This window comes from Onychomys torridus, chromosome 5, assembly GCF_903995425.1.
Source record: "Onychomys torridus chromosome 5, mOncTor1.1, whole genome shotgun sequence".
NCBI classification, from domain to species: domain Eukaryota; kingdom Metazoa; phylum Chordata; class Mammalia; order Rodentia; family Cricetidae; genus Onychomys; species Onychomys torridus.
Genome location: NC_050447.1, coordinates 81,718,633 through 81,854,012, shown reverse-complemented (window position 1 = coordinate 81,854,012; position 135,380 = coordinate 81,718,633). Strand labels below are relative to the sequence as shown.

General features: G+C 41.3%; 1 protein-coding gene across 32 annotated transcripts; it reads left to right on the top strand.

Annotated features, from left to right (window-relative positions):
* Positions 1-17,564: 17,564 nt before the first annotated feature.
* Crem (cAMP responsive element modulator) lies at positions 17,565-105,402 on the top strand. 32 transcript variants are annotated; one of them, XM_036187711.1, is made up of 10 exons: positions 17,565-17,794; positions 28,767-28,867; positions 45,673-45,790; positions 75,299-75,445; positions 78,961-79,055; positions 79,196-79,338; positions 87,451-87,639; positions 97,999-98,034; positions 100,940-101,096; positions 104,672-105,402. In XM_036187711.1, the coding sequence occupies exons 2-10, from the start codon at positions 28,824-28,826 to the stop codon at positions 104,814-104,816; spliced, it is 1,074 nt and encodes a 357-aa protein (XP_036043604.1). In that variant the 5' UTR covers positions 17,565-17,794; positions 28,767-28,823; the 3' UTR covers positions 104,817-105,402. The 32 variants fall into 32 exon arrangements, with proteins under 32 accessions (XP_036043604.1, XP_036043603.1, XP_036043607.1 ...); XM_036187710.1 differs by having other exon boundaries at positions 104,278-104,739; XM_036187714.1 differs by lacking the exon at positions 97,999-98,034.
* The last annotated feature ends 29,978 nt before the right edge of the window (positions 105,403-135,380 follow it).

Below are 135,380 nucleotides of genomic sequence, written 5' to 3'. Positions count from 1 at the left end.
GGTCTGAGCCAAGTCAAGCCTGGGCTCTGGCTTCCTTAAGCTCTGACCGACCGCGTGCGCTGGTGTTTCAGCCAAAAGCAGCCTATCTGCAGTTGCGTGTAGCTCCTGCAATTAGCTGTAGCTCCCGCAGGCCTGAGTTGTTCATAGTACCGGCTTTTTAAGTAAGTAACTCCAGCTGCGGCTGTAACTGCCCGTAGCTAAGACAGGTTGGGCCTGAGTCCTAAGCTGAGCTAGGCCTGGGTTAGACCGGGGCTAAGCCGGAGCTAGGGAGCCAGGCCCACCCAGGCGGGAAGCCGGACCCACTGCCAAGGCAAGCGGTTTTTTAATGAATTCTTGCCACGTTGGGCGCCAATTGTAGATGTAACCAGCTTGTTAAATAAGAAACACAGAACAGATTGCAGAGTTAAAAACCACGAGGTCAGAGCAAAAGCGGAAAACCTTACCCTTCACTGCTTCTGCGGTTCCTCCTCTCCACAAGAGACCTACTTCTGTGCGTCCTGTCTATTTAAAGACTTTCTGTTCTGTTTTCTCATTGGTTGTAAACCCAGCCACATGACCTCCTCGTCACTGCCTGTTTGCACAGACCTCCCAGGTCGTCTATGGTTGGTATTGAGATTAAAGGCCTGTGTCTGCCATGCTGGCTGTGTCCTTGAACACACAGAGATCCGCCTAGCTCTGCCTCCCAAGTGCTGGGATTAAAGGCGTGCCCCACTACTGCTCGGCTTCTGCTCTGGCTTGCTCTGACCTCAAGGCAACTTTATTGACATACAAATAAAATCACATTTCAATACAAATAAAATATCACTATAGGCTGGCCTCGAACTCACAGAGATCCGCCTGCCTCTGCCTCCCAAGTGTTGGGATTAAAGGCGTGCACCACCATCGCCTGGCCACTTCCACTTTTATGTGAGTTCTGGGGACTGAATTCTGTACAGCAACTGCCCTTCCCCACTGAACCATCCCATATTTTCATTAATTAATTTGTAAAACTCAGGTTGGTGGCAGGAGCTGTTTCATTGGCCTAGGATTCATATAGTCTTCCCTCCCCACCTGACCCACATTTAATTTGTGAGACATGATCTCACTACACAGCCCTGGCTGGCCTGAGTTTGGAACTCAGAGACCTGCCTATTGTGTGCCTCCCAAGCCCTGACATTAAAGGCATGTATCTGGTTCATGATTCCCTTTGAATACAAGGTCTCACTTTGTAGTACAGGCTGGCCTAGATTTCACTGTGTATTCAGGATGATCTCACACTTGTGGAAATCATCCCGCCTCAGTCTCCTGAGTACTGGGATTGCAGGTGTGAGTCACCATGCCTGGCTGCATGGTGAATCTTATTCTCAGGGGCTTGCATATGGAATTTCTGGTTCCTGACTCAGTTTGGACTATCACTTTATATTCTCAACAGCTACATGATCTAATTCCTGAGGGCTTTTCACTGCCGAGAACACCCTGACCTTCTTTGAGCTCCTTCTCATTTCAGCCCTGGGCCTAAAGGTCTGACTCAGTCTCCTGGGTTTTGTGAAACTATCTACCTGTACTTACTGCTTTGGGTCACATACACCCTACCCTGTTCTACTATTCTGTGATCTCTGTCTCTGTCTCTCTGTCTCTTTCTGAGACATGGTTTCTTTGCTATCCTGGAACTCACTTTATACACCAGGCCTCAAACTCACAGAAATCTACGTACCTCTGCCTCCTGAGTGCTGGGATTAAAGACATGTGCCACCACTGACCGGTGAATTATTTCATTAAATGTGGTAATAGCTTTCAGACTCCACATCCATTTCACAAATAATGCTGTTTCTGTTTGAATTTTCCAAAATTCTACTTTGTTCTGAAGCTTTTCATTAAGCTTATTTTATATTCATCCCAACTCCAGTCTGTGAATTTGGCTTCCTTTGATGAGAGTAGTTCTATGTCTTGCTTTAACCATTGCCTAACTTCCCAAATGTTTTGTAAACTTTCTCCCATGCACATTGCTTGGAACCATCCTCTGCCATGGCCATGCTATCTAGAGAAGTGTTGGACTGTGCTTCCCCGGTGCAGCATAGAGCGTGTGGAAGCAGCATGTCTTATTTTAAGTGCTTCTAGGATGGTGATCTGTCTCCAGCATCCCCCTGCTTCTCCTCCTTCGGCCATCATTTGTCCTGTAGGATGTACCCAACACTATACTCCTGCCCCTGCTCCTGGTGGATCCAGAGGAAAGCAAAGGGGTCTAAGCTGGCCAACTGAACTCAGTATGGTCTGAATGTTTCCATGAATCTTTGTCGCATCCATATTTACCACAGAATGGTCCAGAATAGCCTATACATGGAACCAGCCCAGACACCCATTAGTAGATGAATGGATAAGAAAATGTGGTAAATAGATACACAATGGAGTTTTATTCAGCTGTGAAGAAGAACAAAATGATGTTATTTATAGCATGCTGTCTAGTTTTATGTCAACTTGACACAAGCTAAAGTCATCTGAAAGGAAACCTCATTTGAGAAAATACCTCCAGAAGAGCAAGCTATAGGCACACCTGTAGGGCATTTTTGTAATTAGTGATTGATGTGGGAGGTGGTGCCAACCCATGGCTGGTGGTTCTGGATACTAGAAGAAAGCAGGCTGAGCAGGCCACATAAGCCAAATAAACCCTTTCCTCTCCAAACTGCTTTTGGTCATGGTGTTTCATTGCAGCAGTAGTAATCCTGACCTAGACATTGCGGGAAAATGGAGGGAACTGGAGATCACCTTGTTAAATAAAATGACAAATAATGCATGGCTTTTCTCTGTTGTTAGCCTTTCTCTGAACAAAAATCTATTCCCTGTAGACAGGGCATGAACAGCAGATCAAATGAATGATTCTATCCATGAGCTTACTGGGTTATCCAAACATACCATACCAGTGGGGTGATAATTCACTAAAATTTGTTTCCTTGGACTTTCCTGTCCAATGCAGGCAGGTTCCGTGGAAGATTCTCTTTCCCAACAATTGTTTATTGCTTATATGATCTTGGGAGAGGGACTTGTGAGCCTTGTAACTTTGAGTTTCTGAGTTACACAATTTTGTGAGCTTCCCAAGCTGTGAGCCTTTCTCCAATCTTTAGGAATATATGTTTCCTTTAGGAGAATACAGCTACACAACACTTCTGCTGGCCTTATATTCTTTCTTCCTTTCATTCTTTCTTTCTTCTTTCAATTCTGGAGCTGAGGATCGAACCCAGGGCCTTGTGCTTGCTAGGCAAGCACTCTACCACTGAGCTAAATCCCCAACCCTGAGAATTCTACATCCTGATCCACAGTCAGGAGGAAGAAAGACTAAGCATGACATGGGCTTTGGAAACCTCAAAGCCCACCCTCAGTGACACACTTCCTCCAACAAGGCCACACCTCTGAATCCTCCTAAACCTATCAAAGAGTTGCTTCTACTCCCTGGTGAATAAACATTCAAATAGATGAGCCTATGGGGCCATTCTTATTCAAACCATCACACCCACTGAACACAGAAATTTATACAGTGCTGGGGACTGAACTCAGGTTTTCCTGCATCCTAAGCAAGCATTCTTCCAGCTGAGCTATATCCTCAGCCCTGTATTACGGTAGATAGGTGAAAGGTTTCCACATCCGGTATTAAGTCTCTCTGCTGTAAGCCAAATCGAGACAAATTCAAAAGGAAAGGACCAGGTTTAATCTGAGCAAAGCATACTCAGATAACTCTCAAGCCCCTCAGAGGTGAGGCAGGGGAGGGAGGAGGAGAAATCACGTGGCGAGTCTAGGGACCCAAACTTAAATACCCAGTAGGCACCATCCAGCAGACCCAAGCGGAGCTTCTAACTGAACAATAGGCAGCATTTTGTAAGACCTACTGTTATAATTTAGAAACAGCTGAAGGCAACCTTGGCGGGTTGGAGCCAAGGGGCCCCAGAAAGTCATGGCACAAGATAGAACTCACGTGGAGAATTTATTGGGGGAGAGGAAGGAAGAGACGCAGGGTGTGCCTTTGGAGACAAGAGCAGGGAGAGAGGGTGAAGAAGAGGAAGAGAAAAAGAGAGAAAGCAGGCCAGGGCTGAGAAGAGAAGAAGAGGAAGAGAGGAAAGCCCCCCCCCCCTTTTTTTTGGTTTTTTGAGACAGAGTTTCTCTGTAGCTTTGGAGCCTGTCCTGGAACTCGCTTTGTAGACCAGGCTAGCCTCGAACTCACAGAGATCCACCTGCCTCTGCCTCCCCAGTGCTGGGATTACAGACACGTACCACCACTGCCCGGCTGGGAAACCCCTTTTAAAGTGGGCTCAGCGCATGTGCACAGAGGCCACAAAGCAAAGAGTGCATGATGTTGTTAGGACCCTCAGCAGGCCAAAGTACTGCCTGAGAGCTCAGGGATGATGCGTCCCTGTTAGGTTCCCAAGAGGCAGGCCAGGCATGCCTGAATGCCAACACCTACGATCATTGATGTCAAGTTAGTGCTAGTTGGTCTTGAGCACCTAAGGGAGTACTTAAAAAGAAACACCAGCAAGGTCCAATACAGTGAAAAGATCCAATCCTTTGTATCAGTGGTCTCCTCAAAGGGGAAACGTTGTATAGAAGACACTGCCCCATCTAGCCCTCCATAATCTACAATCATTTTCCGAGAGCCGTCCAGGTTCCTCATTCTGGGTTGCTGTTGCTCTCACAGTGCATTTACACACCTCTCCACTTCTGATAATCTCCATCTGGGCCTCAGCAAGGTCAGCCTGTGCTGCATTGCCCTATTCAGGCCCCATGGCGGAGCAAGGCCACACTCCAGCCTGCTATCCCTTCAGATAGAGCCTGCTGTTCCAGTGGGCTCTGGGCTTTGCCTTTCTACTGTTCTCTCTTGGAGGCTTAAAAGACTGTGGGCAGGGTGAGCAATATCTAACCTCGGCATGCATACTTTATTTTTGTTAATTTATTTGTGTATGTGTGTGAGTGTGACCATGCTGAGATGCACATGTGGAGGTCAGAGAACAACTTGCAGGCGTTGATTCGGTCCTTCGCCACGCCGGGCCCTGGAACTGAACTCCGGTCACTAGGCTTGTCAGTAAGTCTTTACCTGTTGAGCTGTCTTATTAAACTGCTCTGTGTCCCCTGCCTCTAGCCCTAAATGTTTTCTTACAAGGGAGAAATGCATAAGCATACTCTGGGATGGGGTGTTGGAGCGGGCAGGATGACTGCCCACAAACAATAAATTTAGCTATGCAGTTGTGGAGCACACCTTTAATCCCAGTGCTTGGGAGGCAGAGGCAGGCGGATCTCTGAGTTCAGTGGCAGCCTGGTTTACCCAGAGAGTTCCAAGATACCAAGGGCTACACAGAGAAACCTTGTCTCAAACAAACAAACAAAAACAAAAAAACAAATTTAATTTTTTTTTTTAAACATGGTTTCTCTGTGTAGCTGTGGAGCCTTTCCTGGAACTCACAAAGATCTGGCTCTGCCTCCCAAGTGCTGGAATTAAAGGTGTGCACCACCACTACCCGGCAAGTTTAATCTTTTTATATGAGCTGTTTTATCATTTGTGGTTTATGGTGATATTTTATGTGTGCTGAAATGTGATTTTATTTGTATGTTAATAAATAAACTTGCCTGGGGGTCAGGGCTAATAGCAAGCCATAGCAGAAGTCAGGCAGTGGTAGCACATGCCCTTAATCCCAATCACATGACAGGCAGATCTCTGTGTGTTCAAGGATACAGCCAGCATAGAGACTCACACCTTTTAATCTCAATACCAACCATAGAAGACATGGAGGTCTGTACAGACAGGCAGTGACGAGGAGGTCATGTGATTGCGTTTACAACCAATGAGAAGGCAGAACAGAAAGTCAATGAAAAGACAGACACACAGGAAGTAGGCCTCTTTCTGAGGGGAAGGGCGACAGCGGCAGTGAAGGGTAAGAAGGCGGTCTTGGTCTTAGTTCTTGGCTGCTGCTTGATCTTTGGGCTTTTAACTTCGCATTTGGCTCTGTGTTTCTTATTTAATAAGACCGTTCAGAATTACATCTGCAGTGGTTTTGTTCAGGATTAAAGACAAAAACGAACAAAAAGTTTCAAAGCACAGCATTGGCCTTTCTGTTATGTTTCTCCCTAGAGGTTTTGTCTCAGCACAAGTCTTGTCATATTTGCATCCCAGTGTCCCCACCCGAACCCCGTGTCTGCTTTGTCCTGCTCTCACCCCTTTTGATTGCTTAAGCATTTTATGAGCACAATTTCCAAGCAAAAGTCATTCAGGTCTGGCAGAGCCTTTTCTGTCTCCTGAAGACCATGCCCTAGTGTGAAGCTCAGCAAGCTATTCAAGTCCCATTCAAGTCCTGAGGTACCTAATCAATGCATCCCCCCCTTTTGTTCTTTGTTTTGTTTTGTTTTTTTGAGACAGGGTTTCTCTGTGAAGTGGTTCTGGCTGTCCTGGAACTCACTCTTTAGACCAGGCTGGCCTCAAACTCACAAAGATCAGCCTGCCTCTGCCTCCTGAGTGCTCGGATTATGGCTTTGTGCCACTACTGCCTGGCCAATCCATCCCTTTTTAAATTAAATGTCTCTCTGTTTTTCATGCATAAGCATGCTCATTACATGGCATGTATGTGGAAGTCAGGGGACAACTTAAGGGTGTTGGCTCTCTCCTTCCACTACGTAAATCTGAGAGATGAAACTCAGCTAATGAAGCTTGGCAGCAAGTGCCTTAACACACTGTCCAATCCTGCTGACTCCAATCTTTTTCTCCTTTCATTTTTTTGGTTTTTCAAGACAGGGTTTCTATGTATAACAGCCCTGGCTGTTCTGGAACTTGCTTTGTAGACCAGGCTAGCCTTGAACTCACAGAGATCCACCTGCCTCTGCCTCCTGAATGCTGGGATTAAAGGCATGCACCACTATGCCTGGCCCCAACTTTTTTCTTAAGTCTCCCATGAACAAAGTCCACTGTGAAAAGCCTCACACATTGCCTCTTGAGTGCCCATTTTCCTCAGTAATACCTGTTCTATTGCCTCATATTCATGGTACCCCAGCCTGCAATAACCAAGTGTGCCTAATGATTCATATAAGCAAGTCCATCAGGGACAATTTCTCTCATGTTGCCTGAGATTATGTACCTTTTGTTTTAAGGAGGAATGAGTAGCTATATTACTCAGTTTCTCTGTTTCCACAGAGCTGGGGCTGATCCCATCCACACCCACGTCCCATAGCATCACAAGGCAGGCTGTAAGAAATGCTTCTTTAAAAACAACCCCCCCCCTCCATTCACACAGCTCTGTTGCAGAGTAACCCTAATTATCACAGTTTCCTAAATTGCATGTAGTGTTGAAATCTAACTGAGGAGTATACTTTTACCTCACTTTATTCTTCCTCACTCTTCAATTTTCTCCAGGGGTTTCAAGATTTTGGACCCCAGGAAGGGCTCACAGATCAAATTTATACTCTTATTATTCTTGCATCCTCCCAGCTGTTAAAAAAAAAAAAAAAAAGCAGGCCAGCAGCTCCATCTCATTCTATTTTTTAAATTTCTTTCTTGCTAAATCTGAAGTTAGTGCGGAGGATAGCATCTGTGTGTTTTAGTCTTCATTGTAATTTTTTTTCCTTACAGAGGCAAGTTGTTTCTCGGAAGACAGCTGAACCTCAGCTGCATGTGTTACCACCTACAGCAAAACAACATGGCTTACACCACAGGCTCCTTAGAGCCGTGTCCCATATGTACCATCAGGGATGCAGTGTACTCCCTACTTGTATCTGGAGATTTTCCTGTGTCCCATCCAGTCCCATAGTCACTCAGACCCAAATAAACATACAGAGGCTTATATTAATTACAAACTGTATGGCCATGGCCTATGGCTCAAGCTTTTTGCTAGCTAGCTCTTATAACTAAATTCAGCCCATTATTAATCTATATGTCACCTCATGTTCCATGGCTTTACCTGTGTGCCATTACATGCTGCTCCCTGGATGGTGGGATGGTGTCTCGCCTGCCTCTCCTCTCTCCTTTCATTGTCTCTCTTGGATTTTCCCACCTGGCTCCATGCTGCCCTGCCATAGGCCAATGCAGCTTTATATTTTAACCAATAGGAGTAACATATATTAACAGCATACAGAAAGACAGACCACAGCACCTATTCTCTTGGATGACTTGGGGTCATACCTGTTCATTGAGGAGGCATGCCACTCCATACCATGTAGAGAAAGGCAGCAGCTACACTGGGATTCTCCCGAAGGATGCTCTATACTTAGACAGGTTGGCCTAGGGTGCATACTTTACCAACCATCATGGCTATAGGAAAGAGACAAACCATCCCCTGTGGTTGCCTCATGAATGCTCTCTACCCTCAAACAGATCAGCTGCTGCTGCTTGTCTTATCATGCCCTGCGTGGGCCACACAAATGCATCTCCCCAGCTTATCTTTGCTTCTGTCAGTCTTGATTTGGGCACCAATGATGTTGTGTGACTTTTCCTGGGGAGATGAGCAAACATCTCTTCACCCCAGAAAGGGTCCCAATAGCAGACCTAAGAAATCATCTCACCCAGTACTAGCTTGGTGAACCAAAGAGTTTATTCAGGTTATTTACAAGACTACTTGTCAGGGATTACTTACAGGAACATGGCTGATGCAAAGGCAGGTGCATCAGTGAAACGCCCACCCCAGCCTCTCTGAGAACTCATGAAAGCTGTAGCCTTGGAGCTCACTGCATAACCTGCAGGTAGAGCCACAGGATAGCCTCCTCCTGGGCCCATCCCAAAATTGTTTATCGTTTATATAACCTTGAGGAGGGGTCCCATGAGTCTCATAATTTGGTGAGCTTTGTGAATCTTGTAAGATTTATGAGTGTTTCCATCTCAAGAGCCTCTATCCTCTCTCTCCTGTGGTGATATTGTGTTCCCGAAATATTGTGCACCCTAATAAACTTATCTGGGGTCAGAGAACAGAACAGCCACTAGATATAGAGGCCAGAAAATGGTGTCACTCACGCCTTTAATTCTAGCATTGCAGAGGCAGAGATTTGTGAGTTTAAAGCCACACTGGAAACAGCCAGGCATGGTGACTCATGCCTTTAATCCCAGCAAGTGATGGCAGAAAGCAGAAAGGTATATAAGGCGTGAGGACCAGGAACTAGAGCTGGTTAAGCTTTTAGGCTTTTGAGTAGCAGTTCAGTTGAGATTCATTCTGGATGAGGACTCAGAGGCTTCCAGTCTGAGGAAACAGGGTCAGCTGAGGAATTGGCAAGATGAGGTGGCTGTGGCTTGTTCTGCTTCTCTGATCTTTCAGCGTTCACCCCAATACCTGGCTTTCAGGTTTGTTCCTATTAATAAGACCTTTTAAGATTCCTGCTACACTCTTCCCTCAGGAGGAAATGTTTCAACCATGAGAAGATAGTCATACAACACTTTGATATGAAACAATTAGAGTTAAAAAAAAATATAGGACAGTGTATTTAGCTAGGGTTCTCTAGAGAAACAGAACTCAGAGAGTGACTCTCTCCCTCTGTCTCTGTCTCTGTCTCTCTGTCTCTCCCTCTCTCTGTCTCCATATATGCCTATTAGTGGAACACCCAAGGATCCAAGAACTGTTCAGTCCATGAAGCTGGATGTCTCAGCTGGTCTTTAGTACTCCCTGGAATCCAGTAGGCTCTGATGCTAGAGAAGGGATGAATGTACTAGCAAAGGGAGAGCAAGCAGGCAAAGAGAGAGAGCTCCCTTCTTCCACGTCCTTTGTGGAGGCTGCCAGCAGAAGGGGTGGTCCAGATTAAAGGGGGATCTTCCCACCTCAAAAGGTCTGGATTAAAGGCTTATCTTCTCACATCAAAGATCTGAATTAGAAGTGAGTCTTCCCACTTCAAATGATTTAATGAAGAAAAAAATACCCCAGGGGTATGCTCAGTCATTTGGGCTTCAGTTAACTCCCGATGTAGTCAAGTTGACAACCAAGAAGAGCCATCACAGACAGGAATGTCAAAGCGGGACTCGGTGGAGGTGAGTTGAATGCAAAGAAGAGAGGGAATAAGAGAAAGTGGTGGAGTGGGGAAGAAAGAGAAACGGTTCCATGTTTCTCTCATATGTGCAATCTAGGGGTGTGTGTGTGTGTGTGTGTGTGTGTGTGTGTGTGTGTGTGTGTGTGTGTGGCAGAGATATGATAGGAAGAAGAATGCCAGGATGGAGGAGACCCACAAGATGGGATAAGGAGGAATAAAGGAGGGTAGTGAGGATGGTCATGTGAGTAAAGCATAGTGATATGTGAGTGTAAGATGTCATAATGAAGCATATTTTATATGCCAACTACAAATTAAGATTTTTTTTACATTTATTTCCTCTCTGAGTGCACGTGTGTGTACACATGTGCATGCTCATAAGCCAAGATGCACGAGTGGCAGGTCAGAGGACAGCTTGTGGAGGTTGGTTCTCTCCTACCTTATAGATCACAGGGATCAAACTCAGGTCAGATCAAACACCAGATTTGGCAGCATGTGCCTTTACCCCCTGAGCCACCTCAGCAGCACTAAAAATTAGTGTGAAAAATAGGCTTTTGCTGGCCCTTGCCCTCCCCTCCCCCTCTTCCCTTTTCCCTCCTTATTGGTTTGTTTCCCACTGCTGCTCACTCATTTCTTTTCGGGAGTTGGTTCTCTCCTTCAGCCATGTATGTCTCGGGGATGGAATTGAGTTCCTCAGTCTAGGTGGCAGGCATCTTTACCATCTTGCTGGCCCCAGTTTCTTTTCTCGAACAGTGGAGGTTCTCTGGCTCCCACCTTCGCTGTCAACACACAGCGTCGGCACAAAACACCATTTAATGTTGGTTACATGGTGTTCTTCTGTTGCTGTTGGGATAGGGTTTCTCTATACAGCTCTGACTGTCCTGGAACTCACCATGTACATCAAGCTGGCTTTGAACTCAGAGATCTGCCTGCCTCTGACTCCCAAGTGTTAGGATTAAAGGTGTGAGCCAGTACACCCAGCTATATGATCTTTTAATAGGGAAATAGGATATTTCCACCTATGTTCTCCTTCTCGGAGGAAGCAGAGCTCAGCTCCATCTTCAGTGGGCCTTTTTTTTTTTCCCCCTATCAGTTCAGTTATTTTTGTCTTAAAATAGGTTTAGCCGGTAAGTAACAAGGAAGGCTCAAACGAGGACACAGGGAGCCTGGGAACGGGGAATACAAAAGATTTTCTGAGAGCGCTGGGAGTGGATGAGGATGGGAAAGGGAAGGATCAGGCGCTGGGGGGGGGTTACTAGGAGAGATGACAGGGGGCATTTGGGGGATAATGTGGAAACCTAATGCAGTAGAACTCCCTGTAATCTTTGGAATCTTTGAGAATGACCCTATCAAAGACTCCTAGTAATGGGGGAATGAAGCCTGAACTGGCCATCTTCTATAACCAGGCAAAGCTTTCAGCAGTGGGACTGGGACACCAACCCAGTCACAAAACCTTTGACCTACAATTTCTCCTGTCTCCAAGATGTGCTGGGGTAATGGTGGCACAGAACTTGTGTGCACTGACAGGTGCAACTTGAGGCCCACGCCACCAGAGGGATCCCATGTCTAAGACTGTCTCGATGGCCAAGAACCAGAGGCTGGGCAGCCCAGAGACCTAGGGTAGAATCAAACATGACTGAGGAAAAAAAAAATTCAATGAAATGATTCCTAGTGACATTCTGCTACACTCATGGATCAGTGCCTAGCCTAATTGTCAACAGAGAGACATCAAACATGGGTCCTCTGCAAGAACAGTAGGTGTTCTTAACTGCCCCATGGTTGATTTTTTTTTTTTTTTTTTTATAACCAAGCTGTGTGGTGGTCCGAACTTATAGTTTCAATACTTTGAAGACAGAGGTAACAGGAATTCTAGTTCACAGACAGCCTGGTCTACTCAGTGTCTGCCTCCAAAACAAAGCACAGTGAATTTCCAAATAACTAATAAAAGTATCAAAACAAAATAAAGAGTTACAGAGATAGCTCAGGGATTAGGACCACTTGCTTTTGCAGACAAACCGGGTTCTTCTGCATGGCTGCTTCCAACCATCTGTAACTCCAATTCCAAAGGATCTGACGCCATCTCCTGGCCTCTAGGGGTACCACACAGGCCAAACACATACATTAAAAAAAAACTTTATTATCACATTCAGCCTAATAAATCCTATAAAACCAGAAGATGTGGAATGAGGCATGTGACTTGATGGTAGAGCCCTAGTTTAGCATTTGAGAAGTTCTGAGTTGAATCCCCAGTGTCACCGCCGTGGCCACTGCCGCCGCCACCACCACCACCACCACCACCACCAAAGACTTTAAGCGCACTACAGTGGTAATAACTCATGGGGCTGAAATAGGAGGATCATTTGTAAAAGTTTCAGTCTTTGAAGCCCCTGTCAACAAAAACTAAAGCACTAGCTTGGCATGGTGGTGCACTGGCCAGGCAGATCAAAAGTTCAAATTCATCCTCAGGTACATAGTGAATGTGAGGCCAGTCTGGGCTACACAAGACACCGATTCAAACAATGTGGGGGAAAAAACAATCCCCAAACTTAAAAAGCATTTCAACCTGGGTGTGGCAGCATGTATTACTAATCCCAGCATTTGGGAGCTTTGGGTAGCAGAATTTAATGAGTTTAAGAGAAGCCTCATTTACATAGTGAATGGAGGCCAGTCGAGGCTACATGGAATTCTGTCTCAAAAAACCCCAGACCAACCAAATAAACAAATAAAAAAGACATACTAATTTAACTGACATCATTCTACCAATTTCTTTTCAGAGAACAAAATCAGATTTCTGTTCTAATCCTACCTACTACTGCACCTCCCGGCAGAAGTCAGTTTGGTTCATGGTGGAATATTACTTTAACTATGTAAAGATGTGTTACATTTGTTTATGTTGCACTTGTTTAACTAGGCAAAGATTTGTTACATTTTTTTTTTCTCCTCGAGACAGAGTTTCTCTGTGTAGCTTTGTGTTATATTTGTTTCTGCTGCATTTGTTTAACTAGGCAAAGATGTGCTACATTTGTTTTACCTTGCCTGCCTAAGGCAATTGATGGTCTAATAAAATGATGAATGGCCAATAGCTAGGCAGTAGAGGCATAGGCGGGGCTGGCGGGCAGAGAGAATAAGTAGGAGGACTCTAGGCTTGAAAGAATGAGACAAGAGAGAACTAGAGAGAAAGAGAGGGAGACACCAGGGCCTGTCAGTCAGGCAGACACCACCAGCCAGCCAGACAAGAGAAGCCAAAAAGTAGGACATACAGAAGAAAAGAAAGGTAAAATGCCCCAAGGTAAAAAGATAAAGAGAAACAGGTTAATATAAGTTACAAGTATTGGTGAAATTATTAAGGCCACTCCACGTAGTTAAAAGGGAGGTTTATTTTGTGGGGTAACTTACAAATGAAGGGGTAGGTTGCAGGGTCTGGCAAAGGTATAGGGTAGTCTGGCGGTGTTCTCTGGAGAACTCTGCTCGGTCCACCTCTAGCGTCACGCGTCCTGGAACCAAGAGACCACCTCCTCCTGCTCCTCGGTCTTCCGCTCCTTCCTCTGCCCCGCCTTGTGGGCGTGATCATTACTGAAGCCTCAATGGGGGTTGGAACTTCCAGGCCAATGCTGGGATGGCTACCCACTACATACAAGAGCCAGTGGGACAAGCCTAAGATAAGGCTGAGAATTCATAACTAGTAATAAGTCTCTGTGTCATGATTTGGGAACTGGTTGATGGCTCAGAAGAACCTGCTGTAGTTCATCTTCAGTTTTCTCCTCTTGATAGCAGCTATAAAGCAGTTCTGTGTGGGAAACTCAAAACCCATCAACCACCTGAATTTGTTGCCAAGTGAAAACACACAAAAAGAGATCTGAGCCGGGCGGTGGTGGTGCACGCCTTTGATCCCAGCACTCAGGAGGCAGAGGCAGGCGGATCTCTGTGAGTTCGAGGCCAGCCTGGTCTCCAAAGCGAGTTCCAGGAAAGGCGCAAAAGCTACACAGAGAAACCCTGTCTCAAAAACCAAACCAAAACAAAACAAAAATCTGAATGTCAACTTTCACTCTATATTTATGATTTAAAATTAAAGCTTGGTGATGTAGCTCAGGGGTTGAGTAAACAGCTAGCTAGCAAGCATAAGGCCCAAGCTTTTATCTCCAACCCTGGCATTGTTTAAAAAAAAATAGATTAATGACTGCAAACAACTTTAGTGTTTTGGTTTGGTTTTTGGCTGCAAACAATCTCGTAAGTGTTTTGTAGGCTGTCTGTGAGCATATGATCCTCCTGCCCCATCTCCTCCTTGCTGGGATTATAGAGGGGAGCCACCACATCTAGCTTGACATAAGAGAGTTCTAAAGAGCACCAGTGAAAGAAGTGATGGTTAGCTGCTTTACAGGATGATAACATTTTAATAAGGAGACACACCCAATTAGTGTGAAAATGGAGTGAATAAAGGTTTCAAGACTTGGAAAATGTAAGGAAGGCATTTCTATGGGTCAACAGAGGTAAAGGTTTAGCTATAGTGCTACAGAGGAATTATGCTTTTCAAACTGATCTGCACATCTTAAAAGGTTTGTAACTATGGTCACCTATAGTCCTAGTACTTAGGATGCTGGAGCAGGAGGATCAGGGGTTCAAGGTCAGCCTTGGCTACATAAGACCTTGCTTCAGAAAAAAAAAAAAAAAAACCAAAAAACGAGTAGTAGATTTATCTGTCCTTGCTTGGGAGTTTTGACACACAGGTCAAGGTACCACCCCAGGTCTGGAAACTAGTCTTTGCAATAAATACTTCATTAATTCTGATGCCCATTTTTGACTGATGTGTAGGAATGAAGAGGAGGTGCTGGAGAGGTAATACTTACTCTTCTCACAGGGGACCCAGGTTGGGCTCTTACCACCCACATGGCAGCTCAAAACTGTCTATAACTCCAGCTCTGATGTCTCTTCTGATCTTTGAGGGTTCCTGTACATACATGGTGTACATACATACATTTAGGCACACACACATACATATGAAAATAAATAACAAATAAATGTGTGTATGGTCAATGTAAAATGCACTGCTCTCATTTATTTTGGAGGTATTTTGAGTGACAATGGCCCAGGAAACACAGATTTAGGTTACCCCAAATTCCATGTTACAAAGTGAAAGCAGTTTCATTAAATTTTTATTGTTTTACAAAACAATGTCGTAAATCAAGACAAGTTTAAAATACATGGGTGGGCACACCAGAGAAGCAGATATATTGAGATGGGGTGGCTTTTTATAGGCTCAAGATGCTCTTAGATTGGTGGAAGCTAGTGTTCTGTTAATAGCTTCTAAGACTAAGAGGCTTTTTAAATTTATTATCACAAGGTATTAGTTCTAAGTTAACAGCTTCTAAGAGGTTTTTATTTATCATGAGGTATTAGTTCAGATACAGAGTGTGGCAAGGAATGGCTGCTCCCCGAGGGTCAAACCAGCCCAAGATAAAGTAATTAGCATTTTAACCTACAACATTCTAACCTCTCCACAGTACTGAAGTTCCAATCAGTCCACCAGTCTCTGCAGACACAGACTCCTGGAAGGAGTCTTTTGTCCACAGCCAAACACAGCTTCTTTGTAGAAATTTTTGTTCACTAATATGTTTAAGCTACCAAACTTGGCTGGTGAGATGGCTCAGAAGGTAAAGGCACTTGCCTCCTAGTCCGATGACACAAATTTGATTTTGGGGGCCCACACAGTGGAAGGGGGAGAGCCAATGTGTGCAAATTGTCCTCCAAAATGAATACATGCAATATTTTTATAATCACATTTTTTTTTTTGAGCCAGGGTTCCTTTGTGTAGCCCTAGCTATCTTGGAACTAGCCAGTCTGTAGACCAAGCTGGCCTTGAATTCACAGAGGCCTGCCTGCCTATGCTTCCAAATGCTGGGATTAAAAGCATGAACCACCACGCCCTGCAACCAATCCGGTTTTATTCTGACTTTTTTGGTAAGCATTACAACTGAAGTAGTTCAGGTTGCCCAAAATTTGGTTAACAGCAGGATTTTGTCACTGTGCCTCCTCCTACCCCAACCCCTAGGCATCAGACACTGATTTGGGTTTTGGTTTTGGTTTTGGTTTTTTGAGTCAGGTTTTCTCAGTGTAGTCCTGGCTGTTCTGGAACTTGCTCTGTAGACCATGCTAGTCTCAGAGATCCGCCCTGCCCCTGCTTCCTGAGCGCTCTCTTGAGCTTGGCAACCTAGACAAGTGCTGTGACCCCGAGCTACATCCCCTGCTCTACAAGTACTTTTTGTCACACACAAAACATCCCTTTTGCACTTGTTGTGTTTACTACAACTTTTCTAAAGATTTCCATATGGTCAGTCTTGAAACAGTGTTGGTTCAGTTTATAGGATCGTATTGAGTTTTTTGTTTAATTGATTTTTTTTCCTTTGAGACAGGGATTCTCTGTGTAGTTTTGGTGCCTGTTCTGAATCTCGCTCTGTAGCCCAGGCTGGCCTCAAACTCACAGAGATCCGCCTGGCTCTGCCTCCCCAGTGCTGGGATTAAAAGCGTGCGCCACTGTCACCCGGCTAGTGATTTAGTTTTAAGAAGCAAGTCCTGTCTTCAGAGGACCAGACCATCCTGAGGGGGGTTTAAGTGTAAGATGAGGTATTGGAAAGGCATGGAATTGAGCTGGTTGGTGGTGGTGCACGCCTTTAATCCCAGTGCTCAGGAGGCAGAGACAGGCCGATCTCTGTGAGTTCGAGGCCTGACTGGGCTACAGTGTGAGTTTCCAGGAAAGACTCCAAAGCTACAAAGAGAAAAGGTGTCAATTACAACAGGTAAGGCTTTACAGGCCTTATGCAATATCTCACGGTTTCCATCTCAATGAAACCAAAACTCTCCGTCATAACAGATACTAAAAAAAATCCTGCCTTTAACCAAAGGTCTTACTTTCTTCTGCCACACTTCTGCCTGAGGTCTGGAGCTATTGTTTTGAGACACTGTAGCAAACAAGTTCTCCCAGGAGACAGAGGCAGGTTAGGAATAAGTACCGCGCCCGAGTACACCCCAGGCTTAGCGGCGTTTTCCAGAACCATGGACACCGCCAAGGGGGGCGCTCTTGAGGCCGAGGTGCCCAGAAGGCCTTAGTGCCTAGTACGCGTCTCTGGCAGGGACCGAACCCCCACACTCGGGGGGGGGGGCTGAGGACAAGGACTGGAGTCATCCTAGAAGACATTGAGGGGGAAAAGGATGAAGCACTGCTCGCCGCCGTCGTGGAAGTAGTTGGAGAGTAAGGCGATTTAGGGCGCACGCGCAGAGGATGCTGCTTCCGGTTTCCTGCTCTTCCCCCTCCCACCTCTCAGCCCCCTCCTAGTCTTCCGCCCCACCAGACTAGCTCTTCCAGTAGCCCCGCCTCCAAACGCTAACCCCGCCCCCATAGGCCCCGCCCCGACGGTCCTTTTCCGTCCCCCCCCCCCTCCCCGCCCCCCAGTCCCGTCCCGTCCCGTTCTATTTAATTGTTGGCTCGGCAGCGCTGCCATCCCGCTGACGGCCGGCAGGGGGCAGAGTTCGAGCCTGCAACTTTTTTTTTTTTTTTTTTTTTCTCCTCCCTCCTCGGCCCGCGGCCCCTTAGGGAGGCGGTCGGCGTGGGGGAGGGCAGGGGAGGGCGGGGCTCGAGGCCGCCGTTCGGTCGGCTGCTTGCGCTACTTTCTGTTCGCGTCGGCGGAGAGGCCGCGACAACCGCATCAGAGCTGACGTGGGCGCGACGTGGGGCCGCCGCCGCCGCCGCCGCCGCCGCCGGGTTGCCTGGGCGGCGGCCGTCAGGGCTCTGCGTCCCCACCTCCTCCCGTCCGTAATCAGTGACGAGGTCCGCTACGTAAACCCTTCGCGGCGGGTAAGTGGCGCGCCAGCCTCGCATCACAGCCCGCGGCGGGCGGCGGCTGCTGCTCGGGACGCGGCCTTCCGCCCGGCCTGCCCGCACCGCCGCCCGCCCGCCCGCTCTCTCGCGGCTCGCCACCGAGAGAGCTCACGAAACTCCCGAGCGTGCAGCGGGCCGTCCGCGCTCGCTCGCTCGCCCTCCCTCCGCCGCACTTCATCTCGGGTCCCAGCGGGAAAGCCGGGCGGCCGCTCGGGCTCGACGGGGCGGTCCAGCTCGCCCCAGCCCTGGGGCCGCCGAGTGTGGCGCCTTCGCCCCAGCGCTGCGTCCGCGGTGTAGATAGGGAACTAACGTGCCCCATGTCTTCAGAAAGGCAGGCGCAGGGACCCCACACACCGCAGGGCAGAGCCGGGGTGGGGGGAGCGGCACCCCGAGTCGCAGATGGTGGTGGGGTGGCCCAGGGGTCTCTTCTGACTTGATGTTCGGGAGCGTCGAGCCCTGAGCCCCCAGACCCGCGGAGCTCTTCCCTCGGTCGCCTGTCACACGAGTCTCCAACCGCCAGCTTTCCGCTCGCCGTCGCCCCAGAGCCAAGCTAGAGCCCCCTTCCTTTACCGGGCTGGCTTAGGTGACTTCCTGCTTTTCTGCGCAGTGTGAAGCGGCCCCGACCCGACTGCCCTCGTCCAGCATCACATTGGTTATAGTAATTTGTGTTGGTGTTTTCCCTCGGGTGACCACATCAAACTGGTTTCCCTTCGGAAGATACTGAATCTCTGAACTTGAGACTCCTTCTCAAAGGAACAGTGTGTCCAGACAACGTGTTTTGGCCAATAAATGTGATTATTTATCCGAAACTTTAATTTTGAGAGAGGGTCTCAAGTAGCCCAGTTCCTTGAACTGGTTATGTAATGAGTGACTTTGAACTAATGATCCTCCTGCCGAGCGCTGGGGTTTTAGGCATGCACCATTCTGTGACAGTTTAACCAAACACACTTTAAGAGGTTTTAATCCTTCACCTGTGAATTGTAATTGGCATATTAAATACGGAAGTGACATGAGCTATCTTGGTGAAACTGTAAATAGACCACTGTAACTAGTGTTTTCCCAAGTGACAGTGCTTCATGTGTAATAATTTTGGAAGTGTGAAATTGTTACAGTGAAGTTACATGTATCTGTAAGATATGAATAAATTTTTAAATGTATAAACAGAGGAACTTTTAGTCTTTTTGCTTTTACATTGTGCCCAAAAGTTAATGAAATTTCCCTCTACTGAAAATTTATTTATTTAGGTTTTTCGAGACAAGGTTTCTCAGTATAACAGTCCTGGCTGTCCTGGCACTCACTTTGTAGATCAGGCTGGCCTCGAACTCATAGAGATCCACCTCCCTCTGCCTCCTGAGTGCTAGGATCAAAGGCATGCGCTACCACTGCCTGACTTGTAATGAGAAAATTTAACATGCTCCAACATCATAGTGGATAGGCTGTATTTTGGTTTCCTACAGAGGTAAATAACTGCATGCTTGCACAGTCTTGCTTAGAATATAGCATATTATAAATATATATGGGAATCCTGACCAAATCTTTACTAATATAAACATTTATTTTCTTTTTCATAACATTATCATCTGAGTAAATATTGGGTCATAAAATTGAGCCAGGTTATTGCTGAAGGTAGTCTACTGGGGATGCTCTCAAATGTCCTGTCCCATTTAGATAGACTTCTTTAAATATGTTTTTTAAAAAATTCCATTTTGAAGGAGAGAGAGAGAGAGAGAGAGAGAGAGAGAGAGAGAGAGAGAGAGAGAGAGAGAGAGAGAAAATATGCTATGTATATTTGGGTGTTCTCTGAGGCCAGAAAAGAAAGTGTGTGTGATCATCACTTGGTTGGAGCTGGAGTTAACAGTGATTGTGAACTGCCTGGTATAGGTGCTGGGAACTGAACTTATGTCCTCCAGAAGAAAAAGAAGTGTTCTTAATAGCTGAGCAGGTTCTCCAATTCCATTTAGGTAGACTTTGTAAAAATGAAACTCAACAATGTGAACTCTTGCCAATGAGAGGCTTTAACTTTTAGAACAGTGTTAGAACCATTGGTTGATGGGGAAATAAACCTGCAATAGCTGAAATTTCACAGTGTATTTTTACTTTATTGAACTGATGAGTTTCATATATGAAAACAATTTTTGTTCTTTGTTTCGAGACAGGATCTACTATGTGTCCTAGGATGTCCTTGAATTTGTCACCCTGCCTCAGCTTTCCCAGGTGCTGGGATTATAGGGTGTGACACTCACCAGACCTGACCAAAGACAACTTTGAGAAGAAATACGAACATTGGATGTGGTTTCAGTATTATCAGTGTAGGAACTTAAACATAGAGATGATAGGAAAATGTCTCACTTGGAACACAATGGGCATAAATGAACACTTAGTGGTTACATTAACAGTTTCCTTTAGTTCAGTGTTGTGACCCTGCCTAGCATTGGAGTGTTCCTTGGTAGTTTCAATCACCTGTACCACCTCCCACAAAGTAAAAGAATACATGAAGTTGTTTGTTTTGGTTTTTTGAGATGGTTTCTCTGTGTAGCCCTGGCAGTCCTGGAACTCACTCTGTAGACCAGGCTGGCCTCAAACTCAGAGTCCCCTGACTCTGCCTTCTGAGTGCTGGGATTAAAGGTATGTGCCTCCATCACCCAGCAATATGAAGTTTTTAAACTGTTTTTCTACCATGACAACTGTATAGTAAGTAAGGAGTGTATGTGTAAGACTAAAAGATTTCTTTGTTCTTGTTTTCTAATGCTGTTAGAGGACAAGGAAGAAACTCTTGGGTAATTTTAGTAGGATTTGTCTTTGTTTTGTTGAGACAGGCTGTTCTTCACCTTGAGATCCTCTTGCAGCTTAGAATAGAATATTGTCTCAATTTATTTCTCTTTGATAATACAGTTTTATTTTGTTTGGAAATGTTGTCTTAGTTACTTTTCTATTGCCATGGCAATACACCATGACCAAGGCATGTTTATAAAGGAAAGTATTTAATTGGACTCATGGTTCCAGAAGGTTAGAGCCCTTGACCATCATGGTGGGGAGCATGGCAGCAGGTAGCAGGCAGACAGACAGACATAGTGCTGTAGTGGTAGCTGAGGATCTGGATCTGGCCCACAAGCATTAGGCAGGGGTGGGGGGGAGGGGAGAGAAGAGAGAAGAGAGGAAGAGAGAGCTAATTGGGAATGATGTGGGCTTTTGAAACATCAAAGCTCATCCCTAGTGACACACCTGGTCTAACAAAGCCACACCTCCTAATCCAGTGGGTTTCGACCTGTGGGTCATGACCCTTTTGGGGACTGTCGAATGACCCTTTAATAGGGGTCACATATCAGGTATCCTGCATATCTGATATTTTCAATTCATAACAGTAGCAAACTTACAATTATGAAGCAGCAATGAAGATAATTTGATGGTTGGGGGATCACCACAACATGAGGGGACTGTATTTAAAAAAAGGTTGCAGCATTAGGAAGGTTGAGAACTACTGTCCTAATCCTTTCCAAATAGTTCCACCAACCACAGGCCAAGTATTCAAATATTAGAGTCTATGGAGGCCATTCTCATTCAAATCACCACAAATGTTCTTAGAAGCCCTTTCTTCAACGATGAATAACAAATATCATCCCTGGGCCTTGCATGTACTAGGCAAACACCCTACCACTAAGCTGTAGTCTCAGCTTAGTTTGATAGGATGAAAGCCTCCAGCTTTGGAATTAGGATACCTTTATCATGTCTACTACTACTTACAGATGCTCTGGATACTTTTATTTATTTTTATGATGTGTGTGTGTGTGTGTGTGTGTGTGTGTGTGTGTGTGCTGTCCACGTGAGTGTGCAGTGTACTCTGTGTGTGTGCATTGCAGAGGCCAGAGCAAGACAACAGAGTGTTGTCTGTTGCTTTTTGCTGTAGTGCCTTGAGACAGGATCTCTCACTGAGCTGGAAGCTTTCCATTTGAGCCAGGCTGGGTTGCCAGAGAGCTCTTGGCATTCTTATCTCTGCTCCCAAATGTTGGGGTTAATGGCTTGCACAGTCATGCCTAACTCTTTAGGTGGGTGCTTGGAATTTGAACTCAGGTCCTCAGGTCTTCATTCTTATAGGGCAAGCATTCTTACCCCCTGAGCTATCTCTCTAGCCTAGTATGCTTTTATTTATTTGTTTATTTTAGGCAAAGTCTCATGTTGCCCAGGCTAGACTTAACCTTCCTGTGTAGCTGAGGGTGGCCTCCAGCTTCTACCTCAAGTGCTGGGTAGATCCTGCATTCTTAGTTGCCAAAGGGATTACATTTGGTTAGTTATGTTTCATTGCTTAGGTATTACTTAAATTTAAAAAAAAGAATTTTATGTGTATGGGTGTTTTGCTTACATGTATGTCTATGTACTACATGAATGCCTGTTACCCACAGAGGCCAGAAGAAGTTGTCTGATCCCCTGAAACTAGAGTTACAGATGGTTGTTAGCCACCGAGTGAGTGCTGGAAATGGAATCTAGGTCCTTTGTAAGAGCAACAAGTACTTTTAACCACTGAGTCATCTCTCCAGCCCCTTAGGTATTTTGTTCAGAAATACAAGCTAGAACCAAGCTAGGTAAGTATAATAATTGTTTAAATTCTTCTCTCTAAATACTGGCTAATTTTTTTTAAAAGATTTTATTTTATTTATTATGTACACAGTGTCCTGTCTGCACATATCCCCACAGGCCAGAAGAGGGCACCAGATCTCATTACAGATGGTTGTGAGCCACCATGTGGGTGCTGGGAATTGAACTCAGGACCTTTGGAAAAGCAAGCAGCGCTCTTAACCTCTGAGCCATCTCCCCATATTCATATTATTTTATTTTTATAAATTTTATTTTATGTGTATGGGTGTTTTATCTCCCCCCCCCCCCGCCCGTGTGTCTCTGTGTGTGTGTGAGTGTGTGAATGTGGTACAGAGTGATGGAGAATGCCAGGTGTTCTTACCACTCTGCACTGTCTCATAGCCACAGTTTTTTGGTTATGATAATTATAGTTTTGAATTCTTTTTCTTTTATTTCTTTCAACACTTTCTTGCAAAAGCTATCTCAGCAGTACAATATTTAAAGATTCTACTTTTGGTATTTAAAAAGGAATAAAACCCTAAAACTTTTTTTTTTTTTTGAGCTGAGGCTCAAACCCAGGGCCTTGTGCTTGCTAGGCAAGCGCTCTACCACTGAGCTAAATCCCCAACCCCAAACCCTAAAACTTTGGCTGTTTTATATATGCTTTATATAGTACTCTTTACTTTTAAAATAATGGCCCCTCCCAGTGTTTTGTATTTGTGTCTAACTATAGTGTACACTCCCAAAGCAGAATTTAAAAAGTCACTATTAATTATGTGTATGTAAATGGATCTTCATGTGGGTATATGAGTGTGAGAGCTGGTGTCAGAGGAGGCCAGAGCTGGCAGATCTTCTGTAGCTGGAGTTACAGATGGTTGTGAGCCTCTGCTGCATTTTGAACTTGGGCTCTCTGGAAGAAAAGCAAGTTACTCAAAACTGTTGAGCTATCTCTCTAGCCTCCAAAAGTGTAGTTTTTTAAAAGGGAAAAGTCATTTTCAAAACATGTAGCTTAGTTTTCCAAAGTATAGCTCTCTTTTTTTTAAAAAAAATTATTTATTTATTATGTATACAGAAGAGGGTGCCAGGTCTCATTACAGATGGTTGTGAGCCACCATGTGGGTGCTGGGAATTGAACTCAGGACCTCTGGAAGGACAAAGCAGTGCTCTTAACCTCTGAGCCATCTCTCCAGCCCTAGCTCTCTTTTTAAATGATTTGATTATCTAATATACTGTTTAACACATTTCTAAAACTGCAACAGATGTGTCTAGCTTAATGAGGTCTGATGATAAACACAGTTCACTAGTTAAGCAAACATTGCTGCTATGCCTTTTGCTGGCTAGAGAACTGCAGTAGTAGGTTTTATAGAAGGAATGGAGAATATCGCCTAATTGGCATTTTGATAATGGAAACTGACTAGGTTAGCTCTTATATTGTAAAGTCATCTACAAACGTCGTCTTCTTTTTTTTTTTTTTTTGGAGGTAGAATTTTACTATGTAGCTCTAGGCTAGCCTTAAACTCAGTTTTCCTTCTGAGTGCTAGGTTATGGGTTATGTGCTTTGTTAGAAGTTTCTTTATATGTATATGTATATATATATTATTTTGTAGAAAGTTACACTGTAAAATTAAGTCAGTTAACCAAAGCATAGTCCATGTTTATAATGTTCCAAATATAAATTCAGTACAGTTTTTTCTGCAATCTTCATGGATGTTAATGGGTGCTGATTGAGCATTGTAATTAATTGAAGCTTTTATGTCAGAGAGTGAAAACAAAGCAACATGTTGGTGATTGGCATGATAAATGCCAGGTGTTGTTTCTATAATCAAGACTTATATGATAAGTTTTCATGGTTATGGTACATGATTTCCCTACCAAATGTGTACAGAAATCTAAATCTAGGAAAAGGAAAACTAATTTTTGATTAAATTTTTGTACTTAATATAAGCTGTTATTTTCCTATTTTTTCCCAAATACTTATGACCAGCATTCAGGAGACTCAGGCAGGAGGATTACTGCCAGTTTGAGGGCAGTCTGAACTGTTTGAAATACCAAAATCAAAACAAACAAAAAAACCCAGACACAATTCTCCACCTAGGGGTATAGTTTAGTATTTGCCTAACATGTATTAGGCCCTAGGTTTAATCCCTAGTACTATATGCACAGTCACACACACACACACACACACACACACACACACACACACACACACAAAAAAAAAAAAAAAAAAAACAATAAAAATTTCAAATTATGTACTATTGACACTGAAATAAACTGGGAACTCTGCTTCAACAAATCCTCACAAAGTTCTTCTGAGCCTAGGGGCTGTAAATGATGGAATTGCATTCCTTAACCTCTCAGTGCCCTTCTAATGAGCTTTAAGTCTCCACGCAAATCCCTAAAGTCAGTGTGCTTAGAACTTTGGATATCTGTCCTTACGGTGAAGGGAACTATGCAGATATTATTATCATTATTCTTTGATTATATATCTGTTCCCCCTTTAGTCTGTAGGCTCTTTGAGAGTAGAGTGTCTCCAGGAATTTGCATAAGAGCATGACATATAAGAGATGCTGATTGATAGATTGTTAATAAACCAGTTAATGATCCCTATCCTTTCTCTTGGGTATAGGACTTTTTTTTTTTTTTTTTTTTTGAGCTGAGGATCAAACCCAGTAATAAGACTTTTAAAGAGGATAAAATATTTCCTTATGAAATGTTAGCATTGGGTTGGGGATTTAGCTCAGTGGTAGAGCACTTACCTAGCAAGTGCAAGGCCCTGGGTTCGATCCTCAGCTCAAAAAAAAAAAAAAAAAAACCAAAAGAAATGTTAGCATTATATAACTAATAGTAAGGGTTAATCTCAAGGAATGGCACCCTATCTTTTTAAATTAAAACTTGATGATGATGATGATAATGATTGTGTGTGTGTATTGGGGAGCTTGTATGCCATGTTTTTAGATCAGAGGACAACTTTGTCCAGTTGGTTCTCTCCTCCCTTTACTTACATGGGTTCTGGGGATTGAAGTCTGACCACCAGGCTTATATATATATGTATAAGCTAATGCCTTATCATTTAAGCCGTCTTGTCAGTCTTTGATTTTTTTTTGTTTTTGTAGCCCAGGCTGGCCTTGAACTCACAGGGATCTGCCTGGCTCTGCCTCCCGAGTGCTGGGATTAAAGGCGTGCGCCACCACCGCCCGGCTCAATTCTTTTTTTTTTTTTTTTTTTTTTAAAGATTCACTTATTCTTAGTTTATATGTATAGGTGATTTGCCTGCAGGTATGGCTGTGCCATGTGCATGCAGTGCCGGGGGAGTCCAAAAGAGGGCATTGGCTTCTCTGGAACTGGAGTTAGAATTGTTAGCCACTGTATAGTAAGATTTACTTATTTATTATGTATACAGCAGGCCAGAAGAGGGCATCAGATGGTTGTGGGCCGCCATGTGGGTGCTGGGAATTGAACTCAGGACCTCTGGTAGAGAAATCAGTGCTCTTAACCTCTGAGCCATCTCTCCAGCCCAAGCAAGTGTTCTTAACTGATGAGCCATCACTCCAGAGGCTCCCTTTGGTCTTTTTAATGCAAAGTACCTTGTAGTTCAAGCTGGCCTTGAACTCCCAGTGTAGCCAGGGACAACCTTGAACTCCTGATACCCCAGCTTCAGCCTCATGAGTGCTGGGATTACAGGTGTATGCAAAAGGGTGACAAGCCTGACTGTTGTCTGAAGTTTCAAAAAGAGGCCCGGTTGGGAAGGAGTTCTGGGAACTAAGCCCTACACTTCTGGCATTCTTTCCAGCACTGAGATGAAATCTTAGGCACTTTGGTCTTTTTCTTTACCAGTTTTGCCTCATTTTACAATATCAATTGTTGAGAAGTAAAAAATGGTTAAATTAAAAGAAAAGATTTATTATGCTGGGTATACTCCTTTAATTTCAGTACTTGGGAAGCAGAGGCATGCAGGTCTCTATGAGTGTCAGGCCAGCTAGAGTTGCACAGTGAAACCTTGCCTAAAACAATTAGTTTTATTTATGTGTCTCTGTGTGAGTATGTACATAAGTGTGATAGTAGAGCCCAGAGGAGAGCACTGGATAAATCCCTTGGAGCTGGAGTAACAGGCAATTGTGAGCCACCCAATGGGCAGGAACCAAACTGAGGTCTTTGGAAGAGTACAAGTGCTCTTAATCATTTTACCATTTCTTGAGGTTCCCCAGTACCCTCTTCCCCTTTAAAAATGTTTTGAGACAAGGTTTCTCTGTGTTACAGTCCTGACTGTCCAGGAACACTCTCTGTAGACCAGGCTGGACTCAGAGATCTACCTGCCTATGCCTGGGATTAAAGGTGTATGTCACCACTGCCTAGCCTTTTTTTTTTTTTTACAGTTATTTAGTGTGTGTGTGTGTGTGTGTGTGTGTGTGTGTGTGTGTGTGTACACGTACGAGCATGTTCACATCTGTGGATGCCCGAGACAGGAGGTCAGTGGGAGTCTGCTCTATCTTTTTTTTTTTTTTTCAGCTGAGGATCGAATCCCAGGGCCTTGCATTTGCTAGACGAACGCTCTACCACTGAGCTAAATCCCCAGCCCATCTGCTCTATCTTTACATGGGTTCCAGGGATTGAATTTAGGCCATGAGGTTTGGCAGCAAGTAGCTTTACCAGTATTTTAATTACTTAGGTATCAGCCTCTTTGTTCGTGTTTGTTTGTTTGTTTGTTCCTAGATAGGGTTTCTCTGTGTAGCCCTGGCTATCCTGGAAATCTCTGTAGTAGTCTGGAACTCAGAACTGTCTGGGATTAAAGGCAAGTGCCACCACTACCTGAGTTTCTTTTCTCTTCTTTTTTTTCTTTTCCTTTCCGTCTGTCCGTCCCTCCCTCTATCCCTCCCTCCCTCCCTTCTTTCCTTCTCTCCTTCCTTCTTTCCTTCCTTCTTTTCTTTTCTTTTCTTTTCTTTTCCTTTCCCTCTCTTTCCCTCCCTCCCCCTCCCTTTCTTTCTTTTTCTTTGATTTTTCAAGACAGAGTTTCTCTGTGTAACCCTGGGTATCCATACCAGCCTTTTAAAGTGGACTGAAAGGAAGTTTTTTAGATGAGTTGGTAGTTTGGAGTGCAAGCTGGGGCTGCCGGAACACACCTTCAGTCCTAGCACTCCGATGCAGAGGTAGGAGGATCTCTGTGAGTTAAGGGCCAGCCAGGGTGGACTAGTGGGACTGCTTCTCAAGAGAAAATAAAATTCTTTGACAAAACTCAACTTTGAATTTAAGGTAAAAGTGGCTGAAAATTTTGATGTAATGGAGTGAAATTTAAGAAAATGATAAATTCAGTCTGGAGAGATAGTTCCAGCAGTTAAGAACACATACTACTCTTCAGAGGACCCAAGTTCAAGTCCAGCACCATGTCCAGGGGATCTGACACCTCTGGCCTCTTCAGGCATCTATACTCTCAAGTGGGGATGGACACACACACTTAAAAAATAATAAAAAAATCTCTAAAAAACAGAGAAAACGATAAAATTAAGTTTACAGAGCTGTCTTGGCCTTTGTAAATAGTGGATAGCTGAGTGCTGTACGGTGTGTTGGGTAGCACTGTATTTAATCCAGTGGATTGAATCTGAGAAACATCCATTGTAAGTCTTAGGACTTCCTTCTAGGAAGAGAAGAACACTGAATAATAAATTGATAAGGGTTTTATGTGTTTTTTAAAATTTTTTAAAATTTATTTTATTTTTTGGTTTTTTGAGACAGGGTTTCTCTGTGTAGCTTTGTGCCTTTCCTGGGACTCACTTGGTAGCCCAGGCTGTCCTTGAACTCACAGAGATCTGCCTGGCTCTGCCTCCTGAGTGCTGGGATTAAAGGCGTGCACCACCACCGCCCAGCTGTGGTTGTTTGTTTTCTTAGATGGTCTCACTGTGTAACTCTGGGTGGTCTGGAACTATATAGACCAAAGTGGTCTGGAACTCATACAGTTCTGCCTACCTCTGCTTCTCTAATGCTGAGATTAAAGATATGTGTCACCATATCTGACATAAATTGATAATTCTGAAGAATACAGAGCCCTTTTCAGCTTTTAATTCTGGTTTTTAGTTTTAAAGAAGCTAGACTACTTACCAAGCATAGGGGTACACACCTCTAATCCCAGCACTTGAGATGCAGAGGCAGCTAGATCTCTGTGAGTTTGATGCAAGCCAGACAGGGCTACATAGCAAGTTCCAGGCTAGCTAGGGCTACAAAAAGTAAAACCCAGTCTTAAAAAATAAATTAAATAAGTAAAAAGGAGAGAGAGGAAGGAAGGAAGAAAGAAAGAAAGAAAATATTTTTTTTCTGGCTCAGTTTTGAGAATTTAATTTTTTAAAAATAAAATATTATGACCTAATTCAACATTGTAATTTTACTGCAGGATAAATAAAGAAGAAAACAGGGAAGGAGCAAAGCATTGGTTACACATGTAATAATAATGAGCAAATGTGGCAGGAAAAAGTATATGAGGACAAATGTAAGGTAGGTGGATATGTTTTCCTATTCTTGGGAGGTCTGCATGCGTGCGTGCATTTACGTTGTGACAGTATATACTCATTATCACTCAGCCATCCAGCTAAGGCCTTGAGGTTTTACAGTGTACTCTGCAGAGCAGAGGTTGAAGCTGAAATGGGTGTTCACATTTGGCTCTTGCTGAGTTTTGATGACATCTTCTGCTCAAAATAGACATGCCCATCTGGATGTGGATGGCTGAGGGGAATTATAGAATTAGAAGAGTTCTCAGAATTTGAGGCATCTTGTAGTCGGAAGTTTTCTCCCTTGCTATTATACTTTGAAAAGGAGAGGAATCTCCAGAGTGTTTTACAGATTTTCTCTTACTTATCCTTAGGAAGCACTGTTTCATCAATTAGATCTACCTCTAATAAGAAAATAAGTTTTCTATGCCTTTTCTGGTAAAGCTGCTTGAGAATAGGAACACGCTTTGGAGATGCAGCTTAGTTATCCTAGCATGCACAAAGCCTCAAGTTCTAGCCTTAGCAGCAGATAAAGTGGGAATGGTGGTGTAGGCCTTAAGTCCCAACATTCCAGCTAAATAGATAAGAGAATGAGGAGTTCACGGTATTTGGGCTAAATAACAATTTGAGATCAGTTTGGTCTTAACCGAGATCTAATCTTAAAAGAAAAAAAAAATTAGTGAGTTTTTTTTCTTCCAGTTGTATTATATTTTAAGAGCAGATGAAAAATATCTCAAGGGCAATTTAGTTGTTTACCAGTCTAATTTGTCTTTATAAATTGGGAAGACCCCAGTCTACAAGTTTACTAGTTAATTATAGTTTTAAAATGGTCTCATTTTTCAGTTAGAATTTTGGGGCTGTGCTTCCTTTCCTCTTCTTTGATCCTAACTTTTAAGAATTGTTTCCTGGGTGCCCATGATAGCACTTATTTCAAATGTTTCCTTTTCCCCATCCTTTCTCTTGCCTACATAACCTTGAATATGCTGCTTGTGTGGCCCCATCCTCAGCAGATGTCATAATTTCTGCCTGTGTTCTCAAAGCATTTCATACATATCATACTTCACATAATTTAAGAAGTTCCTTGTCCTTGGCTTTGTGGTAGGACTATGATCCAGCACTTGGGAGGCTAGGACTCACAACTTCAAGGGCTGCCTGGCCTACATAGTAAGATTCCATCTCAAAACTAACACCACACCCCCACCACCGTCCACACACACAGCAGATACTGTTGATGAAAGGCAATAAGAAAAGAGATAAAGTATTGGAACTGTTAAAGGAAGGACATTTTCCATAGTAGACTATAGATTTTTATTTTCATATAATTACTCTTAAATTGTCATGATCAGATATTTAAGTATGGAAATGACCTTGTAGTATATACTTCAGTAGACAAATGTGAGAGTGGAAGCCTTGGATTCAGGTAATGGCTATTGAAAAGCCAAAAAAGTAAGTGGAAGACCTAGATGAAGGATTTGTAGAATCTGGTAATAACTTAGTCTCGTAAAAACAGTTGGTAAAAAAAAAAAAAAGTTGGTATTTTTACTATGTTAATCCTGCCTATCCATGAGCCTGGGAAATCTTTCCATTTTCTGACATCTTCTGCAATCTCTTTTTTCAGGGACTTAAAGTTCTTGTCATATAGGTCCTTCACATGCTTAGTTAGAGTAACCCCAAGGTATTTTATATCATTTGTGGCTATTGTAAAGGGTGATGTATCTCTGATTTCCTTCTCAGCCTGTTTGTCTATTGTATATAGGAGGACTACTGATTTTTTTTTAGTTAATCTTGTATCCTGCTATGTTGCTGAAGGCATTTATAAGCTGTATCAGTTCCTTGGTTGAATTTTGGGGGTCACTCAATGTATACTATCATGTCATCTGCAAATAGGGAAAGCTTGACTTCTTTCTTTCCAATTTGTATCCCCTTAATCTCCTTATGTTGTCTTATAGCTCTGGCTAGAACTTCAAGTACTATATTGAATAAGTATGGGGAGAGGGGACAGCCTTGTCTTGTTCCTGATTTTAGTGGTATTGCTTTGAGTTTCTCTCCATTTAATTTGATGTTGGCTGTTGGCTTGCTGTAGATTGCCTTTATTATGTTTAGGTATGTTCCCTGTATTCCTGATTGCTCCAAGACCTTTATCATGAAGGGGTGTTGGATTTTGTCAAATGCCTTTTCTGCATCTAGTGAGATGATCATGTCCTTAGTGCATGAGCTGGCTGTTTGGAACCTTGGCCTTACACAGGGACACTTTGCTCAGCCTGGAAGGAGGGGACTGGACCTGCCTGTACTGAATCTACGAGGTTTAAATGAATCCCCAGGGGAGTCTTGGCCCTGGAGGAGATGGGAATGGAGGGGAGGGGCTGGAAGGTGAGGGTGGGAGCGGGAGGGGGGAGGACAGGGGAACCCATGGCTGATGTGTAAAATTAAAACACAAATATAATAAATAACAAAAAAGTTGGTAAATACATTACTATGTTAATTTAGCCTTATTTTGTCTGCATTTTATGTATTTTATTTCTCTCTTATTGGGGCAATATTTTTAGATTGGCTATCTTTCAGTCAATCTAGGCTTGCCTCAAACTCACTGTGTAGTTGAAGCTGGTCTTGAACTTTTGATCCTACTGTGAATTAGAGGCATTTGATACTTTGCCTGGTATATTTTTTTTTGCTGTGATAAAACACCATAACCAAAAACTGCTTTAGGAAGACAGAGGTTATTCTGGCTTAAGGTTCTGGAGGGCTAGAGTCCATCCATAATTGGGGGCGTGGGGATGGGCACAGCATCAGGCAGCTAGAGAAGAAAGCTGAGAGATCACAACTTGAAGTTTGGGTTGTGAGTCTAGCCTTTAACAGCTGAACCATCTCTCCAGCCCGAGAGATCACTTACTTACTCACTTACAGGAAGCAGAGAACAAACTGGAAGTGCATAGAAGGTGTGTGTTCTCTTTCTATAGCAAGGCTCTCCTTCCTAGAGCTTTCATAGCCTCCCTAACAGCCAGCGACCAAGTGTTTAAATATTTGAGTCTATGGGGACATTACCCATTCAAACCACTACATCTGGCTTTTATGTTCTTCTCTTAATAGAATAAAACTTCTTGTAATATGATTTACCTTGTAGAAAGATACCATATAGAAACCATTAACATAAAATGAGTTCAGAAGTAAAAACATAACAAAAGAAATGACTTTTCTCCACTTAATAACTGAGGGTCTGAGGATGTAGCTCAGTAGTAGAGCACTGCCTAGCATGCATATAACCCTGTGCTCCCCATCCCAGAACTGCAAATTGAATGAATGAATGAATAAATCAATAACTTGGAGGAAGGTGCTCAATTTTTACTTATTCTACTTTGCTGGGAGACTTATCTTCAGAAACTGCTTACTGCCAACAGATCCAGGCACATGATTATAACACAGTGTAGACAATGGGGAAGGAAATCTTTCACATTATATCACAGTAGAAAGCAGGTATATTAGGTCCTTAGAATTACTGATGCTGAACTTCCCCTGTAATACTTCATCTAATGTTATTATTCATTCATACTAAACAGAACACTTACTTATCAAGAAGACAATTATGTAATTGTTTTAAGTCTTAAAAGATTATGTGTGTGTGTGTGTGTGTGTGTGTGTGTGTGTGTGTAGGTCAGAGGACTGCTTATTTGTGTCAGGTTTCTTTTTTTTTTGTATACAATCTTTGTTAATGCCAAGGGATAGTACAATTTTTGTATCTCTATTTTAAATTTTTTTTTTTATTTTATAATTCAATTTAATTTTACATATCAGCCACAGACTCCCCTGTCCTCCCTCCTCCTGCCCTTCTCTTCCCACCCTTGCCCTTTCCCCAATCCACCCCCCATTCTCATCTCCTCCAGGGCAAGGACTCCCTGTGGATTCAGCTCAGCCTGGTAGATTCAGTCCAGGCAGCTCCAGTCCCCTCCTCCCCCGCACCCAGGCTGAGCAAAGTGTCCCTCATAGGCCCCAGGCTCCAAACAGCAGCTCATGCACTAAGGACAGGTACCTGGGAGCCTCCCAAACAGTTCAAGCTAATCAGCTCTCTCACTTATCCAGAGGGCCTGATCCAGTTGGGGGCTCCTCAGCTATTGGTTCATAGTTCATGTGTTTCCACTAGTTTGGCTGTTTGTCCCTGTGCTTCTTCCAATCATGGTCTCAACAACTCTTGCTCATACAATCCCTCTTCTTTCTCGCCAATTGAACTCCCAGAGCTCCAGCTGGGGCCTGGCCGTGGATCTCTGCATCCGCTTCCATCAGTCATTGGATGAGAGTTCTACCATGACAGTCAGGTGTTTGGCCATCTGATCACCAGAGTAGGACAGTTTGGGCTTTCTCTTGACCATTGCCAGTAGTCTATTGTGGAGGTATCTTTGTGGATTTCTGGGGACCTCTCTAGCACTTTGCTTCTTCCTATTCCCATGGGGTCTTTATTTATCATGGTCTCTCTTTCCTTGTTCTCCCTCTCTGTTCTTGATCCAGCTGGGATTGCCAGCTCCCCTAAGCTCTCTTTTCCTTGACTCTTGCCCTTCATTACTGCCCCCACCCCTCACGTCCAGTTTGCTCATGTAGATCTCATCCATTTCTCTGTCACTGGGCGATCATTGTGTCTTTCTTAGAGTCCTCCTTGCCAGGTAGCCTCCCTGGAGTTGTGTAGCAGTCTAGTCATCTTTGTTTTACATATAGTATCCATCTGTCAGTGAGTACATACCATGTTTGTCTTTCTGTGTCTGGGTTACATCACTCAGGATGATTTTTTCTAGATCCATCCATTTGCCTGCAAACCTCATGATGTCATTGTTTTTCTCTGCTGAGTAGTACTCCATTGTGTATATGTATCACATTTTATTTATCCATTCTTTGGTTGGAGGGCATCTAGGTTGTTTCCAGGTTCTGGCTATTACAAATACTGCTGCTATGAACATAGCTGAGCATGTGCCCTTGTGGTATGATTGAGCATTCCTTGGGAATATGCCCAAGAATGGTATAGCTGGGTCTTGGAGGAGATTGATTCTGAATTTTCTAAGAAAGCATCATATTGATTTCCAAAGTGGCTGTACAAGCTTGCATTCCCACCAGCAGTGGAGGAGAGTTCCCCTTGCTCTACATGCTCTCCAGCATAAGCTGTCATCAGTATTTTTGATCTTAGCCATTCTGACAGGTGTAAGGTAGTATCTCTTAGTCGTTTTGATTTGCATTTCCATGATGATTAGGGATGTTGAGCAATTCCTTAAATGTCTTTCAGCCATTTGAGCTTCCTCTGTTGAGAATTTTCTGTTTAGCTCTATAGCCCCTTTCTTCTTCTTCTTCTTCTTCTTCTTCTTCTTCTTCTTTTTTTTTTTTTTTTTTTTGGTTTTGTTTTTGGAGATAGGGTTTCTCTGTGTAGCTTTGCACCTTTCCTGGAACTAACTTGGTAGCCCAGGCTGGCCTTGAACTCACAGAGATCCACCTGCCTCTGCCTCCCCAGTGCTGGGATTAAAGGTGTGCACCACCACTACCCGGCTATAGCCCATTTCTTAATTGGACTGTTGGACATTTTGATGTCTAATTTCTTGAGTTCTTTATATATTCTAGATATCAGCCCTCTGTCAGATGTGGGGTTGGTGAAGACCTTTTCCCATTCTGTAGGCTGTCGCTTTGTCTTGTTGACCGTGTCCTTTGTTCTACAAAAGCTTCTCAGTTTCAAGAGGTCCCATTGATTGATTGTTTCTCTCAGTGTCTGTATTACTGGTGTTATATTTAGGAAGTGATCTCTAGAGCCACTGCATTCAAGACTACTTCCTACTTTCTCTTCTGTCAGGTTCAGAGTAACTGTAGCTAGAGTTTTCTCTTTGTAGTTAGAGTTTTCCTGCCTGACCCACAGTCAGGACAAATCTCTCTTACCCACCAGTCCAACAGCTGCTCAGACTGAACCAAGTAAACATACAGAGACATATTGCTTACAAACTGTATGGCCATGGCAGGCGTCTTGTTATCTAGTTCTTTTATCTTAAATTAACCCATTTCTATGGCTTACCAGGTACCTTACATGTCACTTGTCATGGCGGTGGCTGGCAGCATCTCTCTGCCTCAGCCTTCCACTTCCCCCAATTCTCTTCTCTCTGCTTGTCCCACCTATACTTCCTGCCTGGCTACTGGCCAATCAGTGTTTTATTTATTAACCAATCAGAGCAACATATTTGACATACAGACCATCCCACAGCAAGTAACTGGATTTATGTTGAGGTCTTTGATCCACTTGGATTTAAGCTTTTGTGCACAGTGACAGGTATGGATCTATTTGCAGCCTTCTTCATGTTGACATCCAGTTATGCCAGCACCATTTGTTGAAGATGCTTTCTTTTTTCTTTTTTCCATTGTACATTTTTGGCTTCTTTGTCAAAAATTATATGTTCATAGGTGTGTGGATTAATGTCAGGGTCTTCAATTTGATTCCATTAGTCCACATGTCAGTTTTTATGCCAGTACCAAGCTGTTTTTATTATTGTAGCTATATAGTAGAGCTTGAAGTCAGGGACCGTGATGCCTCCAGAGGTTTTATTGTACAGGATTCTTTTGGCTATACTGGGTTTTTTGTTTTTCTATATGAAGTTGAGTATTGTTCTTTCCAGGTCTGTGAAGAATTGTGTTGGTAGTTTGATGGGGATTGCATTGAATCTGCTTTTGGTAAGATTGCAATTTTTACTATGTTAATCCTGTCTATCCATAAGCGTGGGAGATCTTTCCATTTTCTGACATCTTCTTCAATTTCTTTTTTCAGGGATTTAAAGTTCTTGTCATATAGGTCATTCACTTGCTTAGTTAGTTACCCCAAGGTATTTTATATCATTTGTGGCTATTGTAAAGGATGATGTATCTCTGATTTCCTTCTCAGCCTGTTTGTCAACTGTATATAAGAGGGCTACTGATTTTTTTTTAGTTAATCTTGTATCCTGCTATGTTGCTGAAGGTGTTTATAAGCTGTATCAGTTCCTTGGTTGAATTTTTGGGGTCACTCATGTATACTATCATGTCATCTGCAAATAGGGAAAGCTTGACTTCTTTCCAATTTGTATCCCATTGATCTCCTTATGTTATCTTATAGCTCTGGCTAGAACTTCAAGTACTATATTGAATAAGTATGGGGAGTGCATACAGCCTTGCCTTGTTTCTGATTTTAGTGGAATCGATTTGAGTTTCTCTCCATTTAATTTGATGTTGGTTGTTGGCTTGCTGTAGATTGCCTTTATTATGTTTAGGTATGTTCTCTGTATTCCTGATTGCTCCAAGACCTTTATCATGAAGGGGTGTTGGATTTTGTCAAATGCCTTTTCAGCATCTAGTGAGATGATCATGTAGTTTTTTTCTTTCAGTTTGTTTATATGGTGTATTACATTGACAGACTTTCGCATGTTGAACCACCCTTACATCCCTGGGATGAAGCCTACTTGATCATGGTGGATAATTGTTTTGATGTGTTCTTGGAGTCTGTTTGTCAGTATTTTATTGAGTATTTTTGCATCAGTGTTCATGAGAGAGATTGGTCTATAGTTATCTTTCTTTGTTGTATCTTTGTTTGTCTTAGGAATCAGAGTAATTGTAGCCTCATAGAAGGAGTTTGGTAATGTTCCTTTTGTTTCTCCTGTGTGGAACAATTTAAAGAGTATTGGTTACTCTTCTTTGAAGATCTGCTAGAATTCTGTGCTGAAACCATCTGGTCCTGGGCTTTTTTTGGTTGGGAGACTTTTACTGACTGATTCTATTTCCTTAGGGATTGTTGGACTATTTAAATAGTTTATCTAGTCTTGATTTAACTTAGGTATGTGGTACCTACCCAGAAAATTATCCATTTCTTTTAGATTTTCCAGTTTTGTGGAGTAGAGGTTTTTGAAGTATGACCTGATGATTCTCTGGATTTCCTCATTGTCTGTTGTTATGTCCCCCTTTTCATTTCTCATTTTGTTAAATTGGATGCTCTCTCTCTGCCTTTTGGTTAGTTTGGATAAGGGCTTGGCTATCTTGTTGATTTTCTCAAAGAACCAACTCTTTCTTTCACTAATTTTTTGTATTGTTCTCTTTGTTTCTATTTGATTGATTTCAGCTCTCAATTTGATTATTTCCTGGCATCTATTCTTCCTGGGTGACTTTGCTTCTTGTTCTAGAGCTTTCAGATGTGCTGTTAAGTCACTAGTGTGAGATTTCTCCAACTTGTTTATGTGGGCATTGAGTAACTATGAATTTCCTTCTTAGCACTGCTTTAATAGTGTTCCATAGTTTGGGTATGTGGTATATTCATTTTCATTGATCTCTGGGAAGTCTTTAATTTCTTTATTTCTTCATTAACCCATTGGTGATTCAGTTGAGCATTATTCAGTTTCCATGAGATTGTAGGCTCTCTGTATTTTTTGTTGTTGAAATCTAACTTTAAACGATGGTGGTCTGATAGAACTCAGGAGGTATTTCCAGTTGTATCTGTTGAGATTTGCTTTGTGGCCAAGTATGTGGTCAATTTTAGAGAAGGTTCCATGGGTGCTGAGAAGAAGGTATATTCTTTTTTGTTCGCGTGGAATGTTCTGTATATATCAATTAAGTCCATTTGAGTCATGACATCAGTTAAGTCCTTTATTTCTCTGTTAAGTTTTGACTTGGCAGATCTGTCCTGTGGTGAGAGTGGGGTGTTGAAGTCTCCTACTGTTAATGTGTGGGGTTTTATATGTGATTTAAGCTTTAGTAATGTTTCTTTTACATATGTGGGTGCCCTTGTGTTTGGGGCATAAATGTTCAGAATTGAAACTTCATCTTGGTGGATCTTTCCTGTGATGAGTATGTAATGCCCTTCTTGAGCTCTTTTGATTGATTTTAGTTTGAAGTCTATTTTGATGGATATTAGGATGGCTACACCTGCTTGCTTCTTAAGACCATTTTATTGGAAAGACCTTTCCCAGCCTTTTATTCTTAGGTAGTGTCTGTCTTTGAATTTGAGGTGTGTTTCTTGCATGCAGCAGAAAGATGGGTCCTGTTTTCGTAACCATTCTGTTAGCCTGTGTCTTTTTATAGGTGAATTAAGTCCATTGATACTTAGGGATATTAATGACCAGTGGTTGTTCATTCCTGTTATTTTTTGGTGGTAGTGTGTGTGTATTTCTCTTCTTTGGGGTTTACTGCTGTGGTGTTATCTATTGCCTGTGTTTTTGTGGGTGTATCTGACTTCCTTAGGTTGGAATTTTCCTTCTAGTGCTTTCTGTAGGGCTAGATTTGTGGTTAAGTATTGTTTAAATCTGGCTTTGTCTTGGAATGTCTTGTTCACTCCGTCTATGATGATTGAAAGTTTTGCTGGGTATATTAGTCTAGGCTGGCATCCATGGTCTCTTAGTGTCTGCATTACATCTGTCCAGGTCCTTCTGGCTTTCAAAGTCTCCATTGAGAAATTGGGTGTTATTCTGATGGGTTTGCTTTTATAAGTCACTTGGCCCTTTTCCTTTGCTGCTCTTAATAGTCTTTCTTTATTCTGTATGTTTAGTTGTTTAATATTATGTGGTGAGGGGTCTTTTTGGGGCAGTCTAGTCTGTTTGGTGTTCTAGGCTTCTTGTATCATCATAGGCATTTCCTTCTTTAAGTTGGGAAAGTTTTCTTCTATGATCTTGTTAAATATATTTTCTGTGCCTTTGAGTTGGTATTCTTCTCCTTCCTCTCTCCCTATTATTCGTAGATTTGGTCTTTTCATGGTGTCCCAGATTTCTTGAACATTTTGTGTTATAATTTTTTTGGCATTGGTATTTTCTTTGACTGACAAATCCATTTCCTCTATTGTATTCTCTACACCAGAGATCCTCTCTTCCATCTCTTGTATTCTGATGGTTATGCTTGCATCTGTGTTTCCTGTTTGTTTACTCAGATTTTCTCTTTCCAGCATTCCCTCTGTTTGTGTCTTCTTCATTGTTTCTAGTTTCCTTTTCAGGTCTTGGACTGTTTCCCTCATCTGTTTCATTGCTTTTTCATGGTTTTCTTTAAGGGATTCATTGTTTTCTTCTGCTTTATTTGTCTTTTCCTCTAGTTTTTTTTTTTTTTAAATAGATTTCTTCCCATTTTTTGACTTTTCATTTTCTTTATTGATTTCCTCCACTTTTCTGTTTATGTTTTCCCCAATTTCATTTTTGAGTTTTTTATTTAAAAGCCTCTAGAATCTTCATGATGCTATCCTTAAGGTTGATTTTTTTCTGCTTTTTCCACTTTGTGATGTTCAGGTTTTGCTGTTGGAGGAGGGCTAGGTTCTGGTGATGCTGTGTTGCTCTTTATGTTGTATGTACTTCTGCCTTGATGTCTGCCTACTTCTTGTGGATTCGTTCTTGGTCTTATCAGGGCTCTTGGTCCAGTCAGAGCTGACAGATTCAGTGTTTCAGGAAGCCTCTTTTGGTCCAATGAGAGGTGGCAGATTCTACTTCTCAGAAAGCCACTCTTGGTCTAATCAGGGCTGGCAGATTCCCTCTGGGCAGGATGGGAGCTCTGGGCTTGATGGGAGCTGGGGGTTGCTCTCCAATTCTCAGGAAGTGGCGGGGGTCTCTGGCTGATGGGTGTGGGGGCAGGGTGTGTAGATTGCAGGGTCTGCTGAGGGGTCTTGGAGAAGGAGAAACTTCCTGCGGGAGGCCCACCCACTGGCCGCAACTGGGGCTGAGTTGGGCGGGTCTTCCCCAGGAAAGGCTGGTGCCCAGGGATATGTGTCAAATTTCTTAGTCTACCAGGAGGGTCCCGGGGATTGAACTCAAGTCATCAGGCTTGGCAGCAGACACTAAACAGCCAATTCCCATAGAGTGCATGAAAGTACTCCCTTAGCATTCTTTGTGTTTACTGAGCAGAGAATTAGTGTCAGAGAATTAAGACTCCATTACTGAACTTATTTTGTCCCCCCTTTTTAACTTATCCTTCTCTCATATAATACATCCTGACTGCTGCCTTCTCGCCTTGTTCCTCCCCATCCCACTGAATCCAGTGCCTCTCCATTTCCCTTCAGAAAAGAGCAGGCCTCCCAGGAATATGAACAGAACATGGCATAACAAGATGCAGGAGGACTAGGCACAAACACTACTGGGCTGGATGAGGTAATCCAGTAGAAGGAAAAGGCTCCCAAGTGCAGGCAAAAGAGTCATAAACACCCCCACTCCCACTGTCAGGAGTCCCACAAAAAAAACCAAGCTAAATAACCACAGCATGTACGCAGAAGGCCTTACACAGACCAATGCAGGCTCTGTGATTAGTGCTCTATTCTCTGTGAGCCTCTATGAGCCCTGCTTAGTTGATTCTATGTTCTCCTGATGTCCTTGGCCTCTCTGGCTCCTACAATCCTTCCTCCCCCTCTTCTGTGGGGCTCCCCAAACTCTGCCCAATGTTTGGCTTTGGGTCTCTGCATCAGGAAACCTCTCTGATGATGATTGGGCTAGGCACTGATCTATAAGTATAGTAGAATATTGTTAGGAATCATTTCATTGCCTTTTAAAAAATGGCAATAGTGTTTGGTTTTACCCTATGTCGCTGGGCCATTCAGCTTCCAATTCCTGGCTATCTAGGCAATGTCAGGCATGGGCTCTCTCTCAGGGCTTGGGCCTCAAGTTAGACCAGTCTTTAGTTGGTCACTCCCACAAACTTTGAATCACTGTTGCCCCAGCACATCCTGCAGGCAAGACTTTGGGTCGAAGGTTTTGTTGGCTGGGTTGGTGCCCCAGTCCTACCACTGGTTACAGAAGATGGTTAGTTCAGGCTCCATATCCTTCCGCTTGTCCTGGCAGTGGTTCGCAGAGTCTCTCTGCCTCAGCCTTCCTGTTCCCAGAATTTTCTTTTTTGTTTGTCCAGCCTATACTTCCTGCCTGACAACTGGCCAATCAGCATTTTATTTTTACAGAGCAATATCCACAAGTTTCCACTGCCCTGGGTTTCCACATCACCCCCTAAATGCCCAACCATTCCAGTTGTCTCTTCCCATACTCTCTCCCTCCATCCTTCCCTTTCTCACCTGATGCATCCTGTTCTCATCCCTACCTGCCCCCAGTTCACCTGAAAATTCTATGTTATTTCCCCTTCCCAGGAAGGTCCATGTGTTCCCCTAGAGTCTTCCTGGTTACTTAGCCTTTTGGGGTCTATGGATTGTAACATAATGATCATTTTCTTAACAGCTAATGTCTACTTATAAGTGAGTACATACCATGTTTGTTTTTCTGAGTCTGGGTTACCTCATGATGATTTTTTTCTAGTTCCATACATTTGCCTGCAAATTTCACGATGTCTTTTTTTGGGGGGTTGGGGGAGCTGAGGACTGAACTAGGCAAGCGCTCTACCACTGAGCTAAATCCCCAACCCCATGATGTCATTTTCTTTTAACTGCTGAGTTAATGGAGTTTTAACTCCATTGTGTAAATGTACCACATTGTTTTTATCTATACTTTAGTTGAGAGACATCTAGGTTGTTTTCAGTTTCTGGCTATTATGAATAAAGCCACTATGAACATAGTTGAGCAAGTGTCCTTGTAATTGGCGTTTTTTTTTTTTTTTTTTAGAGCTGAGGCTTGAACCCAGGGCCTTGCGCTTGCTAGGCAAGTGCTCTACCACTGAGCTAAATCCCCAACCCGATCCTTGTAATTGGATAGAGTGTCCTGTAGGCAGAGTTTTCCTGTCTCATAGCCACTCTCAAATAAACACACTGAGGCTTATATTAGTTACAAATGATTTTCCAATAGCTCAGGCTTGTTACTAACTAGCTCTTACAACTTAATCCATTTCTATTAATCTGTGTGCTGCCCTGAGACTCTTGACTTTTACCTCTATCCTATTTTGTGTGTCTAACTCATTCTCTGTTTTCCATCTGACTGGTGACTCCTCTGACTCTGCTCTTCTTCATCACATCTTCTCAGTTTGGCTTTCCCATGTAACTTTATCCTGTTCATCTATTTGCCAGTCAGCGTGTTTATTAACCAATTATAGCAAAATGTATTCACACAATGTACAGAAGGATTATTCCACAGCATTTCCCCCTTTTTGAGTAATTAAAAAGGGAGATTTTTAACTTTAACAAGGCAAAGTTATATACAACAGAAACAGTTATTAAGTAAGAATTATACCAACAATGTCTAGTCTTTTATTTGGCAAAATTAGAGAAAATATTTTCGTGAGTCTAAAGTTTTATACCTAATTTGCTTTCTATCATAATTAAAGAAAACTATAAGTTTAACTATTTAGTGTTTAACTCCATCAAAGACCCCCAAAGGATGAAATGCTACCTAATGACAGGGACATCAGGCTGTCTGGTCACCCAAAGTTCCTCTGTAATGCTGGGGCATCCAATTCTGGCCTACAGGCCTAGTATATCTAACAGACGTTCCTGTGAAGCAGGAAATTTTGAAGGACTGTCCTATCTTGTCTTGGCAAAGTTTGGCAGTCACCTTTCTTGCATCCTGCTGGTCCAGTTTGGACAGTATGTTGTCAGCAATTAAGACAAGGGAAGTTTTTTTCCCCAAATGGCTAGCTTTTCCCATAAAGAAAACAAACTCCATATGGAATTTCTTTGATGCTCCTCATCTTCTCTGAAGTAGATTGGGACTGCCAGGACCAGATGTGTCTCACTGTCATGAAAAGCCATATTCTATAGGTCTTTGAAATGTTTGAACACCATCTGTATATCTAAATATATTTGTAGCCAGGTGGTGGTAGTGCACGCCTTTAATCCCAGCACTCAGGAGGCAGAGCCAGTGAGTTCTAGGCCAGCCTGGTCTACAGAGCGAGATCCAGGACAGGCACCAAAACTACCAAGAGAAACCCTATCTTGAAAAAAACAAAAATAAATAAATCTGTCTATGACCTTGAAAACATGCCTAACATGACTTGTAGATGTAACCGGCTTGTTAAATAAGAAACACAGAACCAATTGCAGAGTTAAAAACCATGAGGTCAGAGCAAGAGTGGAAAACCTTACCCTTCACGGCTTCTGCTGTTCTTCCTCTCCGCAAGAGAGCTACCTCTGTGTGTCCTATCTTTTTTATAGATTTTCTGTTCTGTTTTCTCATTGGCTGTAAACCCAGCCACATGACTTCCTCGTCACTGCCTGTTTGTGTACAGACCTCCAGGTCTTCTATGGTTGGTATTGAGATTAAAGGCGTGTGTCTGCCATGCTGGCTGTGTCCTTGAGCACACAGAGATCTACCTAGCTCTGCCTCCCAAGTGCTGGGATTAAAGGCGTGCACCACTACTGCCCAGCTTCTGCTCTGGCTTGCTCTGACCTCAAGGCAACTTTATTAACATACAAATAAAATCACATTTCAATACAAATAAAATATCACTATAATGACTATAAGTTTGACTATTATAGATGACTATTAATCTGTATTTCTTAATTATACATTACATTTTTAAATGAGCTGCATAAACATAATACTTTAAACAAGAGTAGAAAATACATACAGTATAACAAAATTAACTTTAAATTTGGATCAGTAAACCAAAATCCATACCAATGTAAAATATTTAAGACTAATAGTTTTCTATTTGGATTACAGTAGATTTAATAATTTACCCTTTTATCCTATCATTTCTGTATCTCCCTTTTTTCTTTTCAGACTGAGATCCCTGAATCTAATCTCTTTTGTTTAGCTTTTTCCCTGACCAGTACCAGTAATTACTTGTAACCAACCCCCTTAGATGATAATAAATATCCATAGCCCATGTTTTGGGGAATGTGGGCATTGTTCTCTAGACTACTTCCTGTTTGGGGCACTAGTAATCTTTGAACCCTGAGAAAATTTAGTATAATGGTGAAGTCTTGGCTGGAGTAGTCTGTGGGGCTGTGTTATCTCAGCCAGCTGCCTTGAAGCTATTCTGGATGTAGAACTCTGAGGAAATTGTAACAAAGGTGCTCTGAGAGGCTGGATCATCTAGGTCATCCAATTTTATTAGTGTTTGGTCTTCTTGTTCTGAAAATATATAAACTGTTAAAGGTAACATACATTTTTGTATTAGTACAAGCATAAACTGATGATTTTTTGTTTGAGCAGGTAAAAATATACATCATGTGTCTTGTAGTTCTTCTAGGTTTATTTATTTTTTTATGTCTGTAGCCAAGATTTCAGGGGGTCTCCCCCGGTAAAACCTGATTGTCTTTAACCTGGAATGAACCTACAGCTTTGTATTTCCTGTGGAAATACAAGCATAACCTCTCCTGTAAAGCAACCTACTTTTTTGTTGTTGTTGTTTCTCGAGATAGGGTTTGTCTGTATAGTTTTGGTGTCCTGGATCTCGCTCTGTAGACCAGGCTGGCCTCGAACTCACAGAGATCCACCTGCCTCTGCCTCCTGAGTGCTGGGATTAAAGGCGTGTGCCACCACCACCTGGCAAAGCAACCTACTTTTTAATTTAATTTTTTTTTTTTTTTTGTATGTGGAGCTGAGGATCGAACCCAGGACTTTGCGCTTGCTAGGCAAGCACTCTACTCTACCACTGAGCTAAATCCCCAACCCTAATTTAAATTTTGAAGTCAAGGTATTTTTAAAATATGTAGGTTGGTTGACTCTAGCAGTTTTCATAATGCAGTGTCTCTTAGCTAAAAAATTCAAAGACAATACACACAGGACACACAGGAGCCAGAAATATATACAGAGAGCAATGTATACACAGAGAAATACTCTGTGTATTTCCCATATTTACATGGTTTTTTGTATTTTTTTTATTCCTTTTGTTCTATTCTTTTTTTTAAGGACTTTCTCTTTTCTCTCTCAAGTATATGTGTATTTTTAAACACACTATAACCCATTTAGAGTTTTTTTTCCATCTGAATTTGTTTTTACTGTGTATCTGTAACCTTTTATGTCTGCATGAGCAAAAACCCTAAACCCTCCATGCAGCTTGCGGCTGGAACACCTCTCTCTACTGCAGCCCATGTGAGAGACTATAGGGACCCCACCATGTGTCTTAGCTCATGGTGTGCTGGCAGTAGCCAGGACATGTGTCTCTGTACCACAGCAGGTGTTAGAGATCCAAGACTAGCTCATCATCTGGCTCAGTTTTTGTGCTTTTAGAACCTTTAAAAAAAAGCTTTATGTGGATGTACATGGCCCTGGATGTTGTGCGCCATTTGTAGGTGGAGTTTTCCTGTCCCACAGCCACTCTCAAATATACACACTAAGGCTTATATTAATTACAGATGCTCTACCAATAGCTTAGGCTTGTTACTAACTAGCTCTTACATCTTAACCCATTTCTGTTAACCTGTGTGCTGCCCTGGGGCTTATGGCTTTTACCTCTATTCCATGTTGTATGTCGGATTTGTTCTCTGTCTGGATGGTGACTCCTCTCTGCTCTTCCTCATCCCATCATTCTCAGTTTGGCTTTCCCACCTAATTTTATCCTGTTCAGCTATTGACCAGTCAGCTTGTTTGTTAAACCAATGTTAGTGACATATAATCACACAGTGTACAGAAGGATTATTCCACAGTAGTGTCCTTTGGTTATATGCCCAGGAGTAGTATAGCGGGATCTTGAGGTAGATTGATTCCCAATTTTCTGAGGAACCATCATATTGAATTCCATAGTGGTTGTACATTTTGCACTGCCACCAACACTGGAGGGCTATTCCCCTTGCTCTGCATTCTCACCAGTATGAGCTGTTACTTGTGTTTTTGATCTTAGCCATTCTGACAGGTATAAGATGGAATCTAAAAAGAAAGAAAAAGGTAGCATAGATAGCTGCCAGAAGTGAATATCAGAAAGCTAGGTAGAAGCATTAGCTGGTGTTTCTAGACCCTTCAGTTATTGCTGTAATGTATTTTTCTTTTTGTTTTTTAGGCAAATGACCATGGAAACAGTTGAATCACAGCAGGATCGAAGTGTAACACATTCTGTGGCAGAGCGCAGTTCTGCTCATATGCAGACTGGCCAAATATCTGTTCCTGCTCTAGCTCAGGTAGGCCATAGGCAGGCACTGATGAAAGTTAAAATACATAGAAATGAGAATTGTGTGGAGATTTTTTCACTTATCTTAAACAGCCCATATTGATTTGTTTGACTTTGATGAGAAGATATTTTTGCATTGTAACATGTGTTTGATAGTACCCTGACCCCCACTGCTCCCCGCACTATAGGAAGGAAAGATAAAGACTCCTCTATAGCATGTAAATTCCAAGTTATTACTTGACTGGTTTTCTAATTCCAAATATATACAGTTCTAATATCATAGTTATAAAGTTGGTGGGAATTTTCTATTTACCCATTGTGTATTTAATTTGATCTTTATTTTCCTATCAGTCAAGTTATGAATTTTATTAGTTCTTGAGAATTTTGTACACCATATTTTGATCATATTCACCCCCTTACAACTCCTCCAGTTCCATCTCTATTCCATATCTTCCCAACATTGTGTCCACTTTTTATAATTATTTTTCTTTCTTTTTGAGACAGGATCTCACTGTGTAGTCCTGGCTGGCCTGGAACCCACCATATAGACCAAGCTGGCTTGAACATACAAAGATCCACTTGCCTCTGCCTCCTGAGTGTTGAGATTAAAGTCCTCACCTTGACCAATTGTGGGTCTCTATGTTGATTTCCATCTATTGCAAACAGAAGCTTCTCTGATCAGGGTTGAGAGATCCATTAATTTATGACTATAATGATAAATCATTAGGAGTCAGTTTAATACCATGTCCATTTTTTTTTTTTTTTTCAGAGCTGAGGACCAAACCTAGGGCCTTGCCTTTGCTAGGCAAGCACTCTACTACTGAGCTAAATCCCCAACCCCAATACCATGTCCATTTAACAGTATAATGGGTACTAGGTTCTTCCTAGGTACTATGCTCTATTTAGCCATAGGCTCTTGGCCTGACAAAGGTTATAGGTATGGCTTTCAACTTATTCAGCAGACCTTAAATCCAGCCAGAAAGTGGCTTGTTGATTCTATGATGTTTATGACACTGTTGTACAGTGGACATGTCTTGTCAGCACAATCATTATTGTAGCTTGCATGGTTCACAAGTGGCTGTGACTGAGGATTATGTTTTTTCCTCTAGTAGCATGAATAGCACCTTGCTGCATTATGGAAGCTAGCCAGTAGGGATAAAACTTTCAGGTCACTACTAGATTGATAATCTCTATGTTCTATGATTCTGGTATGTGCATTTTTAGCAATAGAGTCTTACAGTCAAGTTTCAGAGTGTAACTGATAACATTAATGCTGTGGGATGTTCTGTATGTTACCTGTGGTGTGTTGCTCTGATTGGGTAATAAATAAAACACTGATTGGCCAGTAGCCAGGCAGGAAGTATAGGTGGGACAGAGAAGAGAATTGGGGGAAGTAGAAGGCAGAGGCAGAGAGACCTGCCAGCTGCCACCATGACAAAGGAGATGTAAGGTACCGGTAAGCCACGTGGCAAAGTATAGATTAATAAAAATGGTAAATATAAGAGTAAGAGCTAAACAATGGCAGGCCTCAGCTAATGGTCAAGCAGTTTAAATAATATAAGCATCTGTGTGTTTATTTTATAAGTGGGCTGTTGGACTAACAGGGCTTTGTGGGGGCTGGAGAGAAGGTCTCCAGCTATACATTAGCAATAGTAACCTATAATATATGGGGGTCTATTGTACCTTACTGGTCAATAACTCCAGAAGAGATAATCCATTCTTAGTTTGGGGGTTATCTTCATTATTGTTCTATTTCTGTGAAGAGACACCATGACCAAGGAAACTTATAATTGAAAGTATTTAATTGAATTAATTGGAAGTTTGATTACAGTTTTAGAGAGTTAGTCCATGAACATCTGGCAAGAAGCATGGTGGCAGGCTGGCAGGCATGGTGTTGAGTGTTTTATATCCTGATCTGTAGGCAGCAGACAGAGAGCAAGACTTTTGAAACCCTAAAACCCACTCTCAGTGACATACCTCCTCCAACAAGACCACACCTCCTAATCCTTCCTGCTTACTGCTCTAGTTTGCAGAGTGAGCCTGGGATAGTGGGGCCTAAAAATGAGGCAGATTAAAGTCTCATGCAATAGCTAACTTTATTCAGAGCATCAGATAATTTATATTCTGATGGTTAGGAAGAGTCACCTGAGTAAAGTATGCAATCTCAAGGACAAGCTGCATGTGGCAAAAATGTATTTTTCCATAGAGACATATGAACCAGCAATAGCAAGTTGTAATGAATAATCTGAAATGAACTCACACTCCTACCTATTATACCTGGGAGGGTCATGAAATCAGATTCCAGGAACAGATTACAAGATTCTTGACTCGTTTACTTGGAGTTTCTCACAAGCTCAGAAATCTCCCACAGCATCATTCATGGACCATGTTCTGAAATCTTCCCTTTTTTAAATTTTTTTTTTTTTTTTTTTTGCCAGAGCTGAGGACCGAACCCAGGGCCTTGCTCAAGTGCACTACCACTAAGCTAAATCCCCAACCCCTTTGTAAATTTTTAATAGCAGGATATCTAGTGGTTTTGATTTGATGTGTTGTAGATAAATCTAATTGTCATTTGATGCATGAGTATCCTATAAGCAAACAAACTATATTATTTGAACAGTGAAAACATTGTGTGTAATACTATGCCACCAAAAACAGAGATCCAAACTATGTCCAGTTATAATATTTTATTGATCAGAAAAATCTAGAAAATAGCTTGAAAAGAGACCCATATAATTAGTAGTTCTAGTATCTGGTAAAACATAAATACATATATGCCTTCTAATAGGAATACTTTATAATGTCCTATGCAAAAAGGAAGTGATTTAAATCCCAAGAAAAAATTAAACACAGTCTATTTTCTAGATGGAATGAGTCTGTTAGTCTCAAGGTCCAGGCATAAACACAGAGTCATTAGTAAAATAATTTATCCCTTGGTGCACAGGGCCTTAACTTGGCCCCAGGTTGGCAGACTTGATTTCTGATAATGTAGTCCATATTTCCTTTGCCCTTCAGTTGCCTGTTTGCTATCTTTCTAGTGACTTCTGCTGTCTCTTTGACTTGATTGCCCAGGTCCAGAGGAGCTGAAGAGGGATCCATAATCCTTAAGTGGATTTGTCTGCAATGACAGATACATACCCCTTCCCAGTTTTCTTCTGGAGATGTAAAAATAGGACAAATTTATACATCATCTTGCTTATTTTCTTCTGCAATAAAACCATGAGTCCATTGCTGGAAATAATCTCACAACATAAGCAGAATTTGAAACTGTATTTAAGGGCTTAGGAATTAACCATAATAGATAAATCAAAAAAGTCAGTTCCACCTGTTGGGCTGATGAAAAGAAAATATGAGTAGATTGATGACTACTTGGACCATGAGTTCTTCTTATACCATTAGATGAACCATCAATAAAATAACTGTTTGCCTGTGGAATGGCAGAAGGTTGAACAATTTTTGTTATCACAAATTCAGTTTGTATGAGAAAATCTCATAGTTTGCCAGCTGGATATTGATTTCTTATCTTTCCATAGTAATATGCAAATGAAATTTGAAAAGCCATAGAGTTCTGCAACCCTCTTAAAAACTGATTGTTGCTGTGTGGCTGTGGCGGTGGCAGTGGCGGCACCTAGCACTCAGGAGACAGAGGTAGGCAGATCTCTATGAGTTCAAGGCCAGCTTAGGCTACAGAGTGAGTTCCAGGAAAGGTGCCAAAGCTACACAGAGAAACTCTGTCTCAAAAAAAAACAAAACAAAACAAAACAGACAGACAAAAAACAAACAAACAAAAAAAGATTGTTAATTAAGGGTAATATAATACAGTAAGGATCAAATCCATATAATTGTGGACATCAGTTCCTCCCCTGATTACTAATTGAGCAAGAAGAGTAAGGTAAGCAGTTAGTATTTTGTTTTTTTGGTTTTTTTTGTTTTTGTTTTTTGAGACAGGGTTTCTCTGTGTAGCTTTGTGCCTTTCCTGGGACTCACTTGGTAGCCCAGGCTGGCCTTGAACTCACAGAGATCTGCCTGGCTCTGCCTCCCAAGTGCTGGGATTAAAGTTGTGCACCACTACTGCCCAGCACAGTTAACTTTTTGTGGCCCTTCTGCTGTAAATAAATCCATTCCAAAGGTTTATCCTCTTGTGCTATAATACCTGTAGGAGACAATAGTGGGGAAAATAACCAAGTTTAAAGGCAGTGAAGGAGCCACACTGTACACAAATGCTTCTTTTAGTCTGAATTCAAATAGCTGTAGTACTTTTTCACCTCTCAAGGTAATATGCAAGGACTGTCCAATGCTGCCTCTTCTTCTAGAGTTTTATATAGATCTGTTAGTGCATAATTAGGTAAACATTTTGGTTTTGTTGACATTGCATTAAATATACCAAATGCAGGTCCTGAGACTGGGGAAGAATTGGTAAACAAATTCCATTTTCCTGCTGTGCCTAAAGGAGGCTCCAGAAAGGGAGGGAACCATCACCTTCCCTGGCATAATAGTTGGTAGCACGGTTTTCACTTTTGAGCCTTAAGAGGGAAAATCTCTTTTTGCCAATTTTAATATTTGATCATTCAGTTTATATTCATTCAAGGAACTAGCCATCTTTTCCTCAGGATTAATGTCCTCCTTGTCTTCCTTAAGTATCTTGATAACAGCCCAGATTAATGTCCAAGTGACCCAGAATTGAACAGGGATCTTTCCCCCTTGCTGTTGTTGCCTCTTCAATATTCTTTCAGACTCTGTCCTGTATTTCTTCATCCGAAGTTCCTTCTGGAAACCAGGGATCATAATCATAAACAAACTGCAAGCAATCTAATAGTTGTGATTTTGATACTTGTGCTCCTCCTTTCTTTAAGAAATGGTGCACAGGCTTGACATCAGGCAAAGCCTTCCCTGGTCTCTGCCCCATCATACTCACTTGCTCCTTCTCTGAGGGTCCCCACTCTCTTGTCTCAGCTGACTTCAGTCCCTGATTCGTGGGGCCACTTGTTTACTGCTCTAGTTGTTGGTGTGGACCTGAGATAGCAAGGCCTAAAAATGATGCAGGACAAGCTGCATGTGACAAAAACATGTTTTTCTGTGGAGGCATATGAACAAATAATAGCCAGATGTGATGAATAATCTCAAGTGAACTCACTCCTACCTACTACACTTAGGAGGGTCATGGAAACATATTCCAAGAACAACCTATGTTATGGAGGAACAGAAATTTCAAGACTCTTGTTTACTTGGGAGTTTTCTTATGAGGTCTCAGAAATCTCACACAGCTTCATTCAGGGACCATGTTCTAACACCTTCTTTAACAGTCCACTAACTGGGAACCAGAATTCAAGTTTATGAGTCCATGGATGCCATTCTTTGTCAACCCACCACAGGGCCTTTTATTTGTAGTGTATGATGTCTAGTAGGGCATTGTTACCTCTGTTAGAAAAGTGGGGATCTCATTCTGTATCCCAAGCTGACCTACAACTAAGAATGTAGTTAGTACAGGCTGGCCTCAAACTCAATGTAGTGCTTCTGCCTTAATCCCTAAGTGTTAGGATTCTAAGCATGAGCTACCACATCTTCAGTTAGGTCTGAAACTTTGAAATGGCTTCATTCAGAGAGTGCTAATAACAGTTAATGCCCATTGGTCAGATCCCGAGATACCTATATAAATAGATAATAAGACAAGTACATTTATGAATTCATTGGTTTGTCAAATATTGGGAAAGTTAACAAAATAAAGGTTTAAAAGAATACCTACTGAATCTTGGCATAGTTCTAGACACACAGAGATTTGTAGCTTCTGGGTTTAAATAAAGCTTTGGAGTGGTGTATTAGTTCCTTTTCTGTTGCTGTGTTAAAACACCATGACCAAGGCAACTTGGTCTCAAGCAGTAAGAAGAAAGAGTTCGTTTTGGGCTTATGGTTCCAGGGGGATAGGTGTCCATGATGGCAGAGTGGAGGCACGGTAGCAAGCGGCAGAAGTGGTGACTAGAGCAAGATACTGAGAGTTCACACCTTGAACAAAGCACAAAGCAAAGAAAGTGAACAGGGAATGGCAGAAATCTTTAAACTCTCAGAGCCTACCTTTAGAAGTGCACTTCCTACAACAAGGCTACCTCCTAAACCTACTCAAATAGTGCCACCAATGGGGCTAAGTGTTCAAATATGTGAGGCCAGGGGGAACATTTTTATTTTCAAATCACCATGAATAATGAGGTTTTATACATATTTCAATAATTCCGGTACACATGATGTGGTGTTAAATCTTACTGTATACAATAAAGAAGGAATAAGGCATATAGCAGAGGGAATAATCAGCTGACTAGGTGTTCTTTATGTGGTTTTTCATTTGAGGTAGGTACAAGGCCTAGTAGTGTTTTAGGTGGGTGTGAAAAGAGGGAAGTGTATTCTGAGTAGAGGAAAGAATGTGGGCAAAAACACAAAGTCAGCATATGGGAAACTATAGATAAGCAACAGTTTATGAGAGTCTACTGTCTAGTCTGGAAAGTAGAACTGGTCAAAAGAAGCAGAAGGTTGTAGATTGTTGAGACTTTAAAGTATCCTGTATTCTAAATATGCTTGAAATAGCTTTAGATGACCACTGTGTTTAGAATAGTAGTATCCCTGTAAAGATGGGGTTGAAAGTCAGTGAGCCAATAGGCAGGTCATTATTAGGATTCTGGTGATGTGGGATATAAGAACTACTACAGGGCTGGAGATATGTCTCTGTGGTTGAGAGTACTGGCTACTCTTCCAGAGGACCCAGGTTCTATTTCCAACACCCACATGGCAGCTTACAACTGTCTATAACTCTAGTTCCACAGGATCTGACACCCTCACAGATAAATGTGCACATAAAATAAAAATAAATAAAGTATATTTGGGACTGGAGAGATGGCTGCTCTTCCAGGGGTCTTGAGCTCAATTCCCAGCACCCACATGGTGGCTCACAACCATCCATAGTAGGATCTGATGTCCTTCTGCTATGCAGGCACACACACAAATAGAGCACTTGTATACATAAAATGCATAAATAAATCTTTGCCAGGTGGTGGAAGTGTACACCTTCAATCCCAGCACTTGGGAGGTGGAGCCAGGTGGATCTCTGTGAGTTTGAGACCAGCCTGGTCTACAAAGAGAGTTCCAGGAAAGGCGCAAAGCTACACAGAGAAACCCTGTCTCAACCCCCCCCCCACAAAAAAAAATTACAATTTTTCAGAATTAAAAAAAAAGTGTGTGTGCATGCATGCACATGTATCTGCAAGAACCAATGAAGGCCAGAAGAAATGATTGGGTCACCTGGAACTGGAGTTGCAGGTACTTGTGAGCTGCCCAGTGTAGGTGCTGGGAACCAAACTTGGGTTTTCTGCAAGAGCAACAAACACTCTGAATTTCTGAGCTATCTTCAGTCCCCCAGAAAGTTGACTTAGCAGGCAAAGGTACCTGTTACCAAGCCTGATGACTTGAGTTTGCTTCCTAGGATTTACATGGTTGGTAGAAGGAGAAAACCAATTCCCAAAGGTTATCCTCTTAATCTCCCTCCACATGTGTGCCATGGCACTTAGTACCTCTACAAATACACATAAATAAGTGATAAGTAAATAACTTAGAGGAAATTAGTAAGCGAATGGAAAGAGAGTAACATAAAACCATCTCTCTTTTAACATCCAGAGATTTAATCATTTTGATATTTTGTGCATATCCTTTGTTATTTTTGTCTGTGAGAGTAGAATAAAATACAAAGCATATTTTTTCCACTTGGGATGTCTTTGTTTTGTTTTATTTTTCAACTGTAATTCCTGGTCTCAAATTCCGCCATTTATTGCTGAAGTCACACTTGAAATCAAGCTTTCCTTTTGTTTCTGCTTTCTTCCCTTCAGGTGCTGACTCTCTGACTTTTGCTCATGTTATTTCCAAAGGCAGTCAGTACCCTAGGTCCCTTCATTTTAGGTCGATAATAAATGTGCAGTTCAGAGGGACCTTCAGCTGTGTAAGCCTCAGTCACAAATTGCTAAATAGGTCACCACTAAGCTGCCTCCAAAGCACTTGTGATTTATGCAGTTTGGGAATTTAATCCAGTGGTTAGAAACTAGTGTTTTACCTCATAATTAATTTCATCAGACACACACATTTTTTTACATGTGTATATATATAGTGTGTGTGTGTGTGTGTGTGTGTGTGTGTGTGTGTGTGTTCGATTATATATATTGAGTGTGTGCGCATGGCATTCATGTGAAGGTTAGAGGACAACTTGAAGAAGTTGGCTTTCTCCTTTTGGGAATCAAAGTCCAGTTGTTGGGTTTGGCAGCAGGCTCCATTACCTGCTGAGCCATCTCAGTGGCCCAGAAACTAGATTTTAATAGGCTTAGAGAATAAAGAAGTAGAAAAGAGAGGGAAACTGAAAATATAGATTCCTTAAGATGGAGAAATGAGAATAGAAAGAGAATAGATAGAGACTTAGGAAATGTCTGAATCAAGGAACTGGGAATCCGTGATGGTTTATGATGATTCTTTTAAAACAGCAAGTATCAAATACTCAATATTTTAAAACTCCAGATAGCAAGCTTATGGATTTTGCTGTATTCTTACTTTCTGTGTTTGAAGTATTTGATCACAAATAAACCAGGGAGCACTTTCTGCCATCTTTCTGTGCTGCCATAATGATGCATGTAAATGTCCTGGCTGTTCTCAGTAGCATCCTTACTAGACTGTGTTCCAAAGTGATTGACTGATTTCTTTTTTTTTATTCATTTTTTTATTATGTGTTTTAATTTTATACATCAGCCATGGGTTCCCCTATGCTCCCCCCTCCTGCCCCCACCTTCCCCCCAGCCCCTCCCCTCCATTTCCATGTCCTCCAGGACTAATACACCCCTTGGGACTCATTTAAACCTGGTGGATTCAGTACAGACAGGTCCAGTCCCCTCCTTCCAGGCTGATCATGTGTCCCTGTGTAAGCCCAAGGTTCCAAACAGCCAGCTCATGCACCAAGGACAGGTCCCGGTCCCACAGCCTGGGTGCCTTCCTGCTCAACATCCCTAATTATCTGGGAAATGCAAATCAAAACGACTCTGAGATACCACCTTACACCTGTCAGAGTGGCTAAGATAAAAAACACAGAAGACAGCTTATGCTGGAGAGGATGTGGAGCAAGGGGAACTCTCCTCCACTGCTGGTGGGAATGCAAGCTTGTACAGCCACTTTGGAAATCAATATGGCGCTTCCTTAGAAAATTGGGAATCCATCTCCCCCAAGACCCAGCTATAGCACTCTTGGGCATATACCCAAGGAATGCTCAGTCATACCACAAGGGCATTTGCTCAGCTATGTTCATATCAGCATTGCTTGTAATAGCCAGAACCTGGAAACAACCTAGATGCCCTTCAACTGAAGAATGGATAAAGAAAATATGGTGCATATACGCAATGGAGTACTACTCAGCAGAGAAAAACAATGACATCATGAGGTTTGCAGGCAAATGGATGGATCTAGAAAAAAATCATCCTGAGTGAGGTAACCCAGACTCAGAAGGACAAACATGGTATATACTCACTCATAGGAGGATACTATATGTAAAACAAAGATGACTAGACTGCTACACAACTCCAGGGAGGCTACCTAGAAAATGGGACCCTAAGAAAGACCCAGGGATCACCCAATGACAGAGAAATGGATGAGATCTACATGAACAACCTAGATGACAGTGGGAGTAATGAAGGGCAAGATTTGAGGGAAAGAAAGCTTAGGGGAGCAGGAGATCCCAGCTGGATCAAGAACAGAAAGGGAGAACGAGGAATAACAGACCATGATAAATGAAGACCACATGAGAACAGGAATAGGCAGAGTGCTCGAGAGGTCCCCAGAAATCCACAATGATATATCCTCTGTAGACTGCTGGCAGTGGTCGAGGGAGGGCCTGATCTGACCTAGTCTGGTGATCAGATGACTAAACACCCTAGCAGTCGTCTTGGAACTCTCATCCAATAACTGATGGAAGTGGATGCAGAGATCCTCCGCCAGCCCCAGGTGGAGCTCCAGGTGTCCAACTGTCAAGAAGGAGGAGAGACTGCAAGAGCGTGTATTGTTGAATCCAAGATTGCAAAAAGCACAGGGACAAATAGCCAATCGAATGGAAGCACATGAATTATGAACCAAAGGCTCTGGAGACCCCAGATGGATCAGGCCCTCTGGATAAGTGAGACAGTTGAATAGCTTGATCTGATTGACTGATTTCTAAATGTAATGATGAAGCGTGGCTACATTGGCAAATTTGGAATTACCAGTGATCATAGAGCTGCATTATTATGACTCTCCCAGGCAGGTTAAACAATGTAGTGATTAGCTCCAGACTTGATATGCCACTCTAAGAGTTAGAAAAATGGCAGAATAAAGCACTCGCATCTAGCCAGCTTGGTTTTATTGTATGACAACCTCAGCAGGTGTTATGAACCTTGAAAAATCAAGACAAAAGTACGTATGTGGGAGAACCCCAGGATTTATTTTTAGGGTTATAAAACATACATTTGTGGTGGTTTGAAAGAAAATGGCCCCCAAAGGGAGTGGCACTATTAGGAGGTGTGGCCTTATTGGAGTAGGTGTGGTCTTGTTGGAGGAAGTGTGTCACTGTGGGGGTGGGCTTTGAGTTCTTTTTTCTTAAGTTTCATTCAGCATGACAGTCATTTGACTTCCTGTTGACTATAAGATAGAGCACTCTCAACTCCAGCACCATATCTGCTGACATGCCATCATGCTCGCTACAATGCTCCCTGTCATGATGATAATGACCTCTGAAGTCTAAGCGAGCCACCCCAAATAAATGTTTCTTTTTAAGAGTTGCCTTGGTTATGGTGTCTCTTCACAGCAATAAAAATCATAACTAAGACACATAGACATAAAATTTCTCAGTGGATTCTGAAAAAACAGAACTATGGAGCCTGATGTGGTAGCACAGGCCTATAATCCCAGCTCATGGGAAGCTGAAACAGGAGGATCAAAACTTCCAGGCCAGCCTAGACTATGTAGCAAGACCTTGTCTCAAAAGATAAAATAAACTTTAGCTTTTATCTTTCATATCTAGAAATGTGAAGAAATGAAAAAGTAATATGAGGTAATTCCTGAATTATTTTAGTTAACTAATAACTGTCCTCTGTGCTTTGCATGGATCTTGATAGTTTGAAGAATTATACTATTCTTAGCTAAAATCTTATAAGTAGGATTAATCATTTAGGTTCCTATAGTATCTAAAGCTATTCATATATTTGCTGTCATTACACAGTAATTTATATTTTATTATATATGTATTTTAATTTATACATATATAAATTAAAAAGTCAAGCTGAAATGTATTTAATCCTATTATATGTGTCCAAAGTGGCTGATTATTCTCAGTGGTTCCTGATAGCCCAATAAAATTAAATTTGAGGATGGTAATTTAGACTTAAGTTCAGCTTTGTATGAAGGTTGTTTATGTTCTTGTTTATGTGTTCAAATCATCATTAAATCATGTAGGATAAAAGTTGTGACCAAAATACTCACTGGGTTTGGTCTTTTATGTGTGACATCATATGATGTTAGTAGCTGTGGCACCTCTGACTTTTCCAGAACGTCTACTAATCAGGTACTCTGAAGATCATAGTTTTAAAAATCTGGAAACTGTTGACCTTGGTCTTTGCCTTAAGGCTCTGTACTGACGAGTGGAGGGAAGGAGCCCATCAGGCAAAGGCTGCAGTTTTATATTTCTCTGCTTTATAATGTTCCTCTTATGTGTGACACCATTTTCATCTCTGTTCAAAGGTCAAACTACAGGGCAGCTATGTGTAGTGCTCTATGCCTATAATTCCTAGTACTTGGGAGTTGGAGACAGGAGGATTAGGACTTCTAAGACCAGGCTCTGCTAATAGTAACTTCAAAGTCAGCCTGAGCTACAGCCTGAGAGTCTGTCCTCAAGGAAAAAAAGTAGGCCAGCAAGACATCAAGATAGGAAAAGATACTTAAGGTCAAGCCTGGCAATGTGAGTTCAACCTTCAAGACCCATAAGGTAGAAGAAAAGAGCAGACTCCCACAGGTTGTCCTCTGACTTCCACATGTGTGCTGTGACATGCATGCCTGCCCCCAGAGTTATTTTGTTACTTGTTTATTTATTGAAGCTATTATCTTAAGTATATGTTCTGATATATAAGATTAAGGTCCCACTCAACCCTGGAAAAAACTCGTGTTAGTAATTTAGAGAATTGTAGCTAGAGGTTTTCTCCACTCCTAAGTTCCTCCAGTCCTGTATTATTTACAAACTCTATGGCCTATGGCAGGCTTCTTGGTAGCTAGCTCTTATAATTTAACCCGTTTTTATTTATCAATAAGTTGCCATGTGGCTGTGGCTTACCAGTATTTTCACATCTTGCTTCTCCTGCTGGTGCTGAAGTCTCCCTGACTCTGCCTTTCTCCTTCCTGTCTCTTTCCTTGGATTTCCCGCCTGCCTCTAAGCTGCCTTGCCATAGGCCAAAGCAGCTTATTTATTAACCAATGGGAACAACATATATTCACAGCATACAGAAAGACATCCTGCAGCACTTCCCCTTTTCTATCAATCAAAATGGAAGGTTTGGGATTGGAGATTTAGCTCAGCAGTAGAGGACTTGCCTAGCAAGCGTAAGGCCCTGGGATCGGTCCTCAGCTCTGGTTAAAAAAAGAAAAAAAAAGGAAAGGTTTTAGTTGTAATATAGTAAAGTTATATATAACAAACAGTTATTAAGCAAGAATTACAGTTACAGTATCTAGTCTATTTGTACTTGGGGAAATTAAAGAAAATATTCTATCATCTACCCTATATTTGTGAGTCTAAAGTTTCATATCTAATTATTTTTATCATATCCAAGGAAAAGTATACTTATAACTAAGGAATGAGAGAACAGAGAGAGGAGGATGCTGGGGGCCAGCCATGGTCTTACTGCTAGGAAATCCTCAGCTGAAGAGAGAGCTACCTCCTGTATATTCCCACCTATATCTTTCTGTGCCCTGCCTCTTACTCCTCTCTCCACCCAGTTACATCACTTTCCGTACAGATCTCCAGACCTCTGTGGTTAACTAGTGCTGGGATTAAAGGCATGTGCCACCATGCCTGTCTGTTCCCACTGTGGCCTTGAACTCACAGAGATCCGGATGAATCTCTGCCTCCCGAATGCTAGGATTAAAGGCATGTGCTACCATTACCTGACTTCTATGTTTAATATAGTGGTTGGCTTTTTCCTCTGATCCCCAGATAAGTTTTATTGGGGTGCACAAATAAAATATCACCACAGAGGATCTGTCTTAATGCAAGAAGAAATTCTTTCCAAAAATCAGAATGCTAAAAACAAAAAATACTACATATCTAAATAATTTTAGTTATATTTACATACTCTGGAACAAATGACAATCCTCCTGCCTTAGCCTCCTAGGTGCTAGGATCAGAGCATGAACTGCCATGCCTAGGTATTTGTAACCATTTATTATTTTGTTTAAATGTGTGTGTGTGTGTGTGTGTGTGTGTGTGTGTGTGTGTGTGTGTGTGTGTGTTGGGGAGGTATATGCTTACCTGTGTTCACTTGTGTGGCATCCAGAGGACAGCATTGGTTACATGTATTCCCAGGGCCACACCTGGATTTTTACATAGGTACTAGAGGTCCATACTCATGTTCTCATTCTTGCACAGCAAGAATTTTTGCCCACTGAGTCATCTCTCTAGCCCAGTTTTAGCCATTTTTAGTAAACAGTTGAAACCTGAAACTGAACCCATAAACAATTCTCCTTTTCTTTTCCTCTTGGTTCCTATAACCATTCTACTCTACTTTTTGTTTCCATGAAATTTAACTAGCTACCTCCTAGGCATAGAATTATCTAGAATTTATCTTTTTTGTGACTGGCTTCATTCATTTGTCATGATTTCCTCTAGATTCATCCATGTATCTTGAGATGTTTCCATCTTTTTAAGGCTGTATAAAATAGTCTATTGCATGTCTTTGTTATTACTGTTTTTGTTTTGTTTTTGTTTTGTTATGTTTTTGAGACAGGGTCTGTCTGTAGCTCTAGCTGTCCTGAAACTCACTCTGTAGACCAGGCTGGCCTAGAACTCACGGAGATCCACCTGCCTCTTCCTCCCAGGGATTATAGTGCTGGGATTAAAGGTGTGTACCACCACTGACTGGCCTCAAGTGTTCAATTTATATTGTTCTGGTTTTCTGTTTCAGCCTCTAAATATTTGAGATATTCTTTAAACACTTTTCCTACAAGAAACAGAAATGGAGATAGTTTTCAACAAGTTTCTTAGATCACTGAAGGGAATTTTCATTCTAGTCTTTGATGTTAATCTAGATAACTGAGATTTGATCTCTCAGTCAGCAGAGGAGACAGAGCCAGTGGTCTGCTATATTGTGAATTCACATCTCTTTAATCCTTTATTAGCTGTCCTGAATGCAGGCCATGTCTGTGACGTTCTTAGCTCTATTGTGACATCATAAACCCCACCATGAGGGAACCTAGCTACGCACTGGAGCTGGTTTACTAGGTGCTGATCGCATGCTGTGCTACAACACTGTGAGGTTTCCCCAGTATAAGTGTCATTATTAGAACTTTTTTTTTAAAATTCCAAAGCCAAGTGAGGCTATCAATCGCATCACCTACACTGTTTTTTAGATTAACTACTGTCTGTAGTGGGTTCTCAGTGGATGTGGTGGCATCAGCATAACCTATGCTTCAGGCATCCTATAGAAGAAGATTATTCTTCAGGGGATCTGGATAAAAAGGTAAATTCTTATCTGCTGTGAATTGAATTCTATGTTTTTAAAGCCTTAGGAGAAGAGCCTCAAACTATAAAGTATAATAAATACCACCTTTATGTTTTTAACTTGTTTTTGAAAAGATGCCTATTTGGTTTTTGGAGTGAGATATGTACATTCTTAATTCTCTCTGACTTTTGCCTTCTCTTCATTTAGGCTTTCTATGCTGATGGTCTCTCCCCTTTGACAGTGTGCCTGTGCCAATGTCTTCTTCCCTTTCCCATTAGAGCACATCTTTCCATGCTCCTCTGCTGCATCACTATCTAATTCCTTGCTTTGATTTTTCTTTGAAGAATTGAGCTCTTTCCACAATATTTGTTTCCCTGATCACTTTTCTCCTTTCTGGCTTGGGAAGGCAGGCCTTGGATACTTTCTGCTTAATCCCTGAGCACTGGCCTGTGAAACCCAGAGCAGGTACCCAGAAAATAGTTCATGAATAGAAGAGTGAGTTAATTAAAAAATATTTTGCATTCCTGTGAAAATTTTGGTTATAAAAATTGTTTTAGGGCAGCCAGAGAGATGGTTCAGCAGTTAAAAGTACTTGCTGCTCTCCCCTCCCCTCAACCACTTGTCTGTATTTTCTCTTAACTACTTTTTTCCTTTGCACTTAGGAAGATTTCTTAAGTCATAGCATGCTTGCATATCTGTTCATTTCTACTTAGACATTATAAAATTAAATTGCATATACATAGCACTTGTTCTTTCAGAGGTTCAGTTTCCAGCACTCACATGATGGCAAAAAGCCATCTGTAACTCCAGTTCCAAGGGGATCTTGTTCCTTCTCACCTGTAGGTGACCAGCATGCATGTGATGCACATACATAAATTCAGGCAAAACATTCATACATAAAATAGACTAGTCTAAAAGTTTTGTTTTAGATTGTAAACAGTGGTACATGTCTATAATCCCAGTACTCAGGAAGCTGAGATAGAAGAATTGCAGGTTTGAGGCCTTCCTCAACTGCATAGTAAAATCCTGTCTCACAAACAGATCCTGTCTCACAAACACAAAAGGAACAAACACCAAAAATACCAGTATCCTTAGAATTTTGATGTAAGAGAGATTTCTCTGTTTCTATCTGCATATTAGAATTCAAATGCATGTTATTGTCTTATAAGTAGGGTTTTTTTTTAAGTGTTTTTGTTTTTTATTTGATTGGTTTATTTTTGAGACATGATTTCCTTTATGCAGTCCAGGCTGGCTTTAAACCTGCAATCCTCCTGCATCTGCCTCTTTAATGCTGGGATTACAGGGATATGCTGTTGAGCCTAGTTTACTAATTCAGTGTTTCCAAAGCTTCTTTAGAATTCTTTGCATGCCATAAGTAATTACATATGTCTATTGATTCCTCTCTTGATATTATTCAAGTATGCATTTTCTTCATGAACTCTAGTACAAAACTCCAACCCTTAATTCTTTTTTAAACATTCATCTTTAAATGGATTTAATATTAGCCTGCTTAAAACTGAATTTATCTCTTCATCTGAAGTGAAATGCTACTTTTTACTTATCTATTTTGAGCTTTGGGAGCAGATAAATGTTCTTAAAATGCTATCCTTGTTCTTTCTATGTCTTGTGTATATACCTTACTTTGAAGAGAGACAAATATTCAGTTGCAGGACATATAATCACTATAAAAACAATGCTAGTATGTTGAGAGGGGCGGGGAGCCATGTGAGTTTTGTTGTTGTTGTCCTTATCCCAGTTAATGGTACTAGGGGTGAGTTCTATCTTGGAGAGCAGCCAGAAAGTGCATGATTGCTCCCGTGACATCTTGCCACATTATTGCACTAAGTGAGTACACCTTGTCAGGACAATAGTTCTTGTAGCACACAAGGTTCACAGGTAGGTGAGACTGTTGATTACTCTTCTCTCCTGGCAATATGCACCATGGAACCTAGCCAGTAAGAGATGAAGTTTCTAGGTTGGTACTGGCTTGGTTTCTCCTTGTTCTGTGACTCAAGTGTGTGTGATCTTTGGCAGTAGGATCTTACTATCAAGTTCTGGAGAGTAACTAAGAACAATGGCAACAGCTGTAATGTTTGGGGGACACTCTATGGGACTACACTGACCAACAGCTCCAAAAGTGGTTAAAAAAAAGCACTGAACTTTTTATTTGATAGTCTGTGGTATCTGGGAGGGGTATTGCCTCCATTATCGGGTAACCTCGTTTAAACTTCTTTATTTGTGTCTATAATATTTTAGGAGACTTCTCTAGTAGCAGTTTCTATATGGCTTTTCAAAGGTCTTTAGTGTTAGTTATCCCTCCCCACACTTCTCTTTCCTGCCGTCCTAGATCTTGCCCCAGTTAACCCTTCCTGTTCTTATTATTTCCTTTCCCTCAAACCACACACCTGTCTTCGAGCCCTCTTCACGCTAAGTCCACCCTCTGTGGCACCTTACTCATTTTTGATTTTTATGGTTATTTTAATTTCAATAGAATTTGTCTAAAAATTAAAAGGTAGCATCCATGAATGAGAGAGAACATGTGGCACTTGTCTTTCTGGGTTCATGTTACCTCACTTAAAATAATTATTTTAAAATCCATCCATTTACTTGTGAATTTCATTTTTCTTTACAGCTGAACAATATTTTATTGTGTACATGTATCAAAATTCCATTATCTAGTTATTACTTCATGGACATCTAGGCACTTTCCCCTTCCTGGCTTTTGTGAATATAGGAACAGTAAATACTGATGAACAGGTGTCTCTGTAGAAGGATATAGAGTCCTTTGGGAATATGCCCAGGAACTAAAGCTGGATCATATGGTACGCTGATTTCTGGCTTTCTCGGGGACCTCACACTGCTTTGTATAGTGGAAACACCATTTTATGTTCCCACCAGCAGTGAATGTGTGTCACCTTCTCCACATACATACCAGTATTTGCTGGCATTTAAAAATCATAGTCATTTTAACTAGGGTAAGGTGAAATCTCAAAGTGGTTTTAATTTGTGTGTCTCTGATGGCTAAAGATGTTGAATGTTTAAAAATACATTTATCAGCTCTTTATATTTCCTCTTTTGAGATTTTTCTGTTTAGTTTCATGCTCCATTTTAAGTTGGGTTTATTTTCTTGTTTGTTTGTTTGTTTGTAATCTTTGTATGTTCTAGACACTAACCCTTTGGTAGATGTCTAGGTGGTAAAGATTTTTCCCATTCTGGAGGCATCTTTGTCACTGGAATGGTGACTGTTTTTGCTGTACAGAAGCTTTTGGTTTGATGACATCCCATTTATCACTTGTTGGTTAATGGCTATATAGTCCTGTTCAGAAAGCCCTTGCCTGTGCCTGTCAGTTGAAACATGTTCCCTACTTTCTCCTCAGATTTAGGGTCTTAAGTTGAAGTCCTTGATTCATCTGGAGTTGAGCTTTGTGCAGGGTGAGAAATAAGGATCTACTTTTATTCTTCTGTATGTTTGACTGTCACCACTTATTGAAGATACTGTCCTCTCTCCAACATGTATTTGGCCTCATTGTTGAAAATCAGATCACTGTAGGAATGTGGGCTTATCTTTGGTTCTTCAGGTTTATTATATTGACCAATTTGTCTGTTTTAATGACAATACCATGCTGTTTTTATTACTTTCAACTATTACTTGAAATCAGGGCTGTTGATACTTCAGCAGTATTTTTATTGTTCAGGATTGCATTAGCTAGTCTGGGTCTTTTATGTTTCCATGTGAATTTTGAGATTAATTTTTCAATTTCTGTGAAGAATTTTATTGAAATTTTGATGGGGATCAAATTTGAATCTATAGATTGCTTCAAGTAGAATAGTCATTTTTACATTAATCTTACCAATCCAGTAGCATGGATGGTCTCTCCTTCTATATCTTCTTCAATTTCTTTCTTCAGTATTGAATTTTAATTGTGCCCATCTTTCATTTCTTTGGTTATATATATTTCAAGTTTTGTTTTTGAGGCTGTTGTAAATGGGATTGTTTTCTTCTCAATATGTTTATCATTTGGTATGTAGAAAGGCTACTGATTTTTGTATATTAAATTTGTATTCTGCTACTTAACACTTTATCAGCTGTTGAAGTTTTCTGGTGGATTTTTGAGGGTCTTTTATGTATAGAATTATATATTCTGAGATAAAGGTACTTTGCTTTCTTGTTTTATATTTGTTTCCCCTATATCTCCCTCTTTTTTCTTATTGCTCTAGTTAGAAGACTTTACCAACTATATCAAAGAGGAATGGACAAAGTGTATATATTCTTGTCTTATTCCTGATTTTAGTGGTAATACTTAGAAGTTTGTTTATTTAGCATTTTCATGATGTGGGCTTATTGTTCCTTGATTGAGATATGTCTCCTCTATGCCCAGGTTCCTTAGTTATTTTATCATGAAGGGATACTGGATTTTATCAAAGCCCTTTTCTGCATCTAGTGAGATGATCTTTGAGTCTCTTTATGTGGGGAATTACACTTATTGATTTATGTATGTTGAACCATCCCTGTATCTATAGGATGAAGATGACTTGATTGTAGTGGATGATACCTTTCTGGTTTTTTGTTTGTTTGTTTTTGAGACAATCTTTCTCTGTGTGTCCTTGGCTGTCCTGGAACTCAATCTGTAGATTAGGCTTGCCTAGACCTTACAGAGCTCTGTCTACCTCTGCCTTAGGAGTGCTGCGATTAAAGGTTTGTGCCACCGCTGCCTGGCTTTGGATAATACTTTTCTTTCTTTCTTTTTTTTTTAAGATTTATTTATTTATTATGAATACAGAAGAGGGCACCAGATCTCATTAGAGATGGTTGTGAGCCACCATGTGGGTGCTGGGAATTGAACTCAGGACCTCTGGAAGAGCAGTTGGTGCTCTTAACCTCTGAGCCATCTCTCCAGCCCTAGGATGATACTTTTAACTGTTCTTGAATTTTGTCAGTATTTCATTGAGAAATTTTGCATTTATATTCAACAGTAATATTGGCCTATAATCTTATAATTTTGTTGTTGTTGCTGTTACTTGTCTCGTTTTTTTTGTTATCAGGGCAGTACTGACTTTATAAAAACAATGGGTTGAGCTGGGCAGTGGTGGTACATGCCTTTAATCCCAGCACATTGTAAGAAGAGGCAGGTGGATCTCTTGAGTTCAAGGACAGCCTGGTTTACAGAGAGAGTTTCAGGACAGCCAGAGCTGTCACACAGAGAAACTCTGTCTCGAAAAACAAAGCAAAGCAAAACAAAACAAAAACAAACAAACAAAAAAATGTGTTGAAAGGAAATGTTTTTTTCCTTTATAGAAAAGTTAGAAGAATATTGGTATTAGTTCTTTGAAGGTTTGGTAAATTCTGCACTGAATCCACTTCATCCTAGGCCTTTCTAGTTGGGAAATTTTAAAAAGATTTATTTTAGTTTATGTGTATGTGTGTTTTGCTTGCATGTATGTTTTCGATCTGCTGAAATTGGAGTTACAGGCAGTTGTGAGCTGCCATTTGGGTAAGCATTGTAAGTGCTCTTTTTCTGCTGAGTTATCTCTCTAGCCCCTAGTTAGGGGGATTTTATGTTACTAATTCTATCTCATTATTGTTTGGTCTGTTTAAAGTATTTATTTCATCATAGTTTAACTTTGGTGGGTCATATGTATATAGAAATTTATCCATTTCTTTTAGATTTGCCAGTTTAGTGAAATATAAAATTTTAAAGTATGTCTATGGTTCTCAGAATTTCCTTAGTGTCTGTAAATTTTCTCTCCTTTTCACCTCCAATTTTATTGATTCAGATTTTTTCCCCCTCAGTCTTTTTTGTTTGTTAATTTCACTAGAACAGTGGTTCTCAGCCTTCCTAATGCTGCAATTCTTTATACAGTTCCTCATGTTGTGGTGACCCCAACTATAAAATTTTCATTGCTACCTCATAACTGTAGTAATTTTGCTACTGTTATGAATCATAATGTAAATATCTGTGTTTTCTGATGGTCTTAGGTGATCCCAATGAAAGGGTCCTTTGACACCCCCCCCCAATGGGTTGTGACCCACAGGTTGATAACTACTGCACTTGTGGTTTGTCAGTCTTGCTAATTTTTTCCAAGAACCAACTCTTTGACTCTGTATTTTTTTTATTTCCTTAATTTCACCCTTATTTTTGTCCTCTCTTGTCCACTGTTTTAGGGGTGTTGTTTGTTCTTGTTTTTCAAGTGCATCATTAAGTTGTTAGAGATCTCTCAAATTGAATTTTTTCAAGATTTACTTTTTTCTGTTCATGAATGTTTATGTGCATTCATGTATTGCACCACATCCATGCATGATACCCATGGAGGTCGGAAGAGCCCATCTGATCCCCTAGAACTGGAGTTAGTTATGGTTAGGAATCATCATGTACTGCTGGAGACTGAACTTGAGCACTCTGCAAGATCAACAAGTACTCTTTCCCGCTGAACCATCTTTCCAGCCCTCTCAAATTTTTTGTGGTAGCACTTATGCAATAAACCTTCCTCTTAGGAACTGTTTTCATGCTGTCCCATAGATTTTGGTATGTTATGTTTTCATTTTCAGCCAATTCTAGGAATTTAAAAATTTCCATTTTAGTTTTTTACTTAACCAAATCACCATTCAGTAGTGTGTTGTTTAGTTTCCACAGGTTTGTGTACTTTCTGTAGTTTCTCTTGGTTTAGATAACCAGCTTTGCTCAGGTAGAATACAGGATGTTATCACACTTTTTTATTATAATTTTTGGCTTCCAACACCCACATGGTGGCTCACAACCATCGAAGTTCTCTTCTGACCTCCATGATTAACAACTGCATGTGTGGTGCTTATGCATATATTGTTGAGACTTGTTTTGTGTCCTAATATGTGATCAGTTTTTGAAAAAGTTTCATGGGCTTCTAAGAAGGATGTGTACTCTTTAAGTATTTGGGTGGAATGTTCTGTAGGTATCTGTTGGATCTATTTGATTTATGATATCATTTAATTCTAATGTTTCTGTCCTTAGCTTTTGTCAGGATGTCCTGTTTATTGGTGAGAATGAGGTGTTGAAGTCCTCTACTATGACTGTGATGAAGTTAATCTGTGAATCTAGTAGTATTTCTTTTATGAAATTGAGTGCATCCATGTTTGGTATACTTACGTTTAGAACTGGACTATCCTCTTGGTGGATTGTTCTTTTAAGGAATATGAAGGGACTTTCCTTATCCCTTCTGGCTAGTTTTAGTTTGAAGTCTCTTACATTAGACATTAGAATTGCTATTCCTATTTATTAGTTACATTTGCTTGGGATACCTTTTTCCATTCCTTTATTGTAAGATGGTGTCTATCATTGATGGTGAAGTTTGTTTCTTGGAAGCAGTAAAAAGATTGGTCCTGTTTTTTAATCCAGTCTGAGAGTCTGTGTCTATTTGTTGGGGGAATTGGGATCATTAATATTAAGAGTTACCATTGAGAGATGTACATTAACTACTCACATATTGTTGTTTTTATGTTTTCTTAGACTTCTTTTGAGTAACTGTTCTGGAGTTATTTCATACCTGTGGCCTCCTGGGTGTATTTATTCTTTTCTCAAACTAAAGTATTCTTCCAATAATCTCTGTAGAGCTGGTTTAGTGGTCATAAATTAATCTGTTTTTATCATGGAAATATCTTATTTCTCCTTTAATTTTAATTAGATAGTTTGGCTGGGCATAATGATTTTGATCCCTTTATAATATGTTGTGGGGAGTTTCTTTTCTGGCTCTGTCTATTTGGAGTTCTATAGGCCTCTGGTACTTGGGTGGGTATTTCTTTCTCTAGGCTGGAGAAATTTTCTTCTATGATTTTTTTTTATTTTGTTTTTGAGGCTAAATCTCACTATGTAGCACTAACTGGCCTAGAACTCACTGGGTAGACTAGGCTGACATCGAGTTCACAAACATCCCCTTCCCTCAACCTCCTGAATGCTGGCATTCAATATTGCATGCTACAATACCCAGGCTCTTCTATGATTTTATTGAAAATATATTCTATGCCTTCAGTGTGGTAGTGTCCTTTTATTCTCATAATCTACAGGTTAGATCTTTACCTTGTGTTCCATGTTCTCTTCATATTTATTTCAGAATTTCTCAATTGACCTTCCATTTCCTCTGCTTTGTCCTCCAAGCCCAGATTCTGTTTTCCCATGGTCCATTCCATTGGTAAGGCTTTCCACTGAGATTTATATTTGGCTTGTTGAGTTTTGCACTTCCAACATCATTTTAGTTTGGCTTTTCTTCAGCAATTCTGTTTCCATTGAATTCTGTTTTAACTTCTTGGATTGACTTCCTTACTTCATTCATCTCATTGTTTTTAGCTCTTGGAATATTTTAATGTCTTCTATGAGTTATTTGAACATGATTATAATTCTGAATTCTTTGGAAGTTTTTTCCTGGTCACTTTCATTAGGTTCCATTATTATGGGATTTAGTTGTGGGTGAGCCATGTCATCTTGGTTTTTGTTTTTGTTTCTACTCTGGGACTTGTGCATCTGGAGTAGTTTGTTGGTTGAATTCCTTCTTTTCTTTCATTATCTTGTTCAGTGGAGGTGTTTACAGTGTTTAGGAAAGTACTTAGTACTAGGTCTGAGAGGCCTGCTTTCTTTTGTAGGGATGGTACCAGAAGAATTTGAGCAGCAGAGATGGGCCTAAGCAGGGGAAGCTGGGTTTCCAAATACAGGAGGCTGTGCAGGCAAAATTCCTAGGCACTGTAGGTGGGCCTATCGCTGGAGGCAATGACCAGCACCTGGAGTGTAGTTTCAGGATGCTGTAGATGGGCCTAAGCATGGGAAGTGGGATGCAGGGGGCTGTGGGGGAGGGCCAGCCTCCAGGTGCCAGAAGTTCCTGGCAGTGCTGCCCTGTGAGCTTTTAATGAGTAATAACGATGGAGTTTAAGTCCATTAACTCTAGCAGTACAGTTACAGGCTTAATGCTTCTCACTTATCAGCTTTCTCAAAGCTAGTGAGCATATAAGAATGGCAATTTTCCAGATTTAAATGCATTCTTGTTTAAAAGGCTACATCTAAAGTTTAACATCAAGGGTACATTATTTGTGTTTTAGGAGTTTATTGATGGTCTCTTAACTTTTGGCTGCCCAGAGTTTGGGCATAACAGAATTATCATTGTAGAATTCACTTAGCTCACCTCTAGGATTTTAGTATAGCTTGTTTTGGAGGAAACTTACAACTTGTTTCTTCATTAATTTTGTTTTTCTTAGACAGGGTCTCACTGTGTATCCCTGACTAGCCTGGAACTCACTATGGAGACCAGGCTGGCCTCAAACTCACAGAGGTCTGTTTGTTTCCTGAGGGCTGGGACAAAAGGCATGCACCACTGTGCCTGGCCCAGGTATTCTTTAAAAGACATTTTTTTTTTAATATTATTTATTTTGTGTGTGTTTGAGTATGAATATATGTGTGCCATGCATGGTGTGTATGTGGAAATCACAGAACAATTTGTGGGAGTCAGTTTCTTCTTCCATGATGTAGTTCCAGGATCAAACACAGGTCATCAGTCTTGACAGCAAGAGGTTTTACTCATGAGTCATCTTGTTAGCCTGCATCAGGTATTCTTAATACTAAACCCTTTCTGATAGAACTATTGTTTAATATGGAGTCCTGAGAATTCTAATTGAAAGATAAAGTAGCTGAAAGCATTTCTCTCTCTCTCTCTCTCTCTCTCTCTCTCTCTCTCTCTCTCTCTCTCTCTGTGTGTGTGTGTGTGTGTGTGTGTGTAGAGCTAGTTTTGTGTCAACTTGACACAAGCCAAAGTCATCTGAGTGGATGGAGCCTCAATTAAGAAAATGGGGGTTGGGGATTTAGCTCAGTGGTAGAGTGCTTGGCTAGCAAGCACAAGGCCATGGGTTCGGTCCTCAGCTCTGGCAAAAAAAAAAAAAAAAAAGAAAAAAAAGAAAAAAGAAAATGAAGATTAGCCTGTGGTACATTTTCTTAGTGATTGATGGGAGAGAGCCCAGCCCATTGTGGGTAGTACTACCACTGATGGTGCTGGGGTGTATAAAAAAGTAGGTTGAGCAAGCCATAAAGAGCAAACCAGTAAGCAGAAGTCCTGCATGGCCCCTGCACTAGCTCTTGCCTTCCGATTCCTGCCCGGCTTGAGTTCCTGCCCTGACTTCCGTCAGTGATGGACTGTTCCCTGGAAGTGTGAGCTGAAATAACCCCTTCCTCAGGAAGTCACGTTGCTCATGGTGTTTCATCACAGCACTAAGAACCCTAACCAGGACAGTTATATGATTCATTCTTGCTTTAGTTCTTCAAATGATCTCATCCTTTGAGGCTGGTGTGTTTCTCCACAGGAAGTGAATACACAGATTGCAGATCCTTCATGCCCAGTGCAACTTTTGAGGATCTTTCTAGTATTCTTGAGTTTCTCTGTTTCCTTATCATCAAATGTCTTACTTTTTATTATTATTTAAAAAAGGAAAACCAGCAGCAAATCATTGAGATGCACTGGATCTCTGGCAGGGCATGTCAGAGAACTCTAATTGTACAGAGTAAAGTCCTTCCATATGAGCAACTGTCATAGTCTTAAAAATTTCCCTTCACCAGTTTGGCATTGTGCTATGCCTATAGTCCCAGTTACTGAAAAGGTCAATTGGTAAAGGCTGTAGTTTGAGATCCCATCTCAAAAAGAGAGAGAGAGAGAGAGAGAGAGAGAGAGAGAGAGAGAGAGAGAGAAGAAAGAAAGAAGAAAGAAAGAAAGAAAGAAAGAAAGAAAGAAAGAAAGAAAGAAAGAAAGAAAGGAAAAGCAAGTGTCGGGTAAGGACACCTGCAAAGGGCAAAGCAGCATCTTATGGGGGCATGCTAGCCAACTCTTTTTTTTTTTTTTTTTGGTTTTTTGAGACAGGGTTTCTCTGTAGCTTTGGAGGCTGCTCTGGAACTTGTTTTGTAGACCAGGCTGGCCTCGAACTCACAGAGATCCACTTGCCTCTACCTCCCAAGTGCTAGGATTGCAGGCATGCGCCACCACCACCTGGCTGCTAGCCAACTCTTCTCTTTGGGTTTTGCCTTTCTATACAAGTTAAAAGCATGACTCATAGAGCAGCCATCACAATGTGTTCTGTGCACTGTAGAACCTTAGATGAGGCTCCGAAGTTGCTTCAAAAGATTTGCTAAGATAAACTCTGATATATAATAGTAAGAGGTTGCCTTTTATGTCTAATAATAAAATATTATTTACTTTCTATTAAACTATTTGTAATGGTGTGACGAAAACAATGGGTGAGGATAGACTGCTGGTCTTAACTGAGTTAGTGGCATGATAATCAAGAAGCATGATTAGCCTTTGTTTTCTTCACTGCCATTCCTTTGAAGTGAGAGTATTCTGATGGACCAGTAAAAGCTGCAGTACAGCATGACCCTTGAGTATATACTACCTTAATATTCTCTGTCATGAAGTGGGGTGTATTTTTGAGGAAGGTGCTGTGGTTCACGTTAGCTTCACCCACTGAGCCAGTACTTTCCTAGAAATATGATATTGCATAATCTTGAGTGGGTTAAAGATCCATCCAAAGGCTACAGATCAGTGGATTTTAATGTCATTGGTACAGAGTCAGGAACAACCACTTGTGAGTTTCAGGGTTGAGACAAAGAAGAATATTCTTTCTTGTCTGTAAAAAGCTGTAATAATCCTCTTGCCCTTTACAATCCACTGTCTGTGAGGTCCAGATTTTCTTCACATATCACCTAATGCAACACATTGCAAATTCATTGTAGAAGTGTTATATATCTGGGTTATACACACACACACATACACACATTTTTTTTTTTTTTTTAAGTGCCTGTCCTGGATCTTGCTCTGTAGACCAAGCTGGCCTTGAACTCACAGAGATCCGCCTGGCTCTGTCTCCTGAGTGCTGGGATTAAAGGTGTGTGCCACCACTGCCCAGCAAGAAGTATATATTAGAGTCTGGATCTGTTTGATTGCTTATCTCAGCACTTGGGAGGGGGTGGGGGGGCTGGGGCCCTGGGGGCCTGGGGGGAAGGGACATCATGAATTTGAGGCCATTCTTAGAGAGATATATTGAATTCCAGGCTAGCCTGTGCTACATATTGAGAACCTGTCTCAAAGAAACAAAAAGCCTAAAGTTGATGAGATAGCTGCTCATCAGGTAAAAGTACTTGTTGCTGCATGGCACCTGGTGGCCTAGTTCAGTTCCTAGGATCCACATGGTAAAAGGATAGAACCTACTCCCTCAAGATATCTTCTGTCTGTCTGTATGTGCACACGCGCATGCACATAGGCGGATACAAAATAAATATAATTAGAAAACCAAAAACCTTAGTCATTAAAAGAAGTTGTTAGTTTGTCATGGTGGTGCATGCCTGTATCTCAGCAGAAGCAGGTGGATCTCTGTTAGTTTGAGGCCAGCCTGGTCTATGTAGTAAGTTCCAGGCCAGCCAGGGATACATAATGAAATCTTGTCTCAAATACAGCAACAGCAAACTACAACCAACTGAAAACACACATATAAGCACAAAACCACAAAAGTAAAAGTACTGTCACTATTTTCAGTAAATAATTGTTAGCATGCATTATATTTACTGTTGCTAAGCTATTGGTTGATAATTTTTCCATTTTACTTTCTAGTGTGGTACAAATCAATAGATAAAACCCTCTGGAGCTGTCTTGTATGGGCTTATAAGAACCAGATATATACATCTTTTTTCAGCTTTGTGTATATGGTCTCCATTTGCAGCCTGAAACAAGTCATGATGCATAATACATAGTTCATATCACAGAAATAAGCAAGCCTGAAAGTCAGGAGTTCTGCTTCCTAAGATCTGGTTATTAAATATATACTAGCACTCTACTAGGTAAAAATCTAGTAGATTTAGGTAATGTAAGTTCTGTAGGGGTGGGGAGATGGCTCAGATGCTGAAAGCACTTATTGCCAAACCTGATGACTTGAGTTTGATCCCAGGAACTACACAGTACAAAGAGAAACCAGTCCCTGCAAAGTTGTCCTCTCCCCTTCCCATGCACAGCGGCGTGCACACACACACACACACTCTAAATGTAATAAAACATTTAAAAAACAACAAGAATCTGAGGTTGTAGCAAGTTTTAAGTAAAAAGATGTCCTAAGACAAAAAACTTGAGATTTAATTGTGAGGAGAAGGGAAACTTTTGGCAGTTAATTAACACAGAGGTAGATGCCTTTTTATAATTTTACAGTGTTGCCTTTTGTGCTGAGATTTGTAGAATAAATCCTTTTTCTCTTTACCTTTAGCTGTTCAACCTATGGTTACATATCAGTTGCCTCTGCCCTCATTTGTCACTTTGAAATCGAGGCTTAGATCAAGGTCTGGCTTTAGCTCTGGCCCCACAGAAAGCCTTCACTTTTTGTTCAGGGCTACATTGATCTTCTGTACTCCTATGGCATTCGTGACTGATGAGTGGAGTTAGCTCTTTACCTGTTTGATCGGTTGTTTCTTAGGCATCATTTTGAACCAGGTCTAGTTTATACCTTAGCCATGTGGTCCAGTGCTCAGCATATGGTTTCTCTTTTATGTATTAAATTGTAACCTTTGGAATACTACAGAACCTATTTTCTTTCTTAGAAAATGATAATGTAAGTAAATTGTTTCTTGTAAATCTAGTTTTTTGTTTTGTTTTGTTTTTTGTTTTTGTTTTTTTTTTTTTCCAGACAAGGGTCTTGTTGTATTTCCCAGCCTGGCCACAAACTCATAATCCCCCTGCTTCAGCCTCCTGAGTGCTGAGATTTCAAATATATGCCACCATGCTTACCTTGCAAACACAATTTAAATAGTTTTTAAAATAATAAACACTGGTATAGTAGCTTGGGACTCATTGGTGACTCTTAAAAGTGAGATCACACATAGAGGCTTCCATGAAAATGGACACCTTGAGGTTCTCCTGTTTCATTTTCAAGATATTTGAGTGGTTTGAATAAGCCATAATGCACAGTGAATCTAAGTAAAATTAAGAAAAGTTTCTAAAATTATAGTGGCTAGAAAGACAGGTTGATTACTAGAGACCTTAGTAGGTTTCCAATCCAGTCCAAAGCATGTTTGTTGGAAGCACTCAGTAGATGGGAGATGCCTGTATTTTCTCTTCTTAGTTCAAAAACTGATGGATGGCTCTGGACCACTCTCTTGATACTCCATGTTGGGAAGAAGATAAAGTGTCAGGAGGCTATACCAGCCCTGTAGTTTTTCTGGAACAGAGATTCTAAAGGCTTGAAAGGTCTTGTGATTTCTTTGCTCTATGGTGTACTCAGTGTGTGTCTGTGTATTTATAGACTACAAAAATTACTTTTTCTTAAGTAGCGTTGAGACAGGATATCAGCTTGCATCTAAAATAGTGAAAGAATTACCATATACAAAACATTTCATCTATCAAAAGGTTATCCACATTTGAATTTCCTCTAGTTTCTCTTAAGCAGTTAAAGAGGAAGAGTTTATATTTGGCCTGAAAAGAGCATCCCCACTAGTAGCCATGAGCTGCATTGAGGTAGTTTAACTGCTTTAGAACTTTGTGCGTGGAACATTCTTAGCTGCCAAAGCATGGGCACCAAAAGTGAGGCGCATGGGTTCTTTAGTATCTGTCACATCAGAGAATGACAGTTCCAGGACAGTGACTACCTCCTAATGGTAAGTACCCACTTGTTTGTCATTTCTTAGATTCAAGAAAAAGAAAAGAGAAGTAGGCTGCTTGTGATAGCAAGTGGTACTCTTAAAAATAAACAGAAGCAATACAAGTCCAGCTTTAATCCTCAACGATGGTCATTTTTTCAGGTTTCTGTAGCTGGATCAGGCACTGGAAGAGGCTCCCCAGCTGTGACTCTAGTACAGTTACCTTCAGGCCAGACTGTACAGGTCCAGGGAGTAATTCAGACACCACATCCATCGGTCATTCAGTCACCACAAATACAAACTGTTCAGGTTAGCTTCCCTCCCTGACGTTTGTCTTTGACTTTCTTGAGCTTTCAAACTTCTTCTTTTGTTGAATTCATTTATCATCATTTTTCTTTATTTTATTTTATTCTTTTGGAGATAAGGTGTCATTATGTAGCTAAGGCTAGCTTTAACCTCCTCCTCCTCAGCCTCTCAAATCATGGGACTACAGGCATGCGCCACCACACTTGCCTCTTTTGTGTAACTTTAGGTTGAAGACGTCTTCTTGGATACTTGGAAGAATTTCTTTTTATGTATGGTATATTGTTTTTTGCTGTGTATGTAGATTGACTTATGGGTTGGAATTTTGTTGTTTACAAAACTCTTAATTTACACAATGAATAATTGCTAGTTAAGCAGTTCTATCTTTTAGCTTCTTATTTGCAGACTTATATTTATTTAGCAAATCTCTCTAGTGGTATTAGAGGGTTCTTGGAAGACATTGTACTATGAAGTACTAGAGTACTGGCTGGTTTTGAACTCACTTTGTAAGCCAAGTTGGCCTGAAACTTACAGCAGACCTCCTGCCTCAGTCTCTTGAGTGCATCATTGCACTTGGCTCAGAAATTTATTTTAGATTTAGTGAATGCAACCTTTAGATGTCAGGATATTACTATTTATTTATTTTGGTGCTTAGATGTAAACTCTAGATCTTGGTGCATGCTAAGCAACATGCTCTAACACCTACCATATCCTTGTCACTGGAGCACTTTATTTCTATGTCATATACCTCCTCAGATTGACCCTGGGCTTTTGTACATGTGATTGTGACACAGATACATGTTGCACTAATTATTATTGTTACCAGAGTGGTCACAGGTCCTAAATTCTTGAAAGTAGTTGTTTTCATTAATAGATGTAAATTATTATGTATGTACTTTATAGCATTCTTATCTACTGAACTGATTCTGTTTCTTTTTTAGGCCAAGTTCTTATTATTCTTTAAGTGTAGAAATTATTTGAACCTAACTGGTGACAAAAAGCCTCAAATATATGAGGAAAAGGGACATGCATGTACTTAATCTTGCCTTTGCCTGCATGCCTGAATGTACTTTATCACAGAACACCATGAGGACTGCAGCCCGTGAGGACTGACATGATAAATTCACATGCTTTCTAAGCTTGCCTGTCTTTTCAGAATAGGTATCTTTTCTTTGTTCTTTGGGTGTAAAAATAACTCCTATCACTGTCTTTAGTTTTCTGTGATGACCCTTGATTCCAAGAATTCGTAATTTCTGATCCTAGTTTTCCCTCATTATTCTCACATTATGGCTTTTATTGGAAGTACAAATTTTGCCTGGCTGGTGTTGGAAGGCAGCATTGTCTTATATTCTGAATACTTTGTTACTGCTGTTGTTTTGTTAAGTGAATGATTTGATCGACTTTGTAGAGAGAAATGCTCATAGATCTTGTCTTAGAATTTCTGTGTTTTAAGTAACAAGTCATCCTACATGAACTTTAAATTTTTTAATGTTTTTACTAGTGTATATTAATTATATGTAATTCATTATATAATTATATTCATTCATTATGGTATTTCATAATGTATTTTGTTCATATTCATCACAACTTTTCTATTTCTTTCTTTCTTTTTCTGTTTTTTTGAGAAAGGGTTTCTCTGTGTAGCCCTGGCTTTCCTAGAGCTTGGTCTGGAGACCAGGCTGGCCTCTGATTCACAGACATCTGCATGCCTCTGCCTCCCAAGTATTGGGATTAAAGGTATATGCCACCACTCATCTCAGCTTTTCTAAACTGGATAAAATAATGGCTTCTACTGCACATGAGTGAATTGCTGCAGTTTAGGACAGCTGTGTGAAATGTATTGCCAATGTAAGGTACATGCTACATGACCGTATAAGGCAACATTTCCCACCAATAGGTTATGTTCATTATATGTGTGTTTTTGTGTATTGTATCCATGACTAGAAGTGTCATATTTGTAGATGAATATATATATATATACACACATATGTATGTGTATACACACTTATACATCTGTCTATATGCATTGAAAACTATATATTCCTTCTATTAAAATCATAAATGTATTTTTAATATATTTTTACTTGGCAAACAATTTTTATCAATTTACTCTGAATAGCATTTTGTTTTGAAGTGTGTATACATTGTGGCATGACTAAATTGGCTAGTTAAAATATATATTACTTTATATCATTATTGTTTTTTTTTCATGCTGGAAATACTTTAAATCTACACAAACTTGGAATTTTCAAGAGAAAATATACTGATACTCTTCTTCCTCCTCCTTCTTCTTAGCATTTTTCTGGAGAATATTATGAGTCTCAAGCTGGCTTCAAACTCACAGTGTCCCTAAGAATTACTTTGAATTTCATATGCTCCTGTTTCTACCTTCAAATGCTGGGTTTATGGGCATGCACCACCACACCAGGTTTTATGTGGTTCTGGGGATCAAACACATGGCTTCATGTATAATGGAAGCACTCTACACTTAGCCCCAGCCCCATGCTGTTCTTGACTGTACTCACCATGTTATCTAGCAGGAACTACATGTTCTTGTTTGTGTTCTTGATATTTTTAGTTTTTTCCCCCATATTAGATTCTCATGTAATTCTGACATGAAGTTTCATTAACTTACCTCCCTAAACCTTAGAGCTAAATGACTAGATAAATTGGCAGAAGGCATATTTAGAGATTCATTATTTTAGTTTTCTCATTTTCTTTAATTGTCATATCACTGTATTGTTGCCTGGCTTGAAAACGAAATCACGCTGAAAACTCTAATGCTTTTATTTTTTATCTATCTATCTATCTATCTATCCATCTATTTATCTATCTGTCATCCACCCACCCACCCAACCTGTTTCATGTGGGCGTGTCTTTTGGGTGCATTCCCTAGCGTCTACTTGGAGGTCAGAGGACAACCAGTGGGAATTTGTTCTCTGTGTCTTCTCTGTGGGTCTTGGGGCTGAACCCAGGTTGTCAGGCTTAGAGGCAAGTGCTTTTATTCACTAAGCCATCTTATTGGCCCTTTCAATATAAATTTATTTTGACTTCAGAATCTTTAAACTCTAACATACTCCTTGTAATATAAATCCTTCCCTTGATAAGCCCAGTTTACTGACTTGTTTATGTAGTATTCATTCTTCTTTGGGCCTACCTAATGTCCAGCTTCCATATTCAGCTTAAGCCTGTGATAATGTGAATAGAGCACTAAATTGGGTAGTTTTTCTTTCTCTGTTATGGTCTCACTCACTGATATATGGACTTAAAAGAACACATTCAGGTTTGGGGGTTTGGGTCTGAAGTGGTTTATGTTTTCCCTTTCCTGTGATGCCTCACATGGTATTCCAGATATTCTTTCCATTGAATTTATCTAGTATTTATTATGTGTACCATTCTTTGCTTCTCTTTCCACACAAGCACTAAGCTGAATTCTACCAGTAGACTCCTAATCTCCATTTTTTGAGTGAGGATGAAGATCATATACTTTATGACGCGTTTCAGAAAATCTTGTATTATAGGTAGCAACAATTGCAGAGACAGATGATTCTGCAGAACCAGAAGTAATCGATTCTCATAAACGTAGAGAAATTCTTTCTCGGAGACCCTCGTATAGGTGAGTTAACTAACTTTCCTACTGGAATATTGCTACCCAAAAAGGTACAATAATTATAAAGCAAAATAATTATTTATAGCTTTTCTGTTGTCTGTTTCTTTCTATATACTAATTGCTTATATTGTCAAATTGTATTTTAGAAAAATACTGAATGAACTTTCCTCTGATGTGCCTGGTATTCCCAAGATTGAAGAAGAAAAATCAGAGGAAGAAGGAACACCACCTAACATTGCTACCATGGCAGTACCAACTAGCATATATCAGACTAGCACGGGGCAATACAGTATGTATGCTATGATTCCATAGACACAGTGCTAGCTTTAAGTCTTCCCTAGTTACAGTGAAGCAGTGTGGGCTTGGGCATCTGATGCTTTATTAACAACTGTGCATTGTTAACAACTGTGTGTCATAGAATAAAAAGTACATGTTAAAGAAATAAGATATCTCTATTGGCAGCTGAAAAGTGAAAGTCTTTATTGCTGAAGATATGAAGATAAGAAAGATAAGTGGTTAAAAGTTAAAGGGAGGGATTTCTACTTGCATGTTTATATTCATCTCAAGTAGAAGTTTTAAAGTTCTTGTTTTTGTTGTCTTCATGATATAAATGTCTGTATTTCATTGTTGCTGGCTTTTGTTGCCAAGAACTTAAATTGCACTTAATCTAAAAGAGGTAACTATGTTTTCTAAGTTGTGTTTTAAATGTAATTTTGTTTTTACTCTGTTAATTTGTGCTGCAGGTTTTCTAGAAGAACAAAAGTGATTTAACTTTCAAACTGTAGCAATTGGATAGATCATTTTATTTGAACTTTACCAACTGAAAGCTCTAATAAACAGATACATTGGCATTTAGTCTTGTGCATTTCAATGGATTGTTACTTCTGTGCTTTTTTGTTCTAACTAAAGCACTAATTATTTTCCCATTTTCCATGTCAAAGACATTTGCTAAACAAAAATAATGAACCATGAGACCTAGAAAGCAAAATTAAAGGGAAAAGGGGGAAGGCAGAGGAACTGCTGCTTGGGTACTTGGGGTTGTGTGATCTTAAATACTGTGTCCAAATAAAGTGTGAAGACTTCACATTTTCAGTTTTCCTCAGTTTTCCTCTTAAAACGTACTAATACCCCCAAAGCCTCAAGGGTTGGCTGCTAAAACATGCTATTATTTTCTTTTGTGTATGGAAAACTCTTTAGGGTTTGCTGTTGTTTGTTTCTTAGAATTCCTCCTGTGTTGATAGATGTTTGCAATATTAAATTAAATCCCTTTGGTAATTTTGGGTAGATACTCTCATGTAATTTGTCCACACTCTTTACAGGATGCTGAATGCGCATGTTCAAAATGACCTTTTGCTTCCATCTTTATGTTTCTTTGGTTCATTGGGACTAGTGGTGAATGTTTTAGGGCTATAAACCAGAGCTTGCCAGCTTGTGTACCTTTGTAGTACAATTCTAGGTCCCAGGAGGGCAGAACTTCTCAGCCCTTGCTCCCTAGACAGGCTGGCAGGCCTGAGAGGCTAGAGCCTCCTGACTGAGCCCTAGCCTTGAGCAACTGCCTATTTACCCAGTGGGCTGTTGATAGTATTGTTTTCTGTTTGTGCTATGACAGGGAAAGGTTGATAATCACTGCTGAAAGAATGTTAAAACTTTTGAAAGTTTTCGGAATGAGCTAAGAGGCTGTAATCTTGGCATTTCTCTGGCTTAGTCTGATACTACGTAGGACTACATGGCAACAGTGATCTATTTATAGAAGATAGGGAAGTTGATGCTGTGGGTTAATTTCCTGAGGTTATTACTACAAAAATGTGACATCGTGAAATGAAAGCTAAAACAATGTTGAAGCTGGAGAGGATGTGGTGAAGGACTCTGGTGTCTGCATTTGTTCACTTAATAATCAGGTCAAGAGGTGTCTCAGGTTTTAGTCTTTGAGGTGGGAATAATTTCAGTGGCCAAACTGTGGGGTTTGTGTGAAGACAAGAGAAAATAATAGATCAAACTGGGAAGAAAAAGATGTGCAAACATTGGGAGGAGACAAAGAAGTGTAAATTAGCTGTGATAATCTCAATGTGCATTAAACCCTTTCTTTTCAAGGAGCTTCTGTGCCATGACTCCTGTGCTCCTGGCACCAGCTTCCACACTTGGCATGTAAGCTCACTGGTTGTAAGATACAGGGTTAGGGGATGAATCAGGAGTTCCAGGCAAAACTAGACAACATGTGTAGAGAAATTCAACATTTGCTTGTTTGTCCCACAAGAATAATTTCTATACTTCAACTAGAGAACATTTATATTTATATTACACCTTTTCATACATACAAAATCCATTGTAATTAATCTTATTCTTACTAAGTAAAACTTAGTGTGTCTTGATGCTTTTATGTTATACATAAATATATAATAGAAACAGTTGTTAGCATTCTTTGGCTTTTAGAAGTTTGACTAGAATTTCTGTATGTTTTTCTATGCATTGTTTTGAGTCACTCATAATTTTAATTGTAACATGAGTATTGAAATTGAGGAAATAAAAATATATTTACTTAATTTCTCCCACATAAAAATAGTTACATTAAAAGTATTCTGTATATGTATGTATATGTGTGCACATATGTACACAGGTGCCCTTGCTTACACATGCATGTATAAAAGCTAGAGGCCAACATGAGGTGTCTTCTTCTATGGCTTCTTCGCTTTATATTTTGAGTCAAGGTCTCATCTGAAGATCACCATTTTGGCAAGACTGTGTGGCCAATGAGCCTCTAGTATTCACTCATCTCCACTAAGTGTTGGGGTTGCAGATGCATAAGACCATGCCCAGCTTTTATATGAGAGATGGGGAACCAGGTCCTCATGTTTGCACAGCAAGTGCTTTTCCCACTGAGCCATCTCCCTAGCTCAAAGTCATATTTTTAATAGTTGAAATATATTTGTTGGTAGTTGATCTTATTGTTTTAGTTTTGGTAGTTCTTGAGATCCATCTGGGACCTTATACATGTTAGATAAGTGCTCTATTACTGAGCTACATCCTTAGCTTTTGCTTACTATTTATCACAAAAATTAAATATTTTCACTAGGAACATGAAAAATAGGTAGACTTAAAAATAGAACTTAAAAAATTTAAACTTAAACAGGCAAGGATTTATTGTTACAGCACTAACTATATAGCTACAGCTGCAGAGCCTGCTGGGAACACAGATCCGTGCAGTGAGTTTGTTTTCTGATGGAGGAAGCTGGGGTATGGTCCACTGGGAGAACACTTAGCTGGTATGTGGGAGGCCTTGGCTTCAGTCTCCAGCACCATGGTCAGTTGGTTTGGTCAAGGGAAATCTGTTATACCTCAGGGGAGTATCCTGAGATAAGCTACCATATGATGGCATTTAAGATAGTGTTAGCAAAGAATGTTGCTAGCTGCATGAAACATTTAAGATACACAGTGAATTCATAAAAGCAAAAGTGAAAAGAAAATTAAATGTCTTAAAGAAATTTAAATGAAATTTAAAAAATTATTCATTTTATGTGTATGGGTGGCTTTGTGTGAGTGTATGTTTGTTCACCATGTGTATCCCTGGTGCCTGAGAAGACCGAAGAGGGCATCAGAACTCTGGGACTGGAGTTACGGACAGTTATGAGCTGTCATGTGGGTGCTAAGATTCAAACCTGGGTCTTATGCAAGCAGCCAAGTGCCCTTAACCACTGAGCTATCTCTCTAGCTCCAAATGATTAAAGGTTTTTAATTTAATAAATTTTGTCCTCTGAGGAAAAAAATTAAACCCATACTCTGCTACACCCAACCTCTTCCTTTAACAGTGAAAGGCTGTCACTAAGACTTCACATTATTCTTTCTAGATGTCCCATTTTTTTCCTCTCTCCTACTATATTTTACTAAGAACCTCATTGGAATGAGTCTCTATGACTCATTGTTTCTGGATATGAAAGGTAAGTGGGTCAAACTAAATCCACCTAAAAGACAAGTCTGGGTATTGTGGGCTGCTGAAAGAACCCAGAATTAAAATGTTCTGTTAGTTTATATTAATTATATGTAATAATGGGTTTCATTATGACATTTTTCATAAATATACATATGAGAATTTAGAACTTTAGGATGCTCATATGAATGAACACTGCTTTCATAAAGGCAACTGGTTTACACATTCTAAAGAAACTATATTTTTATATTCTTTGCAATGACATGGCTTACATCCCCCCAGTAACTTTCAAAATTATTTATGTAGTTAATGTCATGTAAATATGTTGTTTTGACCTTTGTATTTCTTTTCTCATACACAGTAACTGTGATTTAGTCGTTTTCTGTTAATCTGGCTTTTAAGACACAGGATTTAGTCCCTCTTTCTTCTCATTTCCTCTCCTGCCTCCACACCCCAGTTCCAGTGCCGAGCATCAAACCAAGGCCTTGTGCTTTGAGAGTTCTACGCCTTCACTGCCCCACTCCTGTTGTCCTGTTAAATATTAGTATAGTAGCCTGGCAGTGGTGGTGCACTCCTTTATTCCCAGCACTCAGAGGCAGAGACAGGTGGATCTCTGTGAGTTTGAGGCAGGCCTGGTCTACAGAGTGAGTTCCAGCATAGCCAGGGCTCTATAGTGAGACCTTGTCTTAAAAAGCTATTTTATTTTTTTCTTGTAGTGGAGCTAGGCATTGTGGCACAGCATGCCTTGAAAACTAGCACTTAGGAGACAGAGGTGGATGGATCTCTGAGTTTGAGGCTAGCCTGGCCTACATAGTTTCAGGACAGTCAGGGCTACACAGCAAAATCCTGTATCAAAGAAAACAAAAACAAGACCCCAAACAAAACAAGCAAAAATTAATGTAGTGAAATTTCAGTTTTGAGTCTTTCAGTTACAATTTGAAATTAGAGTAGATTTGAATTATATTTACTTAAATGTTTACATGCTTATGCATTTGAATTACTTCTATGCACATGTTTAGAACAAAAAATATATATGAATCGAGTAACGAGAGCTCAGATATTGAGTACACTCTACTCATTTGCTTTGAAACTTTCCCAATTTTCCAAATTTTTTTCTTTTTGTTTTTTCGAGATGGGGTTTCTCTGTGTAGCTTTGCACCTTTCCTGGAACTCACTTGGTAGACCAGGCTGGCCTCAAACTCACAGAGATCCACCTGGCTCTGCCTCCCAAGTGCTGGAATTAAAGGCATGCACCGCCACCACCCGGCCCAATTTTTTTTCTTTTGAGACAGTCTCACTATGTAGCTCTGGTTGGAACTCAATATGTAGACCAGGCTGGCCCCGAATTCAGAGATCTGCCTAACTCTTTCTCTTCTTTCTAAGTGCTGGCATTAAAGGGGTGCACTATCATGCCTGGCCAGGTTTCCACTTTTTAAATTCATCTTTTTTGTTTTTATCAATTATATAGGACTTAAAATTTGCCTTTTGGGCTTGGGGAGATACAGCTCAGTTGGTAGAATGCTCACCTATTGTGCATAAAGCTCTGGTTATATCTCCAGTATAGCCTCAAACTAAGAGTAGCTATATATACCACTAATTTGAGCACTTGGGAGGTGGAGGCAGGAGGATCAGAAATCTAAGTTCATCATCAGCTGCATATTAAGTTCAAGGCCAGGCTGAGACATGAGTCTCAAAACAAGTATCTTTTTACTAAAAGTTTTGAATCTTCATCTCATAAATGATATTTTTCCTCCTTTAATAATACTAATAACTTTCATAGAAAGTTGTGTAATGCCAGTGAGTAATGGAAGTAACAGATTTCTGGCATAGTTTTGTGTCCCAGAAGTATCTGGGATTTATTGCCTTGGACTAGCAGATAATTTTTGTCATCCTATCTGGTACCATTTTATTCTATGTAATGTTATTAAGGATATAAGAAAATAAGTACAGTCAAAATTAAAAGACACTTTTTCATTTGCTTGAGTCTCAGTCAATATTTATGGACCAGTATAGACTCTTCTTTGTTAACAAGTATGTAAATTTCAGTGATAGGAGCCCTTATGCCTTTGTATGAGTCACTTCAGGAAAGCATTAAAAAGGCTAGATCTGGGTTGGAGAGATCATGCCTCTGGCAATACCTACTACTTTTTCAAAGAACTGAACTCTGCTTCTAGCCCCTATCTCAGTCAGCTCACACCTGCCTGTAACCTAGCTCCAGCAGATCTGACACCCTCCTTTGGTATCTGAGGTCACACACACACACACACACACACACACACACGAATAATACAATTTAAAAATTTAAAAGCCTAGGTCCCCAGAGTAAAATGACTGGGAGATACACAGATACTTTATTTTCATGATTACTAGTGACCATTCAATTGTGAAAACTCCAGACACCCCGCCCCCAGTAGTGGCTCAAAAGATCAATGGGCAGGGGAAATGGATGACAGAAATAGCTCTTCACAGCTGAGCATGGTAGTGTATGCCTGTTATCCCAATCAGCACGTAGGAGATAGAGGCAATAAAATCAAGAGTTCAAGGTCATCTTCTAGTTCTAGGACAACCTGTACTGCATGAGACCCCAACTCAAAAACTCAGGACAACAACTAAATTTTAGCTTTCACTGTTACATTTGTTGGAAGCTTTCTGTAGTGGCTTTGCTCATTCAGCACACACGGTCTCACTATAGCTCAGACTATCCTGGAACTCATGGCGGTCTTGCTGTGTCTCCCAGAATGCTAGGATTATAGGCACATGCCAACATTGCCTGGCTGATAGGTTTTGTTTATTGTTTGTTTTTAAAGGCTAAAATAAAATATATAATCCAAGTTCATTTAGACATATCTTATTTTTCCTACTTTTATCTTTATTGATGTTTATTAAAAGCAAATTATTCTATCTTTGGATATTTTGGCTCCTTAGAAGTTCCTGCTTAAATCTGTTACTACAGATAGCCCATTTCCAGAATCTTTGAAAACATTAACCATTATTCTCCAATAGTAGATACTCTTTTGAATGGGAAGAGCCTCTAGCATTTCATAATGCTAAAATTAGAAGCCCTGTCAGTATAAATTATGAAAGGCTAATGAAAGAGATTTATCAGTAGAAATGTTTCCTATGTCTGGCATGGTAGCTTGTACCAGAGCCAACTGCTATGAAGTATTTTCAATTTTGTTTATAAAATTCTGTATGTATTTCAATTTAATTACATTTTTGTTTCACCAGAAAATAAAATGACAGATCCTTAATATTGTAATCTGTTCATATTATGAAAACAAAAGAAGTTTTAGCTGTAAATTTAGGAGAAGAATTACTTAAAAATACTAAAAAAGAAGAAAGTAAGAAAAAATAGGGAAAAAAAAACAAAATAATTTGGTACTTACCTCAGGATTCTAATAACTTCTCCAAAAGCCTGATATTTTATAGTTGAAAAGTTAAAACAATTTCTGTGATTGGAATTTGAAACCTTCAATTAACTAACTTAGAGTTACAAGATCCTTCCTTCCTTCCTTCCTTCCTCCCTCCCTCCCTCCCTCCCTCCCTCCCTCCCTCCCTCCCTTCCTTCCTCCTTCTTTCCCTCATTTCTGTGAATGTTTGGGATTGTATCCTGTGCCTAGTGCATGATCTGAGCATGCACTCTACCACTAAGCTGCAGACACCCTCAGCTCTTAAAACTGCCTCTCATTTGACAATAAATTAGCTAGGTGATTTAAAGTACATGCTTAATGTAATTGCATACCCAATGGAAATGTTACTGACCATTTCCTAATTCTCAGAAGAATGTTGTTTATAACCAAAAATATTTGAAAGAATTAGTAATGCTTCAAAGCTGGACTATGTATCTCAATAGCTGCTCTTCCAGAGGCCCCATATTAGATTCCCAGCACCTGCGTGGCATCTCACAATGGCATAACTCCAGTTCTAGGGGATCCAGTGCACCTTCTGGCCTTTACAAACACCAGGGGTGCATGTGGTGCACAGATATACATGTAGGCAATACACCGTACACATTAAAAAAATAATAATTGAGTGGAATACATACCTAGAAGGAAAACTTTGTGGACTCAAGGAATAATAAAAAAAAAAAATTCTGAATACAAAATACACTCAACAGCAAAAACCAAAATAAAATAACTTGTATTGATAATCTTTTATAAAGTTCGCCCCATGATGAAGAAGCTAATGTTCCTTATTAGTCCCGCTTAGAAAAGTAACTGTGGAAGTAATGATAGTGTATAGAATATAGGGCTGGAGAGATGGCTCAGAGGTTAAGAGCACCTACTGCTCTTCCAGAGGTCCTGAGTTCAATTCCCAGCACCCACATGGTGGCTCACAACCATCTGTAATGAGATCTGACGCCCTCTTCTGTATAAATAAATAAATCTAAAAAAAAGTATATAGAATATATTATATTCTCCCAATATAGGATTAAAATAACTCAGAATTCTCTAATATTTCTTTTCTTTTTCTGTTAAGTTGCTATAGCCCAAGGTGGAACAATCCAGATTTCTAACCCAGGATCTGATGGTGTTCAGGGACTCCAGGCATTAACAATGACAAATTCAGGAGCTCCTCCGCCAGGTGCTACAATTGTACAGTATGCAGCACAATCAGCCGATGGCACACAGCAGTTCTTTGTCCCAGGCAGCCAGGTTGTTGTTCAAGGTATATTTTATTAATCTAATACATTTAGAGTACCCGTGGGTTGCTGTGTCTCACCTTTTAGTGTCTCTCTACAGGGCTGTGAAATATACAGGGGTAGATTTTTAGGAGGGATGTTAGACACTTTCACAAGTTCAAATAAATATTTATACTTCAAAGAAGTTAAAGTATGCTTCTCACTGACTCTGAAGAAAGGATAATTTCAGAGCAGCATGATAAAAAATGGGAGATGGAAACATGAATGTATTTTTAAATTAAGCAAATTATCTTTCATTTAGTGTCACATGCTGTACTCAGTATATTTTTACTTTAAAAATTTTTTGTTTATTATTACTGTGCCTGTTCATGTGCATGTGCGTGTACGTGTGTGTGTGTGTGTGTGTGTGTGTGTGTGTGTGTGTGTGTGTGTGTACAGTGCTCATGTGTGGAAATCAGAGGATAGCTTTTGAGGAGTCAGTTTCTTCATCTCACATTTTATGTGAGTTATGGAGATCAGACTCAGAATGTCAGGTTTGTATGGTAAAATCCTTTACTGGCTGGGCCATCTCACTGGCCTCCAATATGTTTCTATTAACTTTTATGTGGATATTTAAGTTTATAGCCAGTGATGTCTTCAGTTTATTCTTCTTTCCTACTTTATTTTTCAAGTCTAATTTTTACACAACTCATTTAAAAACGAGTGCCAATTTTCATATCTTTTATACTCTTCTTAGTATTTAAGGTCTCCATTCTAGGTCTTATGAAACAAGTCTGTAGTGAAATAAGACAGGATGTAGCCATAAGTTTTTAGGGTTGCCTGTGAGTTGAGTTAAAACTGGGCTATACATTATTTTAATTTCATTCAGAGTCAGAGATGTTTTTTTTGTTTTGTTTTGTTTTGTTTCGTTTTGGTATTTGGTTTTTTGAGATAGGGTTTCTTTGCGTAACAGCCCTAGCTGTCCTGGAACTAACTCTATAGACCAGGCTGGCCTCGAACTTACAGAGATCCACCTGCCTCTGCCTTCCGAGTACTGGGATTAAAAGGGTGTGCCACCACTGCCTGGCTACTCTGAGTTTTAAGCCCACTTGGACTACACATGAGTTCCCAAGCCAGGGTTCTATAGTGACACCCTGTCCCCCTAAACCAAACAATAAAACAATGATCCCCCAAAAAGAACAAAAGAGGTGGTATTTTATGGGGTAAAAATAGTATTTACACACTGATGTTTTTCTTATCATTCATTAAATTTTCCTATGCTCCTAAACCTTGTCTGTCTAAATGAATGAATGGTCTTTTCTTCTCCTGTCACCTGTTTTCCATGGAAAATATGCAAAATTGATACTTTCAAAAATGTCTTTAGACTTTTTCATGTTTTATATAATACACATCTAAGTTTTATACTTTGGGGGTTAAAAATCATTTTCTTCACAAGTTTTAAACTATTTTATTTTACTTTTGTGTGGTGTATACATGTATACATATCTGTGTCTGGGTGGGTTTCTGCCTCCCAACTGCTGGGATTGCAGGCATGCACCCAGCCTGGCTTTTTCATGAGTGCTGGGAACCAAACTCAGGCTCTCAAACTTGTGGGGCAAGTGCTTCCCAGACGAAGCGGTTTCCCAGCCTCCCCTTTGGCTCTCTCTGTTCCCATTGTTTTCAGCCAGAAACCCAGGAGTTATTCTTCACACTCCTATCCCTCTCTGTGCAAAGCCCCTTCATGGATTCTTCCCAATAGTTATATCAGAAGGTTGTCATTTCTTCCACCCTCTACTGTCATCCTGTTCAGGCAGCTTCCCTGTGGTCTGGATTACCACAACAGACAGCCTGCTTGGAGCTGATAGCTATAGGACAACCTTTCAATACTCTTGATCAGGCTGCGCTCCTGGCTCAGTATGGGGAACACTACCTCAGTTCATTCAGATCTTTGTCATCACCTTCTTTCTAATGATGCTGGGAGCCATTAATACTTCTTAGAAACTAGATGTCTCCACCATCTCTGCTTTTATAGTATACTCTCTATATATAGAGTGTCTGTGTTTGTGCAGGTTAAAATGGTATGCCCCCAAATTTCACCTAAGATCCCTTTAATCTATTCAAGATGAGATAAAATACCACAGACTGGAATGCTTTCATAATTCTCATTTATATTTTTATGGTTCTGGAGACTGGGAAGTCTAAGAATCAGTGTCTATGGAGTACTGCTTCCTGATTCACACTTAGCCATCATCTCCCTGTCTCCTTACATGCTGAGAAAGGCCAGGGGGCTCTCTAGGGTTTGTGTACTAAGGACATTGAACCCATTCATGAAAGCTTTCCTGGGAATTGTGAACAATGTCTAGAAACCCAGGCTGGGGCAGCAATGATGACAAGGAACGATTCTACCCAAGTCTGACGTGGTCAATCAGTGAGTTGGTACGGTTGCTTACAGGAGCACACTTGTAAAAAGACCTTTTATTAAAAGACCTTCCAACATTTGAGCCACACAAGTGAGTGGCTACCTTTAGGAGCATGGGGACTCAAATGCAGCTGCCTCACAGAAAAGATTATCTGAGCACAGGTGATGGCCTAGTGCTCCTTACCCACTCTGCAAGCAGCTCTATGGTGAGAGAGTCTCCTCTGCTCAGCAACTATTACTGCTTTGTATAACCTTGAGGAGGGGACTCAAATCTTGCTGTTTCTGGAGCTTCTGGGAGACTTTGTTTTACTGGTGAATCCTATGGGCCTCATCTTCCTCCTAGAAGAAGGGGTATTTTAATTAGAAAAAAAATCATCACACAGAAGAGTTCTACTCTCAGAACCTAATTACTCCCAGTATTCTCTTGCATTGGGGTTAGAATTTCCAGGGGTTGCACACACATTCACTCTTGTAGCGTGGTGCCAGACTACACTCAGAATGTCTGCGAACACTTGTTATGTGCTAGATAAAGTCCAGACTTCATTGTGTAGCCTACCTCTTCCTCTTATGCAGGCCTTGCTCCTTCACAAGCCTTCTCCTCATTCCCTCTGGTGACATGTAATCCTATCTTTCATTTCCTCTGATAGGCCTTTTTCCTTTCCATGGCCTTCATATCTACTTGTCCTGACAGGCACCCTTCCCTCAGCTTCTATACATTATTCAGGTTTCACCTTAGATAACACCTCCTCTAGGAAAACTTCCCTGACTTTCCAAATATGGCCTAGGCAACCCCACAGGTAATGGATCACATGTACTGTCACTCAGTATCCTGCCTCAGTGGTAAGTTCTGTTTGCATTACAGTGTTTAGAATCTAGCAAGCTCTCTCGTGTGATAAATATATACATTTTCCAAATAGAAGTGGTGTGGAGGCTCATGCCTATAATCCCACCACTTGGAATTATCCATTTGAAGACAACAAAAGAAAGAAAGAAAAAAAAGTCTTTATCTCTGAAAATGTTGTTATATAGTCTGATCAACAGTTTAGTGTAGGGGCTATACTAAAACTTGATTAATAGCAATAATCAGATTAGAAACAACCCATTCCCCTCTTTAAAAATAACATTATTTATTTATTGTGTGGGTGTGGACATGCCACATACATGTCAGAGGACAACTTGCAGGAGTTAGTTCTCCCCTTCCACTAGGTAGGTCCTGGTGATTAAGTACTGGTTATCATACTTAGTAGCACATGCCTTCACCCACTGAGTCATGTCATGGGCTTTTCTCTCAATTATTACAGTAATATTCATTGACTGTCAGTGTACAAGATTAAAGAAATATTGAAATAAAAATAAACCTGAACTTTGAAATTTGAAATGAGATTATTAATATTATTCTAAACCCCAGAGCCTTAGGTGTACCTGGATGGGAAAGAGTCCCGGTGGAGCCTTGTTGAGACTGACGTTTGTGCTGATTCTTCTTTAATCATCAGTTACAATTCTGATCTCATTGCAAGGGCTCTAGAAAACCATTAGAAATATGGGTGATCTGAGCCATGTGGTCACCTCATCCATGCCTAAACATAAAGTCCTTGCCTTTACTGCAGCATGCTTAATTGAACAAAGTAAAAATACAGCATCTAAAAGAAATTGTTGCATCAGATATGGTGGTGCACACCTTTAATCCCAGCACATAGGAGTAGAGGCAGGTAGATCTCTGAGTTCCAGGCTAGCCAGGGATACACAGTAAGATCCTGTCACAAAGAAAAGAAATTATTGACCATTTATGACATATATACACATCATTAATATAAAATCAGATTGAGTTTTAATCGTACAGGAGAATGGATTTCCCCCCAAAGGTTTATTTTACTTTATTTTTTAAGTTTTTTTTTTTTTAAGATTCATTTATTTGCATTAGTGTTTTTGCCTGCACGTATGTCTGAGGGTGACAGATCCTCAGGAACTGGAGTTAATAGACAGTTGTGAGATGCCATGTGGATGCTGGAAATTGAACCTGGGTCCTTTGCAAGAGCAACTATTGCTCTTAACTGCTGAGCCATCTCTTGAGCCCCAGGAGATTGGAGTTTTACAACCCACTGCGGGGAAACAAAAAAGAAGGTCTTGTGAAACATGTTGGGTTTGTTTTCAGTAAAGATGAAAAAATATTCCAGGATGTAGGGCCTGGTATACCTTAGAATATGTGCTAGCTTTGTGTCTGATCTTGGTATTGTTAAAGCTTCAATAATGATCTAGCTTTTTATGTGCTGAGGTCTCATCAAGTAATCCAAATAAAAGTTGACATTAAAAATTATGAGTAGTAATTTAGTTATGAATTAAAAAAAATCAAACTTCAGGGTATACTGAATCACAAATTTCTATTTATATGGGTCAAAAAGATCAAATATCAGTAAGTTCACATTAATCTGGCAGTTGAAGAAGATGGTGCTTTCACTTGCTGCTTTGGCACAGGGAATTTCTAGACTATCAGCATGTACTCACTTCAGTTGAAATGAACAAGTTCTGGTCACTCTGGGAGTAGCTGGATTTTATGGTGTGGTAGCAAAGGGTTAAGCAAATAAAAGTGTAACTGAGTTAAGGTGGCTGGAGATTTTCAGCTTGGGAAGTTCAGAAATATCTGTGAAACACATTCTGTATTGATTCACAATTTTTTGTTTAGTCCCCAAAATATGAATCTCTAAATACTTCTTCTTTGAGTTCTGAGAAACAGATGGGTCTCATTTCTTCCTGTGTAAACAGCTCCATGAGCTACAACCCAGTGACTTTTCATTTTTATTTTTGCCAGAGCCCATGTGAAAAGATTTTTATGTAAAAAATGAGGAACAAGAACATTAGGATCGTTTATTACAGGAAGTTTTTACAGAGCTTTGGTTTCAGTGAGCTGCTATGTGACAAAGCAAATTGATGGCAGTGATAGGCTGGTGATGTCATTGTGATGTCAGTACTCCTGCTTATCTTACACATGCTTGCTAGTTTGGAACACTTTATTTTGAACTGTGGTACGGCCAACAAGACCACTGGATGCAAAAGCCCAACATGGCTGTAACCGGAGACGAAACTGGTAAGAACTTAAAGGGGGGGGGGTATTAATTCTGCAATTTCCCCCTCCTTTTAATATAGCATTTAGGAGTATTTAGGAACTTGGAAGTGTTTTGGGAAGTGTGATTTCTTAGTTGCTTATGCATACGAAGTTTCTTTCTGTGCAGTTCTGCACATTCAGCCTACTTTGTTAAGTCATCATAGTGTGATTGTTTCTTTATACCGCGATTCTTTACTCGGGGCTTTACAGCTCGGTTGACTAAGGCAGTAATCTGCGTCCCTCTCGTCCTGCTTTTCTCTTCCCCTCCCTCCACTCACTCTAGCCGCTCTGCCTCACTGAAATAAGCTAATATTTGATCTGCAACCTGTTGCAAATTCAATCTGGCTAACATTTAAAATATCCGATGTCCATGTTGTAAACAGCTGAGATACTAGGTACTAGCTAGCTCCACACAGGATAGGGGAAAACAGCATGCTATGCATGGATATTTTCTAGCCTTCTATTTCTTTCCTCCTGCCTTTAAAAAAATGGTCCGCTCTTCAGCTAATTGAGTTCAAAGGGCTGACGTCATTACATTTCCTGGAATCGTGTTTCAGCGGGGAAGTGGAAAAGTTAAACTCCAAGTGAGCTACACATTGACGTCAGCTCCGAGTCATGTTGTGATTTAGTCAGTTCCTTTCTGCTTTGTCAAGCGCTGCGGACAGATCGCAAGTTTGTTAACTAGTTCATCACCGCCTCTGGCTGCAGGAACGTCCTCAGACCGCATAGCGTTTCTCGTAAGTCTGACTTTTAGCATTTCTCCTGTGGTATCTGCTTGAAGATGGGGGAACACTTATAAGGACACTTGGAAAGATTGCATGCATGAGCACAGCTCAGGGGCTGTCTGGCAAGTTAAGTGGTACGGTCGTGCCTCCTGAGAGGCTGCCCCTGCACCTGCCTAGCGACAAGTGCACTATATTTAGGCCGAGATTTGGTGCTTGCCAGATCTATAGGAACTTGGAATTCAGAGTGCCCTCTAGTGTCCAGTCAGGGACGTGCTTGCCTTCCATTGTTTCCTCAGCCTCTTGTATTTAAGCTTTGTTTTCTTTCCTTGTTAGAGATAGGTGATTTTGTAAGACTCAGTTACCAGTGACCTTTGTCTGTGTATTGCGTATTCAGTTGGATTTATTTGTAACCTAGTTTTGAATTTGCAGCTGAATTAAGAATGAAGAGGATTCCATGGCTTTCCCACAATTTAGCTTGTCAGAGTCAGTGGGGCTCAGCCCTCATCCTAGATTGAAAAAAAGACTGTTGTCTTAATCAAGAAAACAGCTTGCATTGAATTGTTTCTCAGATGGTCTGTAAGGAGCTGTTGTTTTGGTCGGCCAGTATGTCTTGTGAAGTCTGTAGATGTGCTGTAGATGTCTATAGATTGCAGAAGCTCTGGAGTGACTGATGAACCAAAAATAACCAGCCACTATGCAGCATGAATCTTAAAACCAAAGCCTTTTTTTGTGTGTGCGTGAGTTTAGAAAATTATTGGTTGATTTTTTTTTTTTATTTTAAAAGTTCTATTCACCACCTGACTTGTCAGAGCAGGAGAGAATATAGTAATAAAAACACCTAGAGTAGTTAAATAAAATACTGAGTATATTTAAAGGTGAATAATTAAGGAATGCATTTATATTAAAACTTTAGCCATTGTTAGGATGAATATATCATCTTTGAAGCATTTCCTTCCTATAGTTTGTTTTTATCAGTACTAAGCTACAATTTCAAATTAAAATTTCAAAATACTGAAACTTACTCATAAATGCTGAACTATATAGAACATTTTTCACAAGAGCTGACTGTAGTTTGGAAATGATTATTTTTATGAATCTGTCACTTCTCGCAGTAATAGTGACATTTGAAAAAGTGCCATATTGAAACTAATAAATGAAGTTGACAACCTTATTATTAATGAGTGAAAAGTGCACATGATGTAAGAACATTTTCAGCAGCACAGCAGAGAGGCTACACCAGACCTTTGGATTCTTGGCTCTAGGCTAGTCTGGGTTGTCACGCCAAGGACATTTTTTTAGACCAGTGACTTGAAAAATCTTTGACCACAATCAATATTTTATACCATGACACAGTGGTGTGTATGTCTTACTCTGAATTTATATAAAGCAAGTTTCATACACAAAAGTAACACAAAGACACAGGTCTCTTTCTATTTTATTTTCTTTTTTGCTTTACATGTTAGCTTGACCCATGAAATTGATTTTATGACCCATGGTCTATAGTGTTTGCCTGAGATCCAGACATAAATCAGGCTTCTTATATTAATGACTGGTCCAGGAAAGACCTTTGCAGCATCTCTAAAAGGGTCATGGAATCCAATATAGAAATGATATTGTTGCTGAGTGGTGGCGGCACATGACTAATCATAGCACCCAGGAGGCAGAGGCAGGCTGATCTCTGTGAGTTGAAGGGCAGCCTGGTCTACAGAGAGAGTTCCAAGACAGCCAGGACTGTTACACAGAGAAACCCTATCTCAGAAAAACAAAAAACAAAACAAAAAATAATATTGTTGATTCTGTTGGGTATAATTTAAATTTGTATTGTCCCTTTTTTTGGTTTTTATTCATAATTGATTGTATTAGGAGCCTAATTTCCTGTCTTAGACCCTGGATTGTAATATGTTATATTGAAGAGGGGTTTCAGAATTGTTAAACAAACTTTTCAACTATTCAGATTTGGAAAATAGTATGTTAGTACTTGATACAGGAGAGCAGGGAATACATACTACTTTTGTGATTTCTGTTAGGAAAATTTGACATAAGGGGATGGTTTTAATTAGGGTTTAATTTTTCAAGTTGCCATTAAAGCAAATTATACTTTCATTGGACGTAGGTAGAAGAATGACCTGCATGGTGTACAATAAGGCCTTAAAGCTCATAGGACAGTTATGATGTTGTCTCCACTTGGAGAATGCATTTTAATGCATTGTTTGGGATAGTTATTTTACTTTTCCCTGTCTTCATTTCCTACGTGAACATATTGCCTAATAAAGTAACTATGTTAACACTTTTACATTTACGTAAATATATGTCTATGAAAAATATTTATTACAGGTAAGCATAAATACAAGTTGGAGAATGAGCTAGCAAAGTGCTCAGATTATAAAGTAGACACAGGAAGAAGGAAATACAGGTGGATGCATTGGAGGCCCACATGGCGGAAGCCACGCTAAACCCTGGAAAAGGAGAGATACTTCACATTCATGCTCACTGACGACACAGGGCAAGTGCTACTCACTGTGTGGGTAGTAGTGCTGTGAGTGAGTGCAGATGAGAGCAGGCAGGCTCTCTTCTGAGTTATAGAGCTGGCCAGCAGTGAAGCAGCCCCCGTCTTCACAGTGCTTTGGTTCTGCTCATACTGTGCTATGCGGCTCTCAAATTTACCTGACACTGATAGGTAAATGCTAATGTAGCATTGCTCATAATGGCATGCTAACCATAGCTTTAAAATGTATAAAATGAAGCTAGCACCACTTTAAGTAACCAAAATGTTTTTTTTTTCCTAGACTGTTATTCTTATAAGGCAATAGAATCTTTCTGTAGGATCTTGAATTTCAGTATTCATAATTTCCTGTCTTTTTCATAGATTTCCTGACTTTTAAGACTTTCATTGAATAAACAACTTAAGAAGCCCCTTTATGTGTAACTTGGGTTGAATATGGTAATTATTTCACATTGTATATAAATTCATCAAAGTATCATATTGTATACCTTGAATATATATAATTTTAAATTGTTGACTATACCTCAAATAAATAAAAGCTAAAAATATTTATTTAAAAATTTATTTATTATTAGTTTGTGTGTGTGTGTGTGTGTGTGTGTGTGTGTATGTGTGTATGTGTGCAGGTGTGTGTGCACACATGTGCAACTCATGCCATGGCATCTGTCCTTCAGAGGACAGATTTGAAGAATTGATTCTCATTTTCTATCTCAGAAACCAGGGGATCAAACTTGCATGACAAGTACTTTTACCCCTGAGCTGTTTTGCTGGCCTTAAACTGAAAACATGTAATGACTTACTTCTGTATGGTCTCTGTGTTATAGGACTTCAAACTCAGTTGAACATGCTCGTTGCTTGCTTAGTCACTTTTGTGTAAGGTTTTGTTTTCCTAGAGAGAAAGGAGCAATGGGAAGGGAAATTTCTGACAGAGTGGGACACAGGCATGGAGAGGTCTCATGTGGGAACTAGGAGCATTGGTGTGCTGTTTAAGAGGAAGAAAATTGGGAGAGGGGTGAGGAAGATGCCTCATTACAAGTATAATTGCTAAGTTACCCCTGTTGTTTACCGAGGTACCCTTAAGATTGATTGGTGGTGCACAGTGAAGTGATATAAAGGCGGGAAACTTTGGTACACATGATGACTTAGGTCTATGATCCCAGTATTCTGGAGGCTGAAGCAGAAATATTATGATTATGTCCCAAAACACCAAAGCAAACCGACAAAGCCCCTTATATTCAGTCAATGTGCACCTCAATAAAAAAATAATTGAATAAAATGATGGTCCTTTGGGGGTGTTGATGAAAGCTTCTCTTTGGAAGCTATCGGAATAGGTGTTTGGGGGTATTTGTTACTTATGTCTTTGCTTCTGTCTCTGACTTGTTTTTCCTAAGTACTTGGAGTCATACACTTTGGGTCATCAGACTTGTTAGAAGGGGAACGTCTAATGGGAAGAATTATTGGTGGTTTTATAAAGCCTTTTAGCTAAATATAGTGTAAGTGTAATTTAGAACACTGTCTTTCAGACATGAAGGGAGGGGATTGGAAGGGAACTAATGCATCAGGTGTCTACTGTGTTCCAGGCACTGTACTAGACATTTTGACATGCATTACAGGGTTTCTTGTGAGTATGAAATGAGATAATGTATCCCCATTTTACAGATGAGGAGACTGACCTTGCCCCAAGTCACATGGCTGGTAAGTGGCAGAGCTGGACTAGAACCCAGACCCCAAAGCAGTGCTTTTTCTGCTGTACCGTGTTAGAGCTTGGCAAGTGAGGTATGAAGTTTGTAATTAGAATTGACAGCTCCAGGAATTGTTTTTCATGCCAGGAGTTAGATGGTTGGAAACACATTATCAGAACCCCCTGCCTCTAAGCTGCTGTGTTAGGTATATCTAAAGTGTATCGAGGAAAACAATACCTTTTGTCAAGAAATGCCAGATTGAATGAGCATGTGGCATCTCATGGGACTTTCTATATCTTTGTGTTAAAGACACAGCTACAATAAAGTGTCCACAGAAGACAGCTTATTAAATACTCTAGATGACAGCATGTCTATGCAATACACTAGGGAGTTTAAACTTGACTTAATAAACCCATTAAGCATCATGCATACAAAGATGTATGCTAGATTCCAGAGCATAAAGTGAAAAGATACTGTTCTTGACTTGTCTAGAAGTTCTTGCCTTCCCGAGATAAACTTGGGGTATACTATTATAGCACAAGCATATTTTTATTATTTATCTTCAGTCATGATTTTTAAGCCCTACACATGACCTATTGGATTCTCAAAAATTAAAATGAAATTCTAAAGTCAGGTGTGGTGGCACCTGCTTGTAACCCCTAGCACTTAGGCTAAGTCAAGAAAATTGAAAGTTTAGTGCCAATCTGAGTGATATAGCAGGATCTTACCTTAAAAACCCTTACAAAAATAGTTTGGACATGGTTAGTACTTAGATGGGAATCAGAGCTGGGCTTTATAAATAATGCATGGATAAAATTATGTCACCAGAGACTGTAGGATGGTTCTTTGAAATTCCCACTGAATTTATAGTGTTAGAGATTGATGCTAAGATAAACATAATCTCATAACTTGTTTCAAAGAAATTTGACATTTAGATTCTCTCAAAATAAAAGTCTTTCCCCCATTACTTTGGTGTACTTCATAAGATTACATTTGTATATATAGAATTTATCCATTAACCAATGGAAGTGTATCATAGGGTCTTTGGGTTGAGATAGGAATCTATTTTAACTCCTAATTTATACTAATTCCTATTTCTTGTTTGAACTAGTGAGTTGTAATCTTGGGCTTATGTTAAAAAAATAGAATGAATACACATCTGGAGCACAGTTGATCTAAGCTTCCCTTATCTCTCAGAACTAATATACCCAATTCATCGTCCCCTGCAGAGGCAAAGCCACTAAATTGTTACCCAACAGGTTTGAAGAATGCCTCATTTGGGACTGCTCTTGTCCCTCATGCTACCAAGTCTGGCTCTCCAAGGGCAGCTATGGTTTCTGCAGACATAAAAATGTGTTTTGTTTGTTTGTTTTTTAAATACTGTTTCTCATGTCCATTAGATCTGTGAAATGACTCTGCCCTCCTTCACTTAAAAAAAATGAAAAGAATGCCTTTAGCAGCTTTTTTACATCCTGTTCTCACAAATATATGAGAACAGAAAATAGCCAATGTACACATTGAAAGTACAGTGAAACTATTCCTTCTTTACTTTCCTGCCTTTCTCTCCCTTTCTTTTAGAAAAGAGCTATCTTTATCTAGATAGAAGAGCCCTAACCCACTCTGTACATTTCTAGTATTGTTTTTACACTTGTTTATGAGTCGTCTCAAAGAACGACTGGAAGCAGGTGTGCTTTCAGGCTGCCAGCAAGACGCCAGCACAGGGCTGTGTCAACTTCACCTTCGTCACTGGTTATTGTGCTGACTTTAGGAAGCCAGGGCAGCCTCTAGCTGGGGCATTGTTTCAGCATTTACTGACTTATTACCTCCTTCCTTGGCTGTGGGTAAAAAAAAGTGGTGGGCTGTGGCCTCCTGTTCTAGCTCTTATCTCTTCTCACAAGATGACCAACAGAGTAAGAAGATGCTAACAAGTTAGTTTATCCATTGTTTTCTTCTTAAATATTTAAACTTTGGACATCTGATGAGATTTCCATGTGCACAGTGTTTCCAACTGTCATGAAAATAAATTTAGGACATTCCTCAAGAAGCCAGTTTAAGAGCTTTACTTTTTTTCTTCCATTTTTTCCTGTTATCTTTAACTGAATCTATAGCCAGTTAGATCCCTTCCCTTGCCTTTGCCTTTGCCTTTTCTTGTTTCCTCTTCTTATTTTTGTAATTGAAAGGCTTTGACTATCTGTTTCAGGTGTAGGCACAGGGAAGTCCCATTTGGAACATCTGGAAGATGGCCGTGTCCTACTTGGAGTATTTGTGATGGCATACTAGAGCGGGCTTCTACTGACTTGCTAGAGCCAGATGTTAACGTTCAGGACCTTTGTGAGCTGGTTGATAAATAGATGTTATCTATCAGTGTCCATATATATTTACACACTTAAATAGCATCCATTAAAAGCAGCAACTGTCCTCAAATGCTCATCATTTGTAATAATCTTTATATTGTTCCCATTAGTGAACATTATTCCCAACTTGCCTCTGAGTGAGGCCACATTGGTATCTTTGAACTTGCCACAGTGAAAATGTTTCTGTTGTGAAACTCGTTAGACTCTGCAGAGCAAGGTCCTCCACTCCTGCCCCGAAAGAACAGTTCCAGCACATCACTGGCACAGGCTAAAATGGACAGTAGTTGGAAAGCCTATCTGCTTTAGCCTGAGATAAAAAGTGCTAAAATGTGCTAAGACATGTTCTAAAATGCAAGGGACAAGCTAAAGTACTTTTAGCTTTGTTCCAATTTGAAAAATAAAATTCTTGATATTTAGGACCTCTATAATAAGAACAATCACTTTTACCTCTACAAAACAATCTCTACTGACATGTACAAACTATACCATTTCTAGGTTAATATTGTGTAAAATATTAGCTTGTGAATTGGTGATATAAGCTTGTAATACCTTGTTTCATTGCAGCTGCCACGGGTGACATGCCAACTTACCAGATCCGGGCTCCTACTACTGCTTTGCCACAAGGTGTGGTGATGGCTGCCTCACCAGGGAGTTTGCACAGTCCCCAGCAACTAGCAGAAGAAGCAACTCGCAAGCGGGAGCTGAGGCTGATGAAAAACAGGTAAAGTACTGGGTAATCTAGCACCACTGGGAAACACCATCTGCTGCCATGTGCTCTTAATGACTTACTCTGGCTAAGCTGCTTCTCAGGTTCAGTGTTCTGTGACTCCTTGTCTGTGTCATGTTCTACCTGGGATGCTAGTTTGTCTGCTGGTGAGTTCCTGGTCATTTCATAAGCAGGAGATAGATTCCTTTATATTATAAGGGAAATCAAAAGATTTTTTTTTTGAGCTGAGGATCGAACCCAGGGCCTTGCGCTTGCTAGGCAAGCACTCTACCACTGAACTAAATCCCCAACCCAAGAAGATTCTTTTCTAGAGACATTTCTGGCAGCTTTTATCTATATTTCATTGACTAGGACTAGGTCCCTGCTATAAGGGATTCTGAGGAGCACCACTTAGCCTGCCAGCATCAGCACCAGTGGCTCTTGGCGACTCAGCATCTGCTTAGCCAGTTTCAAATGCTTGCTCCCTCAGTTTCCTCACAGTCACACAGCTCTTGTGAGGTTGGGTGGTTACTTGTCTCACTTTGCAGATAATGAACTAGTGTTGGAAATGGTTAAGTGGCAAGTTGGCCAAGGTCAAAGAGCCAGAGGAGCCAGAAGTAGGGTATGCTGTGTAGCAGTTCTTTCTTTCTGAGCCTTCCTCTGTCCTTACACCAGGGTCACCTCAAAAGACCCTTGGCGGAAAGCTTCAGACTGGACTTCATGGAGAGGATGCAGGTTTTATAGTTAGCATGAGTGAGCTCATGTACCTGCTGACTTTGATCCTTAATTATATCCTACCTAGTGGTCAGCAGTAGCTTTTATTCCTCTGCAGTCCAGTCACCATTTCCTGTTTTTGTGACTTTGGCTTTGAGACTCTCACTGTGTGGTCCAGGCTGGCCTCACATTTGTGTTCCTCCTGTCCCCCTTTGCCTCCTGAGCGCTGGTGGTGCAGGTGTGCTGCACATGGGCTTTATCCTTTTCCTAAATAGTTCACTTTGTTGCTTCCTCCCCATGCTGAGGATGGACTCAGTCACATACAAGCCTGCAAACTGAGTTATTAATAGAAGAAGCAGGTGTTCTCCACAGCGGAGAATACTTAGGAATGTACCAACCACTTGTGCGATCACTAAAACTCTGGGCCCAGGATATTTTGACTCTAGTCACATCGTACACACAGTGTAGGATGGGGGTGTGGATATTTATAGTAAGTAGCTCAGTAAGCAAGAGTTTAAAAGCTAACCACCCCACAACACTGCCATGTATTTAAACTTTCATTTAATGTTTGTATAGGAAGACTATCTTCCTTCTAGCTTTAGAATTTAAACATATTTATTTAATGATGAAAACATAGATATTTATAAATAAATTTCAGTTTCTTGGTGGAAAAGAATTGAGTTCCATTCCCCAGCTGACAGGCCTGTGTGCTTGGACATGCTGTCATTTCCCCCTGGGTCCATTGGATTGCTGTGACACTGCTCTGTCAAGCTCCATATACTTTTACATGTTTTAGTTTTTATTACCCAGTTGTCTAGCTTTGGTGAATTCACAGGGTGAGTGAGTACATACATCACTCTTGGTTAGGAAATGGGGCTTGTTCTTTTCCTGCAGTCCATCAGGATTTCAACATTCCTTTTCTGCTGACTTGCTTTGCACAGAAATCCAGTCCATGAGAGTCAATTCTTCTAAAAATACAACAGTTGGCTGGGTCTGTCCCATGTGTCATGGTTGGGGGTTAGCATTGCCAACTGGCATTGCGGCAACTGGTGTTTAGACATGCAACATTGCCTTTGGGAAATTCAGTTGAGCAATAGTGACTGACAGTTTCTGAGAGACAAGCATTCCCAAATCAAGCTTTATCAGAGGCCTCTCCTGTGGAGAGTTAAGTGAAGTTTATGCCATCTTATCCCACTCTGAAAAAAAGGAGAGAAAATAGGGGCACTGTTACTGTTTCCTGTAATCATGCATGAAAGTGACTAACTTGTCTTTGTTAGTTTCAGTTGTTTGGTTGCTTGTTGGTCTGTCTTTTCCCTTGGGTTGCTTAAAGTTCTGTAAAATGTGTTTAATGTGCATTAAATGAAAGTGGTTAGAGAACAGCATAGGCTAGTCTTCTTAGCGACTAGCTTCCATTTTCATAAATTTGTTTATTTATTATTTATTATAGGCTCTTATATACCCTAGGCTAGCCTTATGCTCATAAAGTAGCTGAGGTTGGCCCTGACCTTTTTTGTTTTTTTAATTACTTTTTTTTTATGTGTGTGGGTGTTTGGCCTGAATGTGTATCTGTGTACCACTAGTGTGCCTGGTAGTCACTGTAACCAGAAGAGGGTGTTGGATGCCCTGGAACTGGAGTTACAGACAGTTGGGAGCCACTATGTGGGTGCTGGAGATGGAATCTTCCAGATCCTCTGGAAGGACATTCAGTACTCTTAACCACTGCTCTCTCTAGCCCCTGGCTTTGGACTCTGATTCTCCTGTCTCCGCCGCTCAAGTGCCAGGTATGCAGACATGTGCCACCAGGCCAACTTCCTTTTTATAATTTTAATTGTGGCATTCTGACACTTGTGAGTGTAAATGATCTGCATTGTTAAATTTTGTGTCACGTTACTCTGTTCTTTAATTTTCACAAGCAGTATCATAAGCATGTGTGTGTTTTATTTATTGTTATAATTTATCAATGTTATGTTTTCTATTCAGAAAACTGTTCCTGGCAGTCATGGTTGATCATATTTTGTTGAGATTTAGTCTTGAAGCATTCAACTGTTCAATATTGGCATTTGAGGTTTCATAGGATTCTTCTAATTGTTTTCATCAAATGAAATTTTCTCATTGTGATGAGTATGTGTATCTTTTCAGCTAAAAATTAACTGAGAGGCTTGAATGGATCTGTAAATGTCTTAATAGAGATTCCGCTAGGTACATGGTCCTCTTGTTGTTGTTGATTGAACACAGAGGGTCGTTCTTAGCATGGCATGGACGCCCCAAGAGAACACTATCTGGGTAAAGCTGCCTGTGCTCTCCAGTTGTTCTGTCGTTCTACACAAGGCACGTGTTTCCTGCAGTTGTTGTGTGGCTTTGGATAACTGTCCTCAGGTCAACTGGCTGTTGATTGGGGAGAAGGGGGGCAGATGTTCACGGAGCCACTCTGGATTGTGCTGGGAAGTTGTTCCTGTAGTCATTTGCCTTGTGTTGGTTCCAGGGAAGCTGCCCGGGAGTGTCGCAGGAAGAAGAAAGAATATGTCAAATGTCTTGAAAACCGTGTGGCTGTGCTTGAAAACCAAAACAAGACTCTCATTGAGGAACTCAAGGCCCTCAAAGATCTTTATTGCCATAAAGCAGAGTAACTGTGTTTGACTGGACCTTGTTTACTGTGAACTCTAATTGAGGCAGGCGGTGCAGCATCCTCCTAATGGCCGTGTGGACTTGTAGATGGCTCTTAACCCTTGCTTAAGAATCCACTTTGGCTTAGGGTGTGAATTGGGCGTACTGTCCCACGGGTTGAGGCGCAGCTCTGCTCACATGACCAAGCTTGCTCTGTTGTCAATAGCATGCAACATCTGTTTTGTTTGCCCTTCTGCTTCTACTTTTTCCAGGGAAGCTGCTAAAGAGTGTCGACGTCGAAAGAAAGAGTATGTAAAGTGTCTGGAGAGTCGAGTTGCAGTGCTGGAAGTTCAGAACAAGAAGCTTATAGAGGAACTTGAAACCTTGAAAGACATTTGCTCTCCCAAAACAGATTAGTAGAAATATTTAACTATGAACTGATTACAGCATGTACAGTTGCTTTTGAATGCAATACAATATATAGCCGGCAAGAATTATGGCTTTTTCCTTTGTATCATTCATCTGACTTTCTAATATCTAACATTCCTAAAATGCTTCATTGTATTTAATTAGCTCTTACCTCTAAGGTCAATTTTTTTTTAGAAGAGACAAACTGTAAAAAAATGTATGTAACAAATTCTTAAAATGAAATATTTGTAAGACTTGTTTCAGTACAACGTATTTGCAGTTCCCAGTCTCTCTGTCATGAATAGTGTCCTATGCAATAAAAATTTTGCAGGTTTTAAGAATCATTTTAGGAAAGGATGATCAAAGGCAGTGCATCCAGCAGTACAATAAAATCAAACCACAGAAATACCTCAGGAAAGAATGAAAGGAAGTGCATCTTGATGACATGGCTATGTGAGAAGAATAGCCTAGAAATGAATTTGTGCATTTATAGATTTTTATAATCGTCACTTTGTAAAGAAAATATTGTATTGCTGTCCTTGAATGCCATAGTTGAAGACAGTTTTCAATAGAACCATGTTGGTTGCTCTTTGTAGTATTTGGTGTTTATTTAACTATCTGAACATTGACTGCAGCTTTTTACTATGTATGTAGTACAAGTAACCCTACAGAAGTTTCCTCTGCTTCACTATTATCTAATGAAAGAGACAACATAGTCTTGGTATCTGGAGTGAGTTCCAGGAACATGAACTTATTGCTATACTGGGTCATGAGCCTTGCAAATACTGGGGGGACATTTCATCAGGAAGACAGTTGCAGAGCTCCTAGGAGCAGAGTTCAGTGGACAGCACTGGCCTGGCATGTGCAAGGCCACATGTCCTGTCAGCAGCAATCTAACAGCCTGAGTACAGTGTTTGAAGGGAAGGCTCAGAGTTCCACACGTGGGTGGGAGGCTGAGATCAGACGTCAGCCTTTGTGCTGTATAGGCTTCCTGCAGATGGTCTGGAAAGTTCCTGCTGATGAACCTCCATTGTGAATTATTGCTAGCAACCTCAGGTATGTTAAAATTTGAAAAACAATCCAAGATTTAATTTTTAATTTTACAACAACTTGAAGTCTATCACGGATCAACTTTGTTTTGCTTTTTGGAATGCAGCTGTGTCCATTTATTGTGGGTCTAGGCTGGCCTTGAACTCAGACTTCTCTTGCCTCAACCTTCTGAGTGCTTGGATTACAGATGTGGGCCACAATATCCAGTTTGGTCAAATATTCTTTTATAAAGATTTATTTCTTTTTAATTATATGTGTGTATGTGCTTGTGTGTTGTCTGTGTATGTGAATGCAGGTGCCCAAGGAAGTCAGAAGCATCTGATCCCCCAGGAACTAGAGTTATAGATAGTTGTGAGCCCCTTGACGGAAGTGCTAGGAACTGAACTCAGGTCCTCTGCAGGAGCAGCACATATCCTAAACGACTGAGCCATCTCTCCAGCCCCATGATAAAATATTCTTATGTGGAATATTCAGATGAAATTCATTACAATTGAGATAGCTGTGTTATTACTAGACTAGTGTCTACAGCTTGTTTGTTCTTATAATAAAGAGACTCAAAGCCCTAACCATATGATACAATGTCATCTCTCATTCACTAGCAGTTAGTTATTGACTGGGTGCTATAGGCTAGAGTCCACTGTATTTTCTGTTGTTGGCTTTTGATTTATTAAGAGTCTGCCCCATCTACCTCGGTTTTGATAGTGGATCTGGTAATGAGTGTGGGGAAGCATAAAAACAGGGGTGGTAGCCCCAGTTGCTGCTTCCATCATGTGTTTTCTTTGTCTCTAACTTCCAAAATGGAGGTGTTCTGGTTTGGTGTTCTTGTCATGATAAATACCCTGACAAGAACAATTTAGGGGAAAAGGTTTATATTAGTTCACCATTCCAGGCTGTAGAGTCCATCAAAACAGGGACATCAAGGCAACGGGAATTTGAAGTAGCTAGTCACATCCACAAACGAGCAGAGAGAGAGAGAGTGAATGAGTGCGTGGTTACCAGTATTCAGCTCATTTCCTCTACTCTTACACAGTTCAAGACTCAAACTCAGTGAATGGTGCTGTCTGCAGTGTATCCATCAATACAATCAAGGCAATCTCCCACAGGCATGCTCACAGGCCAACCTGAACCAGACAAGACTTCATTATGACTCTCTCCCCAGGTGATTCTAGATTGTGTCAGGTTGGCAAACTAACCACGTGTGGACTAGAGAGATGGCTCAGCAGTTAAGAATACTTGCTGCCCTTTCAGAGGATCTGTGCTTGGTTCCCAGTACACAGTGCTCAAAACTGTTTATAACACCAGCTGCAGAGGATCTTATGCCATCTTCTGACCCCTGTGGACATCAGGCATGCATGTGTCACACATGCATTACATGCAAGCAAACCATTCATACACTTAAAAAATAAATAAAATCTTTAAAAAAATTCTAACCTTCATGGTAGGAAGTGCAGATTTAGGCTTTATTTTAAATTACCTTTCCTGCGGTACCTCAGTTCTAAATTTCTTCTATCTCTATCTGTCATTTCTTCTACAGTAAGTTGAGGAAACAATACATGAAGAAAATGGGAAAGGAAAACCCCAGGTTTCAGGTCAAGTAAAAGTAAATCATACTTCCTTGTCTAGGGACTGTAGTGCAATTGTCTACTCTGAGTGGTAAACATGGAAAGAAAGATGCAGGAATTGGGAGACAAGGTGTGGAAGTATGAGGCAGCCAGTGCTGTGTTTAGAGATAGAGAAGCAGTCTGGAATTAAATAGGAGGCTTTGTATAGAAGATTGATTTCAATCTGGGGAGATGGGAGTAGAGATTCCAGATGGAGTGCAGAACTTGCATCTCCTTTCAAGCTGGTTTTCTAGATTCAAGCAGGTAAAGTTAGCACTCCCATAAGATTTTGTTTCATTTATAAAACAGGAGATGAATGTTTGTGCATGAATGCATGTGTGTAATCCATCAAATGTCACATTATTTCAGAGGATGGGGACTAGTCACCCACTCAAGGCCAATGGCCTAAACAGTAAGGGTACATTCTTCCCCCCCCCCCCCCCGAGACAGGGTTTCTCTGTGTAGCTTTGGAGCCTGTCCTGGAACTCGCTCTGTAGCCCAGGCTGGCCTTGAACTCACAGAGATCCGCCTGGCTCTGCCTCCTGAGTTCTGGGATTAAAGGCGTGTGCCACCACTGCCCGGCAAGGGTACATTCTTACCTCACAAAACAAGCCAGCATGCAGGAGATCCCACAACTTGCTTAATTCAGTCACTTAATTTTGGCTGGAGTCTCCACATCTACCCCACACCACCCCTCCTTGCTGGCTCCTGATCCTAATGTGGATGCCAAACTTCCAGGCAGCAGGACTGGAAAAGGTAGGCACTCCCAGCATCCCCATTTTTGTCTGTCTTGTCTGTTTTTGAGACAAGATTGTGTCTGGAAGAGTGGTAAATAGGCAACTAGTAATGACTTCTGTGGACAGATGAGTGCTTAAGACCATTCATAAAATTAGACAGCTTGTGGGAGGCTTTGGGCCAGACTCTCAGAGACGCATGGGAACTTGTATTCTTGCTCATCTAATTGGTTCCCTAAAACCAAGCCTTTGCTACTATAGAACCATCAGATGCTGCCTGTTGTCTCTCAGCCAACACAGTGAGCAGTAATTTGGAAGCTTTCCATGAACATTGTATATCCTGTACTTATGTCAGGGTCATGTAGAATCCAGAGATGCCACTGTTATCTGCCTTTTTGTTTTTTAAATCTGAAAGGTTTTAGAATCTGGATTGTGGGCTGTACAGATTACTTATCCTGAATCGTGAGATTACACCATCTGATTGTGTCATCTAATTTGGTACTTCATGATGCTAAAGTCTCAAATAATGGGAGGGCACAGAAAATGCATTTATGCTACTATTTAAATGCATGTGACTACTATGCTTGCCCCACGCTGAGAACACCAGTATCATACTTGATGTAGATGGCACCTTGGATATAGCTGAGCCTCCTGGGACCATAACTGTCAGCTTCTGTGAGCTCACCCTGAGGAAAGCATGTTATTAGTGCAGTGAGCAGGATTTCTCTACAGTGGTGCTGATCTCTCAATTACAGCTGTTTCTGCAGCACTGGCCTGAATTCTCTCCCACCCTAAAATTTCCTCTGTCAAACAAGCCAGTCCACTGTCTTTTGTAGTTAGAGTTTTCCTGCCTGGCCCACAGTCAGGACAAATCTCTCTTACCTGCCAGTCCCACTGTCGCTCAGACCCAACCAAGAAAGCACACAGAAACTTATATTGCTTATAAACTGTATGGCCATGGCAGGCTGCTTGTTATCTACTTCTTCTATCTTAAATTAACCCATTTCTGTTAATCTATACTTTGCCACATGGCGTGTGGCTTACCAGTGTCTGTACATGTTGCTTCTCATGGCAGCAGCTGGAGGTGTCTCTCTCCAGCCTTCTACTTCCCAGAATCCTCTTCTCTCTTGTCCCGCCTATACTTCCTGCCTAGCCACTGGCCAAACAGCATTTTATTTGTACAGAGCGATATCCACAGCAGTCTTTAAATTCAACTTCACTAGGTTTTCAGAACGCAGATGGAATAAAGCTAGATTCTTGTCTAAAACATCACAGGAATGGTCCAAAGCCCAGCCCTTGTTCCCCTCTGAAACTTCAGCATCACTGTCTTCCAAGCTCCCACAAGAATAGCCCATGGGTCTCTTCTTCCAGAACTTAGTGGCTTTTCTAGTCCAACATGTCCAGTGCTTCTGCTCTTCTCTGACGGTTCCAGCTTAAAGGGCACAGGGTCGGGTTTGTCATGGCCCAAAGCCCACATTCTGGCTATTGGTTTCTGTGTCGATTTCATTTCTGTTGCTGTGATAAAGTAACCTGACAAAAACCTGAGAGAAAGAGTTGTTTTAGCTCACAATTCCAAGTTACTGTTCATCATCACAGGGAAGTCAAGATGGCTGGAACTTCAGACCAACACATCACATCCAGTCAAGAGCAGAGAAAACTGAGCTCATGTGTGTCTGATGCTCAGTTCTTTTTTTTACTCTGACACAGAGATCAAACCAGGAGATTATGCTGCCTACCTTCAAGCTAGGTCTTCCTCTATCACTTAAGGCAGTCAAGACCCTCCCCCCCAACAGATATGTCCATTGGCCAACTGGACCTAAATAATCCCTCAGTGGTACTCTGTTGATAATTAAAACTAACAATTCTAAAGGACACATATGAGATTATGAGTGGTGTGTGCATGTGTGTGTATTTATCATATGGGATGTTTTTTATTAGATTTTGAGATTTTCATACGATGTATTTAGGTTATATTTACACCCTCCCCTAATTCCTCTCAGTTCCACCTTTTTCTACCCACCCAATTTTGTATGCTGAAAAAAAAAAAAAAACTATCAACTACAGTTTGTGTTACCCATATACTCTTTGTAAGAGAATTTTTAACCTTTATTTTTACAAAATGTGAGTGTTTTGCCTGCACATGAATATGTCTGTGCTCACCTGTGTGCATGCAGTAACTTTGGAGACAAGAAGAGGGCATCAGATTCCCTAGAACTGGAGTTACAGATGGTTGCAAGCTGCCATGTGTGTGCTAGAAATCGAACCCAGGTCCTCCGAAAGAGCATCCAGTGCTCTTAACCACTGATCAGCATCTCCAGCTTCCCCATATACTCTTGAGTGTTTGACCTTCCATTGGAACATGGTTGACCTACTAGGAGCCACACCATTAAAGAAAACTGACTCCATATCCCAGCAGCTACTGGTTAACAATAGCTAGGGGTGAGACTCTGTCCACCTCCCCTCTCCATTCCGGGAATTTTGCCTGTGTTTAACTTGAGCAGGACATTTGCATATAGTCACAACTATTATGAGTTCATATGTGCAACTTGCCTTCTGTGTCGAGAAAACACAATGTCTTTATAAGTTATCTACCACTACCTCTGGCTTTTAAAATATTTCTGCCCCCTCTTTCCCTGAGCCCCTGGGATGACAGGATGTGATATATATGTCCCCTTTAGGGCCGAGTACTCTGAAGTGTCTCATTCTCTGTACTTTGACCAATTGTGGGTGTCTGTGTACATCTCCATCTACTGCAAAAAGAAGCTTCTCTGATGAGTGTTGAGATGTACTAATTTATGAGTATAATGACAAGTCACTAGAATTTGGTTTAACACTGTGACCGTTTAGCAGAGTAATAGTAATAGGTTCTTCTCTATGACCCGTGGTCTTTCTTGCCCCAGGTTCCTGGCCAGAGTAACAGTCCCAGGTGTTAGGTTCTGTCATAGGAGCAGGTCTTAGCTCTAAGTACAAAATGGTTGGTTCCTCCCATGGCATTCCTGTGACTATTGCACCAGTGGGCCTGCTCTTGCCAGACAATAAATAAGAAGGCTAGTGCCAGTAATAAGTTGTTTCTTTTGGAGTTATGGGCCAGTGAGATCTCATAGATCCCTAAACTTTATTGGCTATTGCTGGTTCTCTTGGTTACCCTCCAGAACTTGATGGTAAGACCCTGTTGCTGCAGACATCACACACTATTAGTCAAGGATCATGGAGAAATCAAGTTGAAATGGACCCAAAGTCTTCATTCCTACTGGCTAGATTTCATAGTGCTGGAAGGTGCTGTGCATGTTACCAGGGGAGAAAAGTAATCATTAATCTTATGGAGCCATGAATCCTGCAAACCACAGTATATTTTAATCTATACACTTTGTGACTTCAATATAAACTATTTTCTCATGCATGTTCTTCATATTATATAAGATTTTAAAAAACATTTTATTTATTTATTTATTTAGTTAGTTAGTTAGTTAGTTAGTTAGTTAGTTAGTTATTCATTATGTACACAGGAGAGGGTGCCAGATCTCATTACAGATGGTTGTGAGCCACCATGTGGGTGCTGGGAATTGAACTCAGGACCTCTGGAAGAGCAGTCGGTGCTCTTAACCACTGAGCATAAGCCCATAAGATTTTTTCTGAGACAGGGTCTTTGCTGTTAGCCTCTGGCTGGCCTAGTATTTGCTAGATACCTTAAGTTGGCCTTGAACTCATATGCTTCTTCACTTCAGCTTCCTGGGTGCTGGGGTTATTGGCACGTTACCACATCCAGTATTCTAGGAGCTTAAATATTTTTAGTGCACAGATTTTTTTCAGAACCCTCTACATGCTAACCACTGAACTACCCTCTTTGCCCCACAAACCATTTTCAGTACAGTACTTATTACTGAGAGATTCTTTTGCCTAGGACTACTGAGTGGCAGTTTAATTATGAGATTTAAGAGACTTCAAGGCCAAGTTCTTCACACACACAATTCTATCAGGGACAGAAAATGATGAGTGACAGAGAAAATGAACCATGTTTTGTTAGGCTTGATTGTACTTGCTCAACCAAAATGAGCTCAGGTTATTTCTAAGGTGGTCTGAACTTTTAAGAAGATGAAGAGAATTTTTTTCTTTTCTTTTCTTTTTTTTTTTTGGTTTTTTGAGACAGGGTTTCCCTGTGTAGCTTTGCGCCTTTTCCTGGAACTCACTTGGTAGCCCAGGCTGGCCTACGAACTCACAGAGATCCGCCTGGCTCTGCCTCCCGAGTGCTGGGATTAAAGGCATGTGCCACAAGTGCCCGGCGAATTTTTTCTTTCTTAAAGAATAGTTAGGGCCAGTAAGATGGCCCTGCAGGTAAAGGCTTGCCTCCGAGCCTGATGACCTGAATTTGAAACCCTAGCTCTCATTCCCATGATAGAAGGAATGAACCCGCTTCTCTGGGCTGTCCTCTGACTGCCATGCATGTACTGTGTCATGCATGCTCACACATACGCTCACACAGATAAAACTATAATTTTTAAAAATTAGAGGCTGAGAGCTCAGTGTAGAGCATGTACCTAGCTGTGTACAAGGCCCTGGATTCATTCTCTTCCATAGCAGCCTCCTGTGTGCTGAGATTAGGGATAGAAGGTTTTGTTTTGTTTTTTTCTTCAAGACAGGGTTTCCCTGTGTAGCTTTGCGCCTTTCCTGGAACTCACTCTGTAGCCCAGGCTGGCCTCGAACTCACAGAGATCCGCCTGGCTCTGCCTCCTGAGTGCTGGGATTACAGACGTGCGCCGCCCCGCCGCCGCCACCACCACCACCACCTGGCGCATAGAAGGTTTTTTGTTTCTTTGTTCATTTGCTTCATTTTGTGGTGCTAGAGAATCAAATAAGTGCCTTGTGCATCCTAGGCTAGTAAGTACATTACTCTTTAACTATGACCCCACCCCGAGAAATGGGATTTAAATCCCCACCTTTTGAAGTATAGTACTGACATACTCAGAAGGGTCTGTGCCCATAGGTAAGGAGGCTTCTGGTAAAAAATGTTACAGGATAACTTGAATGTGTCCCTGTGCTTATTCTGCTTTGCATTCCATATATCCAGATTTTTGGTTCAAGAGATCTGGATATTTGTAGTCCATTCTATGTTATTTGTGAGTCATGCTAATGTTAGAGAACACTGAATTATGGCATCCAGAGTTGGTCTTTCCCCAACTCTCCGCTGTCATAGATGTTATGCCCCTGTGTGGCACTAACTGAGCTCTTAAGACTGCACCAAGTGTGACAGCCCCTGTTTACCTAATGTATATGTTCCCGCCACTAATCCCTATTCTCATGGAAACGTTAGTCTACAAGCCCTAAAGTGATGGGTGGGGTGCCATGAGGCAGGTGGCTGTGGTACAAGGCTGTCTTCTTGTGCTCTGAGTTGCTTTGCTATTTCTGCCTAGCCTTGGGCTTGGAGGTTGCCTGCAAGGCTCCTGCTAGTGTCTCTGGAGTATGAGATGCTGCTGAGCTTGTGTGGCAGTGTCCAGTCTAGAAGATGTCCATGGCTGATGCCGATGAAGCAGTAAGCTCAGGAAGGAGTACCAGCTCTGAGGCAGGCAGTGGTATGGACGGCTCCCAGGGCCTCAGACACTTGGATGAAAAGCTGCATGACTCCGGTGGTCATAGGAGAGCAACAACAGCTTTCTGATTAAAGTTGGGTTCCTGAAGATCCTGTAGGTATTACATTACCTTCACACACATGCATCCTTGGGAGCGCAACACACACACACACACACACACACACAGAGAGAGAGAGAGAGAGAGAGAGAGAGAGAGAGAGAGAGAGAGAGAGAGAGAGAGAGAGAGAGAGAGAGAGAGGCAGAGAGAGAGGCAGAGGGGAGGGGAGACTGAGCTGAGCAAGGTTATCTATGAGCAGGGCACCTGCCCACAGCCTGTACCTCAGTTCCTCAGTGTCATGGCTGTCCCTGATGGTTACAGTGTCAGTTGTGATACTCAGTATAAAAGGACGGTGTCCACTAAGAGGAGATGCTGCTGGCTGTGAGTGTGATACAGGTGAGTGTGAGAGAGAGGCTGGTCTGGATGGAGGAGGGAGGCTGAGACAGCAAGAGATACTTGAAGCTGATTGGGAGTTGTAATGCTCTTGTCAGGGCCTCACTATCCACTCCAACTAGTGGGAGGGAGGGGTCCCCATGGAGGGAGCTGTGTATGGAGCCAGGGCTCAGTCACCCTACCCCTCCTTATTCTCCACTGCTGTTCACACCACTGGGAATTCACAGGCCTAGCCCCTCTGGGTTGTGTTACTTGGTTCTTAAAAGGCTGGTTGGGATAGAACACCTCAAGAAATAAAACTTCCAGTGGATACCAGGAAACAAGCGATGAGCAACATTTTCCACACTCTCCAAGTGTATGCCATGGTCCTATGAGGGCAGAAAGGGTCAAGCAGTTTTCTCCAGTCTTGTTTAGTGAGCTATTCTCATAGTAATGGATGAATCTAGGCGAGATCACATGAGAGAGGGGATACTGGACAAGATTCAACAAGGAAATGCTGTAACTACAGGCTGTCCCCCCAAGGCACACAGGTACACAGCAGCTTGGAAGTAGAAGGAGCTAGGGGATGTAGGCACCTTATAAGTTGCTTCCAAGCCATATATATGTATATATATATACATATATACATACATATATATACATACATATATACATATATATATATATATATATATATATATATATATACATGTCTTTAAAGGGGGTACTTTCTTGGTGAAGTTAGAGAGGTTGCTTTAGCTATTTTTTTCTGATTAGATAATTTTTTTTCTGATTGCTCTAGGTGGCTAGAACATATTGGAAAATTGGGCATAAAGGTCCGCATGTTTATGCATCTGTCACTCATGACCAAGGATGGCTCTTCAGTCCTTTCAACACGTTATTCATGTAGTTTGTGCATGTATTTGTGTAGACAAGCATGCCATAGGACACGTGGATGTCACAGGACAACGCTTGTGAGTCCTGGGAAGAAGCTTAGGTGGTCAGGCCTGGTGTTGCACTGGATATGGGGGGGGGGGCGGCTACCTGCTGAGTCCTAGCTTTTTAGTTTTTTATCTGCTATCAGAAGTTGGTGTCTGGGGGGTGGGTGTCTGAGGAGCACATTCTGTCCCTAGATGTTAGTGATGATTCTTAGTACCACACCCTGTGGGAGTGCAATGGTATATTTTGACAGTTACTATACTGTACTCGGTTGCCTAGAAGTTGCTGAGTTCTGCGTTTTATAACAAATGAAGAAAAAGCAATAAACTACCTGATGAACGCTCTGGTGGCCTTTGATGACTCAGTAAGTGACAGTCATGACCATTAGGCAGCATGCCTTCAAACCTCTCAAGTGTGGTGAGCTTTGATATAACATGTGAAAGTAACAGGAAAAGCCTAGCGATGCTAATATTAATTTGCTATAAATACACTCAAAGTATCTTCCTGCCTTAGCTCCCACCACCATCCCCAGCAGCTTGGCATGGGCACAGGCCACTGCATCTGGTTATCTTCTAACATATCTTGTATAAAGATGACTAACTACGGGAACAGCCAGCAAAGCCTCAGCTGCCGATGCTGTAAGAAGAGGCAGAGTAACAAAGGCTGTTTCACCGAAGGCTGTGGTCCAGGCCAGGGACCCTGGGGTGCACTCTTAGTTTCCTGGTTAACTTCCTCTGCCACTCTGGCCTGGACGTCTAACCCATCTGAACCTTTGTTTCCTCTGCTATGGCTTTGGCATTTACTGATACTGTAGACAATAGACTGTCAATTTTCAAAGAAGAGTTACTATAAATTACACCTCATCAGACTTTCCTAACATCTGTGTTGCTCCAGATTCTCAGTAATTGAGTCATTAATCCAAGGACTAACTTCCAAAATGCTTCACAATATTGTCGTCATCATCATCCATCCATTTTTCTGATTCTGAGGAGTGTCTTTAAATTTAACCAGGATTTCAGAGAAGAAAGGCACTAGGTTGAGACAACTTTGTAGACAAGTCACTACTTGGACTTAGGTTGAGGTTTGTATACATATAGATTTTCCTTTGTGCAGAGAGGTTCTTCCATTCACAATTACTCAGAAATATCCTCGAACTGTGACTGACAAATTTCCCTAGCCCTTTTCAACTACAGCAGATCTGAGCTTGAGTGACAATACCCTGGCAAGAGAAGGGGCTGGCTCAGAGAGTTTATAAGAAGAGTTAGCCTCCCACAGCCTGACATTATTTTAAATGTTCTCAGAAGAGCTAAAATACAGAAGGACGCGATCACCTGTTAGATGACATTACCACGTCCACTAGTTGTTTGAAAATTTTACTGGGGCAGGCAAGATGGTCCAGTGGGTAAAGGCAGAACTAGGGTCTTCAGGCTGGGCACCAGAAACCCTTATGCACGGAGTCATCTTGCTAGCCCCAAAATATTCATAAAAAATACCTGTGACAAGATTGGGATTTGAAAAGGTTTATATTTATATAAAAAAATTAACATTTAGATTTCTTAGCTGTAAAATGTATCATACAAATCAAAATATTAAGGGGGACAGAGAAACGGCTCAGTGGTTAAGAGCACTTTCTGCTCTTCCAGAGGACAAAGTTCAATTCCCAGCACCCACCTACATCAGGTGGCTCACAACCCCCATCTCACCAGCTACATGGGCTCCAGTGGCCTCTACTGCCCTCTGCAGGCACCTACACACATGTTATTCACTTACCAACTCCCCCACACATAAATAAAAGCCAGGTTTGGTAGTGCACACCTTTTAATCCCTGCACTCAGGAGACAGAGGCAGGTGGATTTCTGTGATTTTGAGGGCACCTACATAGTAATTTCCAGACAAGCCTGGTCTACATAGTGAGTTCCAGGTTATATAGTGAGACACTGTCTCAACCCTCCTCTCAAAATAATTAAAATTAAATCAAAGTCTTAGCTAACTGGAAGTGGGTACGAATGTTACTGAAGTGATAGAAATGTCCAGAATCTGGATTTTGGTAATTGCACAACTCGTAAATTTGCTAAACCTCAAGATCATGATGGGGAAAACCACAGAGACAGCTGACCCAAGCTCATGGACTATGGACTGTCAGCTGGGAAACATGCATGGGACTGAACTGGGCCCTCTGAATGTGGATGACAGTTATGTGGCTAGATCTGTTTGGTGTGCCCCTGGCGGTGGGACCAGGGCTTCTTATCCCAGGTACATGAAATGGCTTCTGGAGCCCATTCCCTGGGGTGGGATACTTTCCTCAGCCTTGACCGGGAGGGTGGGGGGGGGGGGGGGTGGGATGGGGGGGGGGGAGTTGTTGGTCCTGCCTCAACTTAGTGTGCCAGACTTTGTTGACCCCTCCCCAAGGGAGGACTTGCCCTCTCTGAGGAGTGGATGGGGTGAGATGAGGGGAGGGGGGCGGGAAAAGGGAAGGGAGGGGGAACTGGGATTGGTATGTAAAATGGAAAAAACTTTTTTAAAAATAAGAATAAAGAAATAAGGAACTTTCATATATTGGCATAAGTAAGTCTATAATGACTGACCTATCAAGTCATTTTTTTTGTTTTTATTTAAAACTCTAAGTAAAAATTCATTTTTACCAAAAGTATTAAAATTGAGCCACGTGCATTGTGCATGCTAGAGATCTGCCTGCCTCTACCTTCCAAGTGCTGGGATTAAAGGCATTTGCAACCATGCCAGGCTGTATTTAAATGATTATTGATCTATCTAGTCAGAGATGTGCATAGTTCTTTATGTCTGTCACTAACCGTCTGAGATAAGCTTCGAACTGGGCAAGTAAGGCAGTCAGAGGAAAGCATCATGACACTTAAGCTGCAGCAGCAGCAGGCTTTTGTGTGAGCTAAAAGAAGTGGTTGCCCTGGCTGGTGAGATGGCTCTGCTGGAAAAGGTGCTTGCTGCCGAGCACATTGACCTGAGTCTGAGCAGGACCCATACAGTGGGAGGAGAGAAGCGTCAAGGGGTACTCTGATCACTATCTACACTGTGAATGTCTACACACACAGAGATAGACACACAGAGACACAGGCAGGGGGATCAGGATCTATCCCTGGTCTATGGGCAGGCTTCTGGAACCCGGTGTGACACCTTGTACAGCCTTGGTGCAGTGGGAAGGGGCTTGGACCTGCCTAGGCTCAGTGTACCGGGCTCTGCTGACTCCCCATGGGAGACCTTGACTTGGGGGATGTGGGGATGCAGGGTGGCTTGGGAAAGAGGGCTGGGAGGAGGGAGGAGGGGGGGTCTGTGGGTTATGTGGAGTGAGTAGAAATTTTCTTAATAAAGAAAAATGGAAAAAAAAAAGTGCTGTGGGCTTCAGCTCTCTCAAGGGGATACCCATACAGTTAAATATAGTACAGCCAAGGTATTAAACAGTGTCACGGTATTAAAAGTGCATAAGAACCACACTTCCTGACCAGGACTACTTCCCCAGGCATGTATGCAGAAAAATGAAAATTATGAACAGCACAAAAGTATCATCTCAGAAAGATAGACACATTTATGAGGATAAATTCATGGAAAGTGCTGTTTGGTGCCCTGAGACCACGCACCATGATTTAGCCAGACTCTAAATTGGTCTATTTCCCCTCTCCATGGGCAACCTCCTAGAAAGGAAGATGATTGGGGATGGGGGGTGGGATGGGTCAGTGGATAAAGCTTCTGCCACACAAGTATGAAGGCCCAAGTTCAGATTCCCCAGAGCCATGCAAACGGCTCAGCATGCATGGTGACGACCATCTGTAACCCCACACTCAAGAGGCAGTGACGAGATACTTGGGCAAGCTGGCTAAACTATCTGTAACCAGGGAGCTCCAGGTTCAAAGATCATGAGATACATCACAACTGGCACACTAGACAGGTAGCTGGCAAAGTCTGGCACCAGGACACTAAAGAAGACAAAAGAGTAGCAAGCACAAGGCCCTGGGTTCGATCCTCAGCTCCAAAAAAAAAAAAAAAAAAAAGAAGACACAAGAGATTCTGCCTGTAGCTGTGATGGATAGTATGGGAAACTGATTGTAAGCATCAGCACCAGTTGGGAATCCGAGGGAGGGACGCTGGTGGAATGGGCTCCGCCATGGCCTGAGCATGGTGTGTGGAATGGCTTCTGACTCTCTGCATGGAAGCCAACAGAGCCAGTAGGCTAGGGAAGTAGAATTGAGTCTAGTGATGAGAACACAGCCAGAAGCCACAGCGCTGAGCACCAAGAGGAGAGAGCTATGTAGAGGCTGGGGCCTGCAGGGGCTCCTCTCAACTCTATCCTGAGCCTGAGGTGGGGGAACTTAGGCAAAGAATAGGAGGAATGTTCCCCAGGTCCCTCAGAGTCAGGAAGAATTTGCATTTCTGACTGCCAACCTGGAAACCATGTGGGATCCGCGGAGAGCACGAGCACGCAGAGCATTGGGGAAACACCCAGTGCCTTGGCTGGGAGATGAAGGCGGGCTCTGCTTTGTGACAGGTCCTGAGTTATAGGACTCTATGAAGCCTGGGCTGGATTCCTGATCCACAGAAACTATGGAGTTACAAATGCCACTTGACCCCAGTAAGTCTGGGACTAACTTGTTATGCAGTACTATATAACTAACTCATCCAATTTGCTGGACTAAATCAGTAATTTACACAACCAGATATTCCCTTGGCTGGCAGCAGAGTCAGGTACTGTGTCCCCTACCTCTGCTGGTGAGTGTTGGGACCCACTGTTAAAGCTTAGCTGAAGTGCCCCTGTACATGGTGCCGTAGAAGGATGAGCAGCCCATCATCTGGGTCACACTTGTAAGTTAGGTGTGACCCAGATCTACCCAGAGCTATGCACGTAAGGACGAACCCCCGGGCCTGGTGACTAAGAGTACTGCCTCCATCATCCCCAAGTCTTGCCAAGTGAAACAGTGTTTTCCACAATCTTAGGATCTGCAAGCCTAACTGGCATGGTCTAGGAGCTTCATCTTCCAGGCTATGGAGGCTCTTTGTATTGGGAAGTGGAGTCACCTTGGTGGCAGTACAAATGGGCACGGTCTCTTGCAGGATGAAATGCTTCTGTCACTTAGTAGCTAAGGAAGTAAAGTGCTAACCCTGGCCTGGGGAGGCTAGCATATGGATTAGATGAGGGTGTGGAAGAATCCAGAGCAGGTGGTGGACGAGGGGGATGGTGAGGCAGATTGCAGGTCCAAGGCCAGCTGCTGTGGCCTTGGTTTGTGAACCTCCTTCTTTTAAACTATCCCAGGGGAAAGTCCCCAAATCTCAGAGGAGCTGTTGCCTTGGACTCTGAATTGAACAGCTGAAAGAGCGTACCTTCTGTGGGGAGCACGGTGGCACCACTCATCTGCCTCATTGAGAGAGTCACATTCCAGAGTGCTGGCCATACGCTTTAGATCAGAGCCTTCCGGGCTTTCCTGAACCACAGGAGCTGCCTCACCAGTGTCCACGGCAGATGCAGCCCGTGGCTGACTCAGGACAACCCCAAAGGGCCAGTGTCACACCTGAGCCCCTGTGGAGACAGATAGCACCGTCATTTGGCCAGCATAGCGGCTCATTCTGTGCCTCTGCCCAGTATTGGTTTCTTCTGCTTCCTTCTGGGACTCTCACTACAAGAGCATCCTTTCCAAACCTGTGTGCTGAGCACACGGCATACTCCATTCCCAGGAAGTCTCACACGGTAGTAACTTTGTGCCAGTCAAGGTCAAGACATAGGCAAGTTAGCAATTATGTAGAAAATGTCCAATTAGACTCAAAGGGGGAAGAGAAAATCTGAACAGTAATAGACATTTATGAAAATTAATTATAAAATAATAACACTATGCTCATTCTGTATTGGAATTATATTGCTAGCAATCCACAGAGTCTATTTAATGAGCAAAGGAATTTATTTGGGGGTTAACTCACAAGACAGAATAAAGGAATTTGTCGCAGGATCTTGGAAGGGCGAGGCATGGTCCAATGATGTTCTCTGGCATGCTCTGTCCTGGTCCATTCCAGCATCCCAAACCATGAGGTATTGAAGAAAGATTGTGTATGTGCATTCCTCATCAGGCACGCCCCAGGGTTATGTACCTCAAGGTAACGGGCAGGTTACCTGCTATCTCACTAAGGGTGATGTTTCAGGGCATGGCTCAAACAACCACCAACTACAATTCTGATTTTTAGACAAGTGTTATTGAATTTCAAGTTAGGAATCTGGGTGTGATAGTGTATGCCTTTAATAGTACTCTGGAGGCTGAGGCAGGAGGATCACAGTTTTAATATATACATATGAAATACACACACACACACACACACACACACACACACACACATATATAATATATATAATATCTCTTGCCTCAAAAAAATCTAAGGCATAGATTTCTAGAAAAAAGTCACAGAGAATAAAAGCTTTTCTGATCTTATGAGATTAATAATGCATTTATGTTAAAATTGTATATTCCAATATGATAAAGAAAATGATAGAAAATCCTATTTGAAATCAGTCTAGATATTACCAAGTAGAGTTTATTGTAGGGACATACATTCACATATCAGAGGAACATTTTAAAAGAACACACACACACACACACACACACACACACACACACACACACACACACCATACTCTCTCCTAGGGTTGCATGTGCCATTGTATACACATTGAGGTCAGAGGACAACTTTGTGCCTGTTTATGCCTGGCATGGTGGCACTTGGGAGGTACAGGCTGGCAGATCTCTATTTGTTCAAGGTCATCCTGGTCTACTTAATAGGTTTCAGTCCAACAAGAGTTACATAGTGAGAGTCTGGAAGCGGGATTATCTTTGGAATCAGCTCTCTGCTTCCACCTTTAAGTGGGTTCTGGAGCTCAGGCCACCAGACTTCTGTGGTAAGAACCTTTACCCACTGAGCCATCTTGATGGCCCTAGGCTGAAAATTTAAAGTTCAATTCCACTTAGTGTTGTAGGATAAGGAAAAATGAGGAGTTTCCTGTGTCGTCCAGGATGGCCTTGAACTGGGATGTTCTTGCCTTAGCCTTTGGAGTACCAGAGTTAAATACTCACGCTGGCAGGGATGTAAGTTGATAATACTACTTTATAGAGCAATTTAGTTGTTTCTACTAGTGTTCAAGAGGCAGATACATTATCACCCATCAATTTATGCTGAGATACACATCTAAGAGAATTTTTACATATGTGTCTAACTAGGCAGGTACAGGATGCTGTCTATTCCAACAATGTCAGCAGTAGAAAAACATCCCTTTTCTACATGCACATACAATTTGTATGACTTCACATTATCTGCTGCTTTTTAAAAAGATTTATTTAAAATTACATGTCTCTGGCCACCCTGACTCTGGGCAACAGCAGGATACCTGAGACAAGTCGTGGTGATGGTCCAGTATTTACGGTGCCTCAGAAACCAGAAACCTTGAACCAGATGACTAATTGCAATGAATATTTTTATGTAAAAGTAGTTTGGACAAAAAATAAATAAACTGCAGTTTGCAATGCCACTGCCATGACCAAATATTCAGTAGAAAGTGGGGAAGATGGGGGAACAGAGCAGCGAGTGTGTTGGGGAGAGAGTGGGAACTAGAGACGGGCGTGATGGTGGTAAGGTGTGTGTTTAAGGCTGTGGTGGACAGGAGAGCATGTCGCTGACAAGTATGGGTGGCAGTGTGATGTGTAGCAGCCCAGAGCTCATACAGGCTCTACCCCTGAACACAGTCCATCTGCATGATCTCCCTGCCTCTGAGCAACGACAGGGTGTCCCCAATGGAGGATGGTTCCTTCTCTGGATCAGCCCTGAGACCATGTTGAGGTACAGGTTCTGTGCTGCCACTGAAGGTCATGTGGATGTCCGTGGCCTGTGTTACCACTGAAGGCCATTGGTTGTCCATGATCTCTGCTGCCACCTAAATCCATGTTGACGCCTGTGGTCTGTACTGCCGCCAGAGATATGCTGAGGTCTGTGGTCTGTACTGCTGCCAGAAACCATCTGGATGTCCATGATCCATGCTGCTGCTTACTGTAAAGGATGAGGAAACTTCTTTTTCAGTGGTATTGATGACTACAGGCTCAATTGAGAATGAGAGACAGCTTCTGTGACAACCTCTCCCCTCCACCCCCAAATGTAACAGTCTAGACAGAAAGCCATTGAAGAGAACTCCTAAAAATTGTGATAGGGATGCTGAAGTGCAGCTAGCCACATTTGATGGCTTTTGGTGGGGGTGGGGTGGGGAAGGACTCGGTTATATTTAAGGGGCTAGCCACTGAGAGTTTGACCATGCTCCAGTGAGCATATGGCCAACACAAATTGTTCTTGGGTCCCCCCCCCTTGGGGGAGGTCATAAGAGTGAGGGAATGGATCTGGGAGGACTGGGAAGTGAGTGTGGTTGGGGTGCATTATGTGAAACTCCCAATAATAAAAATACTATGTTGGAAAAAGAATTCAAGTGTATTCTTAATATGCTGTTACAATGGGTTCATGGCTTCCTCTTCAGTTACTGCTGTAATAAGTGTATTTGTGTGAGAGGAGAATCTTTAACAGGGCATCTGGCTAAAGAATGGTTTTATTAAAGTAACGTGTTGGCTTTATGCACGTTCATGGGTACAATGTGACGATATCATTAGTTTTTCAAATGAGCTTCTAAAGATAATCAAGTGGTTACTGAAGGGAGAAGCCCGGATTGCCACGGATGATGAAACACTGCTCGAGTTAATCGTGTATCTGTTGTATGAATTCTTCCTATGTGAAAAAGTTGTGAGAACATTCTATAAGAGGAAAGCCAAGAAAAGGGAAGGTCAGCAGGCTTCTTTTCAAAAACAGGCTGCAGCCAGGCTGGGCCTGCAAGGCCTCAGAAGGCCAACCCTTGCTCCAGAGCTAAGGATGCAGCATTGCTTTGATTGGTCTGTAGAGAGTCTGATCACATCAGGATATGCGTGATAGTCCCACCCTCCTTCCCATAATCCTTAGCAGCAGCCAATGGTGGGAATCCCTGGTATGATACTAGGCATGGTCTCTTGTTGCTCAGGCTGGTCTAAAATTTGGTATGGTAGCTGGGGATGACCTTAAACGTGAGCTCTTCAGGGTCTAGTTTTCTGTAGTGCCAGGCATTGGACCCAGAGTTTCACGAAGGCTAGGCAAATAGTCTGCCAACTGTGCCACACATTCAGCCTCACTTGACATGATTCTTTTGGGGTATCAGGGTTGGGAACCTGGGCTCTAACTGTGAGACCCAAAGTTTTGCTCCCCTTTCAGTGGCTGTGTGTTCTGGGAGGAAGGATGCTGAGCCTGATTCCCTACCTGACAAGCAGGCTGAAGAAGAGAGGGGAGGGTTCAGTGAGGGACGGACCGTTGCCTCCGGTAAATGGATGAGCACATGTTAGATCATTTGACCGGGTTATGTGAAGATACATCCCTCGGCATCCCTGGAGCCCAAACCTGAGTGCTGTCTGAGGGGGCCTCTGGTCTGACTTCTTTCATTAATTTTCAGGAATCTTGGGCTTGCACAGCCAACAGCAGAATATGGTGATAGTAACAGTGGTTTAGAGTTGGGTTTTGGCCTTTGGCGACTTCATTTCTTAAAAAAGATTTAAATAACCTAAAATACATAAAGATAGGTGTCAGATTCGTATATCTGAGACATTTTTATGCCCCCCCCCCCGTTTTTTTGTATCTGAAGTTTAAAATTTCCTGTGAGTCTTACGTTTTTATTTGGTAAATCTAGCTCTATGTACAAAAGTCAGTAATTAAACATTAAATGTAATGTTTGCTAAAATATCCTTTGCCGAAAACCATTTCCAATCATGTTCCTCTAAGGCTTAGAGCCTAAGCTTTTCTATGTGAAATGACTACAGTTTTTCAAAGGGAATGTGTAATTGAAGTCTGCTAAAATTTGAAGACTGACCACTAGAGGGAGCCAGACTGTTAGTAAAGAAATGAACTGACATTTGCATCTGTCCTTAGCCCTGGTAGAAGACTGTAGTGAAAGTGAAAATCCATTTACACCCACCACACACACCACCACCACCACCACCACAAGACAGCGTTTTTGTTTCCTTGAAAAAACACAGAAGGAGCATGTTCAGTATCTGCAAAGGTTATAGACACATCCTTTCAACGAAAGAACCTTTTGTGCTGAACCTTTTCCATTTGCCTGTGGAAGGAGATGGAGGCTGGGGTTGGCAGGAAGGCGAAGCCTCGGGAAATACCTGGATAATGTACTTGAAGACCCATTACATAGTGCACTGAACTTAAAGTTATAAACAAGAATGGGATCTGAGCAGCGATTTGCTGAATCTGGGAGGAAAACAGAATGGGGATTCTGCAAAGTGAGTTTCCCTGACTTATCCATGAGTCATTGATAGTTCTTTCTTTGTACAAAGGAAAAATTACAATGTCCTGGGATGTCCCCTCTCAATCCTGGGAGTCCCTCTCTTCTGGATTAGTGCAAATGTCTATGTTACTTTAAAATTTTTCAAAAGGTCATTATCTGTCTGTCTGTCTGTCATCTATCTCTTCATTTATCTCAGTGGTTCTCAATCTCCCTAATGATGTACTCCTTAATGCAGTATCCCATGTTGTGGTGACTCTCGACCATAGAATTATTTTCATTGTTACTTCATGACTGTAATTTTGCTACTGTTATGAATCAGAATGTAAATATCTGATCTGCAGGATATCTGATATATGATCCCTGTGCAAGGATCATTTGACCCCCTCTGTGGGTCACAACCCACAGGCTGAGAACCAATGATTTATCAGGTTTGGAGACAGGCCCAGGCTGGCCTGGAACTCCCTATTCAGATCAGGCTGTTCCTGAAATTGCTGTGATCTATGTGTCTTTGCCCCCTAAGTATTGGGGTTATAGATATGTACTGCCACACCTGGTAGATTTATTTTAAAATTTTATTAATAAAGTAATATTTGGTGACACATTACCTGTAATCCCAGCACTTGGGAAGTAGAGGCAGGAGGATTAGGAAGGAGTTCAAGGCTATCTTTAGTTCCAGAGGAGTCTGAAGCCAGCCATTTCAATAACAAAATGGCCAGCCAGGGAATATAGTGCTGGAAGTCTAGGAGTGCACCATGATGCTCAGCGATGCTACATCTTTTCCTGTGGGATGAAGAGATTCTGTATTACAATGAGCATGCCCTGTTTGTCAATACAGGCCTTCTTGTATTTGGGGGCATGAGGCACACATGGGTATTTCTGAAACATGCTTAGAGAATATGAGAATGTGGCATGTCAGGAAGAGAGGAGTTTGTGGGTGGCATACCTTTCTAAGGCAAGCCCCGTCTTTGCCAAGCCCACACTCTCCCTTTTGCTCAGTACAGGCTTATAGATCAATCCCCATTACCTCTTTTGTTGGAGGTTAATGGCTTTCTGAGTATTTAAGTGAACTTGGCAAGTTAGAGTTTATCTCAGAAAGGTTTTACTCTTGAAAGTGGAGGCTATCCTCATGTGAGTTTAGTGTGCTTAGTGTACAGTGAAGAGAGTCACCTACATGTTTTGAGAGTATTGATATCCAAAAATAAAATAAAATAAAAGATCACATCTACCAGTTCAGACGTGAGAATCTATGTGACTAAACAGGGATTTGAATATGGTACTGGGAAATGCCAGCTCAGATTTGGTGGCAGTTGGTTCAAATGGAGACAAAAATCTTTGGCTATGGGAATTCACATGGACACTGAAAGGGCATATGATGGCCACACTAGCACACTGCTATCCATGTTTTCCTGGCATGGACAGGAGTGCGTGGTGGTTAGGAGTGATTGGAATCTGCGGTTTGATGATGTTAACTGCCCGTAGGTTGCTAGCTGCCATTCTTTACCATTTGCCATTTTAACATGAAGAATTTGGGTATTATGGGAAATGGTATATGGAATTTAATGTATGATTTAATTATATATTATTCTATAGAGGGTTTTATCTCAGCAACAGATTCTGCCTTAAGGGTGTCCTATCTGACTCTCAGAAGGGAGTTTGGAGGGGTTCATATTTTCATCAGGGCACCTGAATGAATTTTTCCAATGTCTGTGAATATGAGGTTTAGTCTCATAAGATTTATGAAAGCCTGTCTGCTAGCGTTTTTGTTGTTGGGTTATGGGGAAACAAGGTAGTTTTAGAAATGGATCTTTCCGATTCATTTAGAAATGATTTATCAAGCTGTGAATCTGAGTGTTTTGGTTGTTGTAGTTGTTTTTCTCTGAATGCTTTATTCAAACATGTTACCCTTTCAGGAGAAGGGGATGTGTGTGTTTTGAGTGTCTAGTAAATCTACCATTAAGGTGGCAGTACAAATGAGCGAGGAGGGGGAGTCTAGGAAGGCTCTTGAAACATTACAGCTTGGAAATGTGATGGTATGTGACATCTGCAGTGGGAGGAGGAGGAAGAGAAGAAGAAGGAAGAGGAAGAAAAAGAGGAAGAGGAATGTTGCCGGATCCAAAGACTCCCTCGGGGGAGGGAGGAGAAGGCACAGTGTCAACAACACAGACTTCAGAAGTCAGTTGAAGGCAAACAGCAGATTCGTTTATTCAATAATGGGGAAGGCCTTGTATACCCTCCCCCCAGCACCAAAGCTGTGTCCTAATCTGGTGGCATTTCATAGTTGTCCCTCATTGTATAGGCATGATCAGGAACTCTGACAGCACCTGTTGCTAGGTCTCCAAGCAGACTCCAGGTTGGCTCATAATGAAGTACATTATGTGCATGCCTTGGCCACTGGTTTGGGCCAATTTTTTTGACCCTATGGGTCTGTCCTACTACAGAGGAACAGGAGGAAGAGGAAGAAAAAGAGCAAGAGGAACAGGAGGAAGAAAAAGAGGAAGTGGAGGAAGAGAAAGATCAAGAGCAGGATAGGAGGAGGTAACAGAGAAGGAGAAGCCACAGAGCAGAGGCCGGAAGGAGGAAGAGCGTCTTGAGAACAGAATGCACATGGGAAGGCAGCTCTAGAAGACATGGTATTTTAAAGACTACTTTGGTGGCTGTTCCGCTGGAGACAGTCTCTTCCAATCTGTGTTTGAATGCTTCTGCATCCCAGTGAAATCAAGCCACCTACCCACTGTCTGCTCTAAAACTGGCTTACTACAAGTGTTCAAACTAATCTGGGGGATCCTGAAGGCTCTCTAATTTGGCCAGTGTAATCCTAAGTCTTGCCAGGTTGTTTGGATTCACATACTAAGAAGCACATAAAAGGAAGATGTGTGGCATGTTACAGAGAGTCAAGTGGAGCTCCAGAATGAATTAATTTTCCTTTGCATCTTGAGAGTGTGAATTTCCCTTCTGGCCACTTACAGAAGGAAAGAGCCTTTGACCTAAAATTTCCACCTGAGGCCAGAGACAGTTAAGTTGAAACCTAAATCACCTGCCCAGTGGCAAGGACAGACTCCTCTGACGAAAGCAGGGGACTCGTCAACAGAAGGAGTCCCTGCCCTGGGCCACACTTCCGTGACTCCTTTAGCTCCTAGTGCTGACACCGGCAGCCACCACTGGCCCACACTGTCACTTTGCCAATTAGCTCTATAAGCTCATAGAAGAAAGAAAAATGACACCAGAATAGGGAGGAAGCCACTTGAGCCCGCCTCACCGAGTTCATCGGGGTAGGGAAATACAGGAAGTTCCACAGACGAGCTCTAGGATATGGACATGAAATAGATCAGAGGGAATGACTGAGGATTGTGGGGAGCTAATTACATTACCATCTCCGAACCACTATATTGGACCCAACACTTATCTATTAGCAAAACAATTGATACAAAGGGATGGGCTGTTTCCATGCTGTATTAGACCTTGCTTCAGTTTCACTTTAGTATTTTCTTAGTTTTGAACTTATGTGATTGACACTTGCTCTGAACACGTGACAGCAGACTTCACCAAGGTCATCTTTGTAATTCCACTCTTCATTTCGGGATGGTGGCTCAGGACACTGTGTCGGCCTGTCTCTGTTACAAGGTTTCATTATATAGAGGGCATGACACTAACCTCAAGAGTGTTTTGCAGATCCGGAAACCCGTTGAAGCCAGTCTCATGAATGCACCTGAAGCAGCAAGCATGGACCTTCGTTCACAAAGAATACAAAGGCTAGATGTAGCTGTGGACTTTGTGGTTGGGTAAAGTACAAGTGATACCCACTGGGAGAGTTCTGTGACAGCTTGGGCCTGTAAATGCTAAAGAATGAACAAGGATATCTTGTGATAATGCAAACAGATGCTACTGAAAGGGGAAAATCAGTAGCCATCTTGAGAGACGCTTCCCCCTCCCCTCCTCCAAAGGGATTTGCTGTCCAGCAATTTTAGAAGTGATCAGAAATTGAACTTATAAGGCTGGGATAATAAATCTACCCTGGACTTGGCAAAACAAGATATGGGAAGTAATGGACTCAACTGACCAAAAGTTGACCTTAGAGGAGTGTAGAACTGCAACAATAAATCTGAATGTGTCAACAAAAGCAGGACATAGGGAATAAAAATTTATGTCTCTATAGAAACCCTGAATCCTGTTAGCAATTAGTAACCTTATGCTACCTCACCCCTAGCCCCCTCATCCAATCCCAAGCTGCATGTAAACTTTTCCTGTATAAACCCCTTAAAGTGAGTACTCAGGGCCATTCTCCTCTACCTGCTATGTCAGATGCTGGATGGCGGACTAAGCTTGCTTGTTTTGTTAATAAAACCTCTGTATGCTTGCATCGGATATCGGCTCTGTGGTGGTCTTGCTTGGGGGTCTTGCGACCTGGACACAACAGCTACCAGAGGTAGGAGGTTGTTGATACTCCCAGTGCTAGGGTGGGTCACCTCCCATTGTTAGGGTGGGTAAGCTCCTTCGGGGTTCTGATCACCATGGAGGCCCCTAAAACAATAAAGGCTATGTCCACTGCTGTCAGGCATATTCCAGAACTAGATAGTCAGATCCTATTGCTGAAGATATCATATGCTTTGGTTGCAGGACATGGAGAAATCAAGCTAGGACTCAGCTGGAAGGGTCCCCACCCTGTGCACTATCTCATCTGTATCATAAGTTGCTACTAAGACTGCCCAGGAGAGTTAAGTAAAATTCCTATTTAGCTGTGGCTCTTGCATGTCTCATAATGGAAGTGCATAGAAAGATCTGCCAGCTCGTACAATGGTGGTATGAGTGGTTCTGATTGGGTCTGCAGTCCACTCTACAAGGGGAAATTCCCATCTGGTACTGGGAACTTGAACAAAGCCTGTGACTAGAGAAGTCATAGGCTCCTATGGAGAAGCAACTGCTGTTGCATTCTTTCTTAAATGTTGTATCGGCTAGGGTGCTTCCTAATGTTTTTATTTACTATCATGGGCTAGGGCTGCAATAAATGTACATTTGGATATTTTTTCTGTTTCCTATTTTCTCTTTTCCTTTATGTTTTGTGGGTTCATGCCCCACACTGAATAACACTTATGATGATCAATCCATATAACTCTATTGAAAGTGTAACAGAATTTATTAAGATATAAGTTGAGGCAATACACTCACAATTACAGAACGTAGTAGACAACAGAAGTCATGCTCTGATCTGACTGGAGCAAATCCACCTCGCAGGCAGGAGCAGGGAGAAGGGGCATGTGACCCTTCTTCGGATCCTTATCAGAGGAAGCCTCCTTTGGGCTGTATAGTCCAGGGTCATGGGCAGAGCAAATGCCACTACAAGGGTCTCACTACCAGCAGCGTTCCAGAGATAGAATGACCCCAAAACATGAGGGTTTGGTACCTTGCTGGAGTTGGAAGAGTGTAGTGAGACACACATGTCCCCACCACCCCAAGGCTCAAGGGCTTTGCAGAAGAGGGGGATGTATACAAGAGCTGAAGGCATGGATGGCAACAAAAGCCCCCCAGTACCTGCGCCGAGGGGTTTTCTCCCAGAGTCTGGGGGAAGGCACTTACAGGTGGCAGGACTCTAATCTGAAGGCTATCAAATGAATCTCCGCACACTGTGCTCTTTCAGCCCATCACTTTGTTCTCTGCAAGCTTTCTGACCTCTCTGCTGTTCTCTTTGTTCTGCAGCTTTTTTTCAGACTTCATTCTTAGTTTTCCTCTTGCCAGACTCCTCACATTTCTAACAGGAGACTCCTTGCAATCCTGAGAAAAGTCTCAAAACCCTCAAGGTCACAGCACATTCCTAGAATAGACAGTAAAGAGCAGAACCCAAGGTTCCAAGGTCTCAGGACCAGAGGGAGGGGGCACAGTGCCCAGTGGGACAAACTCTGAGCCATAGATTTTTATCAGCAGTCTTGGCAAGTGAAGAATTGGCAGGCTTTTCTTAGGGTGTTTTGTGTTAGAAACTTTGGTAGACACCTGCGGCTCTGACCTTGTGCATAACTGTAAAGTTGTAAATTTATGATCTATATACAAAGGCCTTTAGTGTGAACTTGCTCTGAGGTAAAAATGAACTAAATGTGTCCAGTTTGTTTTGGGCTGAGGAGAGATTATTATTTTCTGTTAGTCTGAGCAAAAGGAACAAAGCAGGCTTTGAGTGTCTGCAGTCTGGTGGGACAATGGATCTGGCTGTGAACCATATCCTAGTATATTTTCTATATATCAAAATTATACAGCTAAATGAAGAGTCATCTTCCTATCACTCACAGATGTGCCCATAAGATTGAGATATAATCTTGAAATTACATATATACATTTTATGAGAATGCATGGTAATGGGGAGATCATAGCTGTAATTGCATAAGAAGTTTACAACAAGAAACAGCCAATCTATTCAAAAGGCAATAACTCCAACTCTACCAGAACCCTTGGTTCTCGAAGGTTGACCTTTTGAATACTAGTTGTCACCTGCTGTATACTCCCAGGGCCTTTTGCTGCCAGATCTCTCAATAGGGTGGAATGTCATACAGGACTATCCCTTGAGCCAGACAGCTATCATTGTCAGGAGTTCAGCTATGCCGTCTCTCAACAGATCATCCTACTCAATCTTGTTGACTCTTTACCTTCTCTTATAGAAGGAGGGAGTGAGAACAGTCATGGTCCCTCACCTGAGTATCCAGCCACACCTCTCAAGTAGGTGCATGCATTTCTGCCCTAAAAGCATGTAGCCTCGAGGCCTCAAAGAAGGGCTGGAATATGTAGGTGGGGAATGCCTAGAGGACAGGGGCTCCATCTATGCAATTATGGGAAAAGCTACCATCATCATTGGTGGGTAAAGACCTTCCAGTGCAGCCTTTTGAGGGGTGGTTCACTACACTCTTGTAAGTAACTTCTTACCTACCCTCTGTAAGTAAGCCAAAGAAATTCACTGGTGTCCCTGGGTGAACTTGATGGCATCAAACTTTGGTTTGTGGTTGGTACCTTAGAGAAAAGGGAAAATGTTTATGTCTTCCCCAGGGAAGGAATTTTAGCAACAAGCTCAACCTGCAGATTCAATCAATCTCAATAAAAATTATAGAACCATTCTTCTCAGACACAGAAAAATATTTACAAATTTCTATGGAAACACAAAAGGCCAAAGATAGCCAAAGCAATCCTGAACAAAAAAGTTGCTTTGGGAGGTTTTTATCACACTTATTTCAAGTCTTACTGCAGTGCCACAGTAAAAAAAGAGCACAGTACTGGCATAATAAGGGCCCACAGGTCAACAGGGTGGACGAAAGAGCCAGATTCAACAGGTGCATTCAACATTCAACAAGTTCAATTTTTGAGATTTTTGAGAAAGGTACCAGAAACACACACTGGTGAAAGTTTGATTAATGGGTGGTGTTGGGAGTGTCAGCATTTGGAATGAGACTAGATCTCTCTCACCCTGTACAAATGGACTGAGGACCTCAGCATGTGACCTGCTGCTCTGAAAGTGCTGGAGGGAATATGCTTCACCATATAGATATCAGCAAATGAGTTCTGAGTGTTCTCTGCTCATACAGGAAATGCGACCAATAACTGTAAGTCCCCTTCTTCATTCAAACTTTTGGGAATGTTTTGGGGAAAATGAAAAAACAAAAACAAAAAAAAAAACCCAAAAAAAACAAGGTAGTCTATTTCAACCAAATTGCTGGTTCAAAATATTTAAGTCTTACAAAGGGGAGTGTTACAGAGGAAATCAGAACTGTCGAATACATTCCATTTGTTAAGATACATAAATGCTATTTTTGCTCAAATAGACATCAGCCAGACAAACAGGCCTTTGTATTAGCTGAAAAGGTTTATCTATCATACAGATGTTGTTAGACTTTCTTTTTCTTTCTTCTTTTTTTAAAAAAAGAAGAAAAGGTTTTTTTTTGGTTTTTTTTTTTTTTTTGTATTAAGAATTATACGTTGTATTCAATAGCCCCAGATGTACTACATACAGTTAACCAACAGTCAATCAGACCCCACAGCAGTTCATTTGCACAAGCCTTGAGTTAGGGCAGAACATTCTTTAATTTATAGTAAGATTCTACTTAGCTCTTGGGGGCAGGGCCTGGGGGGCAGGTTACATCTCGGTTCTGATCACTAAGTGATGAAGAACATCAGAAGTCCTTGAAACACACGAAGTGATTCTGATTCTAAGTATGATGGAAAATAACAAAATATCAAAGTGACAGAGGAAACCTGCTTCTAAATTCCTGATGGGAAAGTCCTCAAGGGCAAGTGATTTGATTCCCGCTACAGAAAGAGGGTCTTTTTGTTTCTTAAGATCAAAGGATTTTCTTCAAGAACTTTCATATTTTGCTAACATGAAGGCATAAAACATCAACAAAGAGCAGTACTGCGTACAACAGTGAGAATGCCAGGCTAACACTGATATTCCAAAAGGCTTGATAATTTGGGAAGTTTAGAATAAATGCAACAGAGGTCGACAATCACAAAATGTCAAGGTTAGAGCAAGGTCAGCCAATGACTAAACAGAGTCAGTACCATTTATGGGACTTTGCTGGTCATTAGATTTTTGTTTTGAAAGTGGACATGTACTATAACAATGGAAGAGAGCACAATGACATGCGCAAAATTAATTCACCCTCTAAGTTATAAATCATGCAGAGGTTGGCTCAAGTAGTAATAGTACTGAGGGATTTCTTCTGATGAGAACTGTTACTGATTATGGGTGAATGACGATGTCATGCATTAAGATTGAGGATTGTGCTGGGCCGTGGTGGCGCACGCCTTTAATCCCAGCACTTGGGAGGCAGAGCCAGGCAGATCTCTCTGAGTTCGAGGCCAGCCTGGGCTACCAAGTGAGTTCCAGGAAAAGGCGCAAAGCTACACAGAGAAACCCTGTCTCAAAAAACAAAAACAAAAAACAACAAACAAACAAACAAAAAAAGATTGAGGATTGTGAGAAAAACAGTGGGGAGAAAAATATGGAAGTCATTTTCCAAAATGATCCTGGCAAGATGCTTACCCACAAATAGATGTTGCTCATCCAATGTGCAGATGATTATAGATTCCCAAGTGAATCTCTACGGCTAGAATTGTAAATGAGGGAGGGACTTCTCTACTCTGAATGAGTGAGAGTGTTTATAGCTAGCTTCCTGTCCTAGTCTGTGGCTCTGTGGCTGCTATAAAATACTGACAATAACCAGCTCAGAGAAGGAAAGGGGTTGTTTCAGTTTACACCTGAAGCCAACACTTGAGCTGAAGGCAGGACGCTGGAGGCAGGAACTCAAGCAGAGACCAGGGAAGACTACCACTCTTCACTGACTCGTTTCTAGGCTCATGTTCGGTCAAATTTCAAATTGATATAATCACCTAAAGAAAAAAAGGAGTTCTAGGACCCGTGAGGGGTAAATGAGTGAAGAATTAAAATGTTGAAAATGTTACTTCAGGTTCCTAACTGAAGGAGACATATCTGACAGTAAGATGAGGGAAGGCGAAACCAGGCCAAGGGGCCATTCAAAGCATCTGCTGTTGGAAGGCAGAGATGGGTGGAGCTAGTAAGCTGATTTAACCATCAGGTCTTGAGCATGCGCAGTGGGCATGCGGAGACTGCAGGCCCTGTCACAGCTGTTTGACCTGGGCTGTCCCAATGGTAGGATTGCAGGCATCTCTGTTTAGATGCGTTGCTTGGCGACAGTGGGTTGCAGTTGCAGTTGATGGGAGTACCTGTGCTGCTGGGACTCTGCCCTACAATCTTGCCTGTGGGTGCTTCTTCGTGGTCGTGGGTGGTGCTGGTGAGGCTCGCTTGGCTCCCTTTCAGAGCTACATCACTGTGTTGGTAGTGAGGGGGGCCAACAGCCCACAGGGGGTGGGGTGTGGGAAGCTCCACCATGAAGAAGTTCTTGGGCTTCTTCGG

What these genes read in the sequence shown, in the direction of transcription:
- Crem (XM_036187711.1), top strand. Translation starts at nt 28,824, where the DNA reads ATGAGCAAATGTGGCAGGAAAAAGTATATGAGGACAAATGTAAG. An exon ending in CTGTTCCTGCTCTAGCTCAG is followed by an intron (nt 45,791 to 75,298) that starts GTAGGCCATAGG and finishes TCATTTTTTCAG; the next exon opens with GTTTCTGTAGCTGGATCAGG. An exon ending in CACAAATACAAACTGTTCAG is followed by an intron (nt 75,446 to 78,960) that starts GTTAGCTTCCCT and finishes CTTGTATTATAG; the next exon opens with GTAGCAACAATTGCAGAGAC.